This window comes from Pelobates fuscus, chromosome 2 (genome assembly GCF_036172605.1).
Source record: "Pelobates fuscus isolate aPelFus1 chromosome 2, aPelFus1.pri, whole genome shotgun sequence".
NCBI classification, from domain to species: Eukaryota; Metazoa; Chordata; class Amphibia; order Anura; family Pelobatidae; genus Pelobates; species Pelobates fuscus.
The window spans coordinates 32141779-32253871 of record NC_086318.1 but is presented as its reverse complement, the minus strand read 5'-3'; the positions used below and the strand labels follow the sequence as shown (position 1 = coordinate 32253871).

General features: G+C 41.2%; 2 protein-coding genes across 2 annotated transcripts; both read left to right on the top strand.

Moving 5' to 3' along the window:
* The first annotated feature begins 4566 nt into the window (after positions 1 to 4566).
* TDRD6 (tudor domain containing 6) lies at positions 4567 to 32870 on the top strand. Its single transcript, XM_063442048.1, has 9 exons — positions 4567 to 9853; positions 10509 to 10595; positions 11940 to 12023; positions 14164 to 14253; positions 27501 to 27596; positions 28540 to 28635; positions 29440 to 29517; positions 31758 to 31853; positions 32046 to 32870. Exons 1-9 carry the CDS (start codon positions 4600 to 4602, stop codon positions 32243 to 32245), a joined length of 6081 nt encoding a protein of 2026 aa, XP_063298118.1. The 5' UTR covers positions 4567 to 4599; the 3' UTR covers positions 32246 to 32870.
* On the top strand, positions 32478 to 88448 carry LOC134586122 (tudor domain-containing 6-like). The gene is made up of 23 exons (XM_063441632.1): positions 32478 to 32647; positions 33267 to 33322; positions 33474 to 33575; positions 38515 to 38619; positions 42693 to 42803; positions 43215 to 43319; positions 47115 to 47201; positions 47365 to 47472; positions 48571 to 48657; positions 62016 to 62120; positions 62522 to 62629; positions 66534 to 66635; positions 67217 to 67321; positions 67525 to 67635; positions 78934 to 79035; positions 79709 to 79819; positions 80328 to 80432; positions 81892 to 82002; positions 83282 to 83479; positions 86487 to 86597; positions 86727 to 86837; positions 87918 to 88016; positions 88357 to 88448. Exons 1-23 carry the CDS (start codon positions 32478 to 32480, stop codon positions 88446 to 88448), a joined length of 2502 nt encoding a protein of 833 aa, XP_063297702.1.
* Positions 88449 to 112093: the final 23645 nt, after the last annotated feature.

Genomic DNA, 112093 nt, shown 5'->3' with positions numbered 1-112093 from the left:
CACCACACCAGCCCTGCGCTCACCATCAGCCCCACCACACCAGCCCTGCGCTCACCATCAGCCCCACCACACCAGCCCTGCGCTCACCATCAGCCCCACCACACCAGCCCTGCGCTCACCATCAGCCCCACCACACCAGCCCTGCGCTCACCATCAGCCCCACCACACCAGCCCTGCGCTCACCATCAGCCCCACCACACCAGCCCTGCGCTCACCATCAGCCCCACCACACCAGCCCTGCGCTCACCATCAGCCCCACCACACCAGCCCTGCGCTCACCATCAGCCCCACCACACCAGCCCTGCGCTCACCATCAGCCCCACCACACCAGCCCTGCGCTCACCATCAGCCCCACCACACCAGCCCTGCGCTCACCATCAGCCCCACCACACCAGCCCTGCGCTCACCATCAGCCCCACCACACCAGCCCTGCGCTCACCATCAGCCCCACCACACCAGCCCTGCGCTCACCATCAGCCCCACCACACCAGCCCTGCGCTCACCATCAGCCCCACCACACCAGCCCTGCGCTCACCATCAGCCCCACCACACCAGCAGTGTGCTCACTATCAGCCCCCCATACCAGCAGTGTGCTCACCATCAGCCCCACCACACCAGCAGTGTGCTCACTATCAGCCCCCCATACCAGCAGTGTGCTCACCATCAGCCCCCTCATACCAGCAGTGTGCTCACTATCAGCCCCCTCATACCAGCAGTGTGCTCACTATCAGCCCCCTCATACCAGCAGTGTGCTCACTATCAGCCCCCCCATACCAGCAGTGTGCTCACTATCAGCCCCCCCATACCAGCAGTGTGCTCACTAACAGCCCCCCCATACCAGCAGTGTGCTCACCATCAGCCCCACCACACCAGCCCTGCGCTCACCATCAGCCCCACCACACCAGCCCTGCGCTCACCATCAGCCCCACCACACCAGCCCTGCGCTCACCATCAGCCCCACCACACCAGCCCTGCGCTCACCATCAGCCCCACCACACCAGCCCTGCGCTCACCATCAGCCCCACCACACCAGCCCTGCGCTCACCATCAGCCCCACCACACCAGCCCTGCGCTCACCATCAGCCCCACCACACCAGCCCTGCGCTCACCATCAGCCCCACCACACCAGCCCTGCGCTCACCATCAGCCCCACCACACCAGCCCTGCGCTCACCATCAGCCCCACCACACCAGCCCTGCGCTCACCATCAGCCCCACCACACCAGCCCTGCGCTCACCATCAGCCCCACCACACCAGCCCTGCGCTCACCATCAGCCCCACCACACCAGCCCTGCGTTCACCATCAGCCCCACCACACCAGCCCTGCGCTCACCATCAGCCCCACCACACCAGCCCTGCGCTCACCATCAGCCCCACCACACCAGCCCTGCGCTCACCATCAGCCCCACCACACCAGCCCTGCGCTCACCATCAGCCCCACCACACCAGCCCTGCGCTCACCATCAGCCCCACCACACCAGCCCTGCGCTCACCATCAGCCCCACCACACCAGCCCTGCGCTCACCATCAGCCCCACCACACCAGCCCTGCGCTCACCATCAGCCCCACCACACCAGCCCTGCGCTCACCATCAGCCCCACCACACCAGCCCTGCGCTCACCATCAGCCCCACCACACCAGCCCTGCGCTCACCATCAGCCCCACCACACCAGCCCTGCGCTCACCATCAGCCCCACCACACCAGCCCTGCGCTCACCATCAGCCCCACCACACCAGCCCTGCGCTCACCATCAGCCCCACCACACCAGCCCTGCGCTCACCATCAGCCCCACCACACCAGCCCTGCGCTCACCATCAGCCCCACCACACCAGCCCTGCGCTCACCATCAGCCCCACCACACCAGCCCTGCGCTCACCATCAGCCCCACCACACCAGCCCTGCGCTCACCATCAGCCCCACCACACCAGCCCTGCGCTCACCATCAGCCCCACCACACCAGCCCTGCGCTCACCATCAGCCCCACCACACCAGCCCTGCGCTCACCATCAGCCCCACCACACCAGCCCTGCGCTCACCATCAGCCCCACCACACCAGCCCTGCGCTCACCATCAGCCCCACCACACCAGCCCTGCGCTCACCATCAGCCCCACCACACCAGCCCTGCGCTCACCATCAGCCCCACCACACCAGCCCTGCGCTCACCATCAGCCCCACCACACCAGCCCTGCGCTCACCATCAGCCCCACCACACCAGCCCTGCGCTCACCATCAGCCCCACCACACCAGCCCTGCGCTCACCATCAGCCCCCCCATACCAGCAGTGTGCTCACCATCAGCCCCACCACACCAGCCCTGCGCTCACCATCAGCCCCACCACACCAGCCCTGCGCTCACCATCAGCCCCACCACACCAGCCCTGCGCTCACCATCAGCCCCACCACACCAGCCCTGCGCTCACCATCAGCCCCACCACACCAGCCCTGCGCTCACCATCAGCCCCACCACACCAGCCCTGCGCTCACCATCAGCCCCACCACACCAGCCCTGCGCTCACCATCAGCCCCACCACACCAGCCCTGCGCTCACCATCAGCCCCACCACACCAGCCCTGCGCTCACCATCAGCCCCACCACACCAGCCCTGCGCTCACCATCAGCCCCACCACACCAGCCCTGCGCTCACCATCAGCCCCACCACACCAGCCCTGCGCTCACCATCAGCCCCACCACACCAGCCCTGCGTTCACCATCAGCCCCACCACACCAGCCCTGCGCTCACCATCAGCCCCACCACACCAGCCCTGCGCTCACCATCAGCCCCACCACACCAGCCCTGCGCTCACCATCAGCCCCACCACACCAGCCCTGCGCTCACCATCAGCCCCACCACACCAGCCCTGCGCTCACCATCAGCCCCACCACACCAGCCCTGCGCTCACCATCAGCCCCACCACACCAGCCCTGCGCTCACCATCAGCCCCACCACACCAGCCCTGCGCTCACCATCAGCCCCACCACACCAGCCCTGCGCTCACCATCAGCCCCACCACACCAGCCCTGCGCTCACCATCAGCCCCACCACACCAGCCCTGCGCTCACCATCAGCCCCACCACACCAGCCCTGCGCTCACCATCAGCCCCACCACACCAGCCCTGCGCTCACCATCAGCCCCACCACACCAGCCCTGCGCTCACCATCAGCCCCACCACACCAGCCCTGCGCTCACCATCAGCCCCACCACACCAGCAGTGTGCTCACCATCAGCCCCCCCATACCAGCAGTGTGCTCACCATCAGCCCCCTCATACCAGCAGTGTGCTCACTATCAGCCCCCTCATACCAGCAGTGTGCTCACTATCAGCCCCCTCATACCAGCAGTGTGCTCACTATCAGCCCCCCCATACCAGCAGTGTGCTCACTATCAGCCCCCCCATACCAGCAGTGTGCTCACTATCAGCCCCCCCATACCAGCAGTGTGCTCACCATCAGCCCCCCCATACCAGCAGTGTGCTCACCATCAGCCCCCTCATACCAGCAGTGTGCTCACCATCAGCCCCCTCATACCAGCAGTGTGCTCACTATCAGCCCCCTCATACCAGCAGTGTGCTCACTATCAGCCCCCCCATACCAGCAGTGTGCTCACTATCAGCCCCCCCCATACCAGCAGTGTGCTCACTATCAGTCCCCCCCATACCAGCAGTGTACTCACTATCAGCCCCCCATACCAGCAGTGTACTCACTATCAGCCCCCCATACCAGCAGTGTACTCACTATCAGCCCCCCTATACCAGCAGTGTGCTCACTATCAGCCCCCCCATACCAGCAGTGTGCTCACTATCAGCCCCCCCATACCAGCAGTGTGCTCACTATCAGCCCCCCATACCAGCAGTGTGCTCACTATCAGACCCCCCCTATACCAGCAGTGTGCTCACTATCAGCCCCCCCTATACCAGCAGTGTGCTCACTATCAGCCCCCCATACCAGCAGTGTACTCACTATCAGCCCCCCTATACCAGCAGTGTGCTCACTATCAGCCCCCCCCCATACCAGCAGTGTGCTCACTATCAGCCCCCCCATACCAGCAGTGTGCTCACTATCAGCCCCCCATACCAGCAGTGTGCTCACTATCAGACCCCCCCATACCAGCAGTGTGCTCACTATCAGACCCCCCCCATACCAGCAGTGTGCTCACTATCAGACCCCCCCTATACCAGCAGTGTGCTCACTATCAGACCCCCCATACCAGCAGTGTGCTCACTATCAGCCCCCCCATACCAGCAGTGTGCTCACTATCAGACCCCCCATACCAGCAGTGTGCTCACTATCAGACCCCCATACCAGCAGTGTGCTCACTATCAGCCCCCCCATACCAGCAGTGTGCTCACTATCAGCCCCCCCATACCAGCAGTGTGCTCACTATCAGACCCCCATACCAGCAGTGTACTCACTATTAGACCCCCACACCAGCAGTGACTCCCCAGTGCCGCCATGTTTAGTTGTCCTCACGCTGATCTCACAGTGTGTCTCTCTCTGTGACGTCACCACGCCGCCCTCGCGCTGCGCCTGACTGGGCAGGAAGTGGGAGGAGTCAGTGAAGGCGAGCGGTCGCTAAGTAGCGGGCGGGAAGCGCGGTCGCCATGTCCTCGCGCTCTCTGCCCTCCCCGGGCTCCGCTGTCAGGCTGCGCGTGTCCTACGTGGAAGCCAGCGCCGAGCTGTCTCTGGTCCGCCTGTGGGGCGGTGAGGGTGAGCTGTCCGAGGAGTACCGCCGGCTGCGGGAGCACCTCCAGTCCGCGGCCCCGGCCTACCCGTCCCAGCCGGCCCCCGCGGGCCCCGCCGAGCTGTGTGTGTTGGAGCTGGGCGGCCTGTGGCTGCGCTGCCAGCTCCTCCAGCCCGGCCCGGCCCCCGAGCTCAGGGTCTTCCTCCTGGACCTGGGCTACTCGTGCTCAGCCTCGGCCGCCAAGCTCCGCCAGGCCCCGGCCGCCATCTTCCGGCTGCCCCCCCAGGTGCGGGGTTACGTGCTGCCCAACCTGCTGCCCCAGGACCGGCAGAGCTGGAGTGAGCCGGCCCTCAGCTTCCTCAGCTCCCTGCAGGGACAGCTGGTCAGTGGGCTGGTCAAGGACCTCATCCTGCCCAAGGGCATTGTCCTGCTGGAGGTGCCCGCCGTCAGCAAGCAGCTGGTGGAGCTCGGCCTGGCCAGGCCCCTGCCGGACTCTGCCTTCCGCGCCATCCTCGAGAGGTTCCTCAAACCGCCAGAAGCCACCGTGATGTTCCCGTCCAACGCCGTCATGCCAGGGATGGTGATGGCACCTCCTCCGCCTCCGTCTGCTCCGCCAGCCTGGGGGATGGACTACTTCTACCCGCAAATCCAAGTCGGCGTGACCGAGCCGGTCATCGTTACCCAAGTATGTGACCCGCAGCGCATATATTGCCAGCTGAGGAGCCTGTCCAACGAGGTACAGCGGCTCTCGGAAAGCATGAACCATTACTACGAGATGCAGACCAGCTACATGGACCCCAACGTGCCGCTTTCTTTTGTGCTGGGACAGCCGTGTGCTTCCCGCAGTAAGGACGGACATTGGCACCGCTCGCTGCTGCAGGAATACCTACCGGACAAGCACTTGGCTACGGTCATCCACGTAGATTGGGGACGCAAAGAGATTATCCCTGTGACTGCTTTACGTACCCTTGCACCTGATTACTTTCGTATGCCGATTGTAACGTTCCCCTGCTCGCTGTATGGAGTGTCAGATGAAGGCACAGGATGGGATCCTCCACAGCTCTTTGAACTTCGTTCTTTACTCTTTGGAAGACCACTTACTGCTAAAATTGAGTTTTATAACTCATATGCACATTTGTATGTGGTCAACTTGTTTGGAGATGATGGCCTCAATGTAAACTCAATGTTCAATATGAGGGCTCAGACAATGAACGTCTGTAAGACCAGTAAGCTAGTGGCTGAGAATACACCAAAAGAAGACGAAAGCAGTAAAGCAAAAGTGGAGACCCAAGGAACTCCCGAGCAACAATTCTATGTACCTACAATCTCTACTTTAGAACTTGACACTGGTACTTTTTATGATGCACTAGTGGAATTTGTCATTGACCCATCTAATTTCTGGATAAAGACTACAGAAAATGCTACACAGTATAATGAAATTGTGGACAGCATCACTGCATTGTACTCAAAGGCATCAAAACTAGAGGGTATCATAGCAAAGCCTCAGAAGGGACAATTGTGCTGCACAAAGTTTGCAAATAACCAGTATTTCCGTGCTGAAGTAGTGGCAACACATGGGAAGCAAGTTGAAGTATATTTTATTGATCATGGCAATACAGAAATTGTGAACTGGTATGATGTCAAGAAATTACCTGCACAGTACAGTGACATGCCTGGCCTAGCCATACATTGTAGTTTAGCAGATATCTACCCAATGGACAAGTGCTGGAGTTCCGAAGCCATCCTTGCTTTTAAAGTGGCAGTAGTTGATAAGAAACTGGTTATTTATGTAATCTGCAAAGAGTCCCATAAATATGTTATAGAAGTACTCGACCAATCCAGAATAGAAGAAAGGAGTGTGGGTAAAATCCTTTCTGCTGCAGGACATGCAAAGTATGTAGAATGTGAACCTGTGGACCACATTCCTAAACTGCTTACAGCTATGACTATTGGAAAGAGAAAAAAGTTCCAGGCTGGTGATACTGTTTCCCTTAAAAACCCCGTTAGCACACTTGAAAAGGTCAAAGAGATTAAGCCTGCTCAATCAATGGGAGATAATGTTGAAAACGTGCAGCGCTCTCCATTTGCATCTCTGGTTTTTGAGCCAGGCACTACAATAGAAGTGGCGGTGTCCTTTGTTGAGAGTCCTGGTTTGTTTTGGTGTCAAAATATTGCACACATTTCAAAGCTAGAAAGCCTGATGTATAAAATACGAGATTATTGCTCAAATGCTAGTTGTCCTTTTGATGGAAGTTCACCTGGCTGCATTGCTCGCAGCCCGAGTGATGGACAGTGGTACAGAGCATTTATAACCAAAATGCCTTGTTTGCCCGCTTCAGAAACTATCGAGGTTCAGTATGTTGACTATGGTAACAAAGAAACTGTTCCAGTGAAGGATCTCCGTGCAATCAGCAGTGAATTCCTTCATTTGCGCGCCCAAGCTTTTAAGTGCAGCCTGTACAACATCATTGCACCGATTGGCAACAATGCTTTTTGTTGGGACAAAAGAGCAACTGCAGCTTTTAATGAATTTGTTGACAGAGCCTCAGGAAAGCTGATTCAGTTCTATTGTATGTTTTTTGCTTCCGCCTTATTGGAGAACAAACTCTTTAACATTGTAGATTTATTTACTCCGTTTACCAGCATTTCCAGTTTGTTAGTAGATCGAGGTTTTGCCACTCGTTTGTCTCACAAAACATTGGATCCCTCTGTACAGCTGCATTCCTATTTTTACTCGATGCATGACATTAAAATAGGGAGCGAGGAAGAGATTTATATCACCCATATAACGTCTTCCTTGGAATTTTACTGTCAACTTTCCAGGAATACCGAAGTTATTGAAACAATTTCTTCTACTGTTAAACAGGTGGCCAGTGACACTCTGCATTATAAAATGTCAAAGAATCCTAGCCCTTTGTGTCTTGCCAAATTTACTGATCAGCAGTGGTACCGTGGATTTATCTGTGGCGCAAGTAATCCCAAGATATTCTTTGTGGATTTTGGAAACACTGATAAAGTTGAGGACAAAAACGTGCTTCCTATAAAATCAAACGCCTACGAATTGCTTCTTTCCCCAATGCAAGCTATAAAGTGCTCCCTTTCTGATATTCCTCCAAACGTTCCAGATGAAATTGTCTCTTGGTTTGAGAAGACTGTCCTGGACAAGCCATTGAAAGCATTAGTTGTGGCTAAAGAAACTGATGGGAAGCTGGTAGTCGAGCTGTATGATGACAGTCAACAGATTAATGCAAGCCTCAAAAAGAAACTAGGTTTAAAAACTCAGCAAAGCACTGGACTTCCTTTGTCACATACACAGTCAGCAAAGATGGAAAATAATGACTCAAGACAAAATCCATGTCATGCAGATAAAGTACCAGCAAGAGGTTCTGCTGCAAATCCTCGCACGCGTAATTTAAAAACTGAGGAATTGGCACCTGTGCATAGTGCGTCATACAGTGGTAAACAAACCACAGGATTACCTACAAATGATAAAGATTTCACGGTTATACCACGGCAGAATAGAAAACTACCAAAGGCAATGTGTACTTCAGGAGAGACCTCCCGAGTGTCTTTTACACCTCTGACAAAATTAAGTGACTTGCCCAAGAAGAGTATTTACCCAGGATTAAATTTGCCTGTATTCATTTCCCACATAAACTCAGTTTATGATTTCTATGTGCAGAGTGCTCAAGACCAGGAACTCTCTAATATTTCTGAGATGCTGAATAAAGAAAACAAAAAATCGTCTGAGCTGCTTTCAGAAAAAGATGTTTGTGTGGGAGATGTGGTGTGTTCCTATTTTGCGGATGATGAGTTGAATTACCGTGCTGTCATAAGAGCAAAAAATTCAGATGGCTTGCACGTTGAATATATAGATTATGGAAACACTTCTGTGGTTCCTGTTAATAAAATATCCAGACTCCCCAAGGAACTATGTTCTTACCCAGTAATGAGTTGTCACTGTGCTCTTTATACGCCCAGCTCTGCAATGTCTGGATTTAACGTGGACGATCTCATACTTAAGTTTTCTGAAAGAACAAATGATATCCAGTTAACTTGTGAATTTTTGCAGCAGTGTGATGAGAAGTGGGACGTTCGGCTTTGTGATGACCGTGGTTGCATTAATGATTTCATGACTTCAATTTCAGAAGAACCCTTGTCAACAGAACCTGATGAAGATTTGTCTATAAAGAGCACTGGAAAATTACCTGATGAAGAAGCTACAGCATTCAAGTTTTTTGTTTGGAACCTGCCACAAATTGGTGAAACGGTGCAGGTCTATGCTAGTACTGTTGATAGTCCCGAACATTTTTGGTGTCAGTTAACAACTTCAGATATAGATGGATTAGCAGCTAAAATCCAAGAGGCTGGCGAGGTGTCTCTCAAAGATGAAAACTTTAATTCCTCTCTTGAAATTGGCTCTCCATGTAACGTAATGTCTAGTGATGATAGCAACTGGTATAGGGCAATTGTTGCCAACATAGATAAAGATCTCGTAACCATAAGATTTGTAGATTACGGTAATGAAGAGACCGTTGGCTTTGAGCAAATACGAGAACTCCCAAGCTTACTTGGAGTGGTACCTGTTCTGGCATTCCCATGTGCTCTGGCAGGATTTAACTTTTCTGAAGGAAGCTGGACTTCAGAAGCAAATACAATTTTCTATGAAAAAGTGACTGAAGATCATTTAGAAATATCAGTTGTTGACGTTAAAGATCTTGGAATATCCAATGTACCATTGCTGTTTGTGAATGTGAAATATAAAGGCAACTTTGTTAATGAAGAAATGACACCCTATTGGATTGACGACAAAAAGACTGGCCTGAATGTATGTGCAGCTCTTGCTGAAAACATTAACCCGCAAAATATATCTTTGGAACTGGAAAATATTTCTGACTCTGAAACCTTGCTAGACTCTATTGCAGCAAATGTCCGAGAAAACCATGATTTAGAGGAAGACTTTGAACAGTTGGAAAAGAGTCAGATTGAGAGGAAAAATTACATCTCCCAAGATAGTCTTTCCACACTGGATTCATCTCCGAACGTTCGTTTGATAACTGCTCACAAAGGAAATGATGATGAAGTAATAAATCAAGCTAAAGATCTAAAATCTTCTAAAGCACATTGCACTCCTCAAGAGGAAGCTGGCGGTGACACCTCTGCAGGTATTGCTGGTGAGTAAATTTTGGTGTGTGTGTTTTTTGTTTTTTTTTTTCAATTTATTTTAGAATGTGCTATTTGTGTTTTAACCCCTTAAGGACACATGACATGTGTGACATGTCCTGATCCCCTTTTATTCCAGAAGTTTGGTCCTTAAGGGGTTAAAGGGACACTGTGGGCACCCAGACCACTTCAGCTCATTGATTTTCACACTGTCCCCTTAGTGCTGCAATTGAAAACATTGCAGTTCCATAGAAACTGCAATGCTTACATTGCAGCTTTAAGTCTGCGGGCTTCCTGAATTGAAACAGACCTTTTGGTCCGGTATCTGACGCTGGCTGTTCTCACACTCTGGATGAGGACCTCCATAGGAAAGTATTGATTCAATGCTTTCCTATAGGGAGGTCTAGTGCGCATTAGACCTCACTCGGGGAGGGGGGTGAAGTGAGTAAATCTTTATTTACATGAAATACATAATGTTTCTTTGTGATATATGATGTATTCAATGTATATAGAAGCAATTTGAGGTAAATTTATGCATTACAGGTTCACTTTATGCAGAAAATTAAGTCTCCTAGTCAAGTGTATTTGTATACATAATTATAATATTTTTGTTAGGGAAGTTTGGACTGAATTTTATATTGATTTTTGAAATTTTTTGTTTTTCAGGAAATTCTAACTCCTTCGATTTGAAAAAAGAACAAAATGAGCAAACCAGTGAAGGAAGAACTGTTTCACAATATGCTGATCTACTGGGTGAAGTACATCTTGTGTCATAATAGTATATCTTTTAGAGAAACTGCAGTGTTTACATTGCAGTACTAAGACCGCCTTTAGTCTTGTGACTGTCTACCAGACAGCCACCAGAGGCGCTTCTGGAATTATTACCAGAGTTTTGGTCTGCTAACGGACGCTGGACAGCATCTGTTATTTCCCCAGAGTAAAGCATTTACTCTGGGGAGGCCTAATGCGTGCATGGCCCCATGTTTGGCCCCATTGACATCAGAGCAGGTAGAGCTGCTTCTCAGCGCTGAGGGACATCAGCGCTGGGATCAGGTACGTAAATAAAGGTTATTTTAACCCTTTATTCAACGTGATGGGACCTAAAGTGTGCATGCAGGTAGCCAGTGAGAACTTTGTTTCTACTGAAAAGCCAATTTACTGTTACATTGTTATAGTTCTAGTAGGCTGTTAAAGGAGCACTATAGTCACCTAAACAACTTTAGCTTAATGAAGCAGTTTTAGTATATAGTACATGCCTCTCATGTTTCACTGCTCAATTCACTGCCATTTAGGAGTTAAATAGCTTTAGGAGTTGGTATCCCTTTAATTCTATACCCCATTTCTAGGTTAAAAAAAACGACATTCCCACAGCCCTGACCCCGGTTGTTGTTGGACCAACAGGAGAAGGTTTTATGTGGAAAATCAATATTGCAAACAAACTTAATTCAGGGGGTGATAGTGTGGTTTATTTTATTATTTAAATGGATACTATAGTCATCAAAACAACTTTTATCTTAATGGAGCCGTATTGATGTATAGCTCATGTCCCTGCAGTCTCACTGCTTAATTCTCTGCCATTTAGGAGTTAAATCCCTTTGTTTATGAACTCTAGTCACACCTTCCTGCATGTGACTTGCACAGCCTTTCTAAACACTTCCTGTAAAGAGTCATCTAATGTTTACACTTCCTTTATTGCAAATGATGTTTAATTTAAAACTACTTATCTAATGCTCTGTTAATGCTAGACCCTGCAAGAGTCTCCTGTATGTGATTAAAGTTCAATTTAGAGAGGAAGAGATACAATTGTTTAAGGTAAATTACATCTGATTGAAAGTGAAACCAATTTAAAAAAAAAAAAAATATATGCAGGCTGTGTCAGAGTCTAGGGATGTGTGACAAGGGCTGCATAAACAGAAACAAAGTGATTTAACTCCTAAATTACTGTGAATTTAGCTTTGAAACATGAGAAGCATGATCTATGCACTAAAACTGCTTAATTAAGCTAAAGTTGTTTAGGTGACTTTAGTGTTCCTTTAATAATAATAAAGTCTAGTGGGTTCTAACACTGCATGCTTTTGGCTTGTTTTCAAATTGTAGATGCAGAGCTAAATCCTGATGGAATCACAAAATACAAACCTGAATTTTTATCTGGGGATCAACCAGTCCATGATTTAAGTGAAGGTAATTCTGATTGGCCGTAATGGATAAGTATAGTCATTTTAGTGCATAACATTTGGTATTTGGCTCTCTTGCATTTAAAGTACAAATCTTGTATGTGTATTGTACACTTTATTGCCAGTGTTTCAGCATGGCAGGATACTGTACCTCAGGGTTTCCCAAAGTGTGGGTCGCACTGACCCACGTCTCCAGAGCCACCGAGGACCTAAGAGACAGGCAGACAGACTGATTAGTCGGGCCCTTGGTCCGTGACCGCAGGCCCGTCACCAGGAGGGGGCCCAGCGTCTTGTCCTGTATGCCGCCTGGCCGCTCCATCAGTCTGCCCAAAAGAGAGCCCAGCATCTCCGGTCTGCAGCTCTGCCGGGTGATTACCATGGCAACACTGGGAGCTTGCAAGACTTTTAATCCCTTCTCTCCCTGCCCACCTCCCCCATTGTATCCCTTTCTCATCCTGTCCCCCCCCACTGTATCCCTTTCTCACCCTGCCCCCCCCCACTGTATCCCTTTCTCACCCTGCCCCCCCCACTGTGACCCTTTCTCACCCTGTCCCCCCCCACTGTATCCCTTTCTCACCCTGCCCCCCCACTGTATCCCTTTCTCACCCTGTCCCCCCCCACTGTATCCCTTTCTCACCCTGCCCCCCCCCACTGTATCCCTTTCTCACCCTGCCCCCCCCCACTGTATCCCTTTCTCACCCTGTCCCCCCCCACTGTATCCCTTTCTCACCCTGTCCCCCCCCACTGTATCCCTTTCTCACCCTGTCCCCCCCACTGTATCCCTTTCTCACCCTGTCCCCCCCACTGTATCCCTTTCTCACCCTGTCCCCCCCACTGTATCCCTTTCTCACCCTGTCCCCCCCCCACTGTATCCCTTTCTCACCCTGTCCCCCCCCACTGTATCCCTTTCTCACCCTGTCCCCCCACTGTATCCCTTTCTCACCCTGCCCCCCCCACTGTATCCCTTTCTCACCCTGTCCCCCCACTGTATCCCTTTATCACCCTGTCCCCCCCCCACTGTATCCCTTTCTCACCCTGTCCCCCCCCCACTGTATCCCTTTCTCACCCTGTCCCCCCCGCCCCACTGTATCCCTATCTCACCCTGTGCCTCCCGCCCCACTGTATCCCTATCTCACCCTGTGCCTCCCGCCCCACTGTATCCCTATCTCACCCTGTGCCTCCCGCCCCACTGCATCCCTATCTCACCCTGTGCCTCCCGCCCCACTGCATCCCTATCTCACCCTGTGCCTCCCGCCCCACTGCATCCCTTTCTCACCCTGTCCCCCCAGTGTAATCCTTTCTTACCCTGCCCTCCCACACTGTCTCACACACACTCCCTCCCACACTTTCACCCTCACCTCCTGTCTCTGTATGTGTATCTGTGTCCTTTTGTGTCAGTGTGTAGTATCAGGGAGTTATTTACCAAAAGATTACTTAGTATTAGTAAATTTTGCCCCTACTTGCTATATTGTGAGTAGGGGCATATCTACTAAACAGTGAGCAAACAAAATCAAACCCCTAGTGTCCTCCCTCCCAGCCCCCCACCCATGAGTGGTGGGTGGGTCCCCCAAATTAAAATTGGGGTGGGTGGTGGAAACCTATTGTCTTGACCCCACCTATATTGGCGGCGGGTGGGGGCCCTAAATGAAAATGGGGGTAACCTATTGTCCGCCCTCCCACCCCAGCCCCTACCCCTATGAGCAGTGGGTGGGGGCCCTAAATTACAATAAGGGGGGGGGGACCATGAGCGACGGGTGGAGGCTATAGGTCGCCCCCACCCATTGCTCAACGGTGTTTAACTGGGCATACGCGGGCATTTCGTAGTGCTATCTAGACGTGTCCCACAGGGACTTCATCGACCCACACAAAGATGGCTGCGCCCAGGACCTGGTGGGAAAACAACTTTGTTTTCCTAGCACTGTAGTTTCCCTTTAATGTACAAAAAAAATGAAGTACTTGCAAGTCTTAGAAAACCTATTACTGTTTGTGTCTAAGCACTGGAAGTGACAGGCGAAAAGTCCAATGCACAGACTCAAACGGCAACAACATTTTGTTTTGCTGTCTTTTTAGAGGGCTTTTAATAATCATAAATATCCTGATTGCGTGATGTTAACGTGTTTTTTTTTTGTTTGTTTTTTTTAATCCAGATTCAACTGATGAAATTGATCTTAATGAGGACCACATTGTTGTGGATAATCATGCTCATCTGAAGTATTCCCAATCTTCAATCGAACAAGGTTATAAATAATTTGATTTATTTCTATTCTTAGGAAAAACTCTAAAAATTATTTTAAACTGTATCTGTGTGATACCAGACTTCAATGCTGCTTTTACAAATTCAGAATATTGAGGTTAATGTTTGTTCCTAAATAAATAGAAGCTTTTTTTGTATGCTATAAAATAATTAAAGTTTGGCTGTACTTTGTTCAGCCGTTTTCTACTTTGAACAATTTATTTTGTTTTTCATAGTTAGGGGTATGAAGGGCAGCGGAATAGCTTTGATCGTTTTGTGGAAATTGTATTTCCTTTCATGTATCTGGGACACATTGATGAGCCTCCAATGAGGAGATCCTTAGTCTTAAAGGGACTCTAAAGTCACTGCTGTAGTTGTTCTGGTGAATATAGTCAGTCCTTGCAGGCTATTTGCTGTAAACAAAGCAAAAGGCAGAGTTTACATTACAGGCTAGGAACACCTCTAGTGACCACTCAGACGTCCACTCGAGGTGCAGCTTTGATGTTTAGCACCAGGTTTAGATTTAAGTGTGGTATTGATTTATAATGGCACTGATTTAAAGGATCACTATAGGGTCAGGAACACAAACATGTTTTCCTGACCCTATAGTGTTAAAACCACCATCTAGCTCCCCTGAGCCCCTCATGCCTCCATAAATATAGTAAAAATCTTACTGTATTCAAGCCTGAAGCTGTAACTCCGCATGCTGTTTGCCTCAGAAAAACAAGGTCTGGTGACCTCATCAGAAGTGGTAGCCTGATCCAATCACAGTGCTTCTCCATAGGATTGTCTGAGACTCTCAAGGAGGCAGATCAGGGGCGGAGCCAGCATGATTCAAACACAGCCCTGGCCAATCAGCCTGAATCTCTATGAGGAAAGCTCAGTTTCTGCATGCAGAGGGAGGGGACACTGAATGTTTGGATGCATTTTAGGCAGCCATGACCCAGGAAGGATCTCTAACAGCTATCTGAGGAGTGGCCAGTGAAGTTATCACTAGGCTGTTATGTAAACACTGCATTTTCTCTGAAAAGACAGTGTTTACAGCAAAAAGCCTGAAGGTAATGATTCTACTCACCAGAACAATTTCAATAAGCTGTAGTTGTTCTGGTAATTAGTGTCCCTTTAATGCATCTCTATAAGAAGATGCTGATTGGTTAAATAAATCTGTTAATGGTTTTGCTGGTGTACTAGCAAAACCATTAACAGATTTATTTAACCAATCATTGTTAACAGGAGTAGTCCCAGAAGATTGGAAGTTAGCGAATGTTGTGCCCATTCACAAGAAAGGTAATGGGGAGGAGTCTGGCAACTATAGGCCAGTAAGCCTTACTTCAGTAGTGGGGAAAGTGATGGAAACCATGTTAAAGGATAGGATTGTTGAACATCTAAAAACACATGGATTTCAAGATCAGAGACAACATGGGTTTACTTCAGGGAGATCATGCCAAACTAATCTAATTGATTTTTTTGACTGGGTAACTACAATTATAGATCAGGGTGGTGCAGTAGACATTGCTTACCTAGATTTCAGTAAGGCTTTTGACACTGTTGCACATAGAAGGCTTATCAATAAACTGCAATCTTTGAGTTTGGATTCCAATATTGTTGAATGGGTAAGGCAGTGGCTGAGTGACAGGCAACAGAGGGTTGTAGTCAATGGAGTATATTCGAAGCTTGGGCTTGTCACCAGTGGGGTACCTCAGGGATATGTACTTGGACCCATTCTCTTTAATATTTTTATTAGTGATATTTCAGAAGGTCTTGATGGTAAGGTGTGTCTTTTTGCGGATGATACCAAGATATGTAACAGGGTTGATGTTCCAGGAGGGATAAGCCAAATGGAAAATGATTTAGGTAAACTAGAAAAATGGTCAGGGTTGTGGCAACTGACATTTAATGTGGATAAGTGCAAGATAATGCATCTTGGACGTAAAAGGGCAGAGTACAGAATATTTGATTCAGATAGCAGAATGCTTGGTTGTATAGAGAGAGGTATTAGCAGTAGAAAGAGGGAAGTGCTCATGCCATTGTACAGAACACTGGTGAGACCTCACTTGGAGTACTGTACACAGTACTGGAGACCATATCTTCAGAAGGATATTGATACCTTAGAGAGAGTTCAAAGAAGGGCTACTAAACTGGTTCATGGATTGCAGGATAAAACTTACCAGGAAAGGTTAAAGGATCTTAACATGTATAGCTTGGTGGAAAGACGAGACAGGGGGGATATGATAGAAACATTTAAATACATAAAGGGAATCAACACAGTAAAGGAGGAGACTATATTTAAAAGAAGGAAAACTACCACAACCAGAGGACATAGTCTAAAATTAGAGGGGCAAAGGTTTAAAAATAATATCAGGAAGTATTACTTTACTGAGAGGGTAGTGGATGCATGGAATAGCCTTCCAGCTGAAGTGGTAGAGGTTAACACAGTAAAGGAGTTTAAGCATGCGTGGGATAGGCATAAGGCTATCCTAACTATAAGATTAGACCAGGGACTAATGAAAGTATTTAGAAAACTGGGCAGACTAGATGGGCCGAATGGTTCTTATCTGCCGTCACATTCTATGTTTCTATGATTGGCCAGGACAGTGTTTAGCTCCACCCCGCCTCCGTGGCTGAGATTTATTTTCAAGTCAGCTGAGAAGGCAGATCTGGGGTGGCGCCGGCAGAACCCCAACAGCGCTGGAAATATGGCGTGGTTTTTACTATATTTAAAGAGGCTAGGGGGGCTTAATAGTGCTTCCTAACATTATAGGACCAGGAATACACGTTTTTGTTGCTTCAATCTATTCCTATCACTATAGCTGAAAACCTAATGTAGGTCCTCAGCCACCCTGTCAGTTAAGTAAATGGTGACTTGTATATTTTTTCACTTTTTCTTTTCCAGCCCCCTGCATGTTTTTTAATTTGTGTGTTTTTTTTTGCACCACTAGTTTCAACTTCTCTTCTGGTATACCTAAAGAGGTTGTTCACCTTCTTCAATGGCTATATATAAATATGATCTGTATTTCTACAAAATTAATTGCTGGAAAATGTCCTCTGACACCTTCAGCCAAACAGACAGAATCGCCATCTGTAATGGTAATGTGAAAGTAGAAACTTCCACATTGGTCTCAGAAGGGACGACTAGATCAGTGGCATCTGGGTTACCTAAGTAAGTATCAGATTGTCTGGAAATGGTCCAACTACTTACCATGGGACAGTGCCAGGGCATTCCTGGAGCTAAAACCATAGTGGTTTCGATTTAGGCTTTAAGAAGACATGTAAAGAAAGTGTAATTTGGGGAAAAAAGCATTTCTGGTCAAACGAGAATAAGGCATATATTCTAAAAACTAGTGCCTGTTGCTTCTGATTAAAGGCTATTAGAGTGGCATCACCCTGGGGCAGATGTCACTGCTTCCTAAAACTAATGCACCAAGCTCTGGTGAAATCGACGGCCTCACAGTTAAAACTCAAATACACCGCCTCTCAGAATAAACTGATGGTGAAGGCTTGTTCTTGCTCACATGGATTTTAAGATCTTGAAGTACTCTGCGTTTTCCTGTGAAGACAAAAAATAAATATTTAGTTTCCATTGCATATGGATGTAAGGCATCACTTGCACAAGACCTGTCTATTTCTCTGTACACTTGCTATCAGCAAGTTTCTCCTGCATCATTGGAGGATTTGATTTGGTAAGTCTTGGTACAACAGAATATCGTGTGAAAAAGTGGCTTAGCTTGCACTATTGTCCACTGTTGATAACTAGCTATGACATAGTCACATCCAACAGGGCCAATACCACTCTAATCATCTGGTCTGTTAATGCATTACCTATGGAAGGAGCTCAGAACTCCTGTGTACTGCCAACAGCTCAGTTGGCTGGCCCTTTTAAATTCCCTTTTTTAATGAGCCTGTCGCGCATGGTAGGGTCTTCTGCCCTCTGTGCGGCATCAATTTTGACTTAAAAATTATGATTTCATCTTTCGCCAGTTTCTGTTTATCCTGATCTCTACTTCCACCTTTGGCTTTTCTCCTTTTATACAAGCAAACAATTTTCTGTAATACTTTTCTGCTAACAACCAGCAGCCCAAAAGTTTAAAAAAAAAAAAAAAGAGGATAATGTGGTGTCTGGAAAGCAATTGCTAGCAAGTTCCAAAAAGTGTAAAAATGAACATAACTAAAAACCCATGTGTCCCCTTGATTACTATAAGGGAGGATTAAAACCTCTATATGCTCCCATCAACCATGCATGTCTGCTAAACATTTAAAACTTGTGGCTGCCCAGTCACTGGAAAAGTGTCCGACTGCCGGTGTGTTTGGTCCGTTGAAGACCAAAGTGTATGATCTATTAGTTAATTTAAACCGAAATTCCTATTTACTGACCCCACTACTCCTCATGTCCACATCCAACGCGCAGAGGCTGGTGGAAGTGCCTTGTTCCGAAAAGTGAGAAGACAATGTAGTGCCCAAGATGGCGTCTATTCGACCACAACTGCTCTCTGATCAATTTTCTGATACAGAGCCTATGTGGCAGGGTTATGCTGATGCTCCAGTCCCTGTATTACAGATGCAATCAATATTAAAAGGCCTATGCAGACCAACTTATGCTACCATGACCAAACTACATTGCAAGAAGATTAAAGTGATGGGAAACCAAGCATAAGCATCTGGAAGATCTAATGGATGCTGACTTCAATGCTGTGTCCTAAAATGTACTTGATTCGGAAGACTGTAAGGCTCAGAGGATATGTGACTTTCCAGAATCCACCACTTTCCTGGGCTACATATGCATTTTCAAGGCCAACTTTCATTTGATAGCCAACCCCTCCTGCTGGATTGAGTTCATAGGCTTTCCAAGCCAAATAAACTCTCGTCAGTGCTTGTAAGAGATACCATGGTGCGAGCCCTACATGGAACTGTCACTGTATGCAGAACTTTCGGTCTTGTTGCTGCAAATAACGGTGACCAAAGCCCTACGCAATCATATATATCTCTATAGGTTGGGCTTCCCGATCAACCTGCTAGTGCAAATTTATGCCCTCATAGTTCTCACATCTCCAGAGAAGGGCTTGCACAACTGGCAGATCCTACCTAGCCCATATCCAACACGACCCAGATCGACCTCACACAGGAAGGTTCTACCGGAGTATCAGAGTAGGAGTATTTTCTTGAAAACACTGTTACCTAGCCTATGGGCTAGCTCCATCTACGTAGTTACTGTCCGGCTACCTCCAAATTCCCCCCCCCCCTTTTTTCTGTTTGTTAAATGTTTAGATTCTCTTTAATATCTCAGGCCACTGGTACCAGGTGCATGTGAGATGTTAGACTTACCCGTTCGTTTTAATGTAACCCCTCATTATGGTGCCACAGTGAACATCAATCCCCCTCTGGATTCAAGGATTTGAAAACTCCTTCTGGGCACAGCTGCCCTCCAAGGAACATAATAAAATTAGCCAAAAGAAAAAAAAAGTTAGTGTCCGTGATCCCTGTTATCGAATTATACTGCTTATGGGTCTCTACACACTGCTCTCTTCTCATATACACCACCCCTCTATGGACTGTGCATCTCATAGAGCATGGATCACTAGCATTTGGCATAGCTTATTTTAACTGGTCTCCACACGTTAAGCTACTGTATATACTTTATTTCTGTACAGTTTTCCTTTGCTTCCTTCTTCCACTGGGCCGCTACTCTTGTTACACCCACCTGCTCCTCAACATAACTTGGCAACACCAAATACACCACTCTGTCCAACGTAAAGTAATTCCCTAGGAGAATAGATTTTAGAGCCTCACTCTACTACCTGAACCTACATTCCTCAAGACTAGACCTTGATTCCGTCCCTCTAAATGGCATCCAATTTTTGAGTCCTGACGTTCAACGTCCAAGGTCTCAACAGTCCCTGTTAAAGTCACTTGGCTTTTCATGATGTTTCTCTGATGCCGCCATACTGCCCTGTAGATTTCCACACTTACGCCTGCACCAAATTTAAAGTAGTCTTTCCATAAAGACTGGATATTTACAGTTGAAAAGCAGCAATTCGATGGGGATGGTAGTTCTTATTTTAGTGGAGTCCTCTAACGACCAACCTTTCACAATTGCTAACATGCATGTCCCTAATGAACGTTATTTATATACTTCCTCAAGGAAATGTTACAATTATTTGTGAAATGCAGATAGCTCACTTTATGGTGTGTGCGGGAACTTTAATTGTTTGTTTGATTCTGCTTTGGACATATCCTCAGGGACTGTAAAGTTTACACAATTTTTAAACAAGTCTGTATTAGTCAAAGGTTTTCCACCTTCCTAGCAGATATGGGCCTGTGCAACAACTGGTGTGCTCTTTATTCCACTGATGAATACATGCTCTATTTAACAATACACATGACCAGAGTCGACATTAACTAACATAACTATTGGAGCGGGACATAGTAAAACAAACTGAAAAGGTCCTGGTTGGATCTATTATGTGATCCAATCAAGTCCCAGTAGTCCTGTCCTTCTACACCCAATGATCAGCTAGGGGTCTAACTTAGCACCATTTTGTAGCCTAGCCAAAAGAAGCAAACCTTCCCACTCTACTCAGTTAGATGTTTCGTTAAGAGGAAGTATGTAAAATCAAATTTGCTGTAACCCATATTCTTGTTTAGGGCCGTCGCCCAGGTGTGGGGGCTGGGGGGGGGGAGGACAGTAGGTCCCCCCCCCCCAAATTCTTATTTAGGGCTCTACCCGCCGTGCAGGGGTGGGGGCCGCGGGGGGAGGACAGTAGGTCCCCCCACATTCATCTTTAGGACCCCGGGGCTGGGGGAGGACAGTAGGTCTCCACCCCCCCATTCTTATTTAGGGCCCTCACCCACCGCGCAGGGGTGGGGGCTGGGGGGGGGGACAGTAGGTTTCTCCCCCTCATTCTTATTTAGGGCCCCCACCCGCCGTGCAGGGGGGAGGACAGAAGGTCCCCCCACATTCTTCTTTAGAACCCCCGCCTTAGTAAAGCCACATTTACTAATACCAAGTGAAGATTACTTGGTATTAGTAAATTCAGCCCCTACTCGCTATACTGCGAATAGGGGCATGTCTAGTAAACAGTGAGCACCCACTGGCTCCCTCCCCCCCCTCATTCTTATTTAGGCAACCCACCGCGCAGGAGGGGGGGGAGGAGAGTAGTTCCCCCCCCCTCATTCTTCTTTAGGACCCCCTGCCGCGCAGGGATGGGGGCATAGGGGAGGACAGTAGGTCTCCTCCTCCCCCCATTCTTATTTAGGACCCCCACCCGCCACGCAGGGGTGGTGGCCGGGGGGGATGGGAGGACAGTAGCTTCCCCCCACCACCATTCTTATTTAGGACCACCGCCCAAAGGTGGGGGCCGGGGGGAGGACACCACTTCGTAAGCCCACCACATGGGGTGGCTTAGGAAGTGGTGTTGACAAGGAGGGAGCTGCACGCTGGTAGCTCCCTCCTTGTAATAAACTGAATGAACAAAAGAACACTGATATTCAGTGTTTTTGTTCGTCTGACATTTCTAGTCATTCATTCGTCTTTCTGAAGAATGGATGAAATTCCCGTTCGCATACCCAAGTGTTTAACTGAGCATGTGTGGGAATCTAATGTGGGCAGATGACGTGTCCCAGAGGGACTTCATCTACCCACACAAAGATGGAGGCGCGTTTAGAATATAGATTGTGGCAGAAAATAAAGTAAAAAAAAAAAAATAGGTAATGTGGGGGGCTCAGGGGCATTTGGGGGTGACGCAGGGGGTTTAAAAAAAATAATTAAGAAAACGGGATTCGGCCATGACAGTGCCACTTTAAACCTATTATTCCCAAGGTAACTATGCAGGTAAACTAGTGGCGGACGAATTAAAAACTGATATTTTCCCCAAATTCTTTTTGACTGGGGTAGCAAACTAACCATCCCTGACCATTATTGCCAATGAACTAGATAATTTCTGTAGTAATCTCTACAAATTGAGAAACTACACCACCACTATCTGGCCAAACACATATATAGAAGCCTTTTAGACTCTGTATCCCTCCAAATGATTACACTATTGCAGGAGGTACTTCAAGTCCTCAAAATGCTGCACCATAACCAAATGTTTTTATAAACTTACAACGTCAGATTCGGAGATCTACGCTTACCGGACCACTTAAATTATTTTCTTTTCTCTTTGGGTTATATTCTTCATGAACTCTTAACACACACATTATCATACCAAAACCAGAAAGTCACCAGATCCTAGATCAAAATTCAGACCCATCTCCTTGCTAAACGCAGATCTTTATGCGAAACTCCTAGCCTGCTGTTTGAACGCCCTCCTGCCTTACCTAGTATCCACAGTGCAAAACCAACTTTGTCACGAACCACCAAGCAGGAACAATACCAGGAGCTTCCTTACATAGAAACATGGAATGTGACGGCAGATAACAATTCAGCCCATCTAGTCTGCCTAATTTTCTAAATACTTTTATTAGTCCCTGGCCTAATCTTATAGCTAAGATAGCCTTATGCCTATCCCACGCAGGACCAAACTTCTGGAATAAAAGGGAATCATGACATGTCACACATGTCATGTGTCCTTAAGGAGTTAAAGGGACATTCCAGGCACCCAGACCACTTCTGCCCATTGGAGTGGTCTGGGTGCCAACTCCCACTACTCTTAACCCTGCAAGTGTAATTATTGCAGTTTTTTTATAAACTGCAATAATTACCTTGCAGGGTTAATTCCACCTCTAGTGGCTGTCTACTAGACAGCCACTAGAGGGAACTTCCTGATTTATAGCAAAGATTTTTTGCTAGAGCGTCGCTGGACGTCCTCACGCTGTGTGAGGACCTCCAGCGTCGCTCATTTCCCCATAGGAAAGCATTTTCAATGCTTTCCTATGGGGAGCGCTAATGCTAATGTATTAGGTCTCCCGGCCAGTAGGCGGTATCAGTCTCGCCCACCGACCGACTGAGTCAGTAGGAGGAGGAATCAGCAACGAGGGACATCGTCGCTGCCTCAGGTAAGTGACTGAAGGGGGTTTTCACCCCTTCAGCAACCGGGGATTGGGGGGTGGAAGGAGAGGGAACCTGCAGTGCCAGGAAAACGGATTGTTTTCCTGGTACTGGAGTTTTCCTTTAAACTCCTTTACTGTGTTAACCTCTACCACTTCAGCTGGAAGGCTATTCCATGCATCCACTCCCTCTCAGTAAAGTAATACTTCCTGATATTATTTTTAAACCTTTGTGCCTCTAATTTAAGACCATGTCCTCTTGTTGTGGTAGTTTTTCTTCTTTTAAATATAGTCTCCGCATTTACTATGTTGATTCCCTTTATGTATTTAAATGTTTCTATCATATCCCCCTGTCTCATCTTTCCTCCATGCTATACATGTTAATATCCTTTAACCTTTCCTGGTAAGTTTTATCCTGCAATCCATGAACCAGTGTAGTAGCCCTTCTCTGAACTCTCTCTAAGGTATCAATATCCTTCTGAAGATACGGTCTCCAGTACTGCATTCAATACTCCAAGTGAGGTCTCCCCAGTGTTCTGTACAATGGCATGAGCACTTCCCTCTTTCTACTGCCAATACCTGTCCCTATACAACCAAGCATTCTGCTAGGATTTCCTGCTGCTCATTCTTCTGTGTCACAGGGGAAACTTCTCATTCTCTGTATGTACAATCCGGAGAGGTAGAACAGCTGAAGTTACTGTTTGTTGCAGTTCAGCTTTCTATAGAAGAAAACTAGTCAATGAATTACATCTCGTAGATAATCCTTCTGAGTAGCACTATTATAGAAAGTTATATGAACATCGGATAAGCGGAATCCATTCCATTGTCTGTGCAGAGCACCCTGCAGGAGCTGAAACCTTAGGTATTTCAACACATGCATTAACTACGAATGTGAGTTACCTTAACCTTAAAATTACTACTGCTTACTAGAAATGTTTTCCAGAATAATGCATTCTGCTTAATAAAGCAGAAAAAAAAGTGTGAACCTTACATTGAGATATTGTTATGGAAAACACATAAACAGAAAATCAATTTCATTGAGAGAAATGAACACAGCTCGTAGTTGTCAGGGCTCATGTAAACAAGTCAGCAAAGACCCTCAACATTTACCTAAGATGCAGTTGTACAAGCAAGCAACTGATGATTCAAAAGTACAGAAACTGCATGGAAAACTAATAAAAAATTAATCTTCATAAGGGATTACTTTGGATTTGGTTATTTCTTGGATGACAATATGATGTGAGTCAAACAAAACATAAATCGTGCTGGAGACTTTTCTTATCTGGGTGGAAAGGACCAAAACAAACTGAACTGTTCTTGAGTTGTACATGTCCAGGGGATTACACAAATGTAGTTTTTAAAATCTATAAATATCACACTTTTACCTTTCAACTCAATTGTTCTTGGAAGCTTCCTCGGACGCTTTGGTTTTTACTCAAGGGTGCATGCAATAGGGAGCAGAAAATTGACTTTTTCTTGGATTTAGAAAGTGGAAAACGGACTGCTAACGGCATGGGAGGAGATTAGAGGGCTAATCCTTGCAGTGTGGTGGGATGTACTAATCCTGGCAATGGGAAGAGAGAGACTGAGTTTATGGTAATGTAACAGACGTGGGGAGAATTAGCTTTTCCTGGCAATAAGAGGAAGTATGAGAAAATGAAGCAGAAATACTTCTATATGCAATAAGAGGGTGGGGGAAATGTGCTACATTTAACATAGGGGATCTTCGAGAAATGGAAGTGTAAGAATGAGTTTCTGACCTGTAGATATCAATTGGGTGCAGATCGGATTCATTCATACATTGACCCTCCATGCAGAACATTTGTAATTTCCCCTCAGTACTAATGCACCCCAATATAAATACACAGACACTCCATAATCTGTATGTTACTCCTGGAACATTTACCTCTGCATTCACCTTTGCAGTATACAAAAAAATGTCTGCATATTTGAGGGGGCAAGTCATTGTTTTGGCTTGGCTAACCAATAAACAATTGAATGAGTCTTGTCAGTATACACCTGTAAACGAGTTTAAAACTCGTAACAATTTTCTGTTTTAAAGAGGGTAGATGGTTTAAAAATGGGCCCCGATTAAGTAGGTTAAGCCATGTTTTCTATTTTTCTGTGGGTACTAAACAGGATATTTAAATGAAAATCACAGTGGAACCTCAGAACTCAAACTTAATCCGTTCCAGAAGGCTGTTCTAGTTCCGATTTGTTCGAGAACCGACTCAACATTTCCCTTAATTCATGTAAATTTGATTAATCCGTTCCAGACTACCGAAATTACAGCATTTTTTATACAAATTTTACAGATTAATAATGCCTTGCATGCATACAATCATAACGGAAAAAATTATAAACACTATGTACAGTAAATTAAATGAAAAAGTCACTTCACTTTACCTGTAATTGAGAGTTGATGGTGTAAGTGGAAAGGAGAAGATATTTTATTGTTTGGATGGAGATAGGTAACTGTTCTTCTGGCGTTTAAAATGTGTCTAAAGTGTATCTAATTAAACATGTTTGTGGCACAATTTGTTTGGTACCAAGGTTCGTTTGCAACAGTTTTTTGCTGAAAATCTTTTAGTCTGCCAAATTGTTTGAGAAATTGTCCGTTCGAGTTCCGAGGTTCCACTGTACAAGATGAATTGGGTGGATATATTGGGCTTAACTGCTCAATTCACTGCCATTTCACCTTTTGTTTCTGTTTATACAGCTCTGTCCTCCCCTACTCTCTATATGACCTGTAGTTTCCTTACATATTTCCTGAAACAAAATCTAATATTTAATCTTAATTTACTGTACTGTCTTTAATTCAGAATGTATTCTTGCTTTAATAGCCTGTTGGAGCCTACAGGAGCTTCCTGTGTGTAATTAAAGGAACACTATAGTCACCTAAATTACTTTAGCTAAATAAAGCAGTTTTAGTGTATAGATCATTCCCCTGCAATTTCACTGCTCAATTCACTGTCATTTAGGAGTTAAATCACTTTGTTTCTGTTTATGCAGCCCTAGCCACACCTCCCCTGGCTATGATTGACAGAGCCTGCATGAAAAAAAACTGGTTTCACTTTCAAACAGATGTAATTTACCTTAAATAATTGTATCTCAATCTCTAAATTGAACTTTAATCACATACTGGAGGCTCTTGCATGGTCTAGCAAGCTATTAACATAGCAGGGAATAAGAAAATCTTAATTAAAGAGAACTTGCAATAAAGAGAGCCTAAATAGGGCTCTCTTTACAGGAAGTGTTTATGGAAGGCTGTGCAAGTCACATGCAGGGAGGTGTGACTAGGGTTCATAAACAAAGGGATTTAACTCCTAAATGGCAGAGGATTGAGCAGTGAGGCTACAGGGGCGTGTTCTATACACCAAAACTGCTTCATTAAGCTAAAGTTGTTCAGGTGACAATAGTGTCCCTTTCATTTAGGTGACTACCCACTTACCTTACTAGACTGTAGAGTTCATCTGTTCCTTGGGGACCCAGCTGTTGGAGGTGGGAGCAGAACTCACGGCACAGACATGTTACATGCGGCTCAAGTCGTTTCTGGGACAGTTGCAGTTTTAATGTGTCATGAATGGCACTATGCTTTTTGAAGAAGTTTTCTTTCTCAATGGAAGCTTTCACAGAGATTTCAGTTTGCAGACTAGGAAATAAAACACCAATCGCATCTGAAAATTAAACCATCTTTTCTTGTCACTGTGACTCCCAGCCTGGAGAGATGTGTCTAGGGCAAAATGACGGGGTTATACACATAAACAAGAGTATTGGATAACATCATTTCAGTATTGGATAAGACCTTTTTGTGTCATTTTACCCCACTCCCTCTAGCACGTAAGCTCATTAAGCAGGGCCCTCAACCCCTCTGTTCCTGTGTGTCCAACTTCTCTGGTTACAACTACATGCCTGTTCGTCCACCCACTGTAAAGCACTGCGGAATTTGATGGCGCTATATAAATAACATAATAATAATGAATGGAGAGAAAACATATTTTCAAACATATTTTAAAACATGAATAGATGCAAAGACTTCAATCCGATGCGTATACGCCCATAAATACATAGAAGAAATGTAAATAATTATGTAAATGTTTGATACTGTTCAAGGGTACACAAGCCAGTTTTTACTGTTTAAGGGGTGTAGGGGTCTTATACGGTGAATCTTTAGGGCACTGAAGACCAAGCAAATTAGGTGTTCATTGGCTGAGAAAACAAAAATCCTAAACTAATATTTTATGTACGTGTGTTTTTGTTTCTCTTAAGATATAGAATGCACTCGTAGTAAAATGGATATTGCAGAAAATACTTCAAGCTCTCTTCTTGAGTCAAGTGTTAACCTGACAGACTCATGCCTACAAGGTTAGTATCTTTTAATATTGTGCTAGTTTAATTCCAGAAAATGTTCTAAATAGATTTACAGACCTCCCATGGAAGACTTGAGCTCCCTTCATTAATAATGTATTTTAGAGGTAATGCTTTACAAACAAAATGGATCTGTTGTTCCATGAGCAAAGTCGACACCAACCAGAAAATAGCTGTAATATGCTGTGATAACTTTCCATAAAGTTTTTTTTTTTTTTAGCGTTTTTTACTTGATGGGCATTACCTCCTTATTCACAGACTGACAAACTGTTTTAGAAGGTTTTTGTTTTGTTTTTTCCTCCCTCCAGGCCTCCCCAATAGGTGAATGTAATGGCAGCACACATTGTATGTAAAACTCTCTGTTAAATGGAAGGGCTGTATAATCAAAATAAACCCTATGGCCAGCAGGAGTTTATGAGCAGCAGGCCACATACATTTACCTTTGGCAGCATGACGGCTGTGGTTAAGCTAATTATTAATTTTTCTGCTTTTGCAACATTTTAATGACCCTAGAAGTGACTGGTCTGCCATTATATCATAGGGATTTTTCCCTTCTCCAGGATGGTCTACAAAAGCATCCCCAGCTGATGCAGTGCTTTGCGACCCTTAACAACATGCTTACTTAAAGCATGCTGAACGGTAGATAATGTGCAATATTAAACTCTATAGATGACCAATGCATTCTGAATATTTTTTTTTCCCTCTAGTATTATTGTATTGCTGTATATAACAATTTTACATGGTGCAATTCTCAGGGGATTTAATTGAAACCACTAGAAGTTTCTTGTGGATTGCTCCACTTCTAAAATGTTGTGTCAAAATAGTTTTCAGTGCTTCACCCTCCACATTTTTTTTAAATTACCTTTTTGATGCTTTTGCTTTTTTAAAAATAAATTAATTACTAAAATGGAAAAAAATGATACATGTTTTTCATTTTTAGATTCTTTATCTGACATACAGATGGCAACCATATCTCAGCTAGACCTTTCCGAGACAGATCTCCAAGATTCCTCTTCGTCAATGATAGTTGATCATGGTAATCCACGGTTTCTTAGTTCTATTTTTTTATTTCTATGGTGACAACACATTTTGCAACTGTGATCAGTTATATTGGTAAAATCGCAGAACTTTTGCCAGACGCAAATCACTACTATAATTTTTGTGCATTGCTGGCATTTTTTGAATACCAAAGTACATAAATCTCTTATTGCATACAACTTGTATGCTTTGTATCTGTACTGTATGATGTTGCATTAATCATAAGACTTGTCCCAAAAAAAAAAACACTTTGGAGCATATTCTTTTCAAACTGCAGTTGAACGAATCGATCCCTGTGGGACATACCTGTCAAGTTTTTTTTTTTAAAGGAATTTGATTTAGACAAACCACTCCAAACTAATTTTTGACCAAGTCTATTAAAAATATGCAATAAAAACAAAAAATAAACTAAACTATACTTTAAGTTTCTGTATTTGATTTTGGTATTGACAATAAAATTATTGAATGTATCTTTTGGCATAATGTAAATGTATAGCTGTTTTTTTGTGTTAAAATTATTAAATCGTCCAGCAGTAATTTCATAAATAAATATTAGGAACACTATGTGGGTGTCAATTTGTTGGACAACAGATCATTGTAATTTCATGTTTTAAACCTCTTTGTATTTTTGGGACAGAATGATTACTCTCTTTCACGAATAACTGCACATACACAAACCCAAGCAGTATTAAGTTTACCTATAATTTAGTGGCCCTTTTATATATTCACAAATTATTACTGATTAGAATACAGGCTATGTTGTATGGGATGTTTAATTGTTGCATATTTATGTTGTAAATAGGCTACCTGTCTGAGCAGACTATGGATGAGAAAGATCAATCTTTATTTGAAGAGGCTTTTAAAAATGAGAAGGATCAGGGTAAGGATTTAATTGGACTTTTTATTTTTAAGATTTTGTTCACAAATTGTATTGTATAGAAGGGACAAGATTTTCCTTCAACTGTAAACTGGTCAATTACACAAAAAAACACTCAAATAATTAAAATTATACGATCTTGTTATATTTGACAAGGTATTTGTCCTTTACGTTTAATTGAAAGGTAAGAATTTTAATTTCTATATACTATAAAAATTAAATAAAACACCTACCTCATCACAGCTAAGCGTCAGTCATTTGGCCTGTATATAGTTTTGTTTTCCTCCTCGTGGTACAATGGTGAGAACAACATCCAGCATTTGGACACCTTTCTACAGTGCAATTTCTTATGTTCTTATGAGAAACAAAAAAACAATTTGCAAATATTGCAAATATTGTCAAATAGGCTTTTCCATATGCTAGCCCCCTAGCCCCTTCCCCCCCCCCACTATTGAAAGAATATGAGCCATTAAAACTTCATGTACTGTTTAAAGGCCTGGGGCGAACGTACATTTACAGTCCTATCAATGACTAGTGGCTTCTGGCAGAGACATTCCCCTACAAGCTGGTAATTATAAATAGAGTATAAATAAGGGTAAGTGAGGCTTTGTAGACCAGATATCTTATTGCAAAATACATGAAAATACAAATGTGTATGCTCAATTTCGGTATTGAAGGTGTTTGATAAGCTGGACTAAGTAAGACCTCCTAAACACCCCTAAAGCACTTCAGCACGCATCTGCTTTAGGGGTCTGTGTGTCTCTGTAATGTAAATTGTTCCCTTTTCTCTGTTTGGTACAATGGATTAAAGGTGACAAAATGTTCTATGTTGATAGTTTATCTTGCGTTTTATTGTTTTTGAGGAGGTTAACTGTTCTGTACAGGCAATAACGGTTTGTTAGAGTTCACATGTCTTTAACATACCCAGACCTTGTGGTTTAATTGATAACAAAATAGGTTTAAATAGTTTTACTTTTATTACAAACATAATACTTTTGTACACAGTGCATTTTATGCTGCAGATGTAACAAAATGGCTTTCAATAGGTTTTTTTTTTGGGGGGGGGGGCAGAGTGGAGTGGGAAGAGACATGAACTTTGTGGGTTTTTTGTTTTGTTTGTTTCCACATGGCTTAAATTATGGAAATGTTGCATCTCTAGCTGTGACTAGAGGTGAGTTAGAGAATCCGCTATGTTTGCATCCATTTTAAATTCCCTTCTTTTGACTAAACTGGTAATGTTCAGGTTGAAAGTTTGTTTTTAATTAAGAGACTGAAAATACAATTTGTTCATTAATTAAGGAACCAGTGACTGATCTGTCACTTTGCAGGCTTTGCTTTTAAAACAACCTTTTTCTTGTCGTCCTTTGCCCTGTTTTCATTTATTGTAATTTACAGAACATGAGAACAAGCAAAAACCCATAGAATCCCTGTGCACAAGAGAAAACGCAACCCCAGACAATCATTTCAGCCTTCTTTGGGTCTCGTCAGCGAGGTGTAGCTGATACCGCTCTAGGCACAGTGAGCATGGGGTCCATGTCTGGATTACCCTTTTAACTTGGGGAAAACATAAGTAAATGCATTGCAACAGAGAATATTAGAAATCTGAGAATGGAGAAAAGCTCAGAAAAAAAGCTCAATAGCTTTCCCTGCTGAACCTATACCATTTGGTATCATAATGACCGTGACTGTCACTTTGCACACTTTACTTTTAAAATGATCGTCTTTTTCCTTGTTTTAATTTATTGTAATTCACCTGTTTTTTTTTTAATTATACTTTTATTTTAATATACAAAAACAAATGTAAGGATTTTTTTTTTTATTGTGGGAAGTGTGGTTTTTGGCAATGGTTTGAGCTTAAGATAATTTACCCATAATCCATAATTTAAAAGAATCCCACAGAAGGCTAACTGCAGACAAAATGGAGGTACCCAGGTATTGAGATCCTGCCCAAGCAAGCAAATATAATTAAGGCAATTGACAGAGAGGTTAGTATTTCATTATGCTAGGAGCATAAGGAAAGGAAAACCGAATGGGAAATGGGGGAAAGCACACACAAACAGGGTTGCATTACTGTAGCTCTGTCCCCACTAATGCTGCACCACTGAGTCTGTAACCAGCTTCCATGTTGCCTGTACATGATCAGTGTTTCTATGTTCAGCAGCCTGGAGCACAAGGCATATACAAAGTACATTTGTTTTTAAATCACTTGTGTTTAATGATCTTAAATCTAATTTACTATACAGATGTATCCATGTGTGTGGAGTGCTCATTAGAAGAGGAGGCTGAGACAGATGCAAATAAGCCAAGACCATTCGATATAGACAACAAAACAAATGAAGGTGTGTATTAAATCTATAATTTTACAGTGAGAATCCATACCATCTTGTATCGTGTGTTTGTATGCTTAGTTTTGTGAGTGTTCTCAAGTTACGTGTGTTTTTTTACTTATTATCGCTGGTTTTATTTTCTAAATGCAACTTTTTTTTTTTTTTTACCCAGACTCTGAATTTGTACTTTTGTGTTCCCTGCAGATTTATCAGATGATACAGAGTGCCGAGAATCCGTAGAAAATGTTCATAACGTGTACAAGGACATTGCTTGTCAGCTGAGCACAGTCTGTCTAGAAAGTGAGGAAAATCTAGGTGAGCTGAATGTTCTGCACCTTCTTGAGGCTCTCTGTGCTCTAGTCACCAATGCTCTTGGTGTGCTCCTCTCATTTTTTCTCTTATGATTGCACAGACCCCTCTTCCTATCCCCCCCTCAAAATACAATCATTAAATATGCCAAGCCTTCCGCTTCAGTAAATGGATACGGACACCACAGCTTTATTATACAGTTCTAACTTTACTCCAAACCTAAACCAGCATCAAACCATTGAATTTATAAAATCCCTTATGTGTCAGCTCCTAGAGCTCCACTTACCATTCTGGTACTGTCCAGGAACTCAAACCTGCCAGCCCAACATGTTCAAGAGCTTTGAGGGTTGCCCAAGGAAGAAAAGATCACATCAAGGGATGGCGTACATAATGACAATCTATTTGACTCCCACCTTCCTAACCTGCAAAGCTGCTCCTTCTAGAAACCTAAGTGTGAGCCGCAGTGGCCACGCCAATATGAAATTTGCTAAAAAGCTGTACACAACTGCAGCAAACATTTCCTTAAAACACTAATGAATTGGAAGCATGTCAAAGAGGAGCCGTCAACATGAAACAAAAATTAAGCATTGCAGCGGAGAAGATCTAAACGGATGTACCTCACTAGGCAATTAGCAGGCACCTCTACCCTGTGTAACAGCCATGGGCTTCCTATGTTAAAGGTGGACCTCCTCAGTAAGAACTATTGCATCTTCATGCGACTAACCATCAAACTTAACTTACTGTAAAAATAAACTAAAATCTGTACTTGTTCTTGTTATGTGTGTTTTTTTAATTAGTGTATGAGGAGTGCTCAAAGCAGGTACCTAGCCTCCGGAATCTTTTTATTTAAAATGTCTTTGTCTATCCCACCTAATGTGGAACTAGTTGTTTTAGAAAACAAGTGTAGTGAAAAGCCAGTATGGCTGTAAGGAATACAGTACAATAAACATTTTCTGGCAAACTTACCAGTAATTACAGAAAATCCAGCACCAGTTGCCCTTTTTGTCAGTGAGTGCACGTCATGTCTGTGAGCCGGAACCTGAAGATTTAAGAAGTGTGGGTATTCAGGCTGAGTGTGGTTCATTGTGCTTAGTTTTGTGTTATTGGTCATTCCAGTTTAATTAGGTTTGACAATCTTCTTTCAGAATACATTTTCTACATTTATTCAAATGGTAAAATATTTCCAAAGTAATGAATCACTTCCACTTACGCCTTCTTACTGTCCAGTAAAATTCTTCTTTGTTAAACCTTTTCTTTGTGTGTTCCTTGTATTGAATATTTTTTTTACCAAGTAGGCGCTTCTATAAAATGTTTTACTTCCAGATATCAATGAATCTTCCGAGGACCCAGCACCAGATATTGACAATGAAACAAATCCTATCTGTGATCAAGAAACAGTTGATCCGGAATTTGTAAACAACCAAGGTGAGTCTCGTTCAGTTGTATTTTTCCTGTCTGTTATAAATAGTAGACCTTTTCTGAACATTTCTAATGATGATAGCTATGTGTATTTGTCATATTTTCTGTGGTTAGAGCATGTAGGATTTTGACCTCTTAAGGACTGAGCCAAATGTACACGTTGTGATCAAAACAAAACCTATTATGTGCACCCACACTTATATGTAATTTTATTCAGGGGAAACATCAAATATTTTGATATGAAACATAATTTAATATGAATAAAATATATTTTAAAAAAAATGGGAGAAAATAAGAATTTAAGTTATTTATTTTTTTTACGTGACATTTTAACTGTAAATGTGATAATACTGTTTGCTTTTACTGCAATAAAATACACATTTGTATTCAGCAATGTCTCACGCGTAAAACAGTACCCCCTATATACAGGTTTTATGGTGTTTTGGGAAGTTACAGGGTCAAATATAGCGTGTTACATTTTTCATTTTTTTCACATTGAAATTCGCCAGATTGGTTACGTTGCCTTTGAGACTGTATGGTAGCCCAGGAATGAAAATGAACCCCTATGATGGCTTACCATTTGCAATAGTAGACAACCCAAGGTATTGCAAATGGAGTATGACCATTCTTATTTAGTAGCCACTTGGTCACAAACACTGGCCAAAGTTAGTGTTAATATTTGTGTGTGAAAAATGCAAAATATGTTTATATATAGTGATAAATACTATGTATATAGAGATATATATTATTTATTCATGTATTTTGATATCAATATATATTAATTTTAAAATACAGTTAGAACGAATTTACACATATATTTTTTTTTATTTAATTTTTAACGTATTTACATATTATAATTATATAATTATATATATTTACTCAGTATCATTCTGCGTGTATTTTGATATCAATCTATATTAAAATACACTTGGACAGTGTGTGTGTATGTATATGTGTATGTATGTGTGTGTGTAATATATATATATATATATATATTTTAAACTGTAACTAACATTTATTTTACTATTTACAGGCAGCAGGGGGAGTGCCTGTAATGACAGGTACTCCCCCTGCTGCCTGTAAATAGTAAAATAAATGCTGGCATTGCTATAGATGGCTAAGCCGTCCATATTATCGCGAAGTCCTTGCGATCACATGGCCCAGGGGGGCCAGAAAGGAAGGAGGGCGACTCCCTGGGCTACCAGGTGAGTCCCCACGGCGTGGCATTGCCGGCAACCGGGTAAGTACATAGGACGGCTTGGGCATTTACAGCCGGGTCCCCAAGGACGGCACAGAACGCCCACCGTCCTTAAGGTGTTTATTTATTTTTGTAAACTTTTTTTTTCAATTTATTTTTTATATAATTATATATTTATCATTCTACGTGTATTTTCAATTATATTAATATTAAAATACACTTTTATTAATGGTTTATGTATGTGTTTATGCATATAAAAGTACTTGGATCATTATATACACACTGTTCCAAATTATTGTGCAAATTATATTTTTCTCATTTGCCTAAATAATTGATGTAAATAACAGTCAGCATAATTCTCATGTTATCAACTATTAAGAGTACAATTCAAATTTTATTGAACAAACCGAATGATAACAGTATTTTTTTAAACATAAAAAAAACTTACAATGCACTGTTCAAATTATTACGTACAGTAAGTTTCAAAGCACTTTATAGGTTGTAAAGAACTGAGAATTGTCATTTGTTGTGTTGCAGCATATTTACTGCAATCAAAAGCTATTTCAATCAAACTTATAACAACATTTTAACTTTTTAAACATTTTAACAGGTCATGTTACATTTTAACATAGGACCCCTTATTTGATAGCAGCTTCACAAGTCTTGCATCCATAAAACTTGTGATTTTTTTGGGACAGTTTCCGCTTTAATTTGTTTGCAAGATGTCAGAATAGCCTCCCAGAGCTGCTGTTTGGATGTAAACTACCTCCCACCCTCATAGATTCTTTTGCTTGAGGATGCTCCAAAGGTTCTCAATAGGATTGAGGTCAGGGGAGGATGGAGGCCACACCATGACTTTCTCTTTTTATCCCCATTGCAACCATTGATGCAGAGGTATTGTTTGCAGCATGAGATGGTGTATTGTCATGCATGAAGATGATTTTATAACGGAAAGCATAGTTCTTCCTTCTGTACCAGGGAAGAAAGTGGTCAGTCAGAAATTCCACGTATTTTGCAGAGGTCATCTTTACACCTTCGGGGACCGACCAGCTCTCTTCCTATGATTCCGGCCCAAAACATGACTCCACCACCGCCTTGGTGATGTTGCAGCCTAGTTGGAACAGGGTTGCCATCCACCAACCATCCACAACTCCATCCATCTGGACCATCCAGGGTTGCACGGCACTCATCAGTGAACAGGACTGTTTGAAAATTAGTCTTCATGTATTTTTTTGCCCAATGCATCCATTTCTGCTTGTGAGCATTGGTTAGTGGTGGCCGAATAGAAGGTTTATGCACAGTTGCAAGACTCTGGAGGACTCTACACCTTGATGTCCGTGGGACTCCAGAGGCACCAGCAGCTTCAAATATCTGTTTGCTGCTATGTAATGGTATTTTAGCAGCTGCTCTCTTGATCCGATGCATGGATCTGGCAGAAATCTTCCTCAATGTGCCTTTATCTGCACAAACCCGTCTGTGCTCTGAATCAGCCACAAATCTCTTAATAGTGCGATGATCACGCTTAAGTTTTCGTGAAATATATAATGTTTTCATACCTCGTCCAAGACATTGAACTATTTCACTCTTTTCGGCAGCAGAGAGATCCTTTTTCTTCCCCATATTGCATGAAAATGGTGCTCTGCTTAATAATGCGGAACACGCTCCTTTAGTAGTTTTTCCTTAAATTGCTCACCTGGCAATCTAATTATCACAGGTGCCAGAGATTATTTTCAGCGATCAAAAGAGCCCTGAGACACAATGCCATCCATGAGTTAAACTGAAAAACAAAATATAAAATTTTTGTGATACTTATATAGAATTTGCATACTAATTTGGAACAGGGTGTATATGTATGTATTATATATGATCCAAGTACTTTTATTTACTTTATTAAACTTTTTATTAACTTTTGTTAACTTTAAAAACTTTTTTGCAGGCAGTAGGGGGACTGCCTGAGAGCTCCCTCTGCATAAGCCGGCTATTCCGGCAATGTGATCGCAAAGACCACACGATCACATGGCTGGGGGAGACGGGAGGCGAATCGGGTAGTGGGGGTCTGCCTGGGAGCTCAGGATCGCGACCGCCATCGGGGGAGCGACGGGGACCCGGTAAGTACAAAGGACAGCGGGGACGTTCTATGCTGCCGTTTAGGACCGCCCCATAAAGAACGCCGTCCTTAAGGGGTTAATATTTTACTGAACATCTGCAGACTATGGTATTATGAAACTGTACATGATCTTTTTTTTAATTTATTTTTTATTTTCTCTATATGGGGCAAAATATGCTTTTCTGTGTTTCAACTTCCAGGTTTCAAAAATTGAGGTGCACATTAAATTCGATTGGATTCAAAGAAATACGAAGTGTGTGTGTGTGTGTGTGCGCGTGTGTATAATTTATTAGAAATTCGAATTTCTGCACTCCAACCTTCAAATAGTGTAGCCTGGTGCCTAGTAACAATATAATATAAAAATGAACCAATACCGGCACTCTAGGTCTTCCAAAAATTGCTTGTTTATTTTCTGTCAATCCAGAGGGTCAACGTTTCAGCTCCCGTTTGGAGCTTTTGTCTGGACACATCAAAATCATATCACATAATGACAGGCTTAGACTTAAAATCATAACAAACACTCGCCTACTAAGCTGCTCCTTGTTTCTCCTGATGCCTGGCATCTGTCCTGCGCAACTGTGCGTGCGTGCAAATACTGGAGTCACCTCCTCGACACGAATCAGCTAGGACCCCTCACATAACACGGCTACATCACGTTGCCATAGAGTAACCCTGTGGTTATAGGCAATAGTGTGTTTACGTAAGCCATGGAGAGAATCCCTCCTCTCTTTTGAAATAGGTCCGCCCAAAAGATGACGTGTGGCTGTACTCCTCACTCTAACTGCCAGGACCGCCGTGCATGAGGAGATAGATACAATGTAAAGACACACTTCTCGATATCCGTTATTAAATATTGGACTATATAAACATAATCTTTCACAACCGTATGTAAAAGGAGCTTTTACTGTCTTCTGTGTAGAGAGCCTTAAGAACTATTCTGAGTAGGACAATAATAGGTATATTATATCATATGTAAAGAGACAGTGTACAGTGGCAAAAAATATTATATATATATATATATATATATATATATATATATATGTCAATTATGTGTAGTAATATAAAGGTGACTGACTTGTGTTTATCCTATCTAATCTGTAATGAATAAGCTGAATATGTATTGTTATGCATAGTGAAAAAACAGACTACATGAAGAATAATTGTAAAAATTATTGTGGGACCTGTGGAATTACTCTATTCCTATTAAAAGAAGTGGGTCTATACATTTAAAGAAACTAATGAAAGTGTCATAGGATATTCATAGCATTATTAATATTCTCCATATTCAAATGGCACCCTATTAACTATGAAACTTTCATTGGTTTCTTTAAATGTATAGACCCACTTCTTTTAATAAGAATAGAATGTGTCCTGATGAAAGCTGTGAGCTGAAAAAAAAACGGGAGCTGAAACGTTGACCCTCTGGATTGACAGAAAATAAACAAGCGGTTTTTTTTTTTTTGGGGAAGACCTAGAGTGGATTACTACATACATAGCTGGAGTAAGCACTGAGGGGGTATTTTACGTCCATACGATGAGAACTGGAGTGGTAAACTTGTGAATTTAGATAGTGTGTGTGTGTGTGTTCTACAGAAACATCCCCTGCAATAATATTAAGAAACATATGCTGTGCTTTACAGAGGTTGCTGTGTACTCAGAGAGCTACATGCCCCTGGACAGCTCTGAAGATGTGTATGTTGTTTGCAAACTGGAAGTATCATGTCCGAGCACCACAGAAAATGACGGTCAGTTTAATGCACAGTTTACTTTATCTGTAACCAAGTGTGTTGCTCTAGTGTTAGCCAGCTATACTATTCCAATCAGATATGGTAATATCATCTGTGAATTCACTTGATAAATATGTATCCATTACATTTTATGTATAAACTGTTCATTCTTCTGTTGAATTATAACAGTATATGTAACAGTAACAGTAATTATAACAGTATATGTAACAGTAACAGTAATTATAACCGTATATGTAACAGTAACAGTAATTATAACAGTATATGTTTAATGTTTCTCAAGATAAGATCACTTGCTTCCGTTGGTTCCCATTTTGCCTTCTGCAAGCGTTACAGGAATATTCTATGTAATTTTTCTCACAGTATTACTTTTTTAATGCATTAGGTAGGTAATAAAAAAAAAATGGCAACAACTGAAATAAAAAAAGATTTTAAAAACATGAAGCGATACCTTCCCAGCTGAATCCCTGTTTAGTAGGCCCATCCCAAACCATCACACCAATCAGGTGCATCTAATTCTGGTCTAAGTAGGTGGATCTTCTATAAACTCTTACTTGTTGTGGGCATGAAAAAAGTAACTATTTCCCTATTTATTGGGGTGAATACCACAACAAAGGTTAAACAAACAAAATAACTTGTCTCAGCTGCACTTTTTTTGTGGTGAATTCAGTGCATGCTGCACACATGAAAAACAAGAAAAAATAAATAAACAAACTAAGCCAAATAGTCTCAAATGATGTGCTCCTATATGGGGATAGCCACTGCTACTAAACTATCGTGTATATACTCGAGTACAAGCCGAGTTTTTCAGTACATTTTTTGTGCTGAAAAACCCCAACTCGGCTTATACTCGAGTCAATTGTCTGTATTATGGCAATTTGCATTGCCATAATACAGACTGGGGGCTGTGGGGGCTGCAGAGAGATGTTACTTACCTTTCCTGCAGCTCCTGTCAGCTCTCTCCTCCTCCGCCGGTCCGTTCAGCTCTTCTGTCAGCTCACAGTGTAAATCTTGCGAGAGATTTACACTGGGAGCTGACCGAGGTGCTGAACGGACCGGCGGAGGAGGAGAGAGCTGACAGGAGCTGCAGGAAAGGTAAGTAACATCTCTCTGCAGCCCCCACAGCCCCCTCCTACACAGTGCCCATCCACTGGACCACCAGGGAAGGAGAGCCCCCCTCCCTGGCCAGCTAGCAAGCAGGGAGGGGGGACGAAAAAATGTGTATATATATTAATAATAATAAAAAAAATAAAAATAAAAAATAATAATAAAATAAAAAAATGTAATGAAACAAAAAAAATATTAAAATAATAATTAAAAAATAAAAATGCCCACCCCCCACCAAGGCTCTGCATCACACTCTGCATTACACACACACATACACACACTGCATTCATACACACACTGCATTCATACACACACTGCATTCATACACACACTGCACTCATACACACACACTGCACTCATACACACACACTGCACTCATACACACACACTGCACTCATACACACACACTGCACTCATACACACACACACTGCATTCATGCACACACACTGCATTCATGCACACACACTGCATTCATGCACACACACTGCACTCATGCACACACACTGCACTCATGCACACACACTGCACTCATACACACACACTGCACTCATACACACACACACTGCATTCATACACACACACTGCACTCATACACAGCATTCTCATACACACACTGCACTCATACACACACACTGCACTCATACACACACACTGCACTCATACACAGCATTCTCATACACACACACTGCACTCATACACACAGCATTCTCATACACACACACACACTGCATTCATATACACACTGCACTCATACACAATGCACTCATACACACACTGCATTCTCATACACACACACTGCATTCATTATATACACACACTGTAAATAAATATTCAATTAATATAATTTTTTAAGGATCTAATTTTATTTAGAAATTTACTAGCAGCTGCTGCATTTCCCACCCTAGTCTTATACTCGAGTCAATAAGTTTTCCCAGTTTTGGGGGGTAAAATTAGGGGCCTCGGCATATATTCGGGTCGGCTTATACTCGAGTATATACGGTACTAAAAAGCTCACCAACAAAAAAATGGTCTAAATCGGTAATTGTTACACCAGGCAACAGTAAAGGAATAGTGTGTTTAATACACTTATCAATACAATAAAACGTATTTAAATAATACAAAATATATGTTTATCATGGATGTACAAAGAATTACTGCACAACAAAAAACTCCCTACTGTATAACAACTGAGACATGAAAAGTGTTGCCCATTAACTTATCAGAATAGCACAGTTTTTATCTAGAGATTCCAGGACCTCTAGTGGAGGAATTGTGGATTTCAAGTTTCTGTGATTTGATAAACTGTGAAATCCAGTGAGTTCAATAGCTCAATCTCACTGTTAATGGACAGTTTGACATGTGTCTTGTTATTTATATAGCGCCAGCAAACTCCATAGCCCTGTACAATGGGTGGACTAACACACGTAATTGACAAGATGGACGCACAGGAACAGAGGGGCTGAGGGCCCTGCTCAATGAGTTTACACGCTAGAGGGAGTGTGGACTTATGCTTATATCAGATATAATAGACATGTGCAGGATGTACCAAATGCGTATTGCAAGTAGATGCATCCATAGCAGAGTGTCTAAAAAAGTATATTTAACTTGATTCTTTCGTACAAATAGCAAAGTTGTGGTCAGATTACACTGAATAGCAATGTACATGTTATATATATATATATATATATATATATATATATATATATATATATATAACCTCTAGTACTAACCATTGTGAGCTAATGCATTTAACTCAGTTTGAACAATGAGATACAGTATAGCTAAACGTTGTAACAAAGTATCGGTTTGCTAGTAATTAGTCCGTAGATACACTTGGTGTTAATAATAGCAAATGCTGCAAAGGAAGTGTAAAGTCAGAGCAGATGAGAAGCAGATTCTGTTAGATATCCCTACTGTGCCTTCAAGGGCACCCCTTTCAAAAGGTTATCCCTATGTCTAATGACATTAGCTCTGCAGATAACCACCATTTAACAGCACCACATTAAATTAAAAGGAATATAATCAAAGTGTGATCTTTTTATGTGACAGTTGTAAATACCACAGTGATCATCACATAATTGTGCAGTGCATATTAGGGAGGTATTAATCCTCCTGATGGTAACAGAAGGTCCAGAAAGATTATGCTGAAGTGACTGTACTGGACCCCTGCCGGGCGTTTCGCCACTTTTGCTCTTCAAAGGGGATATGTTTGGCATGTTTTGTATAGCACAGTATGTAAATTAAAGTACAAGAAACTAGAAAGTATTTTAAAATCTATTTGGTTGGGCTAAAGTAAAGAAGTGACGGTTCTGATTTAAATGGACACTCTCTAAGCACCAAAACCGCTATAGATGAATGCTTTGTGTGTAGATGCTGTTTTGGCTCTTTGACTGCTTAGACCGTCCCTATTTATGACATATATGCCAAACCCAGTTATTTTGCTTGCTCTACCTTTCCGTGAAAGGGTATTTAAGAAACCCATACAGGCCAGAAAATTTAATGAAAAACTAAAATTTTGTACACTCTTAGTATTTTATAACATTTTTAAGCACTCCTTAAACATGGTCATTGCCTATTACTGTGGTGACCAAAGGTGTATCCCTGTAATAAAAATAATTTACAGTGCTTTGAGACTATGTACTGAGAGGCCACCAAAAGATTCTCACTGCATACACAAGTGATTTCCATGAGACAAGATAATGAAAATGTGGGTAATGACAGTAGATTTGCTCTGTGGTATGATTCTCCGAGCTTCCAGCAATGGCATCACAAGTGTTTATTTTTTTAAATGCAGTGAAACACATGACTGACTTCAAATTACAGGTAGTTTGATATAATAAATCTTCACAATGTAGGCACAAGTAATCAGGATATTATTGCTCATACTTTTACTCTATAATGTATATACCTATCTTCCTATGAGGATTGCTGCCTTTGTTTTACTCCAAGTCAAATTTACTTTTAGACTTTGAAGTGGATACTTTGAGATCAATGCCAGTTGACAAAACTGAAAATGTCTATACATATGATGTCTGTGATCCAGAAGCAAGTGATCTAGAACAAATTAATAATCAAGGTGAGTTTAATTTAATGCTTTCCTAGTGTAGGTTCTAGGCACCCACTATACACAAAACCCATGATACTGCTAAACGGTTTAGCAGAGATATCAGTGACAGTGTGAAGAAGGAGCTCTTCACCGTGTGCCATACCAATTCATATCAGGGACCGGCAGCAGCCAATCTCTGCTTGCCACTGATGTGGCCTGAAGTAGCAGCGTTGCATGCTACCAGGGCAGAGCATCTCTCTTAAATGGCAAGTAAAACATGTAGAAGTGATACAGGCTCTAGTAATCATAAGCATTTCAATTAGTTTGAGCTTAATGTACCACGCCAGTCGTGTCCTTCCGGTCTCGTTTGCTTTATTTACTGATTGTTTTTTTTTTATTTTTTTTAAACCATCTCTCCTGAATGAATACTTTTATTTCCAGATTTCTTGGTATGTACAGAGATCCCAATGCCCGTAGATAGCACTGTCAATTTGTTCACAAGTGAAATCTGTGGTTCTGAACCTGGTGATATAGTTGAAAGTTCAGGTGAGCTGCCTTCATACATTATATTGCCTCTATATCTGATTTTGCCCTCAATGTGTTTTTATTTTTTGTTTTTTTTAATATATATTTCGATATGGTTATGTCCTAAAACCTTTTACATGCTTTAGTTATTTTCCGTTGCACTATACTGAACATGCTGTTCACATCTTCATTCAGACATAGATGAATACACTGAAAGCCTGGCACCAGTTTATTACATATAAATTGTGTACTGGTGTACACGTTTTATGGGGTTTTGGAAAGTTACAGGGTCAAATATCGGACTTGCAAATTAAATTCTCTGGTATTTCTGCCTGGGCTGTCAGCCAGATCACCCAATATAGAATTTAACATAAATAATATCATACACTTAGAATGAAATGATATATATATATATATATATATATATATATATATATATATTTATATATATCTCATAGTAAACCCCTGCACTCCAAATGAAAAAATATAAATATACCTGGTGCTCTGGTGGCTCAAATGTAGAAAATAGCAAAAACCGGCACTCATGGATTTTGTTCAAAGTTATTTTACTGTTGAAGAAATTCAACGTTTCAGCTCCTCTAGGGAGCTTTCATCAGGACATATACAATCAAAATATGACAAACAGTTATATAGGGGAAAAAGTGAATAAATAATTAGGGTACTTACATACAGCTGGCTATCAGGGGCTGCTCGTTGCCGTTTGCCGCCAAGTGTGTCAAGACCGGAGTCATTTCCGGGTTGGTCACCTGACCACTGCCCACTATCTGATTGGACAGAATACGTAGGTATTCCAAAACCCCATAAAACCTGTACATGCGGGGGGTAGTCTACTCGTGAGACATCGCTGAAGTATTTTTGCTGCGTTTTAGACCCGTAAAACATATGACAACGAGAACATCGGTGAAAGTTAAATTTTTGTGTGAAAATGCAAAAAAACAAACATGAAAACTAACTTTGACCAGAGTTTGTGACTAAGTGGCTACTAAAACTGACTGGACATACCGGATTTTGAATATCCTATGCCGCCAGTAGGGGCATGTCTTCTAAACAGTGAGCAGCCTGTGGCTGCTCACTGTTAAAAAAAAAAAAAAAAAAACACACACAAAAAACACACTAGTAGCCCCCTGCCACCCGGGGGCCATAAATAACAATAAGGGGGGGGACACCTACTGTCCTCCCCCCCAGCCCCCACCCATGGGCGGCGGGTGGGGGCCCTAAATAATGGGTCACAGGCTGCTCACTGTTTACTAGACATGCCCCTACTTGCGATATTGCGAGTAGGGGCAGAATTTACTAATACTAATTAATTTTTACTTCGTATTGGTAAAGTTGGATAAAAGACCAATTTAGGTCTTTCAAGCCTTTTTTAGATAACTCCCTGATACCGTGGGAATTAGGGAGCTATCTACTAAGCGGCTGCAATAATGAAATTCCGATCAGAACAAAGCCCAGAATTGCGTCCTAACATGAATGATCAAACTTTTCTTGTTATGTTAGGACGAAATTCAGTAGTTTCGCCGGTGTTATGTTATTATTTATATAGTGCCAACAAATTCCGCAGCGCTTTACAGTGGGTGGACGAACAAACATGTAGTTGTAAGCAGACAAGTTGGACACACAGGAACAGAGGGGTTGAGGGCTCTGCCCAATGAGCTTACATGCTAGAGGGAGTGGGGTAAAGTGACACAAAAGGTAAGGATAGTATTCAACTAATGACCGTTGCAAGAGAGGAATCAGTCTGGCGCTATTAACAGTTTAATTGATACGCTTTCATGCAGAAGTAGGTTTTTAATATTTTTTTAAAGGAGTGGAGACTGGGTGAGCATCTAACGGCGGAGGGAAGTGAGTATTACAGGAAGGATGCAGCCATCGAGAAGTTTTGAAGGCGAGCATCCAAGGTGGGAGTACGGACAGAAGATAGACGCAATTCTTCAGCGGAGGCGTAAGGGCCTAGCGGGACATAATTGTGTATTACGAAGTATAGATAGGTGGGAGCGGCATTATGTAGAGATTTGAAAGCAAGAACCAGAATTTTAAATAGAGCCCTATATCTTATAGGAAGCCAATGTAGAAATTGACAGAAGGGGGAGGTGCGGGCGGGCAGGAAGATGGGCCTGGCTGCCGCACTCATTATGGCCTGTAACTGTGCAAGTTGGGAGCGCGTAAGCCCACTGAGATGTGGATTACAGTAGTCCAGGCGAGTGAGGACAGTGGAATGGACCAGCACCTTAGTCGCATCTGGCGTTAAGTAGGGTCGGATGCACGCAATGTTTTTGAGATGGAAGTGGCAGGATTTGATGATAGACTGAACATGAGGTGTGAAGGAGAGGTCGAAGAAAAAGAGAACACCTAGGCAGCGAGCCTGCGTGGTGGAGCTGATGGTAGCACCGTTGACTTGGAGGGAGACAGACACGAATTTCAGTTTTGGTCACGTTTAATTTAAGGAAGTGGGCAGCCATCCAGTTAGAAATAGCAGAGAGGCAGTCAGAGGGACTAGTCAAGAGGGACATGGAGAGATCAGGAGAGGACAGGTAGATTTGCGTGTCATCTGCATAGAAATTATATTGGAAGCCAAAGGAACTAATGAGTTTACCAAGGGAGGCAGTATAGATGGAGAACAGTAGGGGACCAAGGACTGAGCCTTGGGGGACACCAACAGAGAGGAGTTGGGGAGAAGAAGCAGAGCCAGAGAAAGAAACACTGAAAGAGCGCTGGGAGAGGTAGGAGGAGCACCAGGTTAGAACAATATCTTGTAGACCGATATTTCAGAGGATGAGAAGAAGCTGTTGATGATTAACAGTGTCAAAAGCCGCAGAAAGGTCAAGGAGAATAAGGATAGAGTAGTGACCACGAGATTTTGCAGTGAGTTGTTCCGTCTAAGATCACGGAGGAAAGGTAAGAATTGTAGGAAATTTGCTTTGACCATAGGAAACTGGGCACACTTTGTTTCTCTGCTGGTCAAGCGTAGGAAACCTCCATAAGACAAAGTAGTCCCTACTTTGTCTTATGTTTTAAAGAAAAGTAGAGCAGATAGGAAGAAATGAACAGATCCTGACATGGAGAGAAGAGGAATCAATTAAAGAAAGGCAAGTTCAGCATGGCAGTGCCGATTTAAGGTGTTAAATCATCAAACAGGCTATTTAAAGCATGAATTCTATTTATTTCTTGTGCCATTTCAATTCATACCAGGGACTGGTAGCAGCCAATCGCTGCTTGCTCCCGCTGCTATGGCCAGAAGCAAAGCATAGCTCCACTGTTGCAATTTAATCATAGGGGGTCAGGCTGCAGGCTGCCATGACCGAACATCTCTGCTAAATGGTAAATAAAGCATTTAGCAGTGATACGTGACCCAGTGCATCTAGGCTTCATAACCATTTCAGTCAGTTGATTGAATTTCCAGTTTAGTGTATAACCTCAAAGATGTCCTTCCTATCTTAAATGTATCTTTATTTACAGCTTCAAATACATGTATTCCTGTCCTCTATTGTGTGTGTATATAATACCGTTTCTGTTTGGGTTAGAGCCCTCCTCTTTCCTTTAAATTTAGTTGAAGTGTTTGTCCAGTTATATTTGAACCTATTAACTATGTGAATTTTATTCATGTAAGTAATTACTCCTAAATACAAATAATGGTTTGCATTCTTTAATACAAATATGATTTAATCTACAGTATGATATATTCTTTAAGTGCTTTATTTCAGTCTTCAGTTTTATTTTTAAAAAATGCCAATTTTTTGCTGTTTTTCTTCATGTTGCAGTATTTAAACCATCTCTGCTGAATGTTTTTACTTCCAGATTTCCCAATAACAGTAGATAGCACTGGCAATTTGTTTACAAGTGATATCTGTGGAGCTGAAGCTGATGTTCTATTTGAAAGTTCAGGTGAGCTGTCTGCATACTATTGCCTCTATTTCTCTGATTATTTGTCCCTCAGTGGTGTTTTAATTTTTTTTTTTTGCTCTTTTTAGAGTTAGGGAAGTATTTCTTACAAGATTTGACTTCATTTTTGCACTATACTGAACACCTCTTTTGCTTTAACTTTCAGACATAGATGAATGTACTGAAACCCTGGCACCTGGTGATTACACGGAAACCGTATACGCTTATGTCTATGATCCAGAAGCTTGTGATGTAGAAGTATCAGATAATCCAGGTGAGTTTATTGCACTTCTTCTGCAGTGTACTTTTTAGGATTCCACAGAACAATGCAGGCCCCTGCAGGAAGCCCCCAAGCTGTCTTGTCTGGACCATAATCAATAAAGTTCTAATTGGTCAGCAGAATGTTCTTACAAACTGTGTCATAATTTACGTTTTAAATAATCTACTTGACAATTCAAATGCAATAATTCCAGTTATTTCTTCTTTTTACTTAATTTTGATTATTGTATCCTATTGCTTTAGGCAAAAATGAAAAGGGCTATTTCAGGTCTATCAGACTTGTATAGTTTAGAAATAAACACAATACATTTTAGAGAAATAAAAAAGTTTTCCTTTCTTCTTATGTTACTGTTAGTGACTCTGTCAGTATTTTAACTTTGCCAGGAAAATCTAAAATATAAAGTCGTGTTCTGCAATGTAATTTCATTTATAAGAGTGGATTTTTGGCACATAGTTGAGCTTTTAAACCGCTACTACCTTCCACATCTTGTCATTTCCCATAAGCTGCCACTCACAACAGCTGATGGGAACCGGAATCATCTCATAATGTGCAGTATATGCCTATATCATATAATTTTACATGCAATACCTTTTGAGAACCTTGCAGGCTGCTCCATAGAACTCTATTTGTTTTTCTTTTGTGAATTTGGTGAGAGTTCACTGGTGATGTGGTCCTCCGGCATCTTCATCTACCAAATAATGTTGGAGCTAAACTAAAACATGAGTGTTAATGATGGAGCTAAACTGAAGAGGGTTTTGCCAGCTAAATATAATTCCCTAAACCCTCTCCTATGCATGAATCCTCCCAAACACCCCTTCAAAATACTTGATTCCCTTACTTCCCTTTGTGTCCCTCATTAGATTTTGAGCTTGCTTAAGCCCCCTTCAATACTGTAGAATTAAATGCTTCTCTTGTTTCCTATTCTACAGTGCGGCAGAATATTTTGGCAATTATATAAATCATTCTAATTGTAAAAAGATCCCCATAAGTGACAGTGCCATTTTACCTTAACTTGAGAATATATTTGCAGCATTGTGGTTACACTTTCAAACACCATTTAAATCAACTCTGCAATTATTTAATTTGTTCTAGATTCACTGGTGTTTTCAGAGTGTTCACCATCAGTAGAGGAGAGCCGTCATGTGTACGATAGTGATGCTGATAAAAGCATTTATCAAGGTAAACTTTCTTCAATGGATCATGTTCATATTTCAAATACTGCCCCTTGTGTGTCACTGGCTAGAATTGTTATGTGTTTGTTTTGTTTCTTTTTGCTCTGAGAGTGTTAAGCACAATATTACACAAGTATAAATTCATTTTCATATTTTGAAGCATATACTAGCAGCCTAGCACCAGTAGGTGACTCTGACATTCTCTATATGGGTAATATATAAGTTCCAGAAGCTGGTTCCCCCCCCCCCCCCCCAAAAAAAAAAGGGGTAAACTATCTCCATATTTGCTTCCACACTTGCAGAAATTGCCTCAATTTGTGTCACCATCACGGCACAAAGAACAGGCCACAGAGCCCTTAACAGCAGGCCTTACTAAACTTGTTCACCTCTAAAATGGGGAGAATGCTTCAAGATCTCCTTTATGACATCCAAGCAAACGTATCAAGCCTCCCCTCAGAACTGATCGAAACGATCAATGATCTGGGTGATCAGACAAAAAAACTCAAACAAAATGGATCCCATGGCTGGCTCACAGACTCTTACAAGAGAAACAGAAATAGATACTATAGCACGTATTATTATTATTATTATTATTATTATTATTATTATTATTATTATTATTTTATTTATATAGCGCCAACAAATTCCGTAGCACTGTACAATGGGTGGACTAACAGACACATAATTGAGATCAGACCACTGGATGTACAGGAACAGAGAGGGATGAGGGCCCTGCTCGATGAGCTTATATGCTAGAGGGAGTGGGGTATAGTGACACAAAGGGTTAAAGTAGGGGAATTAAATAGTTTGTTAGAGAAGGGTTTATTGAGTGCTTGGTAGGTAATTTTTGACAGTTACAGGAAAGGAGTCATGGGGTGGGGGATGAGAAACCTGCTGACAGTTTAATTGATACGCTTTAATGAAGAAGTGAGTTTTGAAAGATTTTTTGAAGGAGTAGAGGCTGGGTGAAAGTCTGATTGAGGAGGGAAGGGGGTTCCACAGAATAGGTGCAGCCCTGGAGAAGTCTTGAAGGCGAGCGTCAGAGGTGGGGATCCGGGCAGAGGATAGGTCTTAGGCTGAGCGTAGGGGTCTCGACGGGACATACTCGTGTATGAGGGAGGATAGGTATGTTGGAGCAGCATTATGTAGGGATTTGTAAGCAAGCGCCAGAATTTTGAATTGGGCCCTATATCTAACTGGAAGCCAATGCAAGGACTGACAGAGCGTGGAGGCGTGGGAGGTGCGACCGGACAGGAAAATAAGCCTCGCAGCCGCATTCAATATAGATTGCAGCGTTGCAATCTGGGAACACGTAAGACCGGTGAGAAGGGGATTGCAGTAGTCGAGGCGAGAGAGAACAACAGCATGAACCAGTATCTTAGCCGCGTCCGGCGTTAGATATGGGCGGATGCGCGCTATGTTCTTGAGTTGGAAGCGACAGGATTTGACTATCGATTGGATATGGGGAGTAAAAGAGAGGTCAGAATCAAAAAGAACCCCTAGGCAGCGAGCCTGCGAGGTAGAGGTTATAGTAGCGCCGTTGACTTGGATGGAGACAGACACAGGAGTAGCAGCACTTGAGGGAGGAAAAACTAGAAGTTCTGTTTTGGACAGGTTGAGTTTAAGGAAGTGAGCACATGTCCACACCTAAAATGCTCATTCTACAATCTGCCAGAATTTACCAGAGTATAATGGCAACATACACATTTTCCCAGATTTCACTCAACTCAATACACTTTGCAATGGTGCAGTGACCTCAGTCCTGTCACTACTATCCTCTGTGAACACAAGATACTGTACAACTGAGGTTTCCCCAACAATCAATTCTACCACAACAACAACTTCACTGGATGAAAGGAAGAAGCTACTGTCGTTATGGAACTTTGTCCCACAATCAAAAGCATCTAGTGCCGCTTCGGCACGAAATGGGGGAGCAACCAAACCTACAAGGGAATGGAAGAAAGCAGCCTCAAGGCCCACCAGATCTAGACCTTAAAAGTTACTGGGAAAGCACATACGATGCTCAACTTTGTATCTATATATAACTATTTGCGTGTAAAGTGTTATTTATTGGTATTTCACCGTATGTTCATGTTAGACTTAATTGAGTTTAATATGCATTGACGCTCATGTACATTTAGGGGAGTCCTATTTTTTTTTCACTGCCCTCAAATATTCAGTGGGTCTCGGACTGCTGATATTATAAGTGGACCAAGACTGACTCTTACTCTGTATTATACGTCATTTGGTTTATGCAATTGTTTATTTTAACTTCTTTGACCCAGATGTGGGTCTCCCACACCAGCTCATCAAGCTAAGATACTGAAAATTTAGAAAATCTATGCATGTACATAACCTATACAATGTATAGAGCATATCGGGTCCAATGGCAAGGGAATATTTATATTTGGAATAGTACAGTCATATAGATTCTTTTCACAAATAAGCCACTCCTTAATAAGGTGGAACATATGTCCTGTGGGACTATTACATGGTCACATCACTGCCCGCTGATACTTAAGATACAGATAGGACCTCCTACCCATATATTCCATAAATAGTGTAAAAATGACTCCCTGGTGCAAGCCAGAGAAACAAAATACTGGGATTATTGTTGGTATTTATATAGCACCAGCCTATTCCGCAGCATTTTACATTAAAAAGGAAATTTAACAAATGATACAATAGCAAAGTTACATTTACAAGAGGTAGATGAGGACCCTATTAAAACGAGCTTACAGTTTAGAGGAGGTAGGGCATAGAACACAATAGCAAGGGAGAAAATGAAAATCCAGACACCTCCGCAGAATCCCTATGACTGGCTCATAAAGTTCATAGCTTATGCATCACACAAATGCAGACTATGACAGACCTAGCCGTCAGAATTGGCACACTGGAGACCTAACATAAAACCAAGCCCACACAGGATCTTCTCCAGCAAATTAAATAAGTACATCTAGAACGCACAGAATTTGTTTGGGAAACTAAAAATCCAATTTTATTCTGCAGGTAAAATACTAGGCAATAAATTAAATAAACTGTTGCGGCCATAATATCATACCATGGTTAATGTGTGCTAAATATTATGATGTCTTCTATTCTTTTTGGAAAATATGAGGCAACTCATCAGCCCTAAACAGCTGAGATTCTTCTTTTGAATACATTACAGCTACACCAAATTACACCCTCCGAAGCACTAAGGTTATTGACTCCTATTACATTGCAAGAAGTTACAACAACACTAGGGGAAAACCTCCTGGCCCCGATGGTTGCTGCTGTTAAAATTACGATTTTACGAAGGTTCTTGTATGTATCCCAAACTATCCCTTTAACATTCCTAATTAAACAGCTCAGGCAAATACTAATGTCCATCAATAATTTATTAATGCATATAACGAACACATAGTGGCAAAGAACATAATATATCGGGAGAAAAACACAGGGAGGAATGGGGGTACCAAAATTGGAGTCCTATTTCGTTTACAGCCATCAAACAATGGATAGATGTGCAGGACACTATATAGATTATCCAATAAGGATATCTCGTTTGCTATGGTCAAAAGTACCATTGACAGATTTTCCTTTGTTCCGACCAGTGGCGTCTCTAGGATTCATTTTTAGGGGGGGCACATGGTGGGCCAGGGACTAAAGTAGGGGGGCACATTTAACCCCGCCCTCGCCGCAGTTTGACCCCGCCCCTGCCGCATGTTAAGCCCCGCCCCCGACACAATGGTTTTTTTTTTTGTTTTTTTTTTAATAATCCCTGGTGGAGGATTCATTATTTTCCACCAGGGATTATTAACCCCTTAAGGACCGGACTTTTTTTGCGATGTTGTACATTTGCGACCAGGCATCTTTTTGACACTTTTGTGGTGTTTGTGTTTAGCTGTAATTTTCCGCTCTCTCATTTACTGTTCCCATACAAATTATATATTTTTTTTTTCAGGACAAAAGGGGCTTTCTTTACATACCATTATTTATATAACCTCATGTAATTTAATTTTTTAAAAATGAAAAAATATGATGAAAAATTGAAAAAAATACACGTTTTTTGAATTTTATGTGAAAAATCTTTTACTCATCTACAAAAGCGAATGAAAAAAACTGCTAAATAGATTCAAAATGTTGTCCTGAGTTCAAAAATACCCAGTGTTTACATGCTTTTTGCTATTTTTTTGCATGTTATAGGGCTATAAGTACAAGTAGGATATTGCGGTTTCAAAACATACATTTTTAAAATGTATCAATAGTGACATTGTAACACTATTATCTGTCATAAATTGCTAAATAACACCCCACATGTACATTTTTTTTAAAAAGTAGACAACCCAGGGTATTCAATATGGGGTATGTCCAGACTTTTTTAGTAGCCACTTAGTCGCAAACACTGGCCAAAGTTAGCGTTCATATTTGTTTGTGTGTGAAAAAAGTAAAAAACTAAATTGAACGCTAATTTTGGCCAGTGTTTGTGACTAAGTGGTTACTACAAAAGACTGGAAATAACCCAAGGTATTGCAAATGGGGTGTCTTCTTTTGCAAATGGTATGCCATCATGGCGGTAATTCTCATTCCTGGGCTACCATACGCTCTCAAAGGCAACGTAACCAACCTGGCCATTTTCAATGTAAAAATATTTGACCCATATATTTGACCCTGTAACTTTCAAAAACGCTATAAAACCTGTACATGGGGGGTCCTGTTCTACTCAGGAGACTTTGCTGAACACAAATATTAGTGTTTCAAAACTGGAAAATGTATCACAACAATTATATCATCAGTAAAAGTGCTGTTTGTGTGTGAAAAATGCAAAAAAAAAAGTCACTTTCACTGACAATATCATCGCTGTGATATGTTTTACTGTTTTGAATCACTAATATTTGTGTTCAGCGAAGTCTCCCGAGTAAAACAGTACCCCCCATGTACAGGTTTTAGCAGTGGCGTACACATGACCTATGGGGCCCCGGTGCGAAAATTAATCCGTGGGCCCCCCCCCCGCACGCTTACTCTGCACAGGCCGGGGCCGCAACACATGGCGGCGGGCACCTGGTCGCAGGTGTTGCAGGGTTGCGACCCCTGCGACCGCGGTATGTACACCAGTGCATGCAGATGCACACACTTAAAGGACCACTACAGACACCCAGATCACATCAGCTCAATGAAGTGGTCTGGGTGTCAGGTCCCTCTAGTTTTAACCCTGCAGCTAAAAGCATAGCAGTTTCAGAGAAACTGTTTCACTGAGGGTTAATCCAGCCTCTGGCGGCTGTCTCACTGACAGCCGCTAGAGGAGCTTCCGCGATTCTAAGACACAACGTCCATAGGAAAGCATTGAGCAATGCTTTCCTATGGGCGGTTTGAATGCGCGCACGGCTCTTGCCGTGCATGCGCATTCGGAGCTGAGCGGCGGAGGGATCCCCAGCGCCAAGGGAGTCCGGCGCTGGAAAAAGGTAAGTGCTGAAGACACACACACACTCTCATGAACAGACGCATACACACTAGCTAACAGACACACTCAGCGACAGACATACATACACACTCACTTACAAAACATACACTCTCACTGACAAACACACACTCACTAACAGACATCAAACAGACTCACTAACACAAACACACTCAGTAACAGACACACACAGTAACACACTCACTAGCAGACACACACTCACTGACACTAACACACACGCTAACACTCACAGTAACACTAACACACACAGTAACACACTCACAGTAACACTAACACACACAGTAACACACAGTAACACTAACACACACTAACACTCACAGTAACACTAACACACACACTAACACTCACAGTAACACTAACACACACACACACTAACAGTAACACTAACACACACACACACTAACAGTAACACTAACACACACACACACTAACACTCACAGTAACACTAACACACACACTAACACTCACAGTAACACACACACACACTAACACTCACAGTAACACTAACACTCAGAGTAACACACACACACTAACAGTAACACACACACACACACTAACACTCACAGTAACACACACACACACTAACACTCACAGTAACACACACACACACACTAACACTCACAGTAACACACACACACACACACTAACACTCACAGTAACACACACACACACACACACACACACACTAACACATTTTTTTTTTAATTTAATCCCCCCAGCCTCCTTACCTTTTGGAGTGCTGAGGGGATTCCCTGGGGTCCAGTGGTGCTGCTGGGCTCCTGGAGGGGGGGGCGGTCACCCGGCGGGCAGGCAGGCTGGCGGGCGCGCGAGGGAGCACTTTCCCCTGAATGCTTCCTCTTCAGCTCCCTCGCGCGCCGCGTACTGATACCGGCGCCGGAAGATGACGTCATCTTCCGGCTCCGGTATCAGTGCGGTGCGCGAGGGAGCTGAAGAGGAAGCACTCAGGGGAAAGTGCTCCCTCGCGCACCAGCCAGCCTGACCGGCCGCCGGGTGTAAGCAGGGCCAGCCTCGGGGGGCCCGGAGGTGGCCGGCTCCTGGGCCCCCCAGGAGAAGAGGCTGGCCCAGAGCGTACATACCGGGTCGCAGGGGCGGCCGGGCCCCTTGGTGGGCCGGGCCCGGTCGCAGCCGCGACCCCTGCGACCCTGGTATGTACGCCACTGGGTTTTAGGGTGTCGTAGAACGTTACAGAGTAAAATACAGTGATAGCAAATTAAATTCTCTGGACTTTCGGCCTGGGTTGGCAGGCAGGTCCCTTAAATTGCAATCAATAAAATAACTTAATTATGTAAAAATATTACATAAATACGCACGTAGAATTTAAATATATATGCATATTTATATATTTGAAGTCTACGTGTATATTTATATAATTATTTATGTAATTTTGTATATGGACATATGAATAGTTTGTATTCTTTTTATTTATTTATATATACATAGATATATATACAATTTCATTCTAAGTGTATTTTGATATAAATATATATATATATATATATTAATATCAAAATACAGTTAGAATAAAATTTCGTATAGATATATATATTTTTTTAATTTTTATTATTTTTAATTTTTTTAATTTAAATTATTTATTATTCGTATTTTATAATAATATATATATACAATATATATAGTTATTATATATATTATATATATACGTGTGTAAATTAATTATAAGTGTATTTTTATATTAATATATGTACATATTAATATAAAAATACACTTAGTATGACATTATATATATGATATATACACATATATAATATTTTTTTGTAATTAACTTTCACTTTAAATTTTTTTATGATTTTACAGTTGCAGGGAGACTGCCTGTCAGCACAGACAGTCCCCCTGCAGGCAGAGACTAGGACACCTATTGTGACCATGTGGTCGCCCTGTTGGGCGATCACATGGCCCCAGGGGTCCTAAACCGCCATGGGGAGACTGTCTGGGCTGCAGGCAGTCTCCCCACACCGGGAGCACCGCCGATCGCCGCCGGGGAACGGCGATCGGGTAAGTACATTTTAAATTTAGGACGGTTCAGGACCGTCGTCGGTCGGCAAGGGAAAAATGCCGATGACGGTCCTGAACCGTCTAGCGTCCTCAAGGGGTTAAAAAAAACAAACATTTCCCTTAAAATAGTGCCATTGTTGCAAACATTTGAGAAATTGGGACATTCAGCGCTCCCTGTACAGTGCTGCTCTCTGTATAATACATGGCTGTGTGTATAATATCCTGGGACAGTCAGTGCTCTCTGTAAATACAGATCTGTTTGTGTATAATATCCCAAGACAGAGAGCAGCACTATACAGGGAACACTGATTGTCCCAGGATATTATACAGACACAGACCTGTATTATACAGAGAACAGCACTATAGTATTATACAGATAGCTGAGCATATATGTCCCAATCTCTAGACTACAAATACCTGTCAACAGCAGCTCCCAGATGCGTGTAACAGGGCTAAAGTGTGCGGCAGCTCACACAGATGATTTAGCGGTAAAGCGCACTCGCTGGCAGAGCCAAACTGGAAAGCAGCCCTGGAAAAAAAATGCATGCCATTCCTACATATATATATAGTACAGTGAGCACACAAGCTCACTGACATGCACAAATAGGCTCACTGACAGACAAAAAACTCTCTGACTCGCACACAGGCTTACTACAGACAAACTCACTTGTATAAACACAAGGCTCACTACAAAGAAGTTCAGGGACACACACATGCTCACTAAATAGAAGCTCACTGACACACACAAGCAGTACCATCTTAACAGTGTTAAGGGCCCCCGGGCAAAGCAGTGCACTGGGGCTCTTCCTACACAACAACTCACAGGAATACAAATTTTAATTATTGATAGACTGCTGAGTACATACACACAGTACACAAATACGAACACCGAGAAACTTCTGAATACACACACACACAGATGTTGCTGAATGCACACAGGCTGATTTTTACACTTACACACAGACTGCTGAATCCAACACACACACACACACACACACACAGACATACAGACTGCTGAGTCCTAGATACAGACACACACAGACTGCTGAGTCCATACACACACACAGACTGCTGAGTCCATACACACACACACAGACTGCTGAGTCCATACACACACACACAGACTGCTGAGTCCATACACACACACACATACTGCTGAGTCCATACACACACACACAGACTGCTGAGTCCATACACACACACACAGACTGCTGAGTCCATACACACACACACAGACTGCTGAGTCCATACACACACACACAGACTGCTGAGTCCATACACACACACACAGACTGCTGAGTCCATACACACACACACAGACTGCTGAGTCCATACACACACACACAGACTGCTGAGTCGAGGCGGCTCTAGACTTTGAGGCCTTAGGCGTAACTCAAACATGAGGCCCCACTAACAAAAAAGTGTCACATATACACATTGATGCATAGTACCTGTGTATGTGCCTGAGAGTGTGTCTGACAGAGAGTATCCTTGTGTGTGAGAATGTATGTCTCTGTGAGCATGTTTGCGTTTTTGTCTGAGACTGAAGTGTGTTGTGTGTGAGGGGGGTGATGTGAGAAGGAGGGGGGTGATGTGAGAAGGTGAGGGCGTGAGGCTGAGGGCGTGAGGCTGAGGGCGTGAGGCTGAGGGGGGTGGAGGGTGATGCTGAGGATGGTGAGGGGGTGATGCGGGTGGTTGGGGTGGGTGATGCTGAGGATGGTGAGGTGGTGATGCTGAGGGTGGTGGGGTGGTGAGGCTGAGGGTGCTGAGGCTTAGGGTGGTGGGGGGTGCTGAGGCTGAGGGTGGTGGGGGGGGCTGAGGGTGGTGAGGGGGTGAGGCTGAGGGTGGTGGGGCTGAGGGTATTGGGGAGGGTGGGGAGGCTGAGGGTGGTGGGGGGGGCTGAGGGTGGTGTGGGGTGCTGAGGGTGGTGGGGCTGAGGGTATTGGGGAGGGTGGGGAGGCTGAGGTTATTGGGGAGGGTGGGGTGGCTGAGGGTGGTGGGGGGTGCTGAGGCTGAGGGTGGTGGGGCTGAGGGTATTGGGAAGGGTGGGGAGGCTGAGGGTATTGGGGAGGGTGGGGAGGCTGAGGCTGGTGGGGGGTGCTGAGGCTGAGGGTATTGGGAAGGGTGGGGAGGCTGAGGGTGGTGGGGAGTGCTGAGGCTGGTGGGGGGTGCTGAGGCTGAGGGTGGTGTCGAGGGTGGTGGGGCTGAGGGTATTGGGGAGGGTGGGGAGGCTGAGGTTATTGGGGAGGGTGGGGAGGCTGAGGTTATTGGGGAGGGTGGGGAGGCTGAGGTTATTGGGGAGGGTGGGGAGGCTGAGGTTATTGGGGAGGGTGGGGAGGCTGAGGGTGGTGGGGGGCTGCTGAGGCTGAGGGTGGTGTGGGGTGCTGAGGCGGAGGGTGGTGGGGCTGAGGGTATTGGGGAGGGTGGGGAGGCTGAGGTTATTGGGGAGGGTGGGGAGGCTGAGGGTATTGGGGAGGGTGGGGAGGCTGAGGGTGGTGGGGCTGAGGTTATTGGGGAGGCTGACGTTATTGGGGAGGGTGGTGGGGGTGGGGAGGCTGAGGGTGGTGGGGCTGAGGGTATTGGGGAGGGTGGGGAAGCTGAAGTTATTGGGGAGGGTGGGGAGGCTGAGGGTGGTGGGGCTGAGGTTATTGGGGAGGCTGAGGGTGGTGGGGGGTGGTGGGGCTGAGGTTATTGGGGAGGGTGGGGAGGCTGAGGGTGGTGTGGGGTGCTGAGGCTGGTGGGGAGGGTGGTGAGGCAGAGGGTGGTGGGGGGTGCTGAGGCTGAGGGTGGTGGGGAGGGTGGTGGAGCTGAGGGTATTCGGGAGGCTGAGGGTGGTGGGGAGGCTGGTGGGGCTGAGGTTATTGGGGAGGGTGGGGAGGCCGAGAGTGGTGGGGGGTGGTGGGGCTGAGGTTATTGGGGAGGGTGGGGAGGCTGAGGGTGGTGTGGGGTGCTGAGGCTGGTGGGGAGGGTGGTGAGGCTGAGGGTGGTGGGGAGGGTGGTAGGGAGGCTGAGTCCAGACACACAGACACTCACACTCACTAAGCCTACCTGTCACTGGAGGCTGTTGCTGGGGGTCAGGCAGCCATCTTGCATCCTTTCCAGCATGGGCTGCTGCTTGTGTGCAGGAGGCGTGGCTTCGTTTGGGGGCGGGGCCTGTGCCGGGGAGCCTGTCAGTGCTCCCTCCAGCCCCAGACAGCCCCCAGCACCGCTCCAGCTGCTCTGCCCTGCATTCCCTCGGGCTGTCACACACTGTTACAGCCCCAGGGAATATAATTCAAACACCTAGCCAGCCGGTTGCTGGCATTTGGGGGGGGCACAGCATAATGTGCGGGGGGGCCATGGCCCCCCCCTAGTGACGCCACTGGTTCCGACTATATCTAGAGTGGCACCTATCCAGACACGGAGTCAAGGGATCCCTGACTTTAATCTAGGCAGTTGGGAAAGGAGAGACCTTAAAGTGGTACGCAATATATGTGGGTTCCTCAATGGCCTCATTTAAGCATTTATGTAGTACCTTCGAGTTAAAAAACCTACAAGTAGGGCACATTTTGTTAACTCAACTGATAAAGGAAAGATTGCAAATAACAGACTAACAAAATGCAAAGCCATGGTAACGCATTAATAGGAAGAAAAAGATTTTTTGCAATGCGATACATGATAATATACACAAACAAACATAAAGACTCTCTTGCATGTTTCCAGGAATTGTTGGAGGGGATGTGGTATGGAGGTATCTCATGCTCACATTTGGTGAGGTTGCCTGAAGACTAGTCCAATATGCAAGGTGTTCTATCAATATATAAAGGAACACAGTGAGCCCTCTTGGGCTTCTACCCTAGCCATATAAGAATGTCCCAAAGTAAATTTGTTATATATTATATTTTTAACATTAAAACCACTAATAGCGCAGAACTGAAAATACAAAGATACACTAAAAGTTCTCACATTTAAAGCAAAAAAGAGAAATTGAATATTGCTTTAATTTGGCCAAAAATGCCTCATGGATTTTTGGGGACATGAACCAATATACTTGAAGTATTGACCTTGATAATACTTGGACTTTAAAGGTTTGCGGGGAAGTGTTAAGGGGGGGGAGGAGGGGGGGATTTAAAGTCACATGGTGCAATATTCTATCTAATACTGATACACTACTGGATGAAGAGAAACTTGTTACAGACACAGTTCCAGTTTTCTATTTGTTACTATGTTATGTTTTGTAACTTTGCTTTGTAAATGATGTTATTACATGGAGAGCAGAAATTGTATTGTTTGTTCAAGATTTGTATAGTGAAACTTCATGTATCCTTGTTCATGTGTCACTATATTGAAATGTCAATAAAATTTACAGATTTAAAAAAAAATTCAAAAAAATAATTTGCAATTTAAGAAAGTAAATTAAATGGCAAGAGTGTGTAGTGTCAGGCGGCACTCAAAAGCACAGGAAGGTATTGTCATGTATTAAATATTATATTGACCCAGCGCCGATATCGGATGGACTGGCCCACTCGTCCAGTGAATAATCTGTCTGATATGGGGTAATTGGAGACACCAACCAAGGGCAAGAGCCGACTTACCAACAGTGCGAGCCGAGAGGCATCTGCTGACAGAGGGTACCTTGAAAGCCCTTCTGGGTGACCCTTGCTGCAACATCGCAGTAGGCATCTCTGCGTTCAAGGAAGAGACCAGTAGAGTGTCAGTACACCTGCCCATGACATCCGTGTCGCTGGAATAGAACAGGAGCTGACTGCGATGCGACCAGGCCCAGATTCTGTTCCACATGGCGGCAATGGAAAATCGGAGGCGGTGTAATAACGCATAGGTGCATAGCATATACTACCCTGTGAAACTCCACTTTCACCTAATATCTTCTTCTCTGGGTAGACGGCTCAGCATTTGCTTTAGCATAGCTGCATGTAATAACATTGATTATAAAACACTTAATCCTACTGTTAATACTACTGGCTACTATGTCGGCTTGTTGTTCAATATTGTATTGTTGTTATTGTACTTAACTTTTTGACTGAACAATGCCTACATACTTTTTGGATTAAGAATTAAGATTTACAAAAAAATAAATCATATAATAATTGTCAATTTCTTCGGAACTATGCAGTGCAGATTTGGGAGACCATGCTCCAATAAGATTTATTTATTTAACAGTTTTACGGAAGATATACTTATACAAAAGGATTTGATGACCCTGCCTGTGGTATCTAATCTCCTGCAAGATACTATGCAAGAGAGCCTTTAAACGTATAATCTACAGGTTGTGAGAAATGACAAAAAATATATTATATTCCTGGTAGACTGATATTTGGGTTCTTTTTATTTCTCCAGTATATTTTTCAGGCTACCGTAGGCAGGTCATAACGTAAGGATGTTCTTGCTGTGGTCTGACCCACAATCAGTAAATTTCTTAATGGTCTTCTAGATGAGTTGTACTGTTAATCTAGTGAAAATAAGCATGGATTTGTTGCCAGATTAATGTTTAATTCTGTTATTAACGTTTAACTACTTCATTTTGTAAATACATTGTGTACTTTTAAGTAAAGCGGGCAAAAGGCTATTTGTAAAAAGTGTAAGCTTGACCGCTTTGTTGAAGTAATTATATCCAGAGTTTGGGTTATCTTATTTTTCCAGACGTTCAAGTGGCAGTCATAACAAGTGGGATGTATTCGCTCATTTCTCACAGGACAGGTAGCATTGAAAAGGTTAAAAAAAACTAAATACAGTTTTGGATATATGTGGTGAGAGGGCTGTGGCTCGTTTTTGAAGGATTGCATTAAATTCTTAATCCCTCCATGAAACAACTTTTTAGCATTCCATACAATTTAACCTCGGGTCCTCTGCAATAACTATACGTTTACTTTCAGACTTATTGGAATGCACAGAGAATCCAGCGTCAGTGGATGATTCGGACAATGTTTGCAATAGTGATGTCTGTTATCCAGAAGCTGGTTATCAAGTCTTTGATCAAGGTTAGCCTGATTTTGTTTACAGCATACATTTTCAGTCAATTTCCCCTTATTGCTGAATATAGGATGGAATACCTAAACTTGCTATTTAAAGGGACCCTATAATCACCAAAACAGCTTTAGCTTAATGAAGCCATTTTGGTGTATAGATCATACCTCTGCAGTTTCACTGCTCAATTCTCTGCTACTTGGGAGTTAAATCACTTTGTTTATGCAGCCCTAGTCACACCCCCTGCATGTGACTTTCACAGCCTTCCTAAACACTTCCTGTAAAACATCATCTAATGTTGAAACGTTCTGTATTGCAAATTGTGTTTAATTTAGAATGCCTTCTATCTAGCTCTGTTAATTGCTTGCTAGACCCTGCAGGATCCTCCTGTATGTAATTAATTTCTTCTTCCCAGATGTACAATTATATACAGAGAGCCACCCACCAGTTGGTGATATGGACATTGTGTATACAAGTAAAATCTGTGATCATGATGGTGATTTGGAAAGAGCAGAACATCAGGGTAAGTCTTGTTCAATCCATCTTATCTGGGCTATATTGTTATATTGAGGGTCTCTCAAAACAAGAAATATTAGAGATGAATACACAGAAAAATGGGCAATGAATCTACTTTTAGAATTCTTTTTACTATTAAGAAAGTGTAGACTATTTACTCTAGAGGGGACATTTTTTTATTTTTTATTTATTTTTTTAAATGGTGATTTTATAAAATTATACAAAGGCACTACAAACCTTTCTGGTGACCAGTTCATAGACAGAACTGTATGATTAACCCCTTAAGGACACATGACATGTCTGACATGTCATGATTCCATTTTATTCCAGAAGTTTGGTCCTTAAGGGGTTGAGTACATGTACTCAGATGCACAGTCTAATGAACTACGACATACAAACTTATACTTGTGTAATTAAAGTGTGCAGTAGTGAATTCACAAATGAACGGCAAAATATAGGCAAAAATAGAATAGTTCATAGACAGAACTGTATAAAGGATAGTCCACTACTAAAATTAGAGGAAAGAGTTCAACTACAATAATTGAAACACCTCAAAAATACAATCCTGAAATAATTCCCTTTAAAATCTTAATATGTGGTTGACACGTGCATATGTATTAAAAGAGATCACTTGAAATATAGTTTCTTTGCCTTTTATTTCAATCGCATCGATAGTGGTACATGAAAATTTGAAATTTGTTTGTGTCTTTTTTTTTTTCTTGGGGAAGGAGGAAGTTATCTCAAATTGATGTTATGGGATTTTTACTAAATACCAACTTGAAATAAATTAAACCCAAACTGCACAATATATACGCCTTTTAAATTGTCAAATTATAAAGCTAAACTGAATAATCTTTTGCCATTCATTTGTGAATTCACTACTGCACACTTTAATCACAGAAGTATAAGTTTGTATGTCGTAGTTCATTAGAGTACATGTAATTTAATCATAAAGCACATTTAGTTTTGATTAAACAAGCGAAGAAAAACATTACTATTGATGACTGATGGCATCCAACACACTAGTTTTCAGAAGTGAGAATTGACAAAAAAAGACTGTCTGGGAAACTCCTGATCTCTTGTATATTTCGAGGTTTCCTAATTAGAATAGTAGCTACGATCTCGGAGAAGTAATCACACAGACACACACACACACAGTGTATTCAAACTACTGATCTTTAATGGGAGAACAAAGGGTATGTATACAGTTTAGGCAAGAAGTAACTAGTTTCATATAGCATTCCTGTAATTAATCAGTCATGCGACCTCAGATCGTTATTGCTTAGCAGAGTCCTTAGGTTTTGTGGAAGTAAAAGAATTTGATATCTGCTGCACGTACACAATAACTTCTTATCCTTGAAAAACGATTGAAACTAGTAGTACGAGACAAGATGGAGGGGCATAGGTTTATATCTTTCACAAGACTGCCATGGTTTTATTGAACCCTTGGTAGACTTCTCCATAAGCTAATTTAGTCTTTGTTATACCTTATCATAGAGATGAAACTATAGGGTTAAAAGGATCCTCTAATTTTAGTGCATTGTAGAATAATGAAAAAAATAAGTAAAAACAAACAAAAGAAAAAAGGACTTTCCTTCAGTTTTTCTCGGTGCACAATTTAGTGGGTCTGCCTGCAATCCCCTTTCACAACAGGGGCATGATTATCCCACAAAGTCTGCTCAACTGGAGTTTGAAGGGTGTAAGAACAGTTACACTGATCACTTAGGATGGGCAGTGTGAATTTACTGGCAAATCCTTGGCTTGATTCTCCCAGGACCCAATCCTCTTGGGACTCCTGTACTGTTGAGACTGATTAACCGCTCTCTGGGCAGATCTGCAATAACAAGATCCTGCAGTTCTAAGCCAGTCTTACCCCTTAGAGTTGGTTCAGATTATGCAATGAATCCTCGTCTTTGCAATGTTGTAATGTTGCTTTTAAAAGTAAAAAAGAAAAGTCAAAATGTATAAATTGTATTCTAATAACACATGTAGGGCTGTTTGAATCCATGTGGTAACAGTAAGAACTTTCCCAGGGGGATATAACATGTTTGAATCATTTTGGGCAGATATCTATGGCCTAAGAAGCTAGTGAAATTAAAAAAGGCAAATAACAGATTCAGGAGAAAGAAAGGGTCCACATAAGTGCAATTAAAAAATAGTGGTAGCGGAGGCGGAGCTTAGCAGGCAAAGCGGACGGTCGCATGGTAGCGGGGCTCCCGACAATTGAGCCAACAAACCCCTTATACAAACGAGCAAACACAACCCAACTCCGCTCCAGATACCCATCGAGACCCACACATCCTCAATGGGTCGAAAAACGAAAAAGGCGAAAGCCGAAAACCCCCGACAAAGCATGGATATCAGGGCGCTGTGGCGGCAAGCACAGGCCGCAACCGGAGCGCACATGGCGGCCATGCATGGCGGATGCTCCGATTTTTCGGATGGGACGTCTGAAGGAGAGGATGGGGACCCCCCACAGCCCCAGACCATACAGGTACAGGCGCTGGTACAGGCACAGCCACCCATGAAAGCACCCACCCCAGTGACTATGGAGGCTTTAGGGGAACTCATGGCAGACCACCATAGAAAAATAGCTGCAGATGTGGCCCTACTTAGAGAGGATTTTAAACTCATCACAGCCAGGCTGGGAGCTGTGGAAGCCACCGCCAATAATCACACAACACAGATTGCAGAATTACAAGCGGCAGTACATAGCCTAAAGCAGCAAACCCTGCTCCATGAGCAGCTACTTGCCTCCCAAGAGGATAAACTTCGCCGTAACAACCTAAAACTTAGGGGAGTCCTGGACTCCGTCCCAGAGGCGGAACTACCACATCTGGCCAGAAGGCTTCTCACCACACTAGTGACCCCGAAAGCAGCCAAGGCAATCACCCTCGATAGCATATTCCGCCTACCAAAGTCAGCGAGAGCCCCACCAACCGCCACAGGGGACCTCATAGTCCGGTTTCAGTCCATCAGTGACAAGCAAGCAATCATGGCAGCTGTTAGAGGCCAACCAACACTTACCTTTGAGGGGATGACACTTTCCTTCTTCTCTGATCTCTCAGGGGGGACATTGGCGTGGAGGAGATCCCTGGGCCCATTCACATCCCTCCTACGACAACACCAAATCCGGTACCGCTGGGGACCAGGGCACACCCTTCTGGTTGAACGAGGAGGCAGCTCTCACATAGTCCATAACATGCAGGAGGCCACGGAGGCACTAGGACTATTGAACCTCCCCATGACTGCACTCACCACAGCGACAGACACGGCTGGATCCACGCGCCCACTAGGGAGGAACGCAGCCGCCGCGGATTTCATGAACACCCATGCATGGCGAATCATTATGTTTCAGGACCAAACTTTAGGTTACCTATAATATGCTGACAACTACTGCCCCCCACAGCCACATCAGCTACACTCATCATATGCCGCAGCTATGCGCCCTGCAAATGTTATTCTCACATTGTTTTACTGTCATATGTCAAACGATTGACAACTTAATTAATGCCAATGTTATTTCTAGCTTATTCCAACATTTTTAATGTTTTTAGTTTTGCGAGAGATATCATAAAGCAAACCCTCTCACAAGATAGTTAGCTGGTTTCTGCTTATTTACAGTAGACGTACTCGACGACCAAGTATTCACTTACATCCACAAAAATTTTTCAAGAAATCTGTATACCATGACACTGTTATCTCATGTTAAAATTGGGCTTGTAACGCTGTCATGACGCAGCAAGCTTGTTCTGTTCATTATTTGCACAATAAAAATAAAGATTGACAAAAAAAAAATAACAGATTCATTGTATCTTATTGTCAAATCTTTTATTTGTATAGCTTTTTGGATATTTTTTCTTATTGGATGTAAAAGCTGGAGTGTTTGATAATAGTGGCTTTCTTTTTAGATGTCTTTGAGTACACCGCATACCCGGAGATACCTGGCAGCGAGACCATAGAGAATGACTTTAATATGAGCAGTAGTGCAGAACACGATTTAGAAGCCCAAAGTAAGTTTAATCCACAGCATATTATTTCCTGCATCTAAATCGTTCTCCTCACATCTGTGTTGAGGTAGTCCAAGTATATTTCAATCCTCAAATGAAGTTTTTGATGAGTAACCATTTCTTTTATTGAACTTCTACAGTTGAAAAGGAATTGTACATTTAATGAAAGTGGGGAGGTGCGAGGGGCGAATTAAAATAATCTGCTCCTTTTATGAACCATTTGTAGTTTCAACAGCTTATTAACCCCTTAAGGACCAAACTTCTGGAATAAAATGGAATAATGACGTGTCACACACGTCATGTGTCCTTAAGGGGTTAAAGTACATGCAAGACTGACCGATTACTATTCCATAGAACTTGTGAACATTGTATATTGGTGTTAAACAGGCAGAGCCTGCTGTGTGAAAGAATCCAATACATGCATTTGTTTATTTTTTCTTCTTCTTTAATGTTTTTGCTTTACTTTAAACATGTTTCTAACATAGTTCTGGGGATGGACTTCTCACATTTTGCACACTTGCCCCCCCCCCCCCCCCCCCCCTCCCCCTTTAAAATAATGCTGCGGTTATTGTAATTGCTTTCAGAGTTACCAATATGTACAGAAAGTCTAGCAACTGTGGATGCCTTGGATAATGTGTGCACAAGTGATGTTGATGAGCCAGAAGGCCGTGATGTCATTCACAATCAAGGTGAGCTGCTTTGATTTTATTGCCCCTTATGTTAATTACTTTACCCTTCGTGTTTACTCCTTCAATGTTAGATATACTAGTCTGCCAATAATGAAAGTATTTAGAAAATTGGGCATTCTGTTTTTTGTTTTTTTTTAATATTTAATTTTTTATAAAGCACTGCAGTTATTTTTTGCACAATATTCAACTGTAATTTTTTTCAGGTGTAGAAGTATGCATTGAGAGCCCAGCACCAGTTGATAGCGCTGACAAGATTTACATTGGTGATGACTCTGATCCAGAAGGTTGGGACCTTGAAGGGGCAGATAATCAAGGTCAGTTTAGTTATATATGGTTATTTTGTGTGTTTTGTCACACTCCCCAACAATGCAGGGTTGAAGAGAGTCCTTGCCATTTTCTGACCCTTAATCAGTGAGATTCCATTGGATTAGTTTGGGCTAAGGTAACATCTCCAGGACGTACTTGAAAACCAGAGTAATCTGAATGTACCTTTCCTGGTTAAATACTTTGTTGTTATTATTATTATTATTAAAGGGACGCTATAGTCACCAGAACAACTAAAGCTTAATGTGTTTACATTGCCCCTAGGGACCCCTCCAAGTGGCCACTCCTCAGATGTGTGTAGTGGATGCAGTGTTTGTGTAGTGTGCGTGTGTGTGTGTGTAGTGGATGCAGTGTTTGTGTAGTGGATGCAGTGTGTGTAGTGGATGCAGTGTGTGTGTAGTGTGTGTGTAGTGGATGCAGTGTGTGTAGTGTGTGTGTAGTGGATGCAGTGTGTGTAGTGGATGTAGTGGATGCAGTGTGTGTGTGTGTAGTGGATGCAGTGTGTGTTTGTGTAGTGTGTGTGTGTAGTGGATGCAGTGTGTGTTTGTGTAGTGTGTGTGTGTAGTGGATGCAGTGTGTGTTTGTGTAGTTTGTGTGTAGTGGATGCAGTGTGTGTTTGTGTAGTGTGTGTGTAGTGGATGCAGTGTGTGTGTGTGTAGTGGATGCAGTGTGTGTTTGTCTAGTGTGTGTAAAGTAAATGCTGTATATACTAAATGCAAAGTGTTTATTTGTGTAGTGTGTGTACATATAATGAATGCAGAGTGTGTGGGTGTATTTGTGTAGTGTGTGTATAGTGAATATAGTGTGATTATATAATGCAGTGTGTGTTTGTATAGTGTTTGTGTAGTGTGCATTATATAAACACACTGCATTATATACACACACTATACAAACACACTACACAAACACTGTATATAATGCAGTGTTTGTGTAGTGTGTTTATATAATGCAATGTGTTTGTATAGTGTGTGTGTGTGTGTATATAATGCAATATTTTGTATAGTGTGTGTGTATATAATGCAATGTGTTTGTATAGCGTGTGTGTATATAATGCAATGTGTTTGTATAGTGTGTGTGTATATAATGCAATGTTTGTATAGTGTGTGTGTATATAATGCAATGTGTTTGTATAGTGTGTGTTTGTATAGTGTGCATTATATACACACACTATACAAACACACTGCATTATATACACAGTGTGTTTGTGTAGTGTATGTGTATATAATGGAGTGTGTGTGCGAGGGGGCATTTTTTATAAAATTATTTTATTTTTTAATATTTAATTATTATTTATTTTTGTTGTCCCCCATCCCTGCTTGTTACTTGGCCCGGGAGGCGGGATATAGCAATCCCTGGTGGTCCAGTGGCATTGGCTGAGCTGTCGGGGCACCGGCAGCAAGCGTTTACTTACCTCCCAGCAGCTCCCCAGTGTAAGTCTCGCGGCCAGCGTGCTGCGCGGAGCGTTGCCATGGTAACCTGTGGCAACGCTCTGACGGCCGCGGGTTTCGCGAGATTTACACTGGGGAGCTGGAGGAACTGCTGGGAGGTAAGTAAACACTTGCCGCCCCCCGGACCGCCGGGCTTGTAATGAGCCTAGCGGTCCTGTTATATATTATCGGCAATATCAGTATCTGAATTGGCCGATACCGATATTGCCGAAAATACCGAATATCGCCGATAATATCGGTAAAACCGATAATCTGTCGATCCCTACTACTGTTGAGCCTTTCAATTGTATAGATTAGATATTTTTTTTTTATATTTCTTTATTGGATTCAGAAACATGAGAGGTTTGATAACAGTGGCTTGTCTTGACTTTCTTTTTAGATATCTTTGAATGCCTGGAGATACCTGGCAGCGAGACCATAGAGAATGACTTTAATGTGAGCAGTAGTGCAGAACACGATTCAGAAGACCAAAGTAAGTTTAATCCACAGCATAAGTCTTTCTCCTTACATTTCTCCTTTCTCTTTACATCAATGTTGAGGCCGTCAAGCATATTTCCATCCTAGAATTAGAGGACCACTATAGTGCCAGGAAAACAAACTCGTTTAGTCCTTAGGTCCCCCCCTCCCACTGGGCTGAAGGGGTTAAAACCCTTCAGCCACTTATCTTTATCCAGCGCCGGGCTCCCTCGGCGATGGTGACCTCTTATCCCCCTCCGACGTCAGCCCCCTAGTGGAGCAGAATGTGCATTCACACTGCCTATAGGAAAGCATTACTAGGAAGACAGCCACTAGAGGCTGGACTAACCCTGCAATGTAAACATAGCAGTTTCTCTGAAACTGCTATGTTTACAGCTGCAGGGTTAAAACCTGGGTGACTATAGTGATCCTTTAAGCTTTTGAGAAGCAACCCTTTCTTATATTGAACTACTATAGTTTGAAAAGGAATTGGGCATTTAATCAAAGTGGGGAAAATGTATCTGAAAGCAAAACAAAAAGAAAATCCCCTGCTGATTTTATAAACTCATATTTGTAGTTTCTGTAGCTTATTGGAAAAAAACACGCGAGACAGATTACTCTTCCATTACATAGTTACATACATAGTTAGATAGCTGAAAAGAGACTTGCGTCCATCAAGTTCAGCCTTCCTCACACCTGTTTTTTGCTGTTGATCCAAAAGGCAAAAAAAAAACAAAAAACAAAAAAAAAAACCAGTTTGAAGCACAATTTTGCAACAAGCTAGGACAAAAAATTCCTTCTTGACCCCAGAATGGCAGTCAGATTTATCCTTGAATCAAGCAGTTATTACCCTACATTGAAAGATTATATCCTTTAATATTCTGTCTTTGCAAGTATGCATCTAGTAGATGTTTGAACATCTGTATGGACTCTGATAAAACCACTTCTTCAGGCAGAGAATTCCACATCCTGATTGTTCTTACAGTAAAAAAACCTTTCCTTTGCCTCATTAAACCTGTAAACATTTTCCTTAGATGTAAAACAGGCTTTAAGAAAAGCATATGTCAATATATGAATTCTTCTCAGTTAATGACGCCTACTGAAAACATGATTAATGACCTCCGTAGGTGACACTGATATTAAAATATGAGCTTTTAATCATTTTAAGAAGAAAAACGTAATTATATAACATGAGCCAAGCCAGATGGTTAGAAAATAATGCAATCTTGTATCTGTCATGACCGGTTCACTTTAAGCAATACCTACACTTACTATATGTCATGTAATCATGACTGTTAAACTATTCACTTCCAGACCAGCCTGTGTGTTCAGTACCTCAAGCTGAAGTGGACAACACTGACCGTGTGCACATAAATGATATCTGCGATCCAGACACTGGTAATCTAGAAAGCGTTGCTAATCAAGGTGAGTGTAGTTTTGTGTGTTTTTTCTTACAAATTGTAGGAATAGTAGCACAGTAGGACTGTTTAAAATGTGGAATATGTTAAATTATTAGACTGTTCATTATGGTCACAAAAGAGCCAAACAGTGAGCAGGCTGAGCTTTTTCTTTTTCCTTTTTTTTTTTTTTTTGTCATCTCTTTTTGGACACTCCAATCACGTAACACTGTAGTAGTGCTGGTTCTGTGAAACTGACTCTAAACTTGTTTAATCCTACCCATATTCATTATAGTGAACTCTTCAGCACTCAGACCTCACCCCTTCACCTTCCCTCTGAAGGCATTTATTAAAGCATAGCTTTACCATTTAGCTTTTACAGTAGCTGTTCTGTGAGTGAATGCACAGAGCACTGTCCCGTCGTGACTCGGTGTACTGGGATGGAGTCTGGGTGCCGCAGAGTTCACTAAACTAAAATGATTCCTGTCGCGTCCCAAACTATTTATACTCTTTTTTTTGAAAGAGCATGGAATTTCTTCTTCACATTGTGCTATCAAATGGGAGAAAACCTGTTTAAAAATACAAACACAGGCGGTCCTCTTGCACTCACAACATAGCAACCACAGTGCTCAATGCCGGTGTCAAACAGGTTTTCCTTGCGTGGGGAAGCTTCACCAAGCTGGGCAAATCAAAGAAGAAATGAAGGACAAACAATAACACCCATGTAGATGGTTCTGAAATGGGGTTGAGGTATATGTTCATATTTTACATTAAATACTTTATATCTGTGTGATCTGAAGTATTAACTCAATATGGGGTGAATTTAAAGTGATTTAACTTTTTTCATTAGAGGTTCACTTTAAAGGGTCACTCTAAGCTCCTCATAAAAACCTTGCATGCTACCAAAAGTGATGGTATACAGATTGGTCAGAGCTTTCTCTCAACACCCGACAGTGTCTCAGAAGCAGTTTGGAAAAAAATCCCCTCCAGTCTAGGCCTACTCCCTGGAGCGGTCTGGCAGGAGTTCTGGGTTTTTGTTTTAACTACCTGGAAAACATTGACTATTTTATTTAGATTTTTTATTTAGATTTTTTTTTGTTATCCTACTTCTTCTGCAGTGCCATTTTTCTGTATAAAGAAGGTTTGACATTGAATTATTTTTCCTAATATTCTTTATTAGAATGATTGCAGTCAGGGCTGGAACTTACTTTTGGTTCCTTTTTCTAACTATATGAAACCAAATATATCCTACAGTTTCCTACCTTGAAATAGCTTTCTAGAACTATACCACGAAAGCAAATTCAGTAACTTCATTTACTTTTAGACTTGAGCACAGAAAGCCCAGCAGCTGTGGTTGGCACGGACATTGTGTATTCGAGTGATGCCTATGATTCGGAATATGGTAACATAGAACAAGCAGATAATCCAGACTTGCCAATGTGTACTGAAAACTCTGCATCATTTGATGATACTGCATACACGAGTGATGTGTGTAATCCAGTAACTGGGGTGGATTGTAAAGGTTAGTACACTTTAAAGCATTTCTGCTCTTGCATGGATTCTCATTGTCCCACAACAATACAGGTTCTAAAGAAATCCAGCCTTGAGCTCAAGCATTTTGTCAAACTTTAAAATACATTGTTTTACAGTTGGTTAAATTCACTACTCCCTTTTTTTATATACATATCATTTATTCTAAACAAAACTTTGCATGGCAATTTTTTTAAATGTGCTTTTGTTATCTTCAAAGCTGAAGCCGGTCCCGTGATAAAACTGATTGGCAGAGCTTAGTTGTGTTAAGAACACAAACATCAAGTTCTCCCTCATGCTGACCTTTCTCTGCTGATATCACTCCCCCTTATTTAAAGGGGAATAATGTCTGGGAGGGCAGATTTAAGGAAGGACAAGGGGGGGATCATGCCAAACAATCGCCTGCCTGTTTCCAGTAGACTGTACATGCAGACAGACGCCAAACATGCACAGAACTGAGATTAGACAGCCGATAACTCTTGCACTAGGCTGGTTAATGACACTACCAGAGTGTGAGTTATACCGCTGACAGCAGAGGGGTATAACTGTGTACACGAAGCACTTCATAGCGAAACGCTGCTCATACAGACACCAGGCACCACCATGACTTCAAATCAGTGAAGCGGTCATGGTGGCTTGAGTAACACTTTAAGAATATTAGAATGGAGAGGTAAGAGGGATCGGAGGCAGATAAATATTAGTACCTCACAATCCTGACTATCCCAAGACTAGAAAGCAACCCAAAGATAAGTAACTAATAAAACATAACATTTAATAAATTTAATATATAAAAAAAATTATGAAGTATACAACTCGTAATTAATCATAACCTGCTAGCCAACACCAGGCTAGCAAAACCATCAAATAATGTAAACCAGTAAGAAAAATCGAAACCTAATAAAAATATCAAACGACCAAGCAAGCCGAAGCAGAAAGTAAAAGTATACTTCTCTGGCAGACAAATTAAATGAACGAAAAAGAGACACTAACAACTAGTGGAAACATATGTGGTATAGGTAACAAATTGGTATCTACAAGGGTGAAATGCCTAAGAAATAGAGCACATCGAGGAGAGGAAGGGATAACTTATAGCTCCAAGTTGTTCCCTAACGTGCCTTCGTGGGCACCCCTTAAAAAATTCTGACTCCTACCCGTTCCCTCCACATAGTTGTCTGATAGTAAAATAAAATAAAAGTAAATAAGGTGAAGGTATAATAAAACCATAGATTGGTGGCTTATCTATAGAGTCATAATTAACTTGCAGCATCATCCCTAATCTAGCCGCCAACCACTACACTAAACTGTCCCGACGTGCGTTTCGCCAAATAATGGCTCTTCCAGGGGAGACGAGTTATGGATGTCGGAGGTTTAAATCTCCCGCCACACAAGCCAGTTGGTGGAATAAAACACCAACCAGATTGGGGAGGAATGCAAGTTGAACTTGTGAACATTGTATATTGGTGTTAAACAGGCAGAGCCTGCTGTGTGAAAGAATCCAATACATGCATTTGTTTCTTTTTTCTTCTTCTTTAATGTTTTTGCTTTACTTTAAACATGTTTCTAGCATAGTTCTGGGGATGGACTTCTCACATTTTGCACACTTGTCCCCCGGCGGCGATCGGCGGTGCTCCCGGTGTGGGGAGACTGTCTGCAGCCCAGACAGTCTCCCCATGGCGGATTAGGACCCCTGTGGCCATGTGATCGCCCAACAGGGCGACCACATGGTCACAATAGGTGTCCATGTGTCTGCCTGCAGGGGGACTGTCTGTGCTGACAGGCAGTCTCCCTGCCAGTGTAAAATCATTAAAAAATTAAAGTTATAGTTAATAAAAAAAAAAAATTATTATTATATATGTGTATATATATATGATATATAGACATATATTATACCTATATAATATATGTCTATATATCATATATATAATGTCATACTAAGTGTATTTTTATATTAATATGTACATATATTAATATAAAAATACACTTATAATTAAATTACACACGTGTATATATATAATATATATAATAACTATATATATTGTATATATATATATTATTATAAAATACAAATAAAAAGTAATTTAAATTAAATTAAACATGTAAAAATAATAATAAAAATTTTAAAAAAATTATATATCTATACGAAATTTGATTCTAACTGTATTTTGATATTAATATATATATATTTATATCAAAATACACTTAGAATGAAATTGTATATATATCTATGTATATATAAATAAATAAAAAGAATACAAACTATTCATATGTCCATATACAAAATTACATAAATAATTATATAAATATACACATAGACTTCAAATATATAAATATGCATATATATTTAAATTCTACGTGCGTATTTATGTAATATTTTTACATAATTAAGTTATTTTATTGATTGCAATTTAAGGGACCTGCCTGCCAACCCAAGCCGAAAGTCCAGAGAATTTAATTTGCTGTCACTGTATTTTACCCTGTAACGTTCTACGACACCCTAAAACCTGTACATGGGGGGTACTGTTTTACTCGGGAGACTTTGCTGAACACAAATATTAGTGATTCAAAACAGTAAAACATATCATAGCGATGATATTGTCAGTGAAAGTGACTTTTTTTGCATTTTTCACACACAAACAGCACTTTTACTGATGATATAATTGTTGTGATACATTTTCCAGTTTTGAAACACTAATATTTGTGTTCAGCAAAGTCTCCTGAGTATAAAAGTACCCCCCATGTACAGGTTTTATAGCGTTTTTGAACGTTACAGGGTCAAATATTTTTACATTGAAAATGGCCAGGTTGGTTACATTGCCTTTGAGAGCGTATGGTAGCCCAGGAATGAGAATTACCCCCATGATGGCATACCATTTGCAAAAGAAGACAACCCAAGGTATTGCAAATGGGGTATGTCCAGTCTTTTTTAGTAACCACTTAGTCACAAACACTGGCCAAAATTAGCGTTCAATTTAGTTTTTTACTTTTTTCACACACAAACAAATATGAACGCTAACTTTGGCCAGTGTTTGCGACTAAGTGGCTACTAAAAAAGTCTGGACATACCCCATATTGAATACCCTGGGTTGTCTACTTTAAAAAAAATATGTACATGTGGGGTGTTATTCAGCGATTTATGACAGATAATAGTGTTACAATGTCACTATTGATACATTTTAAAAATGTATGTTTTGAAACCGCAATATCCTACTTGTACTTATAGCCCTATAACATGCAAAAAAGTAGCAAAAAGCATGTAAACACTGGGTATTTTTAAACTCAGGACAAAATTTTGAATCTATTTAGCAGTTTTTTTCATTCGCTTTTGTAGATGAGTAAAAGATTTTTCACATAAAAGTCAAAAAACATGTATTTTTTTCAATTTTTCATCATATTTTTTCATTTTAAAAAAATTAAATTACATGAGATTATATAAATAATGGTATGTAAAGAAAGCCCCTTTTGTCCTGAAAAAAACAATATATAATTTGTATGGGAACAGTAAATGAGAGAGCGGAAAATTACAGCTAAACACAAACACCACAAAAATGTAAAAGATGCCTGGTCGTAAATGTACAACATCGCAAAAACAGTCCGGTCCTTAAGGGGTTAATGTACCTTTCCTGGTTAAATACTTTGTTGTTGTTATTATTATTATTATTAAAGGGACGCTATAATCACCAGAACAACTAAAGCTTAATGTGTTTACATTGCCCCTAGGGACCCCTCCAAGTGGCCACTCCTCAGATGGCCACTGGAGGTGCTTCCTGGCTCATTGCTGCATAGTAGGAAGCACTGCCGTTCAGCGTCTCCACACTCTGCATGCGGACGCTGGATTTTCCTCATAGAGAGGCATTGATTCAATGCCTCTCTATGAGGAAGTGCTGATTGGCCAAAACTACATTTGGCCCCGTCCCTTGCCGATTTTAAGCCAATCCAGTGCTTTACCATAGGGAAAGAATTGGATTGGCTTAAAATCGGCAAGTCTGATGATGTCACCATGGGGGCGGGGAAATGAGGTGAGTTTTAATTTCTTTTTTCTTCCTCCTTAACACATCCTTTTATTTTATTTTTTTTGTCACCCTCTGAGCTTGTTAAGTGGTCTAATCATAGTGTTTGACTTGACCTCCGCTCTATCACAAGGGGGCGTGCCGATGTTGTATTAAGGGAAGTAATACTAATAGTAAAGTTCTAGGGGAGGGGAAGACCCAAAAGAATAATGCCCAATAGACCGTAGATATTTCTTGAAAATGTATAATTTTCAAGAAATATCTATGGTCTAAAAAGCTTGCAAAATTAAGAGGCATCCTCCCCCCACCTAAAATACAAACAAAACCAAAACCTCATTCTTATTTACTTTACTCCTTTACTCTACTGTTTAGGGATCGACCGATATTGATTTTTTAGAGCCGATACCGATATTCTGTGAACTTTCAGGCCGATAGCCCATATAATTTGCCGATATTCTGTACATTTACCATTTTGGAAAATAAAAACTATTTCTAAAGGTAAATGCACAAAATATATACATGCCACATGTAGTGGATGCAGTGTGTTTAGACAGGGGAGCTGTGTGTGTTTGTGTAGTGTGTGTAGTGTGTGTGAGTGTGTGTAGTGGATGCAATGTTTGTGTAGTGTGTGTGTAGTGGATGCAGTGTTTATGCAGTGTGTGTGTGTGTAGTGTGTGTGCAGTGGATGCAGTGTGTGTTTGTGTAGTGTGTGTGTAGTGGATGCAGTGTGTGTTTGTCTAGTGTGTGTGTGTGTAGTGGATGCATTGTGTATTAGTCCAGTGTGTGTAGTGGATGCAGTGTGTATTAGTGTAGTGTGTGTAAAGTAAATGCTGTATATACTAAATGCAAAGTGTTTATTTGTGTAGTGTGTGTATATAATGAATGCAGAGTGTGTGGGTGTATTTGTGTAGTGTGTGTATAGTGAATGTAGTGTGATTATATAATGCAGTGTGTGTGTTTGTATAGTGTGCATTATATAAACACACTGCATTATATACAAACACTGTATATAATGCAGTGTGTTTGTGTAGTGTGTTTATATAATGTAGTGTGTGTATATAATGCAGTGTGTTTGTGTAGTGTGTTTATATAATGCAGTGTGTTTGTATAGTGTGTGTTTGTATATAATGCAATGTGTTTGTATAGTGTGTGTTTGTATAGTGTGCATTATATACACACACTATACAAACACACTGCATTATATACACAGTGTGTTTGTGTAGTGTATGTGTATATAATGGAGTGTGTGTGCGAGGGGTCATTTTTTATAAAATTATTTAATTTTTTTTAATATTTAATTATTATTATTTATTTTTGTTGTCCCCCATCCCTGCTTGTTACTTGGCAACCCGGGAGGGGGAATATAGCAATCCCTGGTGGTCCAGTGGCATTGGCTGAGCTGTCTGGGCACCGGCAGCAAGCGTTTACTTACCTCCCAGCAGCTCCTCCAGCTCCCCAGTGTAAGTGTCGCGGCCTGCGTGCTGCGCGGAGCGTTGCCATGGTAACCTGTGGCAACGATCTGACGGCCGCGGGTTTCGCGAGATTTACACTGAGGAGCTGGAGGAGCTGCTGGGAGGTAAGTAAACACTTACCGCCCCCCATACCACCCCCCCCACACACCCCCCCCACCCCCCCACCTCCCTCCCTGGCAGTGAGACCATAGAGAATTACTTTAATATGAGCAGTAGTGCAGAACACGATTCAGAGGACCAAAGTAAGTTTCATCCACAGCATATTTCCTGCAAGTCTATCTCCTTACATCAATGTTGAGGCCGTCAAGAATATTTCCATCCTAGAATTAGAGGACCACTATAGTGCCAGGAAAACAAACTTGTTTAGTCCTTAGGTCCCCCCTTCCCCCAGGTCCCCCCTCCCACTGCATTCACACTGCCTATAGGAAAGCATTACTAGGAAGACAGCCACTAGAGGCTGGACTAACCCTGCAATGTAAACATAGCAGTTTCTCTGAAACTGCTATGTTTACAGCTGCAGGGTTAAAACCTGGGTGACTATAGTGATCCTTTAAGCTTTTGAGAAGCAACCCTTTCTTATATTGAACTACTATAGTTTGAAAAGAAATTGGGCATTTAATCAAAGTGGGGAAAATGTATCTGAAAGCAAAACAAAAAGAAAATCCCCTGCTGATTTTATAAACTCATATTTGTAGTTTCTGTAGCTTATTGGGAAAAAACATTCGAGACAGATTACTTTTGCATTAAACCTGTAAACATTTTCCTTAGATGTAAAACAGGCTTGAAGAAAAGCACATGTCAATATATGAATTCTTCTCAGTTAATGTTTTTGCATTCCTTCAAACATGTTTCTAGCATAGTCTGGGAATTGACTTCTCATTTTCAGCACATTTTAAAGTGGTTTTTTTTTTATGTTTTACAAGACTACAGTAGTTCTTTTTTGCACAATATTCAACTCCTTAATAATTTTACTGTCAGATGTAGAAGTATGCACTGAGAGCCCAGCACCAGTTGATAGCGCTGACAATATGTACATTGATTATGACTCTGATCCAGAACCTGGGGACCTTGAAGGAGCAGGTAATCAAGGTCAGTATGTTTATTTTATTATTTTTGTGTGTTTGTCCCACTCCCCAATAATGCAGGGTTTAAGGTAGACTTTACAGTAGACTTTACAGTAGACTTTACTGTTTTCTGACTCTTAATTAATGAGATTCTTTGGTTGTTTTGAGAGTCTTTATGGTTGATGGAATAATTATTATCCAAAACTAATGTTCGTGTGTTGGGGCCCTGCTAACCACAGAAGAGCAAATTTAAGATTGTCCAGAATCAGTTTCTAAATGGTAAAATATGTGGCAAATTGTTCCGTTCACAGATTGTTTCCTAGTGGGTAGTTTTTATTTTATGTTTTGATATAATTATTGACTAGTAAATATGCCACCATCAGAGAGTTGTGTTTTCTACTCTATTAGGAAGGGACTACCTTAAATGCCTTCATCGCAATGTTTTTTGGAACAGATTTGATAAGGTAACCAGTTAGTCATCACTGCACACATTTTCCACATGTAATCATTTTGATATTTTTGCATCCATTGACAAAAGTGTTTGGCAGGAAATTTCAAACAAAAATATTCTCTATCTGGATATCTGCTCTATCATCTTTGAGAACCTATGAACTATGCGCACACACAGATTCTAAAAAGTAATGAATTGATAAGTAGGTCTTTTTTGTTTTTAAAAACTCCCCCTGCAGGTTTAACCTTTAATACAGAATGTCAAGAGACGTTGAGCAATGTAGAAGATGTGCACTATACTGATTTTTTTGAGAAGGAAACTTCTTCACAGGAAAGCTGGAAAAATCAAGGTGCATTCATTTCTTGTGGTATAATTTCGTATACTGGAGTCAGTCTTACATAGTTAGATAGCTGAAAAGAGACTTGCGTCCATCAAGTTCAGCCTTCCTCACACCTGTTTTTTGCTGTTGATCCAAAAGGAAAAAAAAAAACAAAAAAAACAAAACCCCAGTTTGAAGCACAATTTTGCAACAAGCTAGTCTTGACTCTATATTGATGGTATTTTTACCTATTATCTGTTTTATTTTGTATATTGGTTCCTTTCTTTATCTGTTAGGGTTTATTATGTTCCCAAGTGCTGGTTAACCTAACCAATTAGGTTAACAACTACTACTCAAAGTATGGACTTGGTTTCATAGCACAATAAAACATATGTCCACAACGAGGAGGACTAATACGAATTGGATGTGGGGATTGGTGATTCAAAAAGTGTTGACAGTGGGGGGGGGAGGCATAATGTTATTTTAAGCAAATTTTATGGTGCCTCTTTTTTACATCAGAATAATTGTTTACGTACAGAATTGGCAGTAAATACAGAGAGCCAAGCAGTGGATAAAACAGACAATGTCTTCACAAGTGATGTTTGTGAGCCAGAAGCTGATCTAGAAAGAGTGGCCGATCAACGTGAGTCAATGCATTTCTTATATAGCCCCTCCAGCATATGTTTCTATTATGTTGATTTAAAAGGTACCTGTCATGCCAAAAAATGTGCATGAACAAAACTTTGCATGGCAATCTTTTAAATGCCTTTTTGTTATCTTCAAACTGAAGCTAGTCTAGTGACAAAACTGATTGGCAGAGCTTAGCTGTGTTAAGAACACAAACAGCAAGTTCTCCCTCAGTCTGACCTATCTCTGCTGATATCACTCACCCCTTATTTGAAGGTTATAAATGTCATGGAGGGCAGACTTAAGGACAAGAGTGGCGATTTCGGGCAATGCGGGGGGGGAGGGGAGTTGTTTTTGTCAAGCCAACGGTTGTCTATTGGCAGTATACTGTGCGTGCAGAGAACAGACGCCAAACATACTGAGAACTCTTGCACTGGGCTGGCTAATGACACTCCAATGACACTTCCACAAATGGAGTTATGCCTCTGGCAGCAGAGGGGTTAAGCACTGCACATACAAACTCCAAGCACCACCACAACTTCAAATCAGTGAAGTGGTCATGGTGCTTTGAAGTAACCCTTATCAGAATAATATGTGTTGACTTACAGAATTGGCAATAAATACAGAGAGTCCAGCAACAGTGGATAAGATGGACAATGTTTTCACACATGATGTCTGTGAGCCAGAAGCTGATCATCTAGAAAGCGTGGTTGATCAACGTGAGTCAATGCATTTCTTTTATAGTCCCTCCAGCATATGTTTCCATTGTACTGATTTGAAATGTACCTGTCACGACAAATACAATATAATCCTAATTGATAGATAATCGATTTTCAGCTATATATTGTGCTAGCAGAATTGTTAGCAAATATCTACATTTTTTTCATTCATTTTATTTCATTTAAAATCCGAGGCTAAAAACAGCCTTTTACCCCTCTCCTCAGGCTGTGCCGAGCCTATGCCGATCAGCACAGAGATAAAAAGGTTGTGTGCTGCATGTTTATCAGGGAAACTCCCAATGGCATCTCTCCTGCTTGAATTCAGCTTAAAGAAAGAAAAGCAATGACCACAGGGGGAAGTAGGGAGGAAGGGCAGGCTCTGTGTTAGATTAGCATTTGAGAGAGGAGAGAAACCATCAGAATAATTTATTACAGCACTGTTGGGCACACAATCTCAGAATGGACAGAGAGAACAGATACATTTTATTTTCAACATGAAATGTAGGAGACTCTTAACCTGTTATGGGAAGCAAGACACCTACTGAAAACATGATTAATGACCTCCGTAGGTGACACTGATATTAAAATATGAGCTTTTAATCATTTTAAGAAGAAAAACGTAATTATATAACATGAGCCAAGCCAGATGGTTAGAAAATAATGCAATCTTGTATCTGTCATGACCGGTTCACTTTAAGCAATACCTACACTTACTATATGTCCTGTAATCATGACTGTGAAACTATTCACTTCCAGACCAGCCTGTGTGTTCAGTACCTCAAGCTGAAGTGGACAACACTGACCGTGTGCACATAAATGATATCTGCGATCCAGACACTGGTAATCTAGAAAGCGTTGCTAATCAAGGTGGGTGTAGTTTTGTGTGTTTTTTCTCACAAATTGTAGGAATAGTAGCGCAGTAGGACTGTTTAAAATGTGGAATATGTTAAATTATTAGACTGTTCATTATGGTCACAAAAGAGCCAAACAGTGAGCAGGCTGAGCTTTATTTTCTTTTTCCTTTTTTTTTTTTGTCATCTCTTTTTGGACACTCCAATCACGTAACACTGTAGTAGTGCTGGTTCTGTGAAACTGACTCTAAACTTTTTTAATCCTACCCATATTCATTATAGTGAACTCTTCAGCACTCAGACCTCACCCCTTCACCTTCCCTCTGAAGGCATTTATTAAAGCATAGCTTTACCATTTGGCTTTTACAGTAGCTGTTCTGTGAGTGCATGCACAGAGCACTGTCCCGTCGTGACTCGGTGTACTGGGACGGAGTCTGGGTGCCGCAGAGTTCACTAAACTAAAATGATTCCTGTCGCGTCCCAAGCTATTTATACTCTTTTTTTGAAAGAGCATGGCATTTCTTCTTTACATTGTGCTAGCAAATGTACAGATTGGGAGAAAACCTGTTTAAAAATACAAACACAGGCGGTCCTCTTGCACTCACAACATAGCAACCACAGTGCTCAATGCCGGTGTCAAACAGGTTTTCCTTGCGTGGGGAAGCTTCACCAAGCAGGGCAAATCAAAGAAGAAATGAAGGACAAACAATAACACCCATGTAGATGGTTCTGAAATGGGGTTGAGGTATATGTTCATATTTTACATTAAATACTTTATATCTGTGTGATCTGAAGTATTCAATCAATATGGGGTGATTTTAAAGTGATTTAACTTTTTTCATTAGAGGTTCACTTTAAAGGGTCACTCTAAGCTCCTCATAAAAACCTTGCATACTACCAAAAGTGATGGTATACAGATTGCTCAGAGCTTTCTCTCAACACCTGACAGTGTCTCAGAAGCAGTTTGGAAAAAAAATCCCCTCCAGTCTAGGCCTACTGTCTGGCAGGAGTTCTGGGTTTTTGTTTTAACTACCTGGAAAACATTGACTATTTTATTTAGATTTTTTTTTTATCCTACTTCTTCTGCAGTGGCATTTTTCTGTATAAAGAAGGTTTGACATTGAATTCTTTTTCCTAATATTTTTTATTCGAATGATTGCAGTCAGGGCTGGAAATTACTTTTGGTTCCTTTTTCTAACTATATGAAACCAAATATATGCTACAGTTTCCTACCTTGAAATAGCTTTCTAGAACTATACCACGAAAGCAAATTCAATAACTTCATTTACTTTTAGACTTGAGCACAGAAAGCCCAGCAGCTGTGGTTGGCACGGACATTGTGTATTCGAGTGATGCCTATGATTCGGAATATGGTAACATAGAACAAGCAGATAATCCAGACTTGCCAATGTGTACTGAAAACTCTGCATCATTTGATGATGCTGTATACACGAGTGATGTGTGTAATCCAGTAACTGGGGTGGATTGTAAAGGTTAGTACACTTTAAAGCATTTCTGCTCTTGCATGGATTCTCATTGTCCCACAACAATACAGGTTTTAAAGAAATCCAGCCTTGAGCTCAAGCATTTTGTCAAACTTTAAAATATATTGTTTTACAGTTGGTTAAATTCACTACTCCCTTTTTTTTTTATATACATATAATTTATTCTAAACAAAACTTTGCATGGCAATTTTTTAAAATGCCTTTTTGTTATCTTCAAAGCTGAAGCCGGTCCCGTGATTGGCAGAGCTTAGTTGTGTTAAGAACGCAAACATCAAGTTCTCCCTCATGCTGACCTTTCTCTGCTGATATCACTCCCCCTTATTTAAAGGGGAATAATGTCTGGGAGGGCAGATTTAGGGAAGGACAAGGGGGGGATCATGCCAAACAATCGTCTGCCTGTTTCCAGTAGACTGTACATGCAGACAGATGCCAAACATGCACAGAACTGAGATTAGACAGCCGAGAACTCTTGCACTAGGCTGGTTAATGACACTACCAGAGTGTGAGTTATACCGCTGGCAGCAGAGGGGTATAACTGTGTACACGAAGCACTTCATAGCGAAACGCTGCTCATACAGACACCAGGCACCACCATGACTTCAAATCAGTGAAGCGGTCATGGTGGCTTGAGTAACACTTTAAGAATATTAGAATGGAGAGGGAAGAGGGATCGGAGGCAGATAAATATTAGTACCTCACAATCCTGACTATCCCAAGACTAGAAAGCAACCCAAAGATAAGTAACTAATAAAACATAACATTTAATAAATTTAATATATAAAAAAAATTATGAAGTATACAACTCGTAATTAATCATAACATGCTAGCCAACGCCAGGCTAGCAAAACCATCAAATAATGTGAAACCAGTAAGAAAAATCGAAACCTAATAAAAATATCAAACGACCAAGCAAGCCAAAGCAGAAAGTAAAAGTATACTTCTCTGGCAGACAAATTAAATGAACGAAAAAGAGACACTAACAACTAGTGGAAACATATGTGGTATAGGTAACAAATTGGTATCTACAAGGGTGAAATGCCTAAGAAATAGAGCACCTCGAGGAGAGAAAGGTAAATCGTAATAAAGGGAAGGGATAACTTATAGCTCCAACTTGTTCCCGAACGTGCCTTCGTGGGCACCCCTTAAAAAATTCTGACTCCTACCCGTTCCCCCCCACATCCACATAGTTGTCTGATAGTAAAAGAAAATTAAAGTAAATAAGGTGAAGGTATAATAAAACCATAGATTGGTGGCTTATCTATAGAGTCATAATAAGTTGCAGCATCATCCCTAATCTAGCCGCCAACCACCACACTAAACTGTCCTGACATGCGTTTCGCCAAATAATGACTCTTCCAGGGGAGACGAGTTATGGATGTCGGAGGTTTAAATCTCCCGCCACACAAGCCGGTTGGTGGAATAAAACACCAACCAGATTGGGGAGGAATGCAAGTAACTATTTACCCTTTGTGAGATGTACATGAACATTTTGCATTGGTGGTAATATAAAAATCAATAAAGGAATCAATATCAAATCTGCCAGAGTTGTATCGACAGTCAGTATTATTTATTTATAAAATATTTTACCAGGAAAGATACATTGAGATTTCTCTTGTTTTCAAGTATGTCCTGGGTCCACAAATCATTGCATTGTTACATTAGGGTACAATAAAATACAAATACAAAAACAATATTAAAACACAATATATACAAAATTTAACATAGAACAGGTAGGAAATATATAATCAACCATAGCACGTGCATTCTGTTTTGAGGTATGTAGAGAGGGATCTCTTAAAGGACTTTAGGCTTAGGGAAGATTTGAAATTGTGTGGGAGGTTCTTCCACAATTGTGGTGCTCTGTAGGAGAAGGTGGTTTGGGCTGCGTTTTTTTTTTTTTTGTATTGAGGTAGACTAAATAAAGTGTTGGTACTGGATCGAAGGTTATAGGAGGTGGGAGTTTATTAATGTGGGATTGCGATGCAGATACTACATCCCCATAATCAATTATTGGCATCAGCATTTGCTGTACAATCTTTTCCTTTACTGTAGGGCTTAGGCAGGATTTGTTTCTGTACAGGGCACCTAGTTTTGGATAAAGTTTAGATGCAAGTTTTTCTATGTGGGTATCTAATCTATACTGTATTATTTAGTTTAATCCTTAGTAGAAAAACGCAAAAAATTATAAAATAAGCGTAAAGCACGAGAATGGTAATAAAAGTAATGGTAAACAGCACTTTTCATGGAGGGGGCAGCTTGTGCATAATGACTTCATTTAAAATCCAAGGCTGAAAGCAGCTTTTTACCCCTCTCCTCAATCTGTGCTAAATCTATGCCGATCAGCACAGAGATGAAAAGGTTGTGCTCTGCATGTCTGTTATCAGGGAAACTCCTCCCGGCATCTCCCCTGCATGTATTCAGCTTAAAGAAAAGAATTGACCACAAGGGGAAGTAGAGAGGAGGCGCAGGCTTTGTGTGAGAGTAGCATTAGAGAAAGGAGAGATATTATTTATTGCAGCACTATTGGACAGACAATCTCAAAATGGACAATCTCTTAACCTGTTATGGGAAGCAAGACACCAGTAGGTGTCCCATAACAGGTTAAGAGTGCCCAACATTTTATATTGGCCTTTTGGAAATAAAATGCATCTGTTCTCTCTCCATTCTGAGATTCTGTCCAATGGTGCCAATTGATTGCCCTCAGCAGGTGACACGGTAATGTAAACCAAATATGTGCTTTTAATAATTTTAAGGGAAGAAAAACTGAATTAAATAACACGAGCCAAGCCAGATGGTTAGAAAACCAAATGCAAACCTATAGCTGTCATGACGGGTTTACTTTTAAGCTTTTTCTACACTTACTGTATGCACATACAGACACCAAGCACCACCACAATGTCAAATCAGTGAAGTGGTCATGGTGCTTTGACTAGCTCTTTAAGCATGTCTCATGGTGCCTCTTTTTAACTTCAGAATAATTTGTATTCACTTGCAGAAATACCGGTGACTCCTGAAAGCCCGACATCATTGGATAACATGGACAGTGTTTGCACAAGTGGTGTCTGTGAGCCAGAAGCTGATAATCTAGAAAGAGTGTTTAATCAAGGTGAGTCAATGCATTTTATTTATAGTAGAACTACTGTTTCTCCAGTACACGTTTCCATTGTATAGATTTATGCATTCCCTACACTTGTTTTATTCCATGTAAACACTATATGAAACTATTTACTTCCAGACCAGCCTGTGTGTTCAGTACCTCCAAATGAAGTGGACAACACTGATTGTGTGTGCACAAATGATGTCTGCAATCCAGACACTTGTAATGTAGAAAGTGATGCTAATCAAGGTGCGTATAGTTCACTGTGTCTTTCAATGTTTTAAGAATGGCAGCACAGGTCACTGTTTGGAGTGAGGAGTTTTTCATTGTCACCCATCAATATAAGTGTTCAAGAAGTCCAGACTTGAGGCTTCAGAATTTTGTCAAATTTGAAATAGTTTGTTGGTTACGTTTTGTTTTTGTTTATTTTATGTGCATTGTGAATTACAAGCACAAAATGTACATTAAGAAAACTTTGCATAATATTTTTATTTTTTATTTTTTTTACCTTTTATTTTTTTCTTCAAAGCTGCAGCTGATCCAGAGACTAAACATATTTCCAGAGTTTAGCTGTGTTAGGAACGCAAATGGCATTAACGTTAGGATTCCCTCTCTATATATTTCACACAGATAACCATCCTTGCAGTGTAACATTTATCTCATGTGCCTGCTTTCCTCTGCTCACTTGTAATATGCTGTGGAGCTACTAAACCAAGCTAAAGGCGTTCATGTAGTTCTCATTACTACATGTCTGCTTGGGTATCCTCTTATTCTAATCCAGGTTACTTGGCTTCCAGTAGTACAGATCACAGTGCGGTCAATGGCTGAGCTGCGTACATACATTAAGTAATTAATTTAAGAGTATGTTTGTCGAGAGGCAGGTGTATGGTGCAAAAAGAAAATTGGCAACAAATAAACACAAGTTAATAGCAATATTTACTTCGGAGTGAAAGACCGTATATACCCTACAGCAGTGGCTCATAGTACATCTTGCACTAAGGGACATGTCATAAACAGATATTTTAGATGCACACCATCATTTTACCTTCATTGACTTACTAGTTCTCATTGTCTCTCATATGGGAATCACAATTTTAATATGCTATGGCAAACTGATTGAAAAAGCCATATGACTGCCTAGGGCACTGGGTTTCAGTCATGGGAATCTGTATTACCTTGGTAAAGAAAAAAAAGCTGACCAGAGATTGGAAACAAAGGTTTTACTTTGCTTACAGCTAATTAACATAAGAGATGCTCACCTGTGAGAGACAGTCTTGTAACTTGCTCTGCAAAAGGTGATGATCAGTTAATGCCTATTTGTGTTTGCAGGCATATTGTGTCCTGTACCGGAGCTTGGCACAGACTCTTTGTACATGAGTGAGCTTTATGAGCCAGAAGGTGATGATCTGGAAAATGTAGATAATGAAGGTGAGCCCTACATTTACCTCACTATTAATCTAAACGTGTTTGGTGTGCTGGTCTGCTAAATCAAGTGTGAGACCCACTACAATAGTACTTGAATGGGCTATTACTTTTTATTTACTGACCCAAAAATATTTCTGCCATGAATCATACCTGTTTCTGACTCCCTCTTACCCCATACTCCCTTCCTGACTTACTAACCTATTTCCCATTTTTATTTCCTCATTGTCCCCTATACTCTCTCCAACCTCATCCCCTTTATTCCCATTTTCAACATTTATCACCCTAATTCTCTTCCAGTTTATACGCCTCTATTCCCTCTTTTCTAACTTTCTAACATTTCCAGGTTCAGCCATTCCTTCTCACTGTCTTGTCTCCTGCTTGCCTGTCATAGCAGAAAAGAATTTGGGTGCACACCAAGAAAATCGATCAGCTTGATGCTGCTGTAGAGACCAAACATTTATGTAAAATACATGCTATTTTTTGTTTTGCTCTACTTTTTTAACCCCTTAAGGACCAAACTTCTGGAATAAAAGGGAATCATGACATGTCACACATGTCATGTGTCCTTAAGGGGTTAAATGTGCTTTCAGTATACAGAATTGTTACAAGTGCGTTCCCTTCAGAGTTACTAGTGTGTAGTTTGTGTCCAGTAACAATGGATAAAACTGGTAATGTCATACAATGTGCAGTCTGGCATGTACAGAGACTACTCCTGGTAAAGCTAAATTGAACAAACTCTTTGTTGCATTCTTTCAAAACCAGCACAAACCATAGAGGTGGGGGTAGGCCAATCGAATTTAGATTCAAATGATCCTAATGTAATTGATTACTAAATGAAAAATCCCATGAACTTGGGAAATAAAAAATAAAATAAAAAAATCATGTCCAGGAGTTAAAATGTTAATCTGATAGAAAATTTGAAAGGTTTGCAAAAATTATAAACATATATATGGTAAAGATGTGTAAATAGCCCACAAAGAGAATGTAGGAGCTCACTGTAGTAGTTATTCTGCAGTCTTCCTTTAAAGAGACACTGTAGGCACTATAGCCATTTCATCTCAATGAATTGGTTATAGTGCCTGAAATCCCCTGGCGCTGGCCCTCCATTCAGAGAGAAGTTATTTCTGAGCAGTTCTCGACTAAACAATAGTCCCTGGCCTCCCACAGACAAGCCTCTACTGAGCTATGGCTAAGACAGAGATTACACACTGCTTTCTAGCCATACCAATTCATACTAGCAAAGGGTGCTGTGATAGGCTGAAAGCTGTCAGCTGACATACTCAGCCACTCACAAGCACCCATTACTGTCTGCTCAGGCTGGTAATTCAATAACCTAAGCAGGGGATGGGTTGCTGGGTATCCTTTATTATTTAAATGGAAGAACAGTGCCACGGGACTTATAGCACTATAACCACTTAAAGGACCACTATAGTGCCCTGAGGGTGCCCCCACCCTCAGGGTCCAACTCCCGCCAGGCTGAAGGGGGAAGAAGGGGGTTAAACACTCCTTTCTCCAGCGCCGGGATTCTTCTCCTGAGGCCGTCATCGGCTGAATGCGCATGCGCGGCAAAAGCCGCGCGCGCGCATTCAGCCAGTCCATAGGAAAGCATTCTCGTCTTCTCACTGTGAAAATCACAGTGAGAAGCGCGGAAGCGCCTCTAGCGGCTGTGAATGAGACAGCCACTAGAGGCTGGATTAACCCTAAAGTAAACATAGCAGTTTCTCTGAAACTGCTATGTTTACAGCAGGCAGGGTTAATCCTAGTTGGAAGTGGTTAATCATTGAGCTGAAGTGGTCTGGGTGCCTGTAGTGGTCCTTTAATTGAAATGAAACTGCATAGATTGGCCAGAGTTAAAGGAACACTAACCGTTTTGATAAAAGGTGCATTAAATGCTACCCAAGAAGCTGCTTTTAGAAGGAACTGGCCGTCATTTTGATTGTGGGAGGTCTCTCTATAGGTTGCAGGAGATCCTCCTATAATCTAGGTGAGAATGAGTTCACTATCCAGCAAGCTAACATTTCTAATTAATGCAATGCCAACTGAAGGTAGAATATTCACAGATGAGTTAAAGCACGAAGCATATTGTTCAGTGCTGCTTCTTGTCACTAAATAGCTCTGTAGCAATAATTTGAGTGAGTATATCTCTATACAATTCCAGTGAAGGAATAATATGGAAGCTGTAACAGGGAGGGATGGTGGATGACGTCCTGAACAATGAACCGACTTTCTGAATTGCTTTTACATGGCATCTCTCTATTATTTGTCATTTCTAAAGTTATGTTACCTAAACTATATATTTTTTGTTTCCACTAGAGTTGTCCTCTAGCTCCACGTTCACCTAGTCAGTGCAGCATTGACAGTCTGCGCTAGGTAAGACTTTACCATTCCACCTTTATTTTTATCTAAACTATCTATACTACACTAATAAACGGTTTGTTTTCTTCTTTCAGCTCCATTTTACCTTACTTCAGGACTAATTTCAAGATATGTATATTTAATGTATTAAAAGAGGATGTTTTTTGGTGAAATGTATGTGCTGTTATTAGCATGTGCTCTTTCAAGTTTCTCAGATCTTTGGGAGAGTCTCCTCCTTTTCGTACCGGTTTTTGGTGGGGTTCTACAGTATGTAAAGTTTTTTGTTTCTTTTGGATCACTGGTATTTAGACTGATTGCTTATATCACTGCACTTGTTTATAAGCAATTTAAAGTATATTTGTGTGTGTTTTTTTTTGTAATTAATAATAAAAGTGTGCTTTCTGTTGCAGACTTGCTCTTCCAATTGATATTCAGACCATAGCCATCCTATTATACCATCTACACACTTACTCACTCTTAGGCACATGCTTTTGCTTACAGTGATAAATTAGTGCATGTGTCAGAGATTGGGGTGAACTTGCTTTCAAATTTATGACTGAAATCTTATTACCACTTGTGTGCGCAGATGATGTAGTCATTCAAAATGTTTGCTTGTGTCCAGATAATATGAGCCACCGTTAGTTTTTGTTTGCTTGACAATCTCTTCATACTGTAGATTTCTGTAATCTGAAGATTTTGTTGAATATACTTTTCAGAGCTTTCTGAGTTCTACATACATTGTGATACCAGCAGTACCTTTAGATACATGTTAGTGGCACAATAGCTGCCGGACACGTTTACTCTTATGTTATTCACTTGAGAATTATGCAAAATTTACTTGATAATAAAATAAGATTGCTTGAATTTGGTTATTTTGTCAATTCACTGTTTAAGTTGATAAACTTAACCTAGCTAATAACCACCCCAACTTGCCTGTATGTAAAACGCTCTAATTATACTCTGATGGACCCCCTCCTCTTGCCTGACTAGAATGATGTGGGAACAACTCTTTTTGTTGGATTTTGTGTTTTTTGTTTTGCTTTAACAAAAAATAAAAAAATAAAAAATAATTTATCCAAGAGAATGCATTAAAACAAAGAGAAACTCATTCCCTACCTTTAGTATATGACAGGATCCTTCAGCTATATACATGCACCTTTGATCAGACAGTGTTTAAAAAAAACTCTGTCTCTGTGGTCTTCCCTGCTTCACTTACTGCATCGAAGCAGGGAAGACCAAAGAGACTGGCTATTTTTAGATTGGTAATATACAATAGAAACAGGTTATACCCTTAACCTTTAACTGCAGTCTCTATTACTACAGTAATGTGGATGAACCTATCTTTCCTTGATAGTCAAACACTAATCTGTCACAAATAGCAAAAAATAGAATCAATTATAGATCTTATGTATTAGATGCAACAGACTCAATAATAAAGTCCAATTTTGGTCTGTGCAAATTTCTTTATCCCAGGTATTCTCTTCGGTAGCAACACTCCACAATAGAGTTGAATATATGAAAAAAATATATGCAGAGAAAAAAATATCAAAAACAAGAAATAGAGAGCGCTAGTACTGGATAAGCGGCTAATGTAACTGCCAAAGGATATCTAAACAGTATATAAATAAATACTAATATCTGTAGATAAGCTGCTAAAACAAAAGAAAATCCCAATTTCTAATAGACATGCATATTTGAAGTTTCAGCGCTTAGTAGATAATCCCCCTCAAAGTAAAAGAGGGTCTTAAAATAAGAAACAGTGAGGAAAAAATGTATAACACTGTAGACCTTACAGAACTAAAGATAAACATATATATGTTAAAAAATAAATAAAAATGGGATGGACTAAAATGGAAAAAATCCACAAAATATAAGTCCCAAATAGAAATGTGAAAAATGTCACTATGAAAAAACCAAAGTCTCATCAAAAGGGAAATCCAAAGTAAAAAATAGGAAAAAGGAAGTCCTGCACCAAAATCCTAATGTGTAGTGAAGAGTAGAGGTCCAGATATACGAAAATACCTTAGATAAAAGGGAAACAGAAACGGTGTATAGTATAAAACCGTAACACAATTTATTGAATATAAAATCCCCCCCTACAAAAAAACTCTTACACAGAAAAAAGAGATACTCATCATGTAACAGACTGCTTTCATGCCCAGTGGTAAGTTTGAAATGAAGCTGTGGTTCCTCCAAGAAGACAGGGAACTGCCCGGTGCACTCGGGTAGAAGTGTCCTGGATGCTGGCAGGGAAAAAAACACACAGCGAACTTGCGGCAGAAGCGGCTGAAGTTGGAAGCCGGTGAGGCAGAAAATGCTGCAGATGAAGTCTCTCTAGACACCTGATCAACGCGTTTCGCCCCTACTACGGGGGCTTTTTCAAGATAGGTGTCTCGTGCCTGGCTTGGCAGTTATATACCTTTGCCGGGTGAAAATTCATTTAAAGTCTTAAAGGTACAGTTACCAGCAAATAAAAACTTTAAGCAAATAAAAACTTTATCAATAAGCGTAAACATCTCATTCCAATTAAAAAGGCTATAACTTGAAATATACAAATAGCTGAGATGGTGATGTCTAGGCATCTTACCCCGTGAAAAATTTGGAGTATATCTTAACCATATTTGGAGCAAATATATATATAGCTTACATGCGCTGTATTTCTAGTGTAACAACATTTCAGTACATGTACTACATAATAGCAACTGCTGTATACTTTTTCCTTAGAGAGCCACACTCTGTGTATACTATTTAAATATAGCACTCTAATAGCATCAGCGATAAAAAGTATATTTTAAACTTAAAGACAGCTGTAAAAAGATATCTAAACAGTAGAATAATAACAAACTATCTAATCCAAATTGGGACCTACATGTTAATGTATCACAGTAACAATAGCAACAGTGTCTGTTGGGTCATTTTTGAATCCCAAACGTGATAGGGGTGTATCTTCTAAACCCCTTTACGGGTCACCTTCATAAAAAACTTTTCGATAGAAATACACAGAGCACTATAATATATTCATAAGTTCCAGCTCTGCATTTAGACCCCAGGGGACAAGGGTTTTTAAGTTATAAATCCAGAACATCTCTCGATAGGTTAATATTTTGCTCAGCTCTCCTCCCCTCCATGGCACTTCTAGTTTTTCAATGCCACAATATGATAGGAGTGTGGGGTCACGATTGTGATGTGTGTTAAAGTGTTGGGAGAGTGTGTGTTTATCAAACCCTCTTTTTATGTTATACACATGTTCCCTGAGCCTGGTTTTTAATGTTCTTTTGGTTTGACCTATATACTGGAGAAAACTAACTCTAAAGAAATTTTTCTTAAACAACCCCATCCCGGCGATACAGAAACCGGAGAAAACTATTTTCCAACATACAGCTTTGAGAAATAGGTCTTCTTTTTGTCCTATTAATCAAGTGAGTGGACCCATGACAGCTTTTAACTTAGCAGTATCGGCAGATATAGAGAAGCTCCCCAAAAAAGTAGCCCCACACCAACACAATTTAAGCGTATGGGAAAATAAAGCACTTAAAGAGCTTAGTGCCAACAAAGATATCACTATAAAGCCAGCAGACAAGGGGGGGGGTATCGTGGTCCTGAACACTGAGGATTATAACAGAGAGTGTAAGAGAATTTTGGATGATTCCCTTACATACAAACAGATAAAAGGAGACCCCACGTCGGACATCAAAAAACATCTATTCAGCATACTGGAGAGAGGCAGCTATCTAAATATATTGGATAAAAAAGAACTGGAATTTGTCATGGTGGTTTACCCCAAAAAACCAGTATTTTACCAATTACCGAAAATTCATAAGAGCCTCGATAAGCCCCCAGGGAGACCAATTATTTCTGGGATAGGGTCCTTAACATGTAACCTATCCCAGTATATAGATGCAATATTACAACCTTTTGTGAAAAAGGCCAAATCATATTTAAAAGATAGTGGGGATCTGCTTGTAAATATTGAAAACCTACAATGGGAGCCGAATTACATAATGGTTACATGCGACGTTACGTCACTGTATACTGTTATTAGACATGATCAGGGATTAAGAGCAGTGAGAAAAACTCTATATGAGGACCCCACCATGCTGGTGGAACAAGTAGAATTCCTGATAGAATGCATTGATTTTATACTCAACAATAATTTCTTTTGGCACGGCAATGACATCTATCTGCAGATCAATGGTACCGCTATGGGGACCAGGTTCGCCCCAAGCTACGCGAACATCTTTATGGCATACTGGGAAAACCTATCCATCTGGCAAGGACACCAGTGGGAGGCGAACCTGGTCTTCTATAGACGGTACATTGATGACTGTTTTTTTATTTGGAGAGGAGGGGAAACAGAACTATTAAAGTTTCTGAAATATATCAACAACAACGAATACAATCTATCATTCACATATAAGTATAGTTCCAGTAACATAGATTTCCTGGACTTGGTCCTATATACGGATCACCAGAGTACCCTCAAGTCTAAAACCTTTTTCAAGAGTGTAGACGTAAACAGCTACATTCTAACTTCCAGTTGCCATTATCCCACTTGGCTTTCAGGTGTCCCTTTCGGACAATTTCTAAGGGTCAAGAAAAATTGTTCTGACCCTGAAATATGTACCCAACAACTTCAAAAAGTGAAACACCAGTTCATAGAAAAAAGATATGACGAGGAAACACTGGATACAGCTCTGGAAAAAGTGACAAATATTGAACGTGAAAACATTCTACATAAGAAATATAAAAATGTAGAGTCAAATAAGAATAATGAAGATTTATGTCCCCTGGTTTTCAATTATAGTGCCCAGGCGTATAAGATCAAAAACAGCATACGGAAACATTGGCACCTACTTCGCCAAGATGCTGCTTTGGCTACGCTTTTACCAGCTATACCTAGAGTTATTTTTAGGGGGGCTCCTACGTTACGAAACAAACTGGTCCATAGTCACAGTAAACCATCTGGATCCCATCACCATTTTTTGAATGGCCAAAAGGGGTACTATAAATGTGGCAGTTGCCACATATGCAAACTGAGCACGATAGGAAAAAACTGTACCACCTTTCGGTCCTCAACAACCAAACAAACATTCCAGATTAAGAACTGCATTACGTGCAATACAAAACAGGTCATATATAAACTGGAGTGCCCATGTGGCCTCCAGTATATAGGTCAAACCAAAAGAACATTAAAAACCAGGCTCAGGGAACATGTGTATAACATAAAAAGAGGGTTTGATAAACACACACTCTCCCAACACTTTAACACACATCACAATCGTGACCCCACACTCCTATCATATTGTGGCATTGAAAAACTAGAAGTGCCATGGAGGGGAGGAGAGCTGAGCAAAATATTAACCTATCGAGAGATGTTCTGGATTTATAACTTAAAAACCCTTGTCCCCTGGGGTCTAAATGCAGAGCTGGAACTTATGAATATATTATAGTGCTCTGTGTATTTCTATCGAAAAGTTTTTTATGAAGGTGACCCGTAAAGGGGTTTAGAAGATACACCCCTATCACGTTTGGGATTCAAAAATGACCCAACAGACACTGTTGCTATTGTTACTGTGATACATTAACATGTAGGTCCCAATTTGGATTAGATAGTTTGTTATTATTCTACTGTTTAGATATCTTTTTACAGCTGTCTTTAAGTTTAAAATATACTTTTTATCGCTGATGCTATTAGAGTGCTATATTTAAATAGTATACACAGAGTGTGGCTCTCTAAGGAAAAAGTATACAGCAGTTGCTATTATGTAGTACATGTACTGAAATGTTGTTACACTAGAAATACAGCGCATGTAAGCTATATATATATTTGCTCCAAATATGGTTAAGATATACTCCAAATTTTTCACGGGGTAAGATGCCTAGACATCACCATCTCAGCTATTTGTATATTTCAAGTTATAGCCTTTTTAATTGGAATGAGATGTTTACGCTTATTGATAAAGTTTTTATTTGCTTAAAGTTTTTATTTGCTGGTAACTGTACCTTTAAGACTTTAAATGAATTTTCACCCGGCAAAGGTATATAACTGCCAAGCCAGGCACGAGACACCTATCTTGAAAAAGCCCCCGTAGTAGGGGCGAAACGCGTTGATCAGGTGTCTAGAGAGACTTCATCTGCAGCATTTTCTGCCTCACCGGCTTCCAACTTCAGCCGCTTCTGCCGCAAGTTCGCTGTGTGTTTTTTTCCCTGCCAGCATCCAGGACACTTCTACCCGAGTGCACCGGGCAGTTCCCTGTCTTCTTGGAGGAACCACAGCTTCATTTCAAACTTACCACTGGGCATGAAAGCAGTCTGTTACATGATGAGTATCTCTTTTTTCTGTGTAAGAGTTTTTTTGTAGGGGGGGATTTTATATTCAATAAATTGTGTTACGGTTTTATACTATACACCGTTTCTGTTTCCCTTTTATCTAAGGTATTTTCGTATATCTGGACCTCTACTCTTCACTACACATTAGGATTTTGGTGCAGGACTTCCTTTTTCCTATTTTTTACTTTGGATTTCCCTTTTGATGAGACTTTGGTTTTTTCATAGTGACATTTTTCACATTTCTATTTGAGACTTATATTTTGTGGATTTTTTCCATTTTAGTCCATCCCATTTTTATTTATTTTTTAACATATATATGTTTATCTTTAGTTCTGTAAGGTCTACAGTGTTATACATTTTTTCCTCACTGTTTCTTATTTTAAGACCCTCTTTTACTTTGAGGGGGATTATCTACTAAGCGCTGAAACTTCAAATATGCAGAGAAAAAAAATATAATTAGTAAAACTCTGTATTATTGTAGTGCTTAAGAAGTAGTCAAAATTAATTTAAAAATAAAACTTGCTTTATTTAGCTCTTTGCTGAAATCAATTTCTAAAAGCTCAAGTAAAAGGTTTTCATAAAATAATGACAGAAAAAACTTCATTGGCATATGTCTATCGGCTGATTTGCAAAGTGCATGTTAAGGCAGACCTTGTATTGCTCACGGCGTCCCGGATCAGCAGCTTGATGTTGCCTTGCTGGATACAATAGGTAAGTGTGCCCTAGATGCTGGCTTGCAGTGATCAGCCCTCAGTCCTTCCAGACGCGTTTCTCCGGCACAGCGGCTTTTTCAATGGATGTGGACTGTCGGGCAGTTGCCGCTAATATAGTAACGTATTTTCATCCAATTTTCACATATCGGTAAGCACACATTATTGGTTGTCTTACATACATTTTACATTTAATATTGTTACATTATCATGATACTGGCATGTATTTTCAAGTTCTCATTCTTAATCTTTAAGTATTATGTTACAATTATTGTTGCTGTTTGTAACCATAGTAACTCCCGCTGAATATCAGTTTTAACCCCTTAAGGACACATGACGTGTGAGACACGTCATGATTCCCTTTTATTCCAGAAGTTTGGTCCTTAAGGGGTTAAACGTAACTGTCATTTACTCAGATGCTTATTGCATTGATACATTTACGGAAGAAAAGTCAATTTTAATAATGTGTAACAGTTCACATAATATTCATACCTATCTAAGAGGGAAGTAATTAGATGGACAAATTGAAAAACAGATTTTAATACAGATAGTACTTATATATATTTCATCTAATACTGCAATCATTTTCATTTGCTGGGTAGAGTGCCTAAACTGCTAGTTCAAATTAGTACTGACTGGTACTATGTTAATATAGGACTTTCCCACTATCTTACCACATACATTTCTTAAAGGGACCATGTCCTCATTTTAATATTTAATTAGGACATAGTGGGATAGAATGTTTTACCATATATATTTAAGGAAGTGGAAGATGCACTAATAAAAGTGAAGAATCTAGACCGTAATAGCCTCCTAAAAGAAAAAGACATCAAGACAACATCACAACAATCCAATCTGTTCCCACCTATTATTCTGGATTACAACAAGGAGAATGTAAAACTCAGAAAAATCCTAAGAAAACATTGGCACTTGTTGGAAAAGGATAAACTATTGACTAGTATTATACCAGACAAACCAAGGGTAATTTTCAGGGGAGCCAAGAATATTAAAAATAAACTAACAAATCAACATCTAAAAATGAACAAAAAAGAAGGGACTAAAAAGAAAGGCTTCTTTTATTGCAATGAGTGCATTACCTGCAAGACCAGTAAAAATACCTCAATGAAAGGAGTACATGAAATTATAAAAAGAAAGTCCAAAGATGATAACGAAGTATTTAGAATTCGGGACTTTATTACGTGCCAAAGTACACATGTTATCTACGTACTGGAATGCCCATGTGGACTCCAGTACGTGGGTAGGACGAAAAGACAACTGTACATTAGAATAAGAGAGCATATGCTTAATATTAAGAAGAAGTATATGCAAAATACGGTATCGGCCCATTTTGCAGAGTACCACGGAGCAGATATGAGTCTCCTGAATTTTAAAGCCATATGTAGAGTAAAAAAACATTGGAGAGGTGGAGTCCATATAAAGCAGTTGGGAATACAAGAAATGAAATGGATATATACTTTAAATACACTGCAACCAAATGGTCTGAATACAGAATTCGAACTATGCCACTTTCTAGGTTGAATCATCTCAAAACAAGCCAATAATTCGTATATAACACCAATTTGAGAAATAGAAGAATGCTATAAAATTAACTAGGAAGCTCCTTTAAAAAGAATCTAAAAGATTTCAAAATATTTCACAATAACAAGAAAAATCGCAATTAAGTAAATGAGTAGGTTAGGTCCCTCCAATGTAGGCGGTATTATATCCATATTCTTATTCTCTATTTTATTCTTATTTTTATTATTTTTTATTTTTATTTATTTTTTTATTTTTATTTTTATTATTATTTCTATTTATTTTTTAGTTATTATTCTTTCATTTATTTCTATTTTTATCTTTATTGGTATTTTTATTCTTATATGTATTATTCTTTATATCTCATTTACTTTCATTTTATATTTTTTATACATTTATGCCACCACTATCTAGTTTAGGAATTTCAAATCCGCAACTATTGATATTGAGAGTCTCACTCTGCCTAATTATGTAGGACATTTCTATTGCATTCATGTCTAGGTTTTAATACTGCCATTGAGACAGCTTATTCCTATCTTATAATGTCCCAATTAAACATCAAAAAGAAGACAAGGTCCCTTTAATAAATATATATGGTAAAACATTCTATCCCACTATGTCCTAATTAAATATTAAAATGAGGACAAGGTCCCTTTAAGAAATGTATGTGGTAAGATAGTGGGAAAGTCCTATATTAACATAGTACCAGTCAGTACTAATTCGAACTAGCAGTTTAGGCACTCTACCCTGCAAATGAAAATGATTGCAGTATTAGATGAAATATATATAAGTACTATCTGTATTAAAATCTGTTTTTCAATTTGACCATCTAATTACTTCCCTCTTAGATAGGTATGAATATTATGTGAACTGTTACACATTATTAAAATTGACTTTTCTTCCGTAAATGTATCAATGCAATAAGCATCTGAGTAAATTACAGTTACGTTTAAAACTGATATTCAGCGGGAGTTACTATGGTTACAAACAGCAACAATAATTGTAACATAATACTTAAAGATTAAGAATGAGAACTTGAAAATACATGCCAGTATCATGATAATGTAACAATATTAAATGTAAAATGTATGTAAGACAACCAATAATGTGTGCTTACCGATATGTGAAAATTGGATGAAAATACGTTACTATATAAGCGGCAACTGCCCGACAGTCCACATCCATTGAAAAAGCCGCTGTGCCGGAGAAACGCGTCTGGAAGGACTGAGGGCTGATCACTGCAAGCCAGCATCTAGGGCACACTTACCTATTGTATCCAGCAAGGCAACATCAAGCTGCTGATCCGGGACGCCGTGAGCAATACAAGGTCTGCCTTAACATGCACTTTGCAAATCAGCCGATAGACATATGCCAATGAAGTTTTTTCTGTCATTATTTTATGAAAACCTTTTACTTGAGCTTTTAGAAATTGATTTCAGCAAAGAGCTAAATAAAGCAAGTTTTATTTTTAAATTAATTTTGACTACTTCTTAAGCATTACAATAATACAGAGTTTTACTAATTATATTTTTTTCTCTGCATATATTTTTTTCATATATTCAACTCTATTGTGGAGTGTTGCTACCGAAGAGAATACCTGGGATAAAGAAATTTGCACAGACCAAAATTGGACTTTATTATTGAGTCTGTTGCATCTAATACATAAGATCTATAATTGATTCTATTTTTTGCTATTTGTGACAGATTAGTGTTTGGCTATCAAGGAAAGATAGGTTCATCCACATTACTGTAGTAATAGAGACTGCAGTTAAAGGTTAAGGGTATAACCTGTTTCTATTGTATTTTATATATTTTTCTAATAGGTTGTTAGGTTCCCTATTTTTATACCCTTCCTTTCCAATCAATAATTCAGCGCTCCACTTCTTCAACATTTTGTATTTTTAGATAGGGATGAGTTTCTAATAAAACATTTTTAGAATTCATTAAAAAGGTATTTCCTTTCAAAACTTGATGAAAGTATTATTATATTAAAACATAGAAACATAGAAACATAGAATGTGACGGCAGATAAGAACCATTCGGCCCATCTAGTCTGCCCAGTTTTCTAAATACTTTCATTAGTCCCTGGCCTTATCTATAGTTAGGATAGCCTTATGCCTATCCCACCCATGCTTAAACTCCTTTACTGTGTTAACCTCTACCACTTCAGCTGGAAGGCTATTCCATGCATCCACTACCCTCTCAGTAAAGTAATACTTCCTGATATTATTTTTAAACCTTTGTCCCTCTAATTTAAGACTATGTCCTCTTGTTGTGGTAGTTTTTCTTCTTTTAAATATAGTCTCCTCCTTTACTGTGTTGATTCCCTTTATGTATTTAAATGTTTCTATCATATCCCCCCTGTCTCGTCTTTCCTCCAAGCTATACATGTTAAGATCCTTTAACCTTTCCTGGTAAGTTTTATCCTGCAATCCATGAACCAGTTTAGTAGCCCTTCTTTGAACTCTCTCTAAGGTATCAATATCCTTCTGAAGATAGGGTCTCCAGTACTGTGTACAGTACTCCAAGTGAGGTCTCACCAGTGTTCTGTACAATGGCATGAGCACTTCCCTCTTTCTACTGCTAATACCTCTCCCTATACAACCAAGCATTCTGCTAGCATTTCCTGCTGCTCTATTACATTGTCTGCCTACCTTTAAGTCATCAGAAATAATCACCCCTAAATCCCTTTCCTCAGATGTTGAGGTTAGGACTCTATCAAATATTTTGTACTCTACCCTTGGGTTTTTACGTCCAAGATGCATTATCTTGCACTTATCCACATTAAATGTCAGTTGCCACAACTCTGACCATTTTTCTAGTTTACCTAAATCATTTTCCATTTGGCTTATCCCTCCTGGAACATCAACCCTGTTACATATCTTAGTATCATCCGCAAAAAGACACACCTTACCATCAAGACCTTCTGCAATATCACTAATAAAAATATTAAAGAGAATGGGTCCAAGTACAGATCCCTGAGGTACCCCACTGGTGACAAGCCCAAGCTTCGAATATACTCCATTGACTACAACCCTCTGTTGCCTGTCACTCAGCCACTGCCTTACCCATTCAACAATATTGGAATCCAAACTCAAAGATTGTAGTTTATTGATAAGCCTTCTATGTGCAACAGTGTCAAAAGCCTTACTGAAATCTAGGTAAGCAATGTCTACTGCACCACCCTGATCTATAATTTTAGTTACCCAATCAAAAAAATCAATAAGATTAGTTTGGCATGATCTCCCTGAAGTAAACCCATGTTGTCTCTGGTCTTGAAATCCATGTGTTTTTAGATGTTCAACAATCCTATCCTTTAACATGGTTTCCATCACTTTCCCCACTACTGAAGTAAGGCTTACTGGCCTATAGTTGCCCGACTCCTCCCTATTACCTTTCTTGTGAATGGGCACAACATTCGCTAACTTCCAATCTTCTGGGACTACTCCTGTTATCAATGATTGGTTAAATAAATCTGTTAATGGTTTTGCTAGTACACCACTAAGCTCTTTTAATAGCTTTGGGTGTATTCCATCAGGTCCCATTGACTTATTTGTCTTTACTTTTGACAGTTGAAATAGAACCTCTTCCTCTGTAAACTCACGTGTAATAAATGACTCATTTATCCTTTTTCTTAACTGAGGTCCCTTTCCTTCATTTTCATCTGTAAATACCGAACAAAAATATTCATTGAGGCAGTCAGCTAGACCTTTATCCTCATCTACATACCTTCCTTCTTTTGTTTTTAATCTAACTAATCCTTGTTTTACTTTTCTTTTCTCATTTATGTATCTAAAAAAAGTTTTGTCCCCCTTTTTTTACTGACTGTGCTATTTTCTCTTCTGTGTGGGATTTGGAAGCTCTTATAACTTGCTTAGCCTCTTTCTGCCTAATCTTATAGGTCATTCTGTCTTCCTCACTCTGGTTTTTTTTATAATTACTAAATGCTAACTTTTTGTTTTTTACTATTTTGGCCACATCTGCGGAGTACCACAGTGGTTTCTTGAATTTTTTGCTTTTACTGACAAGCCTAATGCAATTTTCTGTTGCCTTCAGTAGTGCAACTTTTAAATAATCCCATTTCTTTTGGACTCCATATAAATTGCTCCAGTCTGATAATGACTCCTTTACACATATTCTAATTTTAGAAAAGTCTGTTTTTCTAAAGTCTAAAACTTTTGTTTTTGTGTGGTGTGACTCAGTCACTGTTCTTATATTAAACCACACTGACTGATGATCACTGGATCCTAAACTTTCACCTACAGTAATATCTGATACCAAATCTCCATTTGTTAACACTAAATCTAGTATGGCCTCTTTACGAGTTGGCTCCTCAACGACTTGTTTTAGAGACAATCCCAGTAGGGAGTTTAGAATATGTGTGCTCCTGGCACAAGTAGCTATTTTTGTTTTCCAATTCACATCAGGAAGATTAAAGTCACCCATGATGATAACTTCCCCCTTCATTGTCATTTTAGCTATTTCTTCAACTAGTAGATTATCTAACTCTTCAATTTGTCCTGGGGGCCTATAAATCACACCTACACGAGTTACTGTGTGATTACCAAATTCTAACGTAACCCAAACGGACTCTATGTTCGCCTCACTAACCTTTATTAGGCTAGATTTTATGCTATCCTTTACATACAGGGCCACCCCTCCCCCTTTCTTGCCTTCCCTGTCTTTTCTATATAAAGAGTACCCTGGAATTGCTATGTCCCAGTCATTTTTCTCATTATACCATGTCTCAGTAACAGCGACTAAATCTACACTATCAGTTGCCATTATTGCCACAAGTTCATGGATCTTATTCCCTAAACTGCGAGCATTTGTAGACATGACTCTAAGCTTATCATTTTTTAACACACTTGCTACAGGCACCTTCTGTCCTTGTTTTGGGGGACAATTGGATTGATGTTTTATCACCCTTTTGCCCCCCCCCTCCTAGTTTAAAAACATCCTAGCAAAACCTCTGAACTGCTCACTGAGAACATTTGTTCCCTTTTGAGAAAGATGCAAACCATCTTTTTTGTACAGTTTATTTCCATTCCAAACAGAGCTACCATGAGCAATAAAGCCAAATCCTTGCTCCCGACACCATTCACCAAGCCACAAGTTAAAGTCCCTAATACGCATCCGCCTGTCGTTCTGAGTGTTATGCACAGGCAGAACTTCAGAGAATGACAGTGTGGAAGCAACCTGCCGTATATCATTGGCAAAAACACTAAAAACTTCCTTAACCTCTGAAACCTCATTGCAAGCCAAGTCATTTGTCCCTAAATGGACAAGTACATCCAATTCCCCTTCCTGCTTTGCTTGCTTAACAATATTACAGATACGTCTCCTGTCTCTGTGAGCAGTAGCTCCAGGAAGACACCTCACAAGACCACCATTATCCATCTCCACACCTCTTATGATGGAATCCCCCAACAACAACTGCTTTCTATTAGGCCTCACCATAGTCTTCAAGCCTCTCTGCACATCACCACTAGCCTCAGTGCCTCTCTGCACAACACCACTAGCCTCAGTGCCTCTCTGCACAACACCACTAGCCTCAGTGCCTCTCTGCACAACACCACTAGCCTCAGTGCCTCTCTGCACAACACCACTAGCCTCAGTGCCTCTCTGCACAACACCACTAGCCTCAGTGCCTCTCTGCACAACACCACTAGCCTCAGTGCCTCTCTGCACAACACCACTAGCCTCAGTGCCTCTCTGCACAACACCACTAGCCTCAGTGCCTCTCTGCACAACACCACTAGCCTCAGTGCCTCTCTGCACAACACCACTAGCCTCAGTGCCTCTCTGCACAACACCACTAGCCTCAGTGCCTCTCTGCACAACACCACTAGCCTCAGTGCCTCTCTGCACAACACCACTAGCCTCAGTGCCTCTCTGCACAACACCACTAGCCTCAGTGCCTATCTCCAGGACACCACTACACTCTGAAAGTGCAGAAAATGAATTATGTAGAACAACAGACTGTGCAATATGCCTTTTATCCACAACTCCAAGTCTACCAGATCCTACAGTAATCCATCTGCCATTCCTAGTATGTCTCTGCGGCAATGGCTTTGCAGCAGTTCCAGCCTGAATTTGTTTACCAGATAATTTACAAATCTCAGACTTCAAAAATACAATCTCCTGCCGCAAGATAGAGAACTGTCTACAGATTAGACAACAACCAAACCTCCAAAAAGTGGAACGTGAAACAAATGCAAAGCAACTATTACACTGAACTAAGTCTGCCATTCCAATGAGGCGAATAATTTAAATCAAACAAATTTTACCTTTTTTTTTTTTATTTATCCTCCTGGATACCTCAGATTACCTCCAGGTTATCTCCAGAATATCTCCAACCACACACACACTTAGAAGCAACACTCTCCAGAATATCTCCAACCACACACACACACTTAGAAGCAACACTCTCCAGAATATCTCCAACCACACACACACTTAGAAGCAACACTTAGATGAAGCAACCAAGCTCTATTAGCCAAGCTAATGACAACAGCCCTTATATACTCCTCAAATCACCTCCCACTAGGAATGTTTAACACCTGGGCAGGCCTCTGCTTATTAGCAAACAATAGCTAATTTAAATAGCAATCAATAGCAAGTAGCTACCTAATCCAATCAAATGCCTTATAATTACCAACAGGAAATCAAACCTTGTGCAATCAGTAACCTTTTCCTACAGATGAATCTTACCAACAGGAAATCAAACCTTGTGCAATCAGTAACCTTTTCCTACAGATGAATCTTACCTGTAACAGTAAAAAAGAAAACTCTTAGCACAACTCTTAGACAGTTGAAGCTTCTGTAAAACTCTCCAGAATATCTCCAACCACACACACACTTAGAAGCAACACTTAGATGAAGCAACCAAATAGTTTTAATGTGACAGTTGTCCTTTAAGTTCCAGTTCAAGTGTATGCATGTTTACCCAGGCCCCACTGGGTAAGGTTAGAGTAACTGGTAACCATTTACTTTGGAGACATCCTTAAATTATTTCACCAGTAGGATGTGTTATGGAAAAGATATAAGGGAACTGGCTCTTCTTTTGATAATAGTGCTTACAAAACTAAAACTAACCCTCAAGCCAGTCCACAACTATAGAAGTATAAATTACAAACACAAAACAAACCCTTTGGCACCTAGTTACATGGTGACATAGACTGTCCCTATAGCTCACCCTTCTGCCCCAACTCCTTTTGAATCAAAATTCATCATCCCCTCATTAAATAATGAAAGTCTGAGTCTGCTGATCACTCGTGATTCTGAATTAATGAGAGAATTGGTGGTGACAATAGTCCAGTACCCTCTCTCTCCTTAATACTCCTAACCGCATTTAAATTGGGGAGGGGGAGCATTTACCACTATTTTTTTTTTATTTTTTTATTTTTTTTATTTGTTGCATTTTATTTAGCATCCTCTTATTCTGCAACTCCCCTTTTGTTACTACATTGTCAGTGTACTTATATCCGTGTTAGATTTGGATAATTTCAAACATAAATTGCAACAAATAAGTAAATCTATTTTTTTAGATATTTTGTATACTTTGTGTACAAATCATTTTATGCAAACCTGCAAAACAATTCTTGAAATTTTCTAACTTTTTTTTATTTTATTTTTTTAAATTTACCCATACATAAGTCGTCAGGAGAAATTAACTTTTCTTAAAGCAAAATATGTTGTCCAGGGTTGCTCAAAATCAGAATGTGGAAATTTGAATCTGAACCAACACATAGAAAAACCATTCACTGGGTCCCCTGATTCCCTCAGACAATGAATGCTGACTGGTCTGACTTCTGTGGAAGCAATATGTCATCACTGGCTACTGGAGGAGCCTCTGAGCTCATTGGGGACCCAAGTAAGAGGATAAAAACTGTTTAACAGTTTGTCCTACTACTGAGGATCCAGGCCAGAGTACATCTAGTACATAATCACTAAAGTGGGCTTTAAGAAGTTTGACTTTAATCACATCCTGTGCCTGACCATTTCTAAATAAATGTTGCTGAAGCTTAGTGCACCATCCAATTTCTTACCTGCCTTATAAATCCTTATTTTGCTATGTACCTTAACTACGGTTAGTATCACATGAGTTGTTGCTATTTAGTTCAAGTTACTGACGCCAACTTAGTGATCAAATGCAGTCTGATCTCTTCACTTTCTGTTATTGTCAAAGTTCTAGAAAAGTATGTCCATTGATAATTATGCAATCGTTCCCAACAATATACGTTTTTGATGTATTTTCAGTCTAGCATGCCGAACAGTCTTTAAACTTACTGCTTTCTTAAGTGTGCAATATCATCCAAAGTGACATTGGGGCAAAGAGAATCATAAACCATTTTCCTGAATTTCTCACAAGGCCTTTGATACTGTTGACCCCACAATCTTGCTAAATTAGTAAAAAGAAAAGTCACCTAGCACCTTCCCACAGTAAGTAGTCAAACCTTTTTTGAACGGTTTGACACTAACATGGGTTCCTCGGAATCTGCATTTCTTTCGGTCTTCTTTAAATGTTTTTTAAAGGAATTCTATAGTGTTAGGAATACAGATTTGCATTCCTATCATTATACTGCTCTCTGCTTCCCTCCCCTCCCCCTTCCCACCGGGACATAAATGGTTTAAAACCCTCTATTTACTCAACGATTCCAGCGTTGATGTTCCCTTGGATCCCTTAGTCACAAATCCTGACCACACTTAGTGTTCGTATGCTTTTTGCATTTTTCACACACAAACTGCACTGTTACCAGTATCATCATTGTACATTTTACTGCTCTAAAACTCTCCTACTGGGCAAAATATAGGGCTTGTGCATTTCAGCCTTCATACCTGGAGATTTTGACAGTGATTTTCTGGGCCTTTGAGAGAGTATCACAGCCTGGGTAATAACTTCTCCACCATTATGGCATACCACTTTCAAAAGTAGGCAACCCAGAGGTTTCCAAAATGTCATAATCCTGATGTGAGTTGGTGCAATACAGCCTTTATATTTTTATTTCACATTCTCACGAATAAGAGGGTATGTCACACAGTAAAATATAGAAGATGCCTTTTTCAACTTGTAAAATAAACTAAGTGGTTTTCTGGGCTTATGTCATCTTGACCCCCTTTAGAACTTAGAATTGCACCTATACGGCATACCATTTGCATAAGCACCAGTATTCTGTAAGGTGTGGATTTAACTAATTTTGTGTTGCTATTTTATCAGTCATTTGTGCAATTTGCCAGGAATGGTTTTTGATAGTGTGTTCAACCCATTTGCAAATCTTGCATTTTTTAAGATTATAAATTCATTGTGTATGGCAATCTGCACCATGACTACAGCTTGTTGCATTTGTTCTGGTGAATAGAATCATTACCGTCAGGCTTTTTGCAGTAAACATTGTCTTTTCAGAGAAAATGCAGTGTTTACATTACAGCCTAGTGATAACTTCACTGGCCACTCCTCAGATGGCTAGTAGAGGTTTTTCTGGGGCAATCCTGCCTAGTGTGCATCACAACATTCAGTGTCTCCATTCGCATGCAGACACTAAACTTTCCTCATAGAGATGCATTGATTCAATTCATCTCTATGAGGAGTTGCTGATTGGCCAGGGCTGTGTTTGACTTGTGATGGCTCTGCCCCTGATCTGCCTCCTGTAGCGGTACTTACCCTTTCCAGGGGCTGGCCGGGGTCCTCTGTTCGAGCCGCGCGCGGCTCATCCGACGGCTGGAACAGGAGGGCAGGCCGTGACCGCAAGAAGCGGTCACGTGTCCCGTCTGACTCTAAGAGCGTGCCGCGGGTCTCGGGCGTGCTCTTAAAGGGACAGTGGGAGCCTAAATTGGAAAAGGCCTCCCATTGGTCCCTGTCATACCACACTCCCCATACACTTACCTTTTGGGGACGTGGATATGACAGGGGCCAATCAAAATAGGTGTTTAGTTATTTATACTCACCTTTTCCCCTTAGTTCCTTGCCCTATCGTGGTTTCTGTTTCAGTTCCCTTTAGCGCTTGTTGTGTTCAGTTGTGTTCCTTCGTATTGACCTTGGCTTTGTTTTCTGACTAAGTTATCTCTTTATCCTTATCTGTTCTGTTTGCCGGCTTGCTGTTTTCTGTGTACCAGACCCCGGCTAGTCCTAGTTTACGCTGTCTCTTTGTGCCCTTGACCTCGGATCATTCCTGACTCTGTACTTCTCCTATATACGTCGAGTCCGGCCACTCTAAGGTCCGGTAGGCGTATCTCCCCTCTGTGTTGTCTTCTGTTTAGCTGAATCCTGCGTGTTGGGGTATATTTTCGTTACACCTCCTTGACAGTCTCAGCTAATCCTACGGGGAAGCACTGTGATTGGCTCAGACCACCCCTTTTTATGAGGTCAGAGACAGACAGGGGCAGAGAGATTTTACTATATTTAGGGAGGCAAAGAGGGGGGGGGGTGCGCAGGGAGGCTAGCTGGTGGTTTTACACACTATAGGGTCAGGGATGCATGTTTGTGTTCCTGACCCTACAGTGTTCCTGACCCTACAGTGTTCCTGACCCTACAGTGTTCCTTTAATCTCCAATTTTACTTCAGAGTTGGACTTCAATGTCATAGATGGTGGAGACCATTTATCACTCTATTCAGTTCACTGACAACAGCTCGTTTTGGTGTAAAACTTTGGACTTCCCCATTTAATCTAAATATTTCTATATATATAGGGTGAGGTAGAGGCAAAAAGGGGTTTGGTTGGAGGCTGCTGGAGTGTTCCATTTAATCTCTCTTAGGGGGAGGGGGGCAGGAGCAAATTTTGTTACCAGCTACAACATAAGGCACGAAAAGAGAACGGCAAAACAAGCAGTCACCCGATTAAACTGAAGTTTATTCAGCACCAGATAAGAAAAACAGGAGTTTTTGCTTGACCTTTTCCCAATAACGCATTTTAGACCTCAGTGTCCTTCTACATAATGTGATGGAATGCGGTCACTGAGTACTATGCTCACTTGTAGCGGAATGGACGCTTGCTATATACTTTTTATTCCCTTTGTTCGGCTGTCCGCACCCCCAGTGCATCTACCGAACGCCCATCTGTGTGGTCCCCATGTTTGCTAATCATGTTCAGGCTTGATTAGAAGATTGTGCTTGTCCCATTCTAAATATGATAAAGATAAAGCGTGAGTATTGATCTGTGGGTGGGTATTGATGTCTCTTGGATGTGATATGGAAACACAGGGGTTTTTGGTTTGTTCTTGAAAGCTAATGATCATTAACATATCAAAGGACTCCCCATCTAAGAGGCAATCAAGACCTATGGCAAATGAGAGCTTTAGTTTGTGCTGAAGCCAGACTCCCAGGCCACTTGTGGCTTTGTTGGAGTCCCAGCTTCAAAGAGGAACTTGGATTGTAAGATTTGAACTTCCATGCAATTAACACTTTTTGAAACATTGAAATGTGTTTGGAACTATTGTAGATTGTTCTGTACCTGAGGGATAATTTCTATTTAATTATCCATCTCTCAGGCACAGAGGATCTTGGGGGGGGGGGGGGGGGAGAAAGACCATGTAAGCTTGTATTGTAACCCCATGCAGGGGACTGGGCATAAAAGCCGCGTTGGTTCCAATAAACTCCAGTTGTACTCCCAGAGCTATGTGTTGTCTAGTTACTAAGAGGGGAAAGGGCTATGATTACTGCTTAGTACCTTGTTCCAGCTCGTGGAGGGTTCAGTGGGGAAAGTCCTGGTAAGGACTAGAGCTCCCAGGACTGTGTATCGTCCAATCCCTGGGAGGGAATAGAGCTAGTCCCCTCTCCTGTTCCAGCTAGGAAGCAGTTCTTGGCAGAGATATCCAGCCCGGGTACAGGGACAGTTACACTTAAAACATATTGGAGGACCCAAACGCTTTGGGCTTGACCTTTTCACCAGTTTTTGTTTTTCTTTTCTGGTGCCGAATAAACTTCAGTTTGGTTCAGTGAGCGCTTGTTGTGGTGTTTTTTTTTGTTTTGTTTTTTTGTGTGTGTATTTTGTTATATTATTCCTGGGATTTGTCTGGTGTCTCCTCAATCCTCAGGTGAGTTGGGTTCTTTGTCAAGTTGATGTTTTCATTTTATAGGCAACTGATGCTATCCGTATGCCTGGTCCAACCTTCTTATTTTTGATGGTTTCATTTCTTTATCAACTGCCAGACTTACAGCAATACAAATGAATGGGTTAATACGTAGTGGGCCTTTTGTAGACCATTTTAATAGTGTTTTTGCTTTAGTATTTAATATTCACATGGTTACATTTACAATATAATTTGCATTTAGAATATAAATTACAAGCTATCCCCATTCAGTAAATGCATGTTATATACACAGGAACACAAAGGGGGTCTACTATATGGAATAATACATTTTGATAAGTCTTTAAAGACTCATGAGGACCACGTCATCCTGCCCCGCCACCAATCATGCATACCCCCATTCTCACACATTTTGATTTAATATTGATTTGCATATATAAAACATAAAGCCAAGAGTTTATATAAAAAAAACATCTTTCCATAGTGTAACAGGGTCTACTGTACAGAATAATACATTTTGATAGTCTTTGAAAACTCATGAGAGGACCCAGGGCCGGCCTTAGGTGTTCAGGCGCCCTGTGCGAGCTAATTTTGTGGCGCCCCGCCACCCCCACCCTTACCTAGTCCCCTGCCCCCCTTAATTAGACCCAGGGTCACCCATATCCAGTCCCAGTCCCCTGCCCCCCTTAATTAGACCCAGTGTCACCCATAGCCAGTCCCAGTCCCCTGCCCCCCTTAATTAGACCCAGTGTTACCCATAGCCACTCCCATTCCCCTGCCCCCCTTAATTAGACCCATTGTCACCCATAGCCAGTCGCAGTCCCCTGCCCCCCTTAATTAGACCCAGTGTTAACCATAGCCAGTCCCATTCCCCTGCCCCCCTTAATTAGACCCAGTGTCACCCATAGCCAGTCCCAGTCCCCTGCCCCCCCTTATTTAGACCCAGTGTCACCCATAGCCAGTCCCAGTCCCATGCCCCCCTTAATTAGACCCAGGGTCACCCTTACCTAGTCCCCTGCCCCCCTTAATTAGACCCAGGGTCACCCATATCCATTCCCAGTCCCCTGCCCCCCTTAATTAGACCCAGGGTCACCCATATCCAGTCCCAGTCCCATGCCCCCC

Coding starts and splice junctions, on each gene's coding strand:
- LOC134586122 (XM_063441632.1), top strand. CDS start 32,478: ATGTTCAAGAGCTTTGAGGGTTGCCCAAGGAAGAAAAGATCACATCAA. Junction 66,636..67,216: donor ACACGATTTAGAAGCCCAAA/GTAAGTTTAATC, acceptor AATTGCTTTCAG/AGTTACCAATATGTACAGAA. Junction 67,322..67,524: donor TGATGTCATTCACAATCAAG/GTGAGCTGCTTT, acceptor AATTTTTTTCAG/GTGTAGAAGTATGCATTGAG.
- TDRD6 (XM_063442048.1), top strand. CDS start 4,600: ATGTCCTCGCGCTCTCTGCCCTCCCCGGGCTCCGCTGTCAGGCTGCGC. Junction 9,854..10,508: donor CACCTCTGCAGGTATTGCTG/GTGAGTAAATTT, acceptor TTTGTTTTTCAG/GAAATTCTAACTCCTTCGAT. Junction 29,518..31,757: donor TAAAAATGAGAAGGATCAGG/GTAAGGATTTAA, acceptor TTTACTATACAG/ATGTATCCATGTGTGTGGAG.